The 144,179-nt window shown below is 41.7% G+C and overlaps 3 protein-coding genes and 1 long non-coding RNA gene across 10 annotated transcripts; all 4 read right to left on the bottom strand.

The window, feature by feature from the left end:
• Positions 1–26,635: 26,635 nt before the first annotated feature.
• LOC134171623 (uncharacterized) lies at positions 26,636–29,417 on the bottom strand. Its single transcript, XR_009967690.1, has 2 exons — positions 28,020–29,417; positions 26,636–26,993 (listed from the first exon to the last, which is right to left on the bottom strand). It is a non-coding gene; the product is annotated as an uncharacterized LOC134171623 (long non-coding RNA).
• A 5,832-nt stretch (positions 29,418–35,249) lies between these two features.
• Positions 35,250–40,236, bottom strand: RPS15A (ribosomal protein S15a). Its single transcript, XM_062635003.1, has 5 exons — positions 40,082–40,236; positions 38,802–38,939; positions 38,538–38,617; positions 36,812–36,897; positions 35,250–35,386 (listed from the first exon to the last, which is right to left on the bottom strand). The coding sequence occupies exons 2-5, from the start codon at positions 38,932–38,934 to the stop codon at positions 35,293–35,295; spliced, it is 393 nt and encodes a 130-aa protein (XP_062490987.1). The 5' UTR covers positions 38,935–38,939; positions 40,082–40,236; the 3' UTR covers positions 35,250–35,292.
• Positions 40,237–40,596: 360 nt separating this feature from the next.
• On the bottom strand, positions 40,597–47,505 carry ARL6IP1 (ADP ribosylation factor like GTPase 6 interacting protein 1). 2 transcript variants are annotated; one of them, XM_062634981.1, is made up of 6 exons: positions 47,356–47,505; positions 45,150–45,283; positions 43,409–43,528; positions 42,699–42,816; positions 41,947–42,031; positions 40,597–41,711 (listed from the first exon to the last, which is right to left on the bottom strand). In XM_062634981.1, exons 1-6 carry the CDS (start codon positions 47,494–47,496, stop codon positions 41,593–41,595), a joined length of 717 nt encoding a protein of 238 aa, XP_062490965.1. In that variant the 5' UTR covers positions 47,497–47,505; the 3' UTR covers positions 40,597–41,592. The 2 variants fall into 2 exon arrangements, with proteins under 2 accessions (XP_062490965.1, XP_062490974.1); XM_062634990.1 differs by having other exon boundaries at positions 43,412–43,528.
• A 4,525-nt stretch (positions 47,506–52,030) lies between these two features.
• Positions 52,031–138,390, bottom strand: SMG1 (SMG1 nonsense mediated mRNA decay associated PI3K related kinase). 6 transcript variants are annotated; one of them, XM_062634938.1, is made up of 63 exons: positions 138,127–138,390; positions 109,162–109,325; positions 105,108–105,263; positions 100,200–100,336; positions 97,954–98,012; positions 96,993–97,206; positions 96,083–96,208; positions 95,916–95,988; positions 95,168–95,265; positions 93,414–93,587; positions 92,174–92,398; positions 91,292–91,393; positions 90,591–90,860; positions 89,915–90,045; positions 89,035–89,196; positions 88,431–88,549; positions 87,595–87,682; positions 87,411–87,512; positions 86,050–86,190; positions 85,551–85,750; positions 85,061–85,257; positions 84,204–84,371; positions 83,207–83,361; positions 81,979–82,124; positions 80,980–81,181; positions 79,281–79,390; positions 78,718–78,865; positions 78,261–78,420; positions 77,533–77,653; positions 76,612–76,860; positions 76,023–76,307; positions 74,927–75,071; positions 74,506–74,644; positions 73,983–74,213; positions 73,707–73,884; positions 72,770–72,931; positions 72,251–72,468; positions 71,913–72,067; positions 70,777–70,999; positions 69,582–69,828; positions 68,765–68,994; positions 67,951–68,199; positions 67,425–67,563; positions 67,228–67,337; positions 66,656–66,874; positions 65,998–66,188; positions 65,208–65,380; positions 64,568–64,847; positions 63,582–63,854; positions 63,219–63,453; positions 61,521–61,747; positions 60,165–60,315; positions 59,889–60,078; positions 59,223–59,692; positions 58,082–58,219; positions 57,025–57,177; positions 56,511–56,690; positions 56,067–56,294; positions 55,410–55,621; positions 55,073–55,179; positions 54,197–54,376; positions 53,930–54,036; positions 52,031–53,284 (listed from the first exon to the last, which is right to left on the bottom strand). In XM_062634938.1, the coding sequence occupies exons 1-63, from the start codon at positions 138,231–138,233 to the stop codon at positions 53,207–53,209; spliced, it is 11,007 nt and encodes a 3,668-aa protein (XP_062490922.1). In that variant the 5' UTR covers positions 138,234–138,390; the 3' UTR covers positions 52,031–53,206. The 6 variants fall into 6 exon arrangements, with proteins under 6 accessions (XP_062490922.1, XP_062490926.1, XP_062490956.1 ...); XM_062634942.1 differs by lacking the exon at positions 138,127–138,390 and adding an exon at positions 118,399–118,661; XM_062634972.1 differs by lacking the exon at positions 138,127–138,390 and adding an exon at positions 118,091–118,112.
• Between the last annotated feature and the right edge of the window lie 5,789 nt (positions 138,391–144,179).

Below are 144,179 nucleotides of genomic sequence, written 5' to 3'. Positions count from 1 at the left end.
CACAGGCAGTGTGAGTTCAGTCAGCCAGCAAGGCAGAGGTGAGCAAAGCTTTCAGACATTAAAGAGGAGAATTATTCAAACATTAGGTGCTTGAAAGGTGCTTTCACGGTATACATGGATAAGAAGAGAGGAAAGGAATATTCTTCTGACCTCCAGCTTTCTCTTCAGTATTTGTTCATTTTGTACTGTGCTACAATATGAAGTGTTTCTGAAGGGGGGCACTCAGTGGACAGAGTTTAGTCTGGATCCCACTTAGGAGAAGTAGAGTGACAGAGTGAGATTCAACCCGTGAAAAGGGTTGAAAAAATAACTTCCCATCACTTAAATATCTGTAGTTTAAAAGTATGTTTGCTCTGAAATTGCAAGGCATATAAGAAAGTATAAGGAAGTTTAGGGCAGCATTGATCACAGGATTATCATCTTACATTGACCAAGTCTGAGGTTTTGAATATAAACCTACAACCTAGGCACAGCTCCAGGGAATGCATAACACCAAGAGGCCTCTTGGGCACTGGAGGTTGAGCCACAAGATGCCTATAGCTACTGAATACAAACAGCAGGTCAAAAAGGCAGTAGGAAGGGGATGACATGAAGGCCTAATCAGAAAGAAGAGGCAGCCTGTTTGCCTCTACACAAGGCTGCAGTGGATGCACTCAGGAGGAGCTCTGTGCTCCCAGGGGCTGTCCCCCAGGCAGGGGTTAGCATTCCTAAGGGTGGGGATGACATATCTAAAAGAGCAAATGCTGGAGTCAAAGACTGAAGTCAGACAAATCAGATTATATTTTATGCCCTATTTTTTTCTTATTGAACAGATTAATAGCAATTGTGAAATTTCAAAAGCTAAAGGGTCATATTTTTAAAGAGAAGCAAGAATATATAAGTAGCTGTCTTTCACAGGAAAACAGTCTTATTAACAGTACAGACAATGCAAGCACTGGAACAAAGCCTAAAGAAGCAGAGGATGCTGGCAACAAAGTCACATCATTTGGGTTTCCTTTAGGTTTTCATTTCCTCTCCTCTCTGTGAAGGTAAATTGTTGGCTCTTAAGGACAAGAAAGTATTTTTGTTTGCTTCCCAAGGTAGACAGAAAGAAGGCTTCACAAGACATTTGTCCAGCAGTGGCTAAGCTCAACTCTCTGCATAGTCCATTAATGACTTGTTTACATATATATCTGTTCCTCCTTAACTCTTGCACTGGAGTAGTCTAGCTCAAGAGTGTGTGTGTACAGATTTAGTCAGTACCTGACCCCCAGTAGCTTTCACGTGCTGACAAGGTCATAGGGACAACAGAACTGGTGGCCCTCACCTTCTGGCCCCTCAGTTATTCCAGGTCATTGTCTCATGAAGGATTTTGCACCAAATTGTCTACCAGTGTGGGTGATACTTCCCTTAGCCTTCATTTTCGCCCAAGGCAGAAATCAGTTATTCAGAGTGCCTTCATGAGTGGAGCTGACAGCACAGCTGGGGTGATGACAGAAGGAAAGATCTGTTGTTTTTTAAAGTAAGATTTGGGGGTTGCAGCAGCAGGGGCAGCAAGCGTCCTATACAGGAGAAACCTTGACATGAGGGTCATTCCCCGGAGAGCAATCAGTATGGTAACAGCAGTTAATAACACCAATTTGTCTATTGGTGGACAGGGGAGTGCCAGGAGGCACTGACAGAAATCAGCTTTTTAAGGGAACATGTGGGGACAGGGAACATTTAAGGGGACACTAATGTACAACCCAAAGCACCATCACACACAGGGTAGCAACAAGAACTGATCCATTCGAAGGAAAATCAGCTGCAATATGATTTACACAGAACCTCGCTCAAAGAAGTAGGACCACCCAGGTCCGCCCATGGGGAGCAAAGTCTCAGGGGTGTCTCCCATTTGCACTATTTGAAGGAAGAGGTTGCTTCAGAGATCTTCATCACTGTGGTGTCCCCTGTGGACCTTATTATCACAGCCAGTTAGCCAAAGGCTAATGGGTCAGGAGTCGAGAACCAAGAATGGAAAAGTGCTCCCAAATGAAGCCTTCAGACCATGCTCACTGCCAGCCCAGCTCCACCACTTGAGAGAGCACAAAATCTGCCCCCTCCTCCATTACTCATCACAGTCCCAAGCCACAGCCAACCAACATCATCAAAAATACTCCCTTGTTTCAGCAGGATTTGGATGATAGCCAGTCAGTGCCTGTCCTAAACACCATTTGACACCTACAAAGAGGCTGGAGATACATATTCTTACTATTTGCCCTCATCTCTGTGTTCCAGCATGTCCCAAACCTGCTTAAAACTGCAATGAGAACAGCATTTGCTTTTTCTCAGTATAGACTTTTGCTGCCTCACTGGAATTTGGGTTGCAAGTCCATCACTTCAGCATCACAGCTTCCCATGCAGTCAGCACTAAGTCATTTCTTCTCTTTCACAACTGTAATTTCAATACCAAATCAGAAAATGTTGGTTTTGCAAAGGCTCCAAGCAGCACCACATGAAGGTGCAAAGGTTCTCAAATATGCTTTAGGAGCTGTACAACCTGATTCACTAAGATTTGACAGTAGAACTACTAATACTTAAACCAAGTCTGACAATTTACTGCTTTGGGGGGGGACGGGGACTCTGAGATATAAATAACAAGATACTTTAAACAAAAACATCTAAATATGTCAATAACTCACATACCACCTGGGACCCTGCCACAGAACACTAAATATTGATTCAAATTGAAGTTTAGCTCCTATGCAATGAGGAAATACCCTCTCCAGACCTTAACAGTTGTTTGGGGAACTTCTTTTTCACATAACTAGTGCCTTAACATCCAATACAGTTGGCAATTAACTACTGTGTTTAATTTAATCTCCTGAAAATCTTGGTTAACAGGAGAAATGTTAACAAGAACTATTTTGGTAGAGGAGATGGAGAAAGGCACAGAGAAAGTGACTTTTAAACTCTACACATTTATTTAGCTGGTCCTATCAATAAGTTTTCAGGAAGAGCTGCCATCCCCAAGCATCTGCTTGCGCAAAAGGCTAAAAAGGCCAAAGAGTTAAGACAGAACTTTCCTTCCCAGCCTTGGTGCTTTTGCTACATTGGTTCAAAAAGGAGCTCTAGCTCAGTCATAGTTTTATCACCACTGTTTAAGCATTTTCTTCTTGTTAACTTTTAATTGTGGACTTTTTAACCAGTGCTATCATGACATTACTAGAGAATGAGTGTGTGTGAGAACAAGTTCACTGCCCGACAACTTCTACAATACGTTCAACACTGCAGAAAGAATGGGTACCCTTTCCTTTCTTGGGGCAGGGGAAATGCAAGAGGAGAATTAAAGGTCAAGTATGTTGCTGCCTGCTCTCAGTGAAAGGTACTAAGGGGTTCAGAGCCTGAGCAGAGACTGAGAAGTATTTTTAAAAGGAAGTTGAAGACATCAGGTTTCCTTGCTAGGGCTCTTGGAATTCTATTGTACCTTACATTCTCCTAAATCCTAGTCATTTTCTCCTTACTGGGAGAATAATGATTAGGACATGAAAGTCTGCAAGAAAAACTTACTGGGAGACAGAACCTAGTTCACCTAATGACTGATGAATTCAACCAAGCCAATATCGCCTTGTATTTAGTTTTCTGTCTGCATACATCACAGAGATCCCTAGCAAGAGGAGAATGTGAGCTGGCACAGCATGCCACCACTGCTTTTCTTAGGGCACACACATCATCTTCTCAGAAAGAAAAGGGATTTCTTACTGCTACTTGGTCCATAGATTTGATCTGTAAATAAGATTCCAGTTAAGTCTATTAAAGAACACCAGATAATGACAGAAGTACTTGACATATTCCATCTATAATGCAGCAGAAAAATTTAAATTAGTAAAAAAGCAACTATTTAAAATTAAATAAAATGTTCTTCACACATCAGCACTGGTTACCAGGGGATACCAGGCCAGTATCCCACATCCACTCTTTATTTTTAATAAGTGTTCTTGTACTAAGACAAAATGCCATGCCATTATACTCTATGACCAAAAACCATTGCAATGCAAGTAAAGTTTCTCAATACCTTCAACCAACATATCAAATGTACCTTGTATTTGCACTGTATTGCAAAAGTCCTGTCAGTTCTGGCTCGTTATTTGTTTTTCTGTTTTGATATATATTCTAGGTTCATGTTAGAAGTCAGAGTTTTGTCTCACTCTGATATATCAGAATCAAGAGGAAAATCATTCCAGTGTCACGTCAGGGTAAGTCGGACAGGAGAAGTGAATGAGGTCCAAAGACTTCAATATTACTGATTAAGTCAAGGGTTCTATGCAAAGGCATCTGAAACTGAAATGAGCTCAGATAGTTCAAAGGAAACCTACTGTCAGCATTAGCTTCTTCTTTAGAGTTAATGGTGTCTTTACACAGTCTTTGCCCATCAGAAGCATCTCACATGCTTGGGCAAGAATTCAGACAAAGCTTCTTTATGTTATCTAGCAGCTAATATCAAACAAGTAATAAAACCCAATCCTAATTGATGTCAATTGCAAACAGCACAAGCTTGGCATACTGTGAACAGTACGAGAAGGGTAACAGCCACGGGAGCACAGAGCTTTCCCTTGTAAAATGGCAAGTCCCCATACAAGGACACATAGTCAAGGTACACATTTGAAGGCTTTTCTTCAGGAGCAACTTGAGCATCCCCACACCTGCCTCTCCAGCAACATGGCAAGGCTCAGCCTACTGCTCATTTCGGGGCTGCAGCATCTCACACCATCCTGATGCAGCAAGATGTGTACTGCATTTGAAGGGAGCCAGGTCAAAGCAAAGTCAGGTTTTAAGAGGGAGGAAAGGAAGGTGTAAGCTGTGCGGTTACTGGTGTGCAGTTACAGAGCTGGGACTGGATCACTACAGGTTCCATCTCCCACAAATTCTCTACCCATATCCTACTACAGGTCCTCCATCAAATAGTAATGATGGCAAACACTAGCATGTGAATTGCTCCTGTTGAATGAGACTTTAATTTTAGGCAAATTAAGAGAAACCCAGAGTGAGACCTCACAGATTATTGCAGCTGGGATAACTCTTTACCTTTCTTTGCCAGAAATGTCAACACAAATAGGATGAGCGATGAACTCAGAAGAGTCACTGGTATTTGCCAGCTGACTACATCAAACTTTGCATGAGATGTGATAGCAGACATGCCAAACTGCCTCCCATCAGCCAGCTTCTCTCTTCTGTCAGCCTCATCACAAGTAAAAGTCAATACTGTTTCAAAAAATGTATGTACTTACTTATTTGTTTCTTCTTTTTTGGGAATCTGTCCAAAGAAACCAAGAGCAATTCTCCTTGTACCTACCCTCCAGATACAAAGAGAGCAAAAGTGAGTAAGAATCCAATGCGAGAGGGATTCAGACACTAAAACACAGAAATCACCTGTCTTGTGCTTGATACCCGTTCAAAAAGTGAGGTCAAGGGCAGGCAACCAATGAGAGATGCAGGTTATTAGCCTTCATGTAAGATGCAAAAGTGATTCAGAGAGAGTGGTCTACAGCACAGAAATTGAGGTAGCCCCTTTCCCCAGTGTCCTGGGTTTAGCAGTAGCAGTCAATTTTTCTCCTTCTTGGTAGCTGGTGCAGCGCTGTGTTTTGACTTTCAGCCTGGGAACAGTGCTGATAACACCTATGTTTTCAGTTGTTGCTGAGTGATGTTTACCCTGACCAAGGACTTTGTGAGGCTCATGCTCTGCCAGGGAGGAGGGGAAGTCAGGAGGAAGCAGAGACAGGACACCTGACCCAAGCTAACCAAAGAGGTATTCCATACCACAGCACGTCATGCCGGGGGGGGTAACTTGGAGTTACCCGGAAGGACACGGGGTCTTCTGGGTCAGACTCGTTTCTCAGTGGGTGGTACTGTATTCTCTTCCCTTGTTATTTTCTCTTATCATTGTTATCGTTGGTGGTAGCGGTGGTGATTTGTGTTGTACATTGTTTGCTGGACTGTTCTTGTCTCAACCCGTGGGAGTTGCACTCTTTCGATTCTCCTCCCCATCTCTCCAAGAGCAGGGAAAGGGAGAGCCCCGGGGGGGGGGGCGGGGTTGGCCTCAATTGCTTCCAGCCCAGCACCACTCACTGGGAGTGAGTGAACAAGCTGTCTGGCTAGGTTTTAAACCACGACACCCAGTCTACTCAACACCTCCTGCAGAGTCAATGGCATTGGGCCATGCCCTAAATGACACGTGGTTTTGTGGTTTTGTCAGATGTCACCATCATCTGAAGTCCTGCATCCTTGTGAGGGCTCTCAAGTGCACCCCCATCTTAATGACCAAGTAGCTTGTGATGGAACTTGTTGTTTGAATTCATCCATTATTGCTGCATTTATTAATTTAGACACTTTAGCAGTAAACAAAATTTACAGCAGGATGTAGCACGATTTGTTTGTGCTTGTATTTACAGAATATGCTATGGCACATTGTTGCCTTTCCCAATAAATCACACAAACTGCTGCTGTGTCTCATGCCCTTCAATATATTAAATGCAATAGTCTCTTTTATATGCTTTAGCACAGAGAAGTACCTCACATTGGCCATGGAGATTGCTCCAAATGTCATTGAAAGTCAGCAGTCAAAATCCCTAAAGTACTGAATGTCATTGACAATATTACGGAGTACGGATAGATGAACATGATGTCAAGCTCGGTGTCTGCTCCAGAAGCTGAAAGAAAGGCATTGATCAGAGAACAGAAGCTTGTGTAGGATGGTGACTGTGCAGCAGAGGGATTCCTGGAGCTGCTCCCATGATAACTATTAAATCACAAATCCTCATTTTACAGCAATGCTAGTTAGTTTTCTAGGAATCATCCCTTAGGAAATGAGGCTCTCTCATCAGCAGTGCAGAACTGGCTATTCTTTTAAGGCCATATTGCAATTTTTGAAGTATTAAGAGAGATAATGCCACACAGAACAAGCCAAGCTTGCAAAGAAAAGCACTGTGCTGATCTCCACAGCATGCTGCCTCCATGCTGGTTCCCCCAGCAGCTCCAGCGCTCCCCACCCCTTAGAAATGCCCTAATGACCTTCAAGGAAATCAAAACTGAAACATCGCCCCCTGTGCCTGTGAAGCTGAGCTAGGTACTTTCACCAGTTATCTTGCATGGAGGAAGATGTCTGTGGAGCTAATGCCAACTGCCTTGTCTGACTTGGTGCCTCGTCAGAGGTCACAAAACATCTTTAGGGGTTGGACCCTTCCAGCAGGAGCCATGTCAAAACAACAGTGATGTGCTCCCCCAGTCTGATCACCAGACACTGGCATAATAGAGATTAAGCTGGGGGAAAAAGTCCACCTGCCACTTACAACCAATGCGCTCAGGAGAGAAGCCAAGTACAAACACCAAAACACCTTTCAGAGCTGTACGTGCACTGTTCACCTGTCACATAACCTCTCAAGCAGGTCTAACAGTGCCATCTACTGACTGCCGCTTCGACAGATTCCATTCCACCACCCAAGTAGCAAGGGACAATTCTTCAATTTTAATTCTTCACAAGAGAGATGGTAGAGATATAAGCTGCCACTGAGCCAAAGACAGCTGAGAAGCAAGAAATCTTTTGGGTTTCACTAATCGCTGCTCCTGTTTCACTCCAGATTTAGCCACCATTACACAGTCACAACACAAATCAGTCAAACTTCAGCCATGGAAACAGTGATAGACACAAGTATGCTCTTAAAAGCCACAATAATATGAGATAATCTTAGCTTATTTTAACTAATAGAGGTAGAATGAACTAATTTCTGATGCCAGTGCAGTTGGTCTGTGAGCTGCACTAATCTAGAAAGACAGCCAATGTTTTGACAAAGTGAACATTGTGGCATATGCTACACCTAGGTGGTTTTAATGGGGGGCAAATATATCAAGACCAGAGACTAGCAAATCACCACTAGTCTGAATGCCAACACTTCCATCTTCATTAGCCAGTGCTCACTTTTGTGTTAATGGCTGATCATGAGCCAGCACAGGCAGACTGCAGAAGGGCCATATGCAACTCTTTGTAATAAGAAGAGTATAAAAACAAGATTTAGTGTACAGAGGAGAAAATACTCCAGCCAGCTTTTATACCAAGTCAGGCAACAAAACCACCACAGGCAGAAAGCAACAGAATGCAATAAAACAAAAACTGGCATCTCTCTTTTTTGCATCCTGTGCTGTTTCCAAATACCAAGAAGAGAGGAATGCAGATTGAGAGAGAGATCCGACAGCTGCCTGCAAGCAGCACAGAGGAGTTGTGGCTGCAGCAGTGACAGAAAGGGCTGCCAGGGTCACCCTGCTAGCCCAGCCCTTTGCAGTTGCTGGCACAGTCAGTGACATTTTCTGTCCTGCTCCCATTCATTTTTTTCAGCTCCTGTAATATTTACTAGCTGGGTGATGATTTGGCAATCAAGTGCTTTGCCACACAACCTCTACCAGCACTACCAGACACAAGCTACATGGCCAGTCTGTCCTGCTTTCCCATCCTTGTGTCCCACTCCTCACTTGTGGGCTGCTTAATCCCTCACATCCCAGCCACAAACACTTTTAATTTGCAAGTTTTGGACATGTCTTCTGCTGTTCACATTGAATGGGGAACCTCTCTCCATACATTAGCTAATGAAGAAACTAAGAGGTTATGTATTCCACTCGCACATTGTGAACTATTTGTTCTGGTCAAATCAGGAATTATTTCGTGAAGAAAATCACCAGCTATGTAGTGAATTGTTTGAGAATTTAGCAATGCACTCACAGGCCATTTTCAGACAGAACAAAGGAGGAATTCATCCAATAACTTAATTAATTGCAAGTTATTTTCTCTTTTTGTAATGGAAGGACTTTCCACTGAACTGTAGCTCCTATCCAAAAATTTCAGAAAGCTTTGCACACTGTAATGCAGCAGTACAACTATGCTCTCAGAAAGAAGACATTTGCTCTGTTACAGAAAGTGAGAAAAGTGAATGGAAGCTGGGCACTAAAAAAGTGATTAAAATAGCCAAAGTCATGAGAGACTGGAAATTGTGACTTTCACATAATGAGGGCTCGAAAGATTTGTGTGAAAAACTCTTTTATTTTTTGTCCTGGGCAGAGAAAGTGGGGAAGGGAAAGAGATTTGCCCTTCCTCAGTCAATCCCAAGAGGTCAGGTCAAGATCTTGACATTTTCACAAACAAACAATCAGCTTTGAGGAGTCTCATCTGTTATCCTGAACCATTTCTTGCAGAATCAAGGAGGTTTGCCAAACATTTTAAAATGGAAACTTAGAATCCTGTTCTTACAGTTTCAGATGATACCCAGCAAAATCCAGTTTGGAAAACCTGCAGAAATCAGAACTTCCTTGTGACCTCCCTTTCTGAAAAATACTGAGCTCAGTCTCTGATCCCAGGGAAACTGATCCCAGAGACCATCTAGCCAGTAAAACTAACAGAGGGATGTGCAAGCCTGAGCATAGCCACAGCTATGTGTTCCTCTCAGGCCAGCAGCTGGGAGCAGCATGGATGTTAGAAGGTGGGCCCTGGGGCAGGAAGATGCACAGCTGAGTTCAGAGCACAGCCTGCCCAGCTTCCTGCTCCTGCCACCCTGCAGAAGGTACAGATACTGCAGGTAGGTGTGCAGGGTTAGGTGTGCAAAGTTAGGTGCGTGGGCCACCTACAGCCTTCAGCCGTGCTAAGCAAGCACTTGATATGGTCAGGACTGTCCTACATGTGCAGAATCTCACCCAAGACATTTCAGCAGAGCAGTTAACTCCGGGAAGGGCTTTGCTCTTTCCAGTAAAGTCGAGGTTAAACATCCAGCAGGTGCGTGTCTTGTTTTCTGGGCTGGCCAGGGCTGACGGCTGCACTTTACTGTGATCCATGCAGCACTGTGACAAGTTCAGGTTACCACAGCTGTCAGTTATAACAACCAAAAATAGCCATTTACAGCTTGAGCAAAGTCTCAGACAAAGCAAGGCCTTAATAACGGTTACAGCTGAATCCCCTTTCCAAGAGAGGCCTGTACAAGACAAGTAGATAACATTTGTGCTCACAGATAAAAGAGATGTCTCAGTTCTCTGCTATATGTGAAGTGTTCCGCAGAGCTAGTTGTTGATCACTGGGTAATGATGCAAACCTGACTCAGTTCAGTTACAGTTCAGTGTGGAGTTTGGATATGCTTATTTTGCTTCCCTGGGGAAGGAGGTTTGATTTTCCTCTGTGTCACCAAGGACTACTCACTTTCTAATGTGAGAATGCCAATTCGGTGCTGAGTAGCTTTACATGGAAAGGTGACAACATAGCACACAATAAACACAGCCAGAAGGGATTTTTAACCCTTTGAAGTAACACTACCAGACAGTTCAACTTCATTCAGGCAACTTTGAGAAATAAGCCCTAAAACACATACTAGTATTCCCTTCCTAGTCCAATCAAAACTCCTCCAGAATCTTTAGTGTCAGGCATAAAATAGAGTTTGCACAGTAAAGTACTCCTCTAAAATGCATTCTTGTATTTAACTTACTTTCAGAAATGCTTGATTAGAAAATCATGTCAAAAGATCATGCTTTTAGCAAAGTTAAAATTTCAGAAGAGGCTGTTCAGTTGTTTTAATCACTTAGTCTAGTTCTAAGTTCCTATTGTATAAATAAAATGTGTTTTAATTGTTACATAAATTAATTTCACATACAAAAATGAAATCAAATACTTCAATTAAGGTTTCTGTAGTAGAAATATCCTCATCTGGATGAGCTCAAAGGAAAGCATTCTCAAGACTTGGAAAATCATTTTCAGTATTTATCTCAGCATAGAAGGAACAGCTTTGAGATGAGGGAGAATGGAAATGTGCCACTCTAGCAGTTCGGGATGTCCTGTGCAGAAGTGGTGAACATTATGGACTTGGTTCCCCTTGGTTCCTCCACTCCTGGACTCCTGCCCTGCCCAGCCTCCAGCCCTCCTGCTCCTCGTCCATGGCTGCTTCAGCGCCAAGGCTAGCCCTCCACACTTGCCCCCACATCCTGCTGTACCAAAATGCTGCTTTATGAGACTCTACCTCACACCATTGGACCACCTCCCACAGGACATGCTCTGTCCTACAGATGCTGCAGCTGCCTTCATTTTACCCAGCTCTTCTCTCTGCCCCAGGCACATGTCAGGACATATCATCTGTAGAGAACACAAAAGAGCATGCTTATCACTTTATGGTTAATCATACAGAATTTAAGTTTTTGTCCCAGCAAAAATCCCTCACCATCTTAAGCCTTGGCCTGAAGATATATGTGGATGCTGTATCATCATCACCTCAATATTCCCAGTTCAGAGAAAAATACAGTCATTTTCCAAAGAGCTACCACAGGATTTTCTTGGCAACAAAGCATAGGTGACATCAGTAGCCCGAGAAATTCCACAGACTGCAAACAAACAAACAAAAAACCTCTCAGAATTCAGCCTGGTTCTGTCTCTCAGAACATCTGCTTTAGAAAGGTGATTTTAGCAGCTACTTAAAAGCAGAGCAAACTTTGGTTGGCACACAATCAGCACAGCCAACTAAATTAGAGGAGCTTATTTATGTGCCTAACAAGTTCAAATCTGCAGAAAAACCTGCTGGGAGCGATTTGAAAAGACTAATGAGACTTTTCTCATCAGGATCGGGTATATTCTCCTTTAAAGGTTTATGAGCATGTCATTTAGTTTCACTACAGCTTTTGCAAAATCATTAATGAACTTGTGAAAACAATTAGAGAGATAAAAGGGCAAGAAATGTACGTGTTAGCCTGAAACCTGGGATATAATACAGAGTAGGCAAAGCAGAGGAGAAAGCACTGCTTTGAAGGCATCAGACGCAAGATCCTGATGTTTTATACCTGTTAAAATTATCATTTCTAGTTTTGCTCCTGATAAGCCTAAAGTGGAAAAATATCTTTGTAGAACATGGTCATGGAGACTCTGTTGCTTATTAAAACAAGAAGGACAGCAGAACAATCTCATTAGGGTAAAGAGAAGACATGAATGTCAGGCCATATAAAATGCACCTCATTAATATCTGCATAAACTGAATGGCAGGGGCACGAATGCTATAAAGACTGGATCCAACTTTGATCTTTTGAAGCTACCTTTGAATAACTACATATTGCAGAAGAAAAGCAATTGTTCAAAGGGAGAAAGGATCTAGAATCACAGACTCAGTGTCATGGAGGTCTTTTCTTATTTTGGGGGCACATAGGTTATTTTGGCAAATAAACCCACCGACCACTGTGATTAGTGAATACATTGACTTTTTTCCTCTTGAAAAGGCATTTTCTCCTTCTGTACCAGGCTTACAGGAATGGACATGGAGAAAGCCCTGTTTTGCTTTAGAATGTCATGCTCCCACCCTACAAGTGAACCCACCCTATGACCCCTGCTCTCCAGCAGCACAAATGCCCTTTGGCTTCAGGAACCATGGTCTGTGTGCATTGCAGCTCTGAGCACCAGCATATCAGAGGCTTCCCAATGTGAACCAAAGGCGTGGGACTGAACAGCATACAGTCTTGTCACAAGTGCAGCACGGGACCAACCTGCAGACAGGTGACCAACCCCACTCCAGCTATCAAACTACTCCCCTGCCTCCCCAGCAACTTCCAGCTGCTTGGCAGACCTTAGCCTGTCTCACACAGCAGAGGCAGTACCTGCTCTTCAGCTCAGTGCCTGTGCTCCATCCGAAAGCATAAATCTCTTTATTTATATCTATCTCCAGTACAAAGGATTAACCAACTAATTTCAGAGAGACTGCTGAGAGCAAAAGAGAAAGTAATGACCAAATTTCTAAAATTACTAGCTTGCTCTTCTCATACCATTTTTTTCCCTTGTATATAAACACTACAGTATTCTCAGCCCTCTGCAACTGAGCCTGTGCCTCACCCTTTGCTATGCATTCATGCAAGTGGTTTCTCTTCTTTGCTAGCTTCTATGATCAGGACTCTGAAGCTCTCGGACTCTGAAGCTCTTGGACTCTGAAGCTCTCAGACATACAATCGTTAATTCAGAAAACAGAGACTGCAATCTTCACGTCTTCCCTTTTCCCTTGGAAACACTGCAAGTTTGGCCAGCTATGTGGCAAAAATATAGCTAAATATAGGTCAAAAAAGCAATGTCAATTTTGGATGAAATGTGGAAGCTGAACATAAACTGCAATAGAAACTTGTCATGTCTGGGAAAGTCTGAAAATCAAGTCCTTTCTCTGGACATTAATGACCTGAAACTGGCAAATTGGGATCACAGTAGTCTGTCCTAGTCACAGCCTGATCGCTTAGGTAATGTCTGAAAAGCAGTTGGACCTCGGGAAGGGGAACATTTTCAGTGTGGTTTCATTTCTTAGGTGACTAAGTCACTTTCAGAAATAGAGTTTGGCTGCCTCAGCCATGCCATCATTTATAAGTGGTTTAACCTACTTGCTGGGCTCTCTTATCCAGTAGCTATGGCCAGTTCCAGTTTGGGCCCAGAGTCCCAAAGCAAGTACAGTGAACTCCTGGCTGTGAGTCAAGTCATCCTGGAGAAAAAGAATGAGTACAAATGGCTCAGAGTCAGAATACACTGACAGAAAAAAAAAAGGACATTTTACTATTCCCTACATCTGTACTACCTGGATTTGACTAAGCAGGACTGGTCCACAGCCCAGAAAAAGTACTGGAAATCCTGGCAATGACTTGAGTGAATCTGAATCGTGATCAAAGGCTCACAGGTTTTGGCGGTGAGTGAGAAACCCCAGCTAGAGTCTTCTGCCTCTAAGACACTCTTCTAGGAAGAGCTGCATTGTGTCATTTGCTGCAACAATCAGCATCTTGCATGGACCACCTTTGTGCTCACCATCTGACACTGCAATCACTCCAGAAAGCTGCTCACTCCACTATATCAGCATTTGGCCCAGCCCCTATGTCTGGTAGGGAAAATTGCATTGAAAGATTCTACACATCAGCTGTAACTCCTTTCCCCAACACACTCCAGTCTTCTAATTGCCTTGTTTGGATTCTCCTCTCATCCCTCAAACCTTCCTGATGGGAATAAGATACACAGTAGGTGACAACTTTCAAGTCATTTTCATGTCATGCCTGATAGCTGCTGTAGGAAGTTTATTGATACTGCTATTCTTTCATTTCAATTTTACCTATACATTTCTGCCCTCAGCAAATTCTCTATATGGAATTATTTTCTGAACTGTTTTCAGCCTGCTCCTGATGTTACTCTCAGAATGATCTGAAGATGGATAATACAGCTGTCATTTCTCAAGGCTCCACTGCCATGCTTTGATAAAACCCAAATCATGGTTTTGATGGTGCCAGATTTTACAAGCCTATTAAGCTGTCTCTGCCAAGTGATGGTTTTCCCTTTACAAGATGTGGGCTGACACAGGGTTTCCATGCTCTCCACAACATTTAACATCCCACCTCCGCCCAACTGTCTGCCATTTATTGTTTTTAATCTGACTGTCATTAAGCAGACTCAAATGAGGAAACCTGCATAGCCATAAGGAGCAATCACCTTCTTTGTTCTCAAGCAGGGTGCCAAGGAGAAATATTTGTGTTTAAACAGAAAAACAAACTAACTCTGAAAAACAAAACAAAAACAAAAAAAGATACCCTGCCTTCTGGTTCAGATTTCTATATCGTTTTTTTTCTGGCAAAATATCTCCATTCACCAAAGTGTTTAAAACACATTTTAGTCCCTCCTAAATCTGAGAAATGAGAAACTAAGTACATGCTCAAGCACTGCATTGAAATCCCAGCAGCATTAGAAAGACACTGCAGAAGGCAGAGATGCAGAACAGGTGGGAAGAACGAGACCTGTTATTCCTTCCAGAACTGTCTCACTACTGTAAGACATTTACTATTCTGATGTGCAAACTGGGTCTTGCAGGCAATATCCGTCCTTCTCTGGTCCCTCTAGATTTTGGTAATGTGGGTTGTACTGTACAGGGGGGCAGACACATCATTTAACCTTTAATTTAACATCAAATCCAGGCAATGTCACTCACTTGCTGAGAGTTTTCAAGGGGTTAACCAATTCTTGTGGAAAGCAGCCAAATAACAGAGAGTTCATAGTAAAGAAAATTATTAATCATAAACAGAGATGGCTCTTCTGGACAGCAGCACAGCCTGCCCAGATGGTTGTTTTGAACGATATTCAGTAGCTCCTCACTGCAACTGCCTATAAAAGCTCATACGCCTAAACATAGCCATCTCAGTGGTACCCTAATACCTTCATGGTTGATACTAGACCCAGCTTCCCTGCCACATTCCCATCCCCACCTCTCCTTTCATGGACAGCAAAACTCCAACAGAAGTGAGAGCAGTACACTTTCCTCACTTTTCTGAAGCCTAGCCAAACCTGAAGACATTTTCTAATGTTGACAAAAAACAATTAAGTTGCAAAGCAAATTGTTGTGAAATGGAGGTCATAGGGAGAACTTTCCCATTTCCATGAGTGCATCTGTTACTATAACACACAGACAACTGACCCAATAGAAAACAGCAACCTGGCAGGCTGTGCCAATATCCACGAGTGTCACATAGCCCCAGATCTCAACCAGACCTGCTGCACTGTTTGCAGAGGTAAGCACAGGCTTTGCTGGATTAGCACTGCAGAATACAATGCAAGGCTGGAGATTTGGGAACCAAAAAGACAATGTGTTCACAGGAGAGAAAACAAGGACTCAGAGAAGAAAGTAATGATCTCTGCAGTGCTGATGCCATTCTTGTGTGACTGAAAAGCCAGGCAGCATGAGAGCTACCTTACAGACCTAAATCCAAAGAACTGTCCCCAAACCAAAGGGTCAGCTTTCAGAGAATAGGAAGACATGGAAACGAGTTTTAAATGAGAGCTGAAAGGAAACCAGGGCTTGGAGAACAATTCCTGCAGAGACAGACATAAGGAATTTAATATGTCTGAATAAAACAAAGGGACAACTCAGTTGATACTCACAGGTACTTGCAAAAGAAAGAGCTAGCCAAAAGTAAGCCTCATCAAAATAAGACCCAATGGGCAGAAACTGAAGTCAAACAAATTCAGCTTTGAAATAAAAGCTTGTTTCCCAGCACTGAGAGCAATTAAACCATTGGAATGGCTTCCCTGGGGAAGTGTCAGACTTCCCCACTGGGAAGTATAGCACTGCTGAGTGATATACTTTAATCTGCTTTGTCTATCCCTACACATTCACGTGTGCCAAACAGACATATTGCAGTGGTCCCATCCCACATGGCCTGCCTCAAGGCTAAGGGCCTTTTTGACTTACATGTGTCCTGCTGTGAAACAAGGGCCTGAAGCCAAGGAGCATCTTTCCTAGCCCGAACTTGGCTCTCACTCCCCTGGCAGGGCCTATAGGAACCTGGGGACCTCCAGAAAACACCAGGCTCAGAGCTCCTGAGCTGTTGTACTCAGAAACAGATCCTATTTATTTTTTTAGAGCAATATAATTTGCTGAAAATAAAAGGTATATTCAAATGCTTGTGAGTGAAGCACACAATTAGTAATGCAGATTGCAGGTCTCTCCAGCCACTGCCACCACTCTCTCCCTTTCTTAGGAACTTCTCTCTCATTGGGTACACTCTCTGGAAATGGCTGCAGTACCAGAGATTCTGGGCCTAACTATTTTTTGCTCATAAAACACTCCTCTCCCAAAGGTCACATTCTACTCTAAAGATCTCTAACATGGCAGCCCACCACAGAGGGATCATCCTCCCTCCCAGTAGAACACAGCCTGTGAGCAGACCTCACCTCCAAGCCTACGTGAAAGGGTTCTCCCAGCTCTGCAAGCACAATGAAAGCCCAGTTCTCTGAACTGGCATAAGGAATGAACAGATTGATACAACCATCTATGCCATCTATTGTTAGCCCACTTAGAGCCTCCCCAAACTGTACACTGCACCTGCATCACGGAACCAGCTCATTTTCCCAAACACTGTGGCAGTGTTTGTCACTGGGACCATGCTTCCTGAATGAAATGCTGGGGCACCAGACCAGAAATCTGTACTGTGACTAGCAAAACTACAGTTACCTTCAATGCAAGGGTCAGGCACCACATTTCACTTTAAATTCTTCCCTCTCAAGCCTTCCAGATACCTTGAATAGGCCAGTTACAAGCCAGACAATATTGCTTATTCATTTGCCTTTCCATTCATTAAACATATTTCCAACCAAAAGACTTTGCTGCAACTTGATAAGCAACTGAGCCACATTTACACTTGCTCCCAAATTACTGACTCCCCAGTAACCACTTTAAGATGGCAAGAGCAGGAAGTTAAGTGGCAGTAATTTTCCAGCATGAAAAGATGAGGTCATACCTGCCTATTCTACTTTAGATTTTCCAGTGCAAGGGTGAGCCATTTCTTTTTATGCATTGCAGGTGCCTTTCAAGCATACAGCAAGTCGTTTTGTAACAAGCTGGAACATCTTGCTTGGTGAGATCTCTGTTCAAATTCTCATTTTCTTCCAGCTGGGCCAGGGCTTTCTGGCTTTGACACAATGAGAAAAGCACACACGTTTCCCATGACATATATTGCAAAGACTCAAGAGTCCACGCTGGCAGATATAGTACCCAGGCATCCCCCCTCTCCAGCAGGTTGCTTCCCTTCCTACCAAACTGTCCACAAGGGGACATTCCTCTCTCTGCCTCCCCCAGTTTAGGAGTGCAGAACCAATCATGGTCCTTGCACATGACTACATGGGTACTTTGCCTATCAGACCCACAATACAACACGATGGAATCAGCTTGTGTCTTACACCAAGGAGGAGCAACACATGCACCACGTACCCTATACAGATTTGTCTTTCAAGAACAACCACCAGCGTGTGACACAGCGACGCAGCCAGTGCTGCTGCCAGAAGAGTTCAGCCGTCAGAATCCACAGACCCTCCTTAAGCATTTGGCACTTATTTGCTTTTATAAAGTCTCCTGCTTGTAACAACCCTACCCATGCTGCCGCTTCAAGAGCAACGTTTCACAAATAGCCATGCAAGGGTTTTATCTTAGAAGGAAATTCCCAGGGAGGCCACTGTTTTCACTCCACTACTCTCCCTCCACCCTCCCCAGCACACATAGAACAGCAGATGCATGGCAGACCACATTGCACAATTTGTTAGATCAAGGTCAGAAAAAAACAGTAATAAGCCTGCCTGAACTCACGAATAAACAGAACCATTTAGTTATGGGTATGCTCTGATAGAAAGAATTTCCCTTTCAAGCATTTCACAGTGCTCTCCCAAAAATAGACGAGGACCCCAAGAATATTTACAAACATATCCTCACATTAGCCCTGAACGGGTGAACCATTTTACAGAGAAGAACCTGAAATGGGAGCTTTGCCTACAGAAATCTATGGCTCATGGTATCTACCAGCCCCATTAATGTGACAGCAATGGAGAACCTTGCTGGAAAGTGAGGTTTTACATCACAGGTAGGCAGTACATTTCACTCATGTGCAATGTTCTACCTAAAATGTCACATTATTACATTTTGTGCTGTTGTGCTTGATTTCTCAGTAGAAGGATTCTGCTTTCTTTCCATCCCCCTTACCTGCCTTTCGATTCTCCAACAACTTGACTGCAGAACACAAAAGCCATCCTGTCTTTCGTGGCCACTCTCCTTAGAGAGATTGGCTCTTACTTTACACTGTTTACACCAGAGACAGCAAAAAACCATCAGCTGCATCATAAAGACATTTTTATCTGCCTCTGGTTTGGTTCTTGAACTGGTCAAGCCTGGAGAACCTCAAGTGACTTAGCTTTTATTCAGGCTGCAATTCCTGCTGTCCACTCCATGTAGCCAGGCATAGAAGAGCAAAATGTCACCCAAAAACTAAGTAGCTGGAAAAGAGACAGAACCATTACACAAAATGCCTGAGACAATCCTGCAGAGAAGGTGCAGCCTTCAGAAGCAGTAAGCTTTGGGAAGTGTGCAGACAGTAAAGCAATGAAGGGGGCCTATAGGGATGCTGGAGAGGGACTCTTCATTAGAGACTGCAGTGATAGGACAAGGGGTAACGGGTTAAAACTTAGCAGGGAAAGTTTAGGTTGGATATAAGAAGGAAATTCTTTCCTGTTAGGGTGGTGAGGCACTGGAAGAGCTGCCCAGGGAAGTTGTGAATGCTCCATCCCTGGCAGCGTTCAAGACCAGGCTGGACGAGGTCTTGGGTGATATGATTTAGCGTAAGGTGTCCCTGCCCACAGCACGGGGGCTGGAACTAGATGATCTTAAGGTCCTTTCCAACCCTAACGATTCTATGATTCTATGATTCATCAAGAATTCAGTCATTGCTCACCCTCACTTCGCTGAGGTGCTCAGACAGGTTCCTCCTTCTAGGAGAGGGAGAACACCTGGTGTTACATTCTCAGCTATCCTGAGCTTCCCTTTGCCATTGCTGGAAGATAACTTCACATGCACTCGGAAGGAGCTGATGCAGAGCCAGTGTTTTCATTGTCTACACACAGTCCTTTGGGCAAGTGTCACCATGGGTTAACCCAGGCAGCACAACAGAGGAAACCATTCCCTCTGGAGGCCAATAAAGCCTTCTCCAAAGTTCCCCTCTGCAACTCCAAAACACAGCAAAGTTGTAGTAAAAACATGTGTGAAATATGCCAGTTATATCCCTGAAGAGGTAACACCCACTTTCAGATGCCTGGCAGGAGACAGGCAGACCTTTCTCTTCTTTCCCCCACCAGCTTACACCACAGGCAGGTCTAGGAGCACACACGGAGAGCAGGCACCCCTGCATGAGTACACCTGTAATTATAACTTCAAACCACCTTACCCTGATTCTCCTGTGGAAGTGTTAGCAGGAACCCTCCCTCCCCCTGCTGTCTGACCTCTGCCTATTGTCCGTACCAATATTTACTGTCACTGTGGTCTCCCTCGCTCTGTAGGCTGGCTCCCAAAGTCTTTTCATATTTGGAATGTGTCAAGTAAATGGAAACACTGATAGAGAGAGTAATTTAAGCATCCAGGATCCAAACTACCATTAAAACACTAGCACATACAGGAACATACACTAATAACCTAAGGAACAATAGCCAATCTGAAAAACAATAGGTAATTTTCTTCTGTCTCCAGCTCTTTTTAAGGCTCATACTACCTGTCATAAGTAGCTATTAAAGAGCCTGTACTGCAGCATGGAAGAGAGGAGGGGGAAACCCAAAGCACACTACAAAACACTCTCCCTCAAATTCTGCCCATCAAAGGGAATTTAATCTCCAGCTGTCTACCATGTAAGAAATATTAAGTAAAATGGTGAGAATAGACTGCAAAATGCTGTTATATTCACTACTGAGGGAAAACATTTTTGATGGGGTGACCTTTGCATGGAGCTGTGTTCATACTGAAATGCATTTTGCAGACCATAAAGAAAGCAGCTCCTTTTGACAGCTGAACTCAGTACATAAGAACTATTTAAGAAAAGCTGTGTTACAAACAGTGGGTGGCAGATGACAATTAGTTTTATTTTTCTATTATGTTGGGGGGGGGGGGGATTATCGCCATTAGTCACAGTGTGTTTGATACAACAACAAAGAGGCACTGGGCTCTCTCTGTCTTCTTCCCCATGCTTTATTTTCCCTGTGTATCTGTAAGCATCGCCTTTGTTCCTTTATACATACACTTATTCTTTAGTCTGTTCCCAGTTTTGTCTCCCTTTGCTTTAATTTCAGCCCTAAATATTTACATGCGAATAAGTTAAATGCGAATCTGGTCAGCTTCCTGAGCTGTGGGAGCATGTCCTTGAAGATCAAGATAAAAAGCTAAATCCAAGAAAGGTGGGGATTAAAGAGGAGGAAGAGGAGGGTAAAAAAGCAGCACAGCGAAGAGAGGGGGCGCAGAACAAACCCTCCACCAGCTTGAATTGCACGGGATTAGTTTCTTTCAAGATGTCCGCTGTGCCTCACCTCAGCGCGGGACCGCGCCAGAGCCCAGCCCAGAGCTGTTCAGTGCCCTCCGGGGAGGGCGGTCGCAGGCCGGAGCAGCCCTCGCAGCTGGGGAGAAGGGACACACAAGGGACTGACAGGGAGGCTGAAAAACAAAAGACCACCCGGCAGAAAGAGCCCGGGGAAGCTGTAACCCCCACAGCCGCTCTCCGTGCCCGCTTTCCACAGCCCCTCGGGACGGGCATGCCCAAACCCGTGGCAGCTGCAGGCCGGCGGCACCGGGGACAGGGCTGCCCTCATGGAGTGGGCCGGGCCTGTGGGGCCGTGGTGACAGGCAGGATCCCCTCGGAGAGCTGCCCTCCTGGCACGGGTGGTGGCTGTGTGCCTGTAACAGGCTCAGTGGGCCAGGAGCTGAGCCCTGCCAGGGGCCCGACCACTTACAGGGTGCACAAGAGGCTGAGGGAGAAATGGAGCAGCGGGGCACTTTCAGAAACGTGGTGACAAGAGCAACGTGATGCTTGCTGGACGTACCACAGGAGGCCATTCCCTTCCCCTGTGTGTCACAGAAAACCTTTTGAAAGGGAACCCGTGGACAGGCAGAGCCTCTGTCCATGTCCAAGTGCCACTCCAGGAAGCACACAGGTGCCTGGCCTATGTAGGACAAAGCACCAGGAGAGGAGCTTGGCAAAGGGAGAGATCCCAAAATGCGTGGGAGGGCAGCCCAGTGCCCCCCAGCCTGGCTCCTCCACACCAGGCCAAGATGGTTCCAGGCCTTGCTGTTCCATTGCCTTTGGGAGCAGCAAACCTGGGTGTTGCTTTGCCACTGATAGGGCCTGGCTTTGGAAGCACCAGTTCCTACACTGGGATCCCCAAAACCCCACTTTCCTCTGCAGAGAGATTACCCCAGCCTGCCCCAGCTGACAGCCCTGGTCAGCTGCGTGAGCAGTACCCTGGGTCTAGGAACACCAGCAAAGCCCAGCTGGGTCTTCCCATCTCCTCCCCTTCATTCCCAATGAACCCCACCAGCCAGGACCATGCTCCAAGCTGGGGTCCTCACCAGTGCCTGGTAAACCAGGAAAAGCTAAGTCAATCACTTGTTGTGTTCCTTGTTCATAAAAGTATATAGCGAGTTTATTCTGTGATAGAATTTGAGAACGTTTCTTCAGTAGCAGATAATGCACTGGGCAGAGCATGCAGCGTTTTTTTTACTAAAGACTGATTTCACACTATCTGCAGAGAAGTGAGCATTCTCCTCAGCTTAGCAAGCTCCACGTAAGACTGATGGGGCAGAGGCCACAAGGGCTGAAAACCCACATTCAGTATAGACCCAAGGGTGCTGTGTGAGACCAGCGAGCCATGAAGAGGGACAAAGACATTTACTGAGCACATTCCCATCAGACAAAGGAGTAACAAAAGGGCAAGCAAACCTAATTAAAAAAATACCCTATAAAGAAGTTATTTGGTCATAAATGGACACCAGGGTGGAAGCATCAGATATGATGGTTGCCAGGTCTTTTTTCCTCCCAGAAGGTCATGCAGCCCTTTGACTAGTAAACTTTAAGAACCACAGTTGTAAAGTCTATTCCAGCCTATGTTCTTTGCCTGCAGAGAGAAATAGAGTGCACGAGTCTGTATTTCAGGTGACTGGGGCCAAGGATAACTCAAAAGGTCTTCAGAAAGGATAAAACCAGCCTTTGTTGTACAGCAGCTCCCAAACCATGATTTTGGTAGAAAATAGGCACAGTCATATGAAAAGCTACACACAGCACACAAAAGGCAACAAACAGAAGTATGTGAGCTCAGGCAATGGCTCAATCACTTTAACATCAGCTGAAGCTTTGAAAATGCGATTAACATACAGTTAGGAGACACTCCTCTGCATCTCCAGAAGAGAGCAGCCAGCCCCAGAGCAGACAAGGTGCATAAGCCCCTGTGTGCCATTGTCCACAGGGAGCAAAAGGGTCCCAGGTGCTTCCTTGGTGTTGTGGAAAGAAGTAGACAGTTCATTGAGCAGTTTGATTTTTATGATATTTAGCATAACAAACCCATCAAGGTCAACCAGAAATAGTCACAAGACATAGGTATTCACACCATACGTTGGCATCCTTTGATAAAAGGCTGTGCATCTCCTGTAGCACTTAAAAAGCGGTACCTATTTTTAAATGTAGGTCTCCAAATGATGTGTTGGAGTGGGAAGCAGCATTTAGAGCCTAGTTTTGTGGCTCTGATTTGCGTAAGACTATGCTCTCACATAGCAGGGGCAATAATGAACTCCATGGGCTGCTCCCAACCGGGTCCCGCTGGCAGTACTGCCTCTTGAGCCATCACAGCCTGGTGGGGGTCGGATCTGTGCCAGTGCAAATCTTCCCTTCAATTGTTTGAGTTTTGGATGAGGACTGACTTGCACAGACCTTTAAATGTGAGCCTCGCTGAGATTTGCTGAAGGCCAGTTCAGCACATGCTGTCCATTTAAAGGTCAGCAGTTCAACAATGAGCTTCCCCAGGCAGAAACAGGCACTGGCCAGGATCAGCCATTATCATTCAGACAGACCATAAATTACTTTATACTTCAGATTGGGTGCTAAAAGCAAGAACCTGACTGTCTCCTAGACTGTGAGGGACACCTGAAACCTGGATCTTTCTCAGGTGTAGCCAGGGGCTCTTTCCCCTCCCTTCCTTCACAGCTGAGCACTGGCACAGCACCAACCCTGCTGCAGCCCCATGCTCAGCCCAGCTCCCCACAGCCCCATGTGCTTCCCATATAATCTCAGTTGTTGTTCTAGGCAGACAGCTCTGTTTTCACTTAAGGCGATTCTATGCCTTTCATTGTGTTTTTAATTTTCATTTCACCAAGATTCACTCCCATGATTGTGCTTTCTGGCATCTTCCAGCTTTTGTCCTTTATTTTTACTGCTGGAGTCAGAGATGATTATCTCTCAGAAAGAGTTCTCAGCTGCATTATGTTGATGGTAAGTGCTGTTTTTCCTGCCCTGTCTGATTTTCCATGCAAGATGCTTTTCATATAGCTTTAAGTGTTTTATTATTTTCAAATTGGTTGCCACGTCTCCAAGTTTCCCTTTCCCTGCTGTGGAAAGTGCCAGCATTGCTGTAAGGAGGGGACTGCAGCCTCTGGCAGGCCTGAAGAAGCAATCAGCTGAATCTTGGAGAGAACCACAGAAACCTCCCACAAATGCAAGCAGCTCTGGGGCACTGTGACTTCCTTGGCTGGTACCACAGTATCTTTGAGCACCTCTCTGTGGACAGCCAGGGCACGGCTCCCTGCGAAACAGCAATGGGATCACAGGCTTCCCTACAGCCAGCACATTTGGGTGCTGGTACGCAAGCTGTGACACCTCCATCCTTACCAGCACATTATCCAGAATGACATGGAGATCCTTCAAGCCATCACTTCTGCTGCCAGCACTGAGAGATGCTTGGGCAGCAGGGAAGCACTGGTGAAGACCAGGGCTAAAGACAGATCCCAATGCCATCAAAAGTATGAGCTGGACCTGGCCAAGACTGTCCACCAGAGCATCTTTTTCTCCAACGCAGGAAGCTCCTGAAGACGCTACATGAATCTCCAACCATGAATAACATCTTCAGAAAAACACCTTCCTTCTCTGTTCAGACAGAGGATAAACGCATTCCCCAGCCTTCCCCACATTTCCTTCCCAGCACCATAGCTGCCTACTCACATGTTGGACCACCAGTTCTCAGCTGCTTCTTCAGCCACCTTTACAGGTCCACAGTGGCCTCTCGCTGGTCCTACACACATATTATATAGGGCATACAATAAGGTCTCTCAATCACTTATTGCACTAGTACCCAAAGCTAGTGGAGCAGACAACACTGTAAGAGAAGGCAAGAACATTAAAACACTGTCCCCACATTGTCACAGCAACCACAAAAAAGTGCAACAAGGTTCTTGTTCAGCTGACCCTGATGCATATGCCCTACATGGGACACTTGTCTGGCTTCAGCCAAGTCAGTGCTGTAACCTCAGCATCTGAGTTTTTTCCTCCCTGCCTACTTGTCAGATTCCTCCATTGCTCATCTCTCAGCTCCACAATACCTCCAAGCAGGTCTGTGCCCATACAAGACCCTCACATTATACAACATCCCACAGGCTTGTGAAATAATATATAGTCATGTCACTACAATAGAGCAAGCACTACTGAGAGCCACTGCCAGCTCAGCAGTTTTCTTTTCAATCAAAGCAGCATTTTTTATTTTTTGTAATAGTTTTCTAGTTTTCCCCCCTTTGGCATTTTCATTAGAAGACCAACAGGAAAAAAAGCCCTCAACAATCCCTGAGTGAAAGTCATAAGCAGCCTGACACCTGGTAATGAGATATTTCAAGCTATGGGCTGGCATTTTTATGGTATTTCTAAACCAAGCACTCAATCAAGTGAACTTAGAATGGAAAGTTTGTTACTCCCAGGCATATGTCTTAAGGTTTTGCATCTTCTATTTCAGCAATGGAAGAATACAGTACAAATAAGGCAGGCAAATACCTGGCAAGTAAATACTTTTGCCGCAACATAATTATTCCCCTCAATGGAAAGGCTTCCAAGACAGCTTCTGAGACAGTACTCAGCATTCACAGCTGACCTGAGAACCTCTTGGCCCCTCATTTGAAATGTCTCATTATTTTTCTTAAGGAAACAGAGCTCAGACAGTCCCTTATTTTGTCCTCCCAGTTCTCTTCCCTTCCCCAAACAGCTCTGAAATCCACCAGCCAGCTTCACTCAAGGCCTAAACAGTCCAGGATCATCCATTTCCAGAAGCTCTTATATTAAAATGTATGCATAAGAGATGAGAGATATTACTGCTGTTGCACAGCAACAACTCAAAGATGATACCTGCTGAACCACTCAAGTCCAGAAGCTGTTGCAAGAGGGCCCTTCACCCTGTGCCACCTGGCAGCTAGTGTCTGCCCAACACACAGACTTTCAGCAAAGCTTTCCCTCCTTCCTCCCTCCCTCCCTCCTGAGACTTATGGCACTAAAAGTGGGAAGCAATTCTCTAAGGGTGAGAAACCCCAAGCCCCACAAAATGGGAAGGGGCAGGGCAGCAGCAAGGCTGCCAGAACCTGGCTGAGCCAGCATGATGGAGTGTGCTTTGTGCAAGTGAGCAAAAGCTCCTCCCTGCAGAGCTTCCACCACCACTCCCAGCTAAAAGCGCCAGGCATGGGGGCACCTGAGAGCACCCGGCACACAAGCACAGAAAAGCAGGACAAGAAGATGATGAGCAGGTTCCTACCAGCAGAAAGGCAGGGAACCTGCACATTGAACGTTATCTCCATCACCAATCTCCACTTTGAGCACCCAACTCCTCACAAGACAATAAAGCTTTCACCCCCCCACCCACACATCTGCAACTAAATTCCTGTGAGATAACTGGGATGTTTCCACTCCCCTCCCACTGCAGCCACAGCTCACTGAGGCACCCAAAAGTAGAGCAGAGCCACCCCAGCAGGCACCTGCTGCGCATGAAGAAGGGGGAGAAGAGTCAGCCTCTTGTGCTGTTGTCTCACTTGTCTCCTGGTTGATGCAAGGAACGGAAGGGTTCTGTCAAAGCACAGCCATGCTTCGGCCACTCACTCATCTCCCACAACAAATGATGCCATCCAAATGTCAGTGCTAATTGCAGAGAGAGGAAAATCATCTGCATTCTGCCCATAACAATCCATTGTTATTTTTATGCACACACACACACAGATACGAGTAAGGAACCCTTCTCATTTCAAGCTGTGCTATTATGCTAACTACAGAGAAATAAATATGCCACACTGTAGCTAATAAGTGTCATTCACATCAGTATTTATTCCAAACATGTTTCCCCCATCATGTCTGTTCTGCCTGGAATTGCTCATCACTAAAGAGGAGACCTTTATTTCTAGTGATTTAAGCAGACAGGAGAGAGTTAGCAATTAAAGCACACTTTTGTACAATTTAATTCTTTTAATTTCAGCTATCAGGGAGCGTTATCTGCTATCACTGTACCTTTCTATTTCTGGAACCATCACCTAGCAGCACTGGGCTCGTACTTCACCAGTTTGCAAGATGGGTTCTCCCACATGAGCATGGGAACAGGGCTGACTCCTGGCAAGCAATGGGCTTGTGGTTCTCAGCTCCATGCTGTGCAATGTAGGACTGGGTCTCTATGAGGAAACAGGATCAGAGTAATTTTCATTCATGCTCAGACACATTCCTGTGCCCCAGCTCCCTGACACTCCATATGCATTTCATGCTCACCCAGGACCTGTGTTAGTTGGTATCTGTGGGAGACTGTTGCACTGTGAGCTGCCCCAGTGCTTCCACAGTCACACTGGGAGCTGCCAGCAGCTGATCCAGGCACCTTCAGTTGCTCCCTTGAGAGATTATTTCTGTGCTCATCAAAGGCTGGCGAGGACTAAATGTCATTCAAGAAAAGTATTTCGGAGCTAAAAATACTCTCACGACTTTTGCTTCCTTCCCAGAGCAAACGTCTGCTTGGCAGGTAGCAGATGAATTTAGTGGTCCTACGACACACGTCTCATCATCCGCCTGACAGCGCTTCACACACACAGTAAGGCATCACACCAAGCTCAAACTCCCGCTACCTGGGCTGAACTATAACCATTTTTCACATTAAACTGGAGATAGTACTGAGTCAGAAATCCTCCACCGGTGGTGGGAAACCAGCAAGGCTTTAACTGCTGCCCAAGAAGGACAGGTCCACTTGCTCATCCACACCACGTAAACAGAAGCAATGACCCACAGCCCACCTGGCTCAGGTAAAAATGGTTTCAAGTCTGAGGAGCACAGATGCTTCACTGAGGCTGATGTTCCTGTACTAAGGAATGAATCCAAAGGACTGAACGAGGGCCAGAGCTAATTACCAGCCCACGCAGACTTGTGGATTATATGTCGAGGATCCTGTTATGCAAGAATACAGCTGGGCATGTTATTGCAAGTGAGGAGACAGCCATCTATGTGAATTGCAGAGGTGTGGGGGAAAAAGGAAAAGAAAATCCTTCCATTTTCTCTCTTTTTCATTTATACAGTTAAGGGCCTGGTTTGTAAAGATACTGAAAACCTAAAGTTCTCATTGATGTCCCTGGACTTTTCTCTTTAAAACTGCACAGAACAGTGAACCAAACACCAATTAGGCTCCATCCATAGAGCTAATGAGACTGGGAAAGTACCCCAGAGGTGGGTTTCAGCAGCAGCTTTTCTTTTGACCTCACTTGTCACTTGCTTTTCTCCTGCTCCCAGATATAATCCTTGTTCCTTCCTGCTTACAGCCTGAAAGCACAATTTACTTGCATCAGTGGAAGACAACAAGAACGGTTATGCCACATTTCTTCCCCACAATAGAAGGGGCAAATCCCGCTCTAATCTAGCTGGGAAGATGAAGACGGCAGGGTGTTGCACACACACATTTCTATCCAAGATCACATACCAAGTATTTTGCTACTCCTACCTTTTTCTTATTTTCTTATATTAGGGCAAGAGAGACATCTAGAGATCATAGGCAGGGGATTGCAAGCTTCTGGAAAAACAGTTTTCTGTGTAGCACGATGTGTTCACAGATTGGGAACAATGAATAAAATGAATGAAATATGAAACAAATTGACTCTTGGTTATAAATAAGTAAGGCCCAAGAGGGAATAGCAATGGATTATAGAGTAGCAGGAACACAGTCTGTTTCTGTGGCTTGCCCTCACACACCACCCCCAAACTGTGAAGAAAAGCACCTCCTTGGAAGACAGAACTTCTGGGATGGGTCACACACCCTGCTAGGGCAGCCTGTCCAAAAGCACACAATGCTCCTGGAATGCATGCACAATGATTAACTGCAGCACTAGCAGATAAAACTTCCAATAAAATGGAACTAAGATAGACCTGGAACTTGAATGCTGCCCTTTTAATCCCAAATCAAAGGCACATGTCCAACCCACCAGCACAATTGCACCAACAGCATCACTATTTTCAAGCCAGTTACAAGAATGATGAGATGGGGTGTCCTGTGCTTCCCAGTGCACCAATGGTACGGATTTTAACTTGTGCTCCCTATGTAAATACACACAGGTCCATGTTAGCAGCCACACAGTGGGCAGGAAGGTTGCTGGACCCAGTGTAGTCAGATCAAGAACAGGACGGCTTTCAAAACCATGGGTACAACTAGGCAACGATGGGTACCAGGACAACCTGATTACAGTAAGAATGGTCCTAGCGAAGCTCAAAACTCTCATTACCTTCACCAGAACCACAACATTTCCTTGTATGTGCTCTCATCTGTTTCTAGTGCTTTTGTGAGATTATCCTTATGTATCTCATTCAGTAAATGAAACTGGATCAACTGGAAAATAAGCAGAAAGTTTTATGCCTCCAGACATCCTCATTTGCTTTGCCTGAGAACAGGACAAGGTCAGTGGATTCTTTTCTCCCCCAGCAGAAGATGCACTTTCACATATCAAGCAATAAGGTCAGCCCAGTTATTCTTATCACTTGGTATGTCAGCATTTCTTTCTCTGTATAAACAGTTGTAAACAAGACCAAATTACTCCAGGTCATGAGCGGGAAATCAAAACACAACGTACCAGAGCAAGATGGTGAAAACCAGATACTTCTCTTTTTAAAAGAACTGTGTGAGTTAAGTGGCAGCTCTTGAGCAGAGAAAGCATCAGAGGCAAGAGCAAGAACAGAGGCTACCAGCTGTTGAAACTCCTTGGCTCTACTGGAATAGTTCTCTGGACTAAACTGTGGTTAAATCCACCCAGATATTTACTGGGAGCCTGATATTTGCATTAACTGGCAGTAAGACACTGAACTGAAGTAAGCCTCGTCTTAAACCTACATTAAATAGTGTTAGACAAGGCAAAACATCTTGTTATTTCAGAGCATGCAATTTTAATTAAAACCCCCCAAAATAATGGCTTGGGCAGTCCCAGATCCTTTACAAACAAATGGTGTCTTCTGTCCTCTACCATCAGCCTCATCTGCACATCCTGACCTGCACATCACCGTGCTCCCTGCTCCTGCATCCTGCAGGTAGGACCCCACACCAGCCATGAGCATTTCTTCCTTCTTTCACTGCTGTGAAATAACTACTTGGTGCAAAATCCACTGGCGCAAGTTCTAAAGCCTCGCTTGCCACTTCAGCTTTCTGCCACACCACCGCACACATCCTTGTCTGTTGCTGCTGGCTTTCATCTAGAGTCTGGTAGGCAAAAAGAGACAAGATAACTGCTAGGACACTGGAGATCCAGATGTAATTACTGCTTGCATTTCTGGTGCAAGTAACTGGGGCATGAGTTTGAGAAACAGAACACACGCTCCAGTCAGGGGAACGGAGCTGACTCAATTACCCGTTGTGGAAAACAAACAAAAGGATGAGACCTTAGATGAAGTCAGGTCGACGGAGCGGTTTGCCTTAGTCGATGAGGAATGGGTTAGAGATCAGTTGAGCAATCTGGACATCCATAAATCCATGGGTCCAGATGGGATGCACCCGCGGGTGCTGAGGGAACTGGCGGAAGTCATTGCTAGACCACTCACCATCATCTTTACCAAGTCCTGGGAGACGGGAGAGGTGCCTGAGGACTGGAGGAAGGCGAATGTCACTCCAGTCTTCAAAAAGGGCAAGAAGGAGGACCCGGGTAACTATAGACCGGTCAGCCTCACCTCCATCCCTGGGAAAGTGATGGAGCACCTTATCCTTGGTGCCATCTTAAGGCATATCAAGGATAAGAGGGTTATGAGGGGCAGTCAACATGGCTTCACCAGGGGGAAATCATGTTTGACCAATCTCTTAGCCTTTTATGAGGAAATAACACGGTGGATGGATGATGGCAGAGGTGGATGTGGTCTACCTTGACTTCAGCAAAGCATTTGACACAGTCTCCCACAGCATCCTCACGGCTAAATTGAGGAAGTGTGGACTGGATGATCAGGTAGTGAGGTGGACTGCGAACTGGCTGAAGGAGAGAAGCCAGAGAGTTGTAGTCTATGGGGCGGAGTCTAGTTGGAGGCCTGTAACTAGTGGAGTGCCTCAAGGGTCAGTACTGGGACCGGTATTATTTAATATATTCATCAATGATTTAGATGAGGGAATTGAGTGTACTATCAGCAAGTTTGCTGATGACACTAAGCTGGGAGGAGTGGCTGACACGCCAGAAGGCTGTGCTGCCATCCAGCGAGACCTGGACAGGCTGGAGAGTTGGGCAGGGAATAACGGGATGAAATATAACAAGGGAAAGTGTAGAGTCCTGCATCTGGGCAGGAACAACCCCAGGTTCCAGTATAGGTTGGGAAACGACCTGTTAGAGAGCAGTGTAGGGGAGAGGGACCTGGGGGTCCTAGTGGACGACAGGATGACCATGAGCCAACACTGTGCCCTTGTGGCTAAGAAGGCCAATGACATCCTGGGGTGTATTAGAAGGGGGGTGGTTAGTAGGTCGAGAGAGGTCCTCCTTCCCCTCTACTCTGCCCTGGTGAGACCCCATCTGGAATATTGTGTCCAGTTCTGGGCCCCTCAGTTCAAGAAGGACAGGGAGCTGCTGGAGAGAGTCCAGCGCAGGGCAACAAAGATGATTAAGGGAGTGGAGCATCTCCCTTATGAGGAAAGACTGAGGGAGCTGGGTCTCTATAGTTTGCAGAAGAGGAGACTGAGGGGTGACCTTATTAGTGTCTATAAATATATAAAGGGGGAGTGTCACGAGGATGGAGCCAGGCTCTACTCAGTGGCAAACAATGATAGGACAAGGGGTAATGGGTACAAACTGGAACACAAGAGGTTCCACTTAAACTTGAGAAGGAACTTCTTCTCAGTGAGGGTGACAGAACACTGGAACAGGCTGCCCAGGGAGGTTGTGGAGTCTCCTTCCCTGGAGACATTCAAAACCCGCCTGGACACATTCCTGTGTAACATTATCTAGGTGTTCCTGCTCCGGCAGGGGGATTGGACTAGATGATCTTTTGAGGTCCCTTCCAATCTCTACCATACTGTGATACTGTCTGATACTGTGATGAGAAGGAGAAAGTGTATTTCCTGTGAAGCCACTGTTACGCACCAGGCTTCTTACCCTGTTGGGGTATTTTGAAGATCCACAGTTATCTCATCTCCCGTATTATCTTAAACCAGGTTCTTGCATCAAAGACAGAAAAAAGTCTCTTTGTGAGCCAGAGTACGGGAGAAGTCAGGGTGGTTAGCAAGGAGCAGGGAGACCAGCAGCAGCGCCAAAGCCTCTCTGGACGCCTCTCTCGGATGCTGCCATCTGCTGCCATCTGCTGCCAACTTCTCACTGCAGCAATAAATAGATACTCCTTAATGCGGTTTGAACAATGTTTCATCCTGTTCTAAACAGTGGCATAAGGAGCAATCGGTATCTGGAAGTACTGATCATGTATCTGACACGAGAAGGGAGAGCAGGCTGTACCCCGCAGATGGGTCAGCAACCGTTTCCCAGCTACTTCTAACTTACTATTCGTAACTCAAACCAAGTTCTGACCCCATTTCAGCACTTGTGACTAGGATTACTGACACTTACCTTCTTGTGATCAGCCAAGCAAGTACAGAGGGACTACAGGCAGCTCAGCATCACCATCCATACTGTAACACAAGCCTCCCCACAGCACAATAGCCAGGCAAGCAGCTGTGCTCACACAACCTAGGTGTTGAGGTATGACTTAACAAGCAGAAGCAAACCTCCAGCCTAAAGGCTGAGGCTTTTCTCTACACCTGGAAGGGTATGGAGGTGACACACCACTTCCAGACTCATTCAGTGTTAGACTGCAGGTATCCAGGATGGCACCAAAGGGAAAGCCTGGTAATTCCAGTGGTTGGTTGCAGCAGAGATGCGCCTGAGGAGCCACCCACCCTCACACGTTTCCCCATGGGAGGGTCAGCTGCCCCTGTCCCACTGGGGACTCCACCACCAGCATTCCCTCCCTGCTCCACTGCTACCAAACAACTAACACCCTGTCTTCATTGCCAGTTGCAACCTGTACTGCTCTTTCAGCTTTCCCTCTCACCTCTCCCTATTAATCCTTTTATTACCCAAAATGACAGTTAACTTACCTACAAACTGCTTTCCCAAGGCACATCCTGCAGCTCACAAAACAGCACTGGGGCTTAAAAAAACCCCCGACAGACCCCTTTCAGATTTAAGCATGTTTGAGAATCACGAATTTCTGCGAAGATTTAAAGCAGCTGTGTTGCAGGGCACACATCCTAACCCTAATCCTGTGTGTCAGCTCCCAAATCCTACTTCAGCAGTTCCCAGGATCTCAGCAGCAGTTGCCCAGGAGTAAAGCTCTCATCAGTGAGGCACAAGCTCAGAGATCCCCTTATGAACTCACATCACCTGCAGTGAGCCAGCGAGCAGTCACATTTTTAGCTGTGCTGTGAAAAAGGTGCATCTGCTGCTGCATGCTCCAAGTCATTCTTTCTACATTGGAGCTCTAATTTCCATTTAATAATCCTACAAGTCTTTGGGCTGGCTTGTGAAATAAATTAACAGTCTATTCCCAAGTGCTCCTTCAACTCAGAGTATCAGGAATCCTGTCACCTCCAAGTCTCTGTGGTGGGGAAGGACATACACAGGTAACTGGTTCAGAACTGATGTGTGTGTCCTCTATAAAACTGGTTTAAAACATGAATTTTGGACCAGCAGGGAGCTTGAAGCCCTAGTAAATTCATCTAAAGGAAGCCTTGAAGTGTCACTGACCTTCTTCCACCATGTATCAGAAACTTGTCCTCTATTCGGGACTGAGTCAAGATGGAACAGTGGAATCTTCAGGGTTACTCTGAGCAAGAAATACAAAAGCTCAGGTGTGCATCAGCATTTAGTACCACAGAATTATCTCCACTAATGATACAAAAAAACCCGCAACCCAGTAATGAGTAAGAGCTCATTTGACAAGAAAAAGGGGTCAAGGCAGACTTCTGACTTTGCAACTACTCTCTGTAATTCAATATACAGATCCGTATATTAAGTAAATTTGTTTCAAATCAAACTGAGAACTGTACTGATCACATTTGAATGTTCTGCTGCCACAGGCAATCCACATACTGTGACCTTAAACAGCAGGTGACCAAGTCAAAACAGGTAAAGTATCTCCATTATTCCCCTCATCTTCTCAGTCATGGTGCAAGTCCCTGTTACGGCATGCTGGCATGCACCCCAGAACACAAAGCGTGAGCACTTGCACAGCTCTGCTGCTGGCTCCTTGCTCCTCAGGGAAGAGCCACCGCAGGTGAGACTGTGCTGCTTGTCCACAAAGAGTCAACACCTTCCCCTTTTCTCCCTAACAGACTGCCCTGCAGCAGGTTACATAGTTATGAATACTTACTGCCTGAAGACAGTACGGCTGGCTGTGTCACCTTCCCAGCACAGCCCCTCTGACTTGAGCAGCTATAGGTATCAACAGTCAGGGCATACTGCCAAGAAGAAAAATTGTTTCCAACTGTTTGGATCATGAGAACCACCAATTCAAAAGCTGTTTCACAGCATGCTGAAACAGGCTTGCTACATTTCAATTGGCTCCTTCCCAACAGACTCCAAAGCAAAGCAAGGCAAGGCATTTCCAGCTGCTGTTAAAGGACAATACAATCGCCCAGAAGCTCACTCCCCATTCCACACCATCTGCATGCAGCTCCTCAGCTCCTGTCACCTGCTCTTGTACTGCTTTAAAAGGCATTGATTTTTCTGTATTGAGTACATTACACTCTTACGCATCAGCTTCCTGAAAGAGCAACAACTCATTCAATGCTAAATACTCAGTATGTGCAAGCTCACGCATCCTTATTGTCCCACTCCAGAAACTTAAAAGCTCCTACAGTGACATCTTCATTCAACATGCAAAGCAGCTACACGGCAACTACCCCATTCGAAATGCCTGCTTCAAAGGACTTTCAAAGCAGAAACCCTGAGAAAAAAATCCACTTCTCAGGTACTCCTTAGCTGCAAGATGAGGCACAAGTTTGGGATCTGAAATCAAGCTTCAACCATCTTAATTATCCTACAGCCCTACATCTCATAACCTTTTCAAACGTAACCAGGAAATACCTTCTGGCAAGGCATCTTCTACTATTGCCAACAGGTGAAACTACAGAGTCCCACATATGTAACTGGAGACACACACACCAAGCACCTGAGAGGCGACCCCATGGCATAATAGTGAGTACATAGCTTAGCACAAGAGCTCCCCTGTGGAGGTCATTCTGCACAGCAACCTGTAACTGTCCCAGAAGTTATAACCATTAGAAGTAGGTTATAGCGTTAAAAGAAATAAAAGTTGTGACCGGGGATGGTGTGGAACCCAAACGTCCTCTGAAGCTGGAACTTGAGCACTACTGAAGAGCTGTCTGTTACAAACACTAGCACAGGTAGCGTCTGAAGTCATTAAAATACCGACTGGAAACACCAGAGTCCATTTGAACAATTTATTAGTATCCTCTTTTTTTTACAAGTTTTAGAAAAAGAATCCCAGGATTTTGCCTCCTGTGTGTTTTCGCCTAGCCTCCTCATGGTCCATGATGCCAGCTGAGGTTGTCAGAACAATGTACCTGTGAAGAAAGAACAAATGTTCAGTTGACGGTTCTGTCCTACACTCAAGTTGAGCTGACAACACTAACTTCATTTCTGTATGTACAGTCATGTCGTATTCCTGTCTGTAATTTTCATTACAACAGCAACATCTGTTTCTCTAAGAAAGGGCCTAATGGAAGTAAGGTCAGGTTATCAGACAATAACAAACTCCTCTCACAAGTACAACTCTGCAGCGTGTAAGAAACACCTATAGGCTTCTATTCTCCAAATATTTGTGTCTCAGCAAGATGTCCTCTTGCACATTCCCACTGTATTCAGCTCTTGTAGCAGCAACAATTCCAGAGTTTCTAGACAAGATCTAATTCTATTTTACAAAGACATTTTCCTTCAGAGCAGGCAGAGTTGCCACTGTGGCAGACAGCTCCTCAACTCAGAACACTTTGCCTCTCCATGTTCTGAGCATAGATGAGTAGCTGGATCCGGACTGACACGTGAAGCAGCCTTTGCCGCTGCTAACGCCGACATCTGGATTACCAGCCTACTTCACCCATATTGCTCCAGGTCCAAGAACCTCTTGTCCCACCACTATAAACATTATTCTGCCTTCCCAGTATTTGACTCAAGTGAATTTTGGGAAAGAAAAATACACTGCACAACAGTTGTGGAGGTTTGTTTAACAGAGGCTCTCAAGTCTCTCATCACCTGGTATCTAATCAATTTATACACAATCAGGAAGTTTAATTTAAACTAGTATGAAACTTACTTCCACTGACCTGGTAACTTACATCACTCTTCCGACCTTCTATATATAGCCATTAATACAATTAAAATCATAGAATCACAGAATGGTTTGGGTTGGAAAGGACCTTAAGATCATCCAATTCCAACCCCCCAGCCATGGGCAGGGACACCTCACACTAAACCATGTCACTCAAGGCTCTGTCCAGCCTGGCCTTGGACACTGCCAGGGATGAAGCATTCACCACTTCTCTGGGCAACCCATTCCAGTGCCTCACCACCCTAACAGTAAAGAACTTTTTCCTTATATCTAAGCTGAACTTCCCCTGCTTAAGTTTAAACCCATTCCCCCTTGTCCTATCACTACAGTTCCTGATAAAGAGTCCCTCTCCAGCACCCTTGTAGGCCCTTTTCAGATACTGGACTGTGTAAGAGAAGTCCCATTTTCCCAGTAAATTATAGAACTGGTGAGACCAGGATTTACCAAAGCCAAGCAAAACCAGGGCCCTGCTTAGTTTTAGTGCCCTTTAAAACGGGTTAAAAAGAGCATTTATATGGAAGACTGATTTTTAGACTGGTATCTACCTCCAGACTGATGAGAGCGGAAAGGTGTCAGGCAGGTCTCATTCATATAGTATTAAAGTGCAAGAAAAAACACCCACATTTTTACATACAACTGGGATTTAACTCTTCTCCATACTCACCCAAACTGACGTGAAGGCAGCAGGTTGTTCTGCCACTTTTCCAAATCCTTCAGCTGAACATCAAATCTGGGACTGATTACACCACACTGTAAAACAGAACTCCATTACAAACTGAAGAACTTTATGAACTGCATTTGCACATTTGTCATTCCCATTCACTGGATAAAGGAATTTAACAACTGCAATTAAAATATTTTTGGCAGCGAAAGATCAGAGTACTAAGAAGCCTGCTCTATTACCCGCAATACACACAGGCACTTCTGCTCAGGTAAGTCAAGACTCTCACACAACTACTCAGCTGTTACTTCCTTAGCAGCCTTGCCTCTCCTCACAACCTCCTCCTCTTGAGAGTGACTTACGCTTACACTGCTGAAGCTAAACTAATAATGGCTAAACCTGGGAGAGCACAAAAGCATACTACAAATCACTGAGGATTATTAAGCATCCTGTATCATCCATCAGAAATCCTGCAACTGCTCAGGGATATTCTACTTCTAATCAACTGCTACTACTGCCTCCAGTTACCTTGCTGGCTCCAACTATCTCAGTTACTCCCCAGGAACAGAACAGCAGCACACCTTCCTGCACTGACGGCCATTTTTCTGAACCAAACAACTGCTCCCTTATTGCAGCTTTTGAGAGAAACATTCTATCCAGCCGCACTCCAGAAGATCTGCTATAAAATTAGCCCAAGAGTTCAGGCAACACTATACTCAAATCTGACATACTTTATTTTACAGATACACACAACTAGGAACTTAAGTGGCATCAGAACTCTGCATACTACACTCAAGCAATGTTCACCTGCAATTTCGTCAGGGAGATAGCCCCCAACATGTCCTGACCAAGTAGTTTTCATAGAACCACAGGCTGGGTTTGGGTCAGAAGGGACCTTAGAGCTCACCCAGTTCCAACCCCCTGTCATGAGCAGGGACAGCTTCCACTAGAGCAGGTTGCTCCAAGCCAGTCCAGCCTGGCCTTGAACACTGCCAGGGATGGGGCAGCCACAGCTTCTCTGGGCAACCTGTGCCAGTGCCTCACCACCCTCATAGTAAGGAATTTTTACCTAATATCTAATCTTGTTTATTTCTTCCCTGAAGAGCCACCTCTCACTTGAATAGCTTAACTGGAAACCACAATGTACAGCAAGTCAGCACAGACCTAGACAGCTCAGTATTTTGAGACGAAAGCATAAAAAAAAAACAAAATCCAAAACACACACAAATACTTCAGATGCCCCAGAACTTAAAAAGCAAACATTTAACACAACATTCAACTTTCCCTCAACTACAAGCAAAGCCCATCTAGTGGCAGGAGAAAGGCTTGAATCCTCAGCACTTACAGGTATCAAACATCAACCGGAAAGCAGCTCAGTTCCTATCTCTTAAAGACAGTCTTCTAGACACCTTAAACATCAAAGAAAGTGGAAACTCACTAGGTAGCCAGAAAGCCCTTAAAGAGAGAGAAACACAGCACACTTGCAAGCAGACTTCCCTGAAAATGTATCTGACATATTCAGCGTTTAAAAGAAATTTAACTAGTCACCCATACCATTATAAATCCAGAAAAATTAACAAGCATTCGATAACCACTGATAACACCCATATTACTCTCATTTACATGGATCCCATAAATAGAACCGCCCTTTCAGAACCGGAGCACACAAGCAATTAAAATAAATAAAGACATGTTTCTAGAGAACTGAATTCAGAAAGACAAATCCTACCTTGTTGAGTCTGCCTGTGAGATTGACAACAATCTTCCCAGCTCTGTGGTCATCAATTATCTCAAATTCGCCAATGTAACCTACAGAAGACGAGGAAACAGACAAATCAAACACATAACATTCAGCTACGTTAATACAACTCATTAACTGTGTTGTACAAAACTAGTTCAAGCATCTTGATTTACTTTTAGCCAAAAAGCCCCTCAACACAACAGCACCCGCAGAAGCCATGACAGGAGCCAGCACCGCACACTCTGCACTTACCATGCTTCATCATCACAGTTAAAAACCGGACAATTACTTTGGAGCACGGCCTAATGAGAACTTGACGTTTCCCACGTTTCTCTGCATTGTTGATGCTTTTAAGAGCATCGGCTAGAACGTTCATGCGCACCATGGTGCCTGCAGGGAAGAGGAGAGGCAGTTATGGACACTGGCCTTCCAGCACAGAAATGCTGAGCAACACAATTCTTAAAAGTCTAATTTTAGACCTAAAAGATCTAACACTGACAGGAAGTTACATTAAACCTTAACAAGCTCTCTTAGGCTAAAAAGCAGACTAAATCACATACTCATGTCTCAAAAGAATTTGCTATTATCATGACAAGTCAGGGAATCTGACACACTTACTTGAACTTGGCTTTATCAGCATGCACACATAAACATTTAAAACCACCATCCAGACAACATTTCATGGGTATTACACCTTTAACAGGTGATCGTTTGGGACTTTAAAAGCCAGTTATGCAGTATCAGCCCTGTTCTAAAACTGATTCGTAGCTGTTATTAAACAGATACTGTTCAGCTTGCTTATCTGCAATAACCCTGCAGGATGCATGCACAACACAGCACTCTTGAGAAGGGAAATCGGGATTCAACTCTAATTCCCGTGATAAAGAGCCCCCAGACTACCACAGACCACGACATGCCTCGGTAGTGTCGGGCTGCCACAGAGCCTGAGCACTGCCACAACCAGCCATGACGGTGCTCCTCAGAGGGGCCACAGGGCCATTCCCGAGATGGCCAAGTCCTGCAGCACATGAAGCTTTTAGCACTGAGCCAAGGACTCCAGACGAGCAGACCTCGTTAACTGCTGCTGCCCAGGGGCCGACTGCAGCCAGACCCCCGCCCCGAGGGCCGCCTCCTCTCCCAGGGCCCAGCACACCGCCCGCTCCCCACGCCCGCCGCTACCTCCTCCCCGGCAGCACGGTCCTCATCCGCCGAAGTCCACAGACTCCACAGTCAAGTTGCCCCGAGCCCTGCCCAGCCGGGCCCGGGCCTGGCTGCCACGCCAGCCCCCGCCCCACTGCTCCCGCCCCGCATCTCCGCGGAGAGCGGAGCCACAGGCAAGAAGGTACTGCCCCCCACCCTCCACTCGGCGGGCTCTAGCGCGAGACAGGGAACGCGCCGGCGGCTCAAAACGGGCGGGCCCCGTCGGGCGCACCCTCGCGGCCCGGACGCTGCGGTCGGAGGCGGCCGCGGTGCTCGGATGGGGCCGGGAGGCGGCGGATAGCGACCGGGACCCAGCGCCATCCCCCACTCACCGGTGCAGCAAGATGGCGGAAAAGGAAGAGGCCGGGCACCCGCGCGGGATTATGGGAGAGCCATGGGCGCGGGGTGCTGCGCGGCGCGAAGCGAGCTGTCGCGAGACTTGGCGTCCCAGTCCGGTGGCGGCTCGCGCCAGGTGCGGTCATCCTCATTGGCCGAGAGCTGCGGATCTCACTTCCGGAGCGACGCCGCGGCCCGGGTTCCTATAGCAACCGGGACGCTCCAGCGGGAGGCGCAGGATTGCACCGCGCGTTTCTCCCGTTCGGCCCAACGCGCCCACCGCCGCCCCTTTTACCGCTGTCAGTCAGCCACGGGTGACGTGAGAGCCCTCCCCGCTGCAGCAGGGGCGGCCGGCGTACCGCCACAGCCGACAGCGGCTCTGCTCTTGGCACAGAGCTATTTCGAACACAAGGTGTGCACAGCGAGTGCTTGCAGCACTAGAACAACACTTCCAGCTCCAGTTCATGAACGAAAGATGTGTTTTTCCACAAAGAAAAAGAACAAAGAACTTAAAGAAGTTTCTCTTTAATCTGTATTTGCCTATTGAACAGTTACAATGGACACTGAGGAGAGTTCATTTGAGAACAGTAAACTTTTAAAATATTAACACAGGTTTTAGCAGTTTAAAGAAAAAAGTTCAGTTTTTAAAAAAGGAAGGAGAGGTCATAGAAAAGCACAAACAATTCAGACAGGCTTATTTACAGAGACAACCCCAGCATATTCAACTGATTTTGTTTACAGACAACAACATTCATAAAACCAAACATGCTACATGGCTCCATGACAACAGCAGGTTTTCAAACAATCAGCTGTTAAGGTAACACACCTTAACTCATTTTCCTACAGTCTCAGTGCAACAAGTTGAAGTTTACACTACAGCTAAATGACTGAACTACAGATTTCTATATTCCAGATCCCTGTTCAACACATTAGTCAGGATATGCAGCCAGAAAAAAAACCCAAACAGGTTCAGTGAGACAATGGGATCACCTTCTTGCACCAATTTTGAGTACACACCCTCAGCTATCATCCTTCTTACTCAGCTAATGGTCCCCCCTTCCACAAGGATCAGTAGTCACAACCTCCCAAGGAAAGTCAGCTTTCAGAACTTTAAGCCTTTCATACTTCCTGTAGCCACACACTAATGATCAGTGAACTGAACACAGCTACAGAAATGCTATCGCACATTACAATTCAGATGTTAGTCAAATGGGGTGTTTATTTACAGGGCCTCCTAGTTTGGTGAAGACACTGAACAGGCTCTGTACATCAACAGACAGGATCTTTCACACAAGATCAACCACAGGCTGCAGAACCCCAGTCAGCACAGCAAGAGACACAAACCCCCAGCAGTTGCTACAGTGACATTTTCACTTTATCAGGGAGCCAGTAAAAAAACAAAAACAACAAAAGCCAGTGAGCAACACAACTTCTACTGAAATTATACATTAACTCTCAAAACTGTTCCCCAGGAAATCTTTTACAAGACTGAACAGCAGTTATGTCTTCATTCATTTTTCTTTTCCTTGTGCTTGAGAAGTTTGTTAATCTCCCTTTTTGCCATTCCAACATACTTCGTGATGATCCCATGCTGGTTTAGTCCAGGAAAAAGCAACAGGAAACTTACTAGAGAGGGGAAGGGGAAAAAAAGGAAATTACTTAAGTCCTTTAACAAGTTTCTGTCACCTGCGATTCCTGTGATTCCCTTAAGCCATTAAACAGAAAAATATAACCCTAAAAAAAAAAAAATAAAAAGACCCCCCCACACAAAATCATCACAATCAAAAATTGCTTCTACCCATCTCACACCATTTCAGTTAGCCAGCAAAAGTTACTTCTGTTTTGCATGCTGCACACTTACCAATAAGATAGGTCAGGAAGAGATTGTGAACTTGCTGTCCAATCCAGGCAACCACAGCAAGAGAAAAAAGCATGGTCATGAAGTACTAAAAAATGAAAAGGGAACAGTTATCACAGACCTGTTGGGAATTCTCTGCCTTTCCCTTCAGCATTCAGCAACACTTCAACATATAAAACTAACAAAGTTCAACTCTTCCACATGTGATGCTATGCCCAGGCTTGTTAAAACTGACATTACAGAGTCTACAGTTGTACGTTCTCATTATTTTCAGATCATCAGTTTTAAGGCATGGCAGTTCTTTCTGTCCAGACATCCCTTAAGAGTCAGACTATGCCATCCCCATTGACACAACCTCAGCCTCACACAGTACCTGAAGCTGTTTTCAGGACAGTAAACTAAACAGAGTTCATGTACCTAAGCTGATACATCGCCAAGATCTGTTGGGTTTCTTTTTTTTTGACAGTTTGTGTACACTGGAATCAAGCTGTGTTTCCAAAAATTAACCTATTCAAAGCAGCACAGTTCAGCTTTATCTTAATATATCAAGGGCATGCACCTAACTGCACAGTACTGCGAATTTAAAGTCATGTATCTTGCCACTCCAGTTTGAATAAGCTGTGTGACTGGCATTAAGTCATACCAGAACTGCTGGTTCTTGTCAAAATAAAGTGGTATTTCAAATCATGTCCCTTGCCACACTTAAGAAAAACAAAACCTTGAGACAAGAGAGATGAACTCCTGGCACTCAATACCATTTTAGGCTTCTCTTCCTTCAGTGTGAAGAGACGTTTCCACCAGCCAACAATACGGCGACGAGATTTAACCAAACTGCTGCAGATTTCATGAAATCTTTGCTGTTGTTCTGTAGTCCTTTTGTTAAGAAAAAAAAAAACACAAAAAAAACACCAGAAATAAGAATTCAAGATCCTACCCGAAATTTAAAAAATCTCCCATGGTATTTTTCCATCAGTAAAAAAGTTACCTGGTGGATATCCCGGCATTTGCTTCACTTAGTTTTATACATGTCTACATTGAGAATTGTAATGCAATTACCCACATAATTTTTCTGTACACTGACGCTCAAATCAACTCCCCAGGAGCAGCCCCATTCAAACCAATAGATCATCGATTTAAAACCGATACCAGTGTGACACACACCTGACACCAGTCTGTATCACTATGGCTTTTATGTTAGCTCATTATTAGACAAGAACATTTATCCACTAGCCATCTTAAAGCAGATATAGTAAAATTCTAACTTACTTCTAACTCAAAATTTAGTTACACCACATAAGAACGAACGACATTTTACCAGTGTTCTCACTTCACACTTTACAGAGATTGCAGATTTCTTACTACCAGGACTCTACAAAGTACTCATTTGTAAGTCAGACATCCAATTTTATGAAGTTCATAATTTATTTACACTCAAGAAGCTAGTTTAATTCATTTGTTTCCTCACCACTTGTTAGATCCAAAGATTCTAGGTGCAAGAGCAGGAACAAGATAATCAGCCAAACAGAGGAACATAACGAAACAGGAGACGCCTGAAAGAACTGATGGGTCCAAGTAGTAGATCATCCTGCAGAAAGAAGATAACATGACTTCTCAAATCTCAGACTGCTAAATACAAGACGTATTTAGTCACCTCTTCAGACTGGCTCAGGACTGCAAACAGCAGACCTACCCTCTTGCCCGACAAAATTTGCTTCATTGCTAATAAAAAGATGTTTAAGCATTTCAACACTATTACAGAGAAATATAGATGAAAAGCAGGATTTTTTTAAGTGTTAGGTAAAAAAATGCTACAATACAACAAGCACAGTATGAAGTTTGATAGAAGTAAAAATTCATCACCATTGTTCTCTCAGAAGCTGACATCTAGTGGACTCAACACTGACTGGGGGATGAGTGAGTGAACATATAAAATAACCAGGTAGAATGAAACCTCTCATCTTGCTGGTTCTTAAGTAAGTCACAGAAATCAGATCCACTACAGGCTGTCATTTGCTCTGTCTCACCTGTGAGAGCTAACCAAACCTGTTCTGGACAGGCAGCCATAAATCTCCAATTAGGACAGTGTTGTGCTCTCATGTATTGAGTGTGCATCACTCAAATACAGCAGTATATATACTGGACAAGAACCAGCTCATCTCACAAGCGTTTCTGAATGCTCAGCTGTGCCCCATGCTACTTATTTGCACTTAACAGAGCTTTCTGAACACTGGAGTAATAAAAGAAACAACACAGTCCATTGTAGGGATAGCCTTTCTCTACACTTTGCAGAGTGCTAAATGTGCTGAATGTTCAAGCTTATTTTTGATGAAGTACCAACTCAGAATCTAAATTAGTTCTATTTCCTCAAAGTATTACTGAACACATGATCTTTCCTGCTATAATCACACCATTTGTAACATAATAGCCTGAAGTTCATGCAATTTTCAGTTTCATTTGATTTCCATCCTCCTCACCTCCCTTGAAGACCATAAATTTTGATTAGCTAGAAGACTGATTATCCCCTGCCTCACCTGGTTCAGCATTTATTTTTGTAACTCCCCTCTTCTTACTCCAAAGACACACGCAACTGGCAAACCGCACAGCTGGCATGGACACTTATTTGTACAAGGCAGGTTGGGGTCAGCCATGTAACGTAAAAGCATGTACAAGTGCCACCAGCAAGCCAGTTCTGTATCTCCAATCCATAGATGGGGAATCCTCCCATACTGTTGACTGAAAGTTACCTGCAGTCCTTCCTTTTCCTCCTTTCTCAAAGGACAGGACAGAGAATGTAAAACCTGTGCTTGCCTTATGGAAATAAGTTCTTCATGATGATATTGCTATTGGTTTTGGGAAAAAGCCAAAGGAGGAAACAAGATTTCACTAAGAAGCAGGAATATGAAGACACTGAGGAAGGACATACAGCTGAGTGTGGTAAAAACTACAGCAACCTTTGCTGCCAAACAGCTTTCACAGAAAGCACTCCCTTCCCTCTGAGCTGGATGGGATTTGTTTTACTTCCTGGTCTCAATATTTAAGGGTTTGGGTTTTTTTTTCCAACAAAGTTCAGGTTCTGTTTCTGAATACGTGTAGAGTAAAAGCCTTCCTATCCAGGCCTTAAAATTCTCTTACTAATTTACTTAGTAGGCTTGCTGCCAGCCATGAAAGTGCAATGGTGCTCTAGACTCCCTTCACAAGCTACTTACAGAAAAGAGAAGGAAACAACACTCATTAGCGCCAGAGGGAACCAGGCTCTCTCCCAGCGAAGAACTTTATCGGTCATCAAAATCACTTCTCCCCATCCTTGCAACTGCTCTTCCAAGCTTGCAGTTTCAGCAGCCTACACAGAAAGAGAAAACTCTATTATTGCTAATCAGAGTATCAAATTAATTCCCACACCCCAAGTAACTTAAAAAAAAAAAAAAAAAGGTCATAATTAAAGACCCAAGTCACAAACTTTTCTGAATAACTTCATTACCAATAAGGTTGTAAGTTTTACACTAAGTTATGACATCACTGTAGTGATTCTTTAAAATAAGACCATAACAAAATAGCAGCATATGTTATCAGACCAAATGATACCTCCTCCCAGATTTTGCCAAGGTGTTTTCCCCCCAGTCTCCCATTTACCGTACTCCCCCCCCCCCCCTTAGTAGAAAGTTTTAAAGTCTATATAAAAACCTCTCAAGTTTTCAGTGTCAACATCTGGAAAATTACAACACGAAAACTACTTTAAATGTATGCATTTTCAAAGCAAACTCTACCACATTAAAAGGAAGCTTTCTAGTTGCTACCCAACAGCATTTTTTTTTATTATGTAGAAGATGAATAACTTAACTGTGGATTCTGAGTTTTTATCCAACTGAATGCAAGTGGACTGCACAGAAAGTTTTTCTACAGGTTGCCCAAGACCAGGCAGCCTTTAAACCCCCTTCATAAATTATTCCTTCCCAGACACCTGCAAGGAGGCCCTATCTGCTCTGGCATCAGCTTGGTAAGCAGTTCACCCGAGGTGCTCCACATTTAACATAGCTTAAGTTTCCCCTCAGGGTAAAAAGGTGTATCTCAGAGATTAAAAGACTCAGGTAACCATGAGCAGAACCATCACTGCCCAAGACCTGCACATGTGCTGTGGAGAGCTAGAGCAGGTTTCATTGTCACTTAAGCCAGATGAGAAGCCTGACCCCACTAGAATAACAAGGACATCTGAGTGCAGCTATCATGGTAAAGCAGTTTTCTTGTGTGACACTACTGGAAACTATTTGAAACTTCAGTTGAGGACAAAAGTAGAAAACTATCTGACATGCTGCTGAACACCTTCCAGTTTCTCCTGTCGGGTTCATGTTATTGACACAAACCATCACATGGGGCACGGGGGCTGCATTTCTCCAGAAAACATTTTATAACAAAATTTTTCTTTATTTATTACCTCTGTGCATCCGTTTTTAACATCACAACTAACAGAAGACTTAATGGAAAACAGGCTAGAATATAACAGCATTATTAACAGCAGTGTCTGTCTGCCTAAAAAGCCACAACTGTAAGTTGCTTTCCCACTGGGCCACACAGAGAAAACGAATCAGCTTTTGCCAACACCCCCTTTGTTCCAGGGCCCAGCTACCAAAAAAGTATTTTTTCATTAATCGAACAACATCAAGTCTCCAAGAATATAAACTCAGAGACCCGAAAGGGGCACCCCTTTATGTTTTTTTGACAATACAGCTCTGCACACAGTTTCTGCTTAAACTCGAACCTCCCTTCGACCCCCCCCCGCTCCTGGCAGGTTCCTGGTCATCTGCCAGGCTGCGCGACTCCTTGCTGCAGAGTGCAGCACCCATCAATAACGCCATCAAAAGCTGCCCCCCTCCAACCCTTCAGATGCTTTCACAGTCAGTCTCATGGTAGCCGTTTACCATAACGGCAGTCAATATACATTCCTTGTATTTATCTAAGCATTGAAGTATTCAAGCCCACCCTTGATGTACTGAAGCTAATAATCCAACTCCCACCAGTCTCCTGCACCACTGAAGCATTTGTAACGCTGCCAAAGAGTGCTAAAACATAGAAACACGAATATTAAGCGCAAGCCTTGCACATCAGGTAGAGCCAGGTATTACGATGAGCTCCGGCCCGCGCCCAGGCACACGCACCGCGCAGCCTCGTCAACCCCAGCCCCCGCCAGGCCCTAGGGCACAGACCGATCCCTTACGAGAGCTTTGAGAAGCAAACCCGAGGGCCGTGAGGTAACTCCCCTGCGATTCACGAGCTCGGCAGCTGTGGAGCAGGTAGGCCCAGCTCCCCCACCTCCCCCAGCAGGGCCGAGCGGCCGCCAGCCCTTGCCCAGCCCCCGGGAGGCAGGGCACCTTCCCCGCCGCAGCAGGGACGAGTGCTCCCGGCGCCACCCGCCCTCACCAGCTGGTAGACGCTGCTGTTGTTGTCATCATCCGCCATCTTGCCCGCCGCACCAACACCCTCACAAACAAGCCGCGCCCTCCTGCGCCACTCCGCGCGGCAGCCTTTTATAGCCTCCGCGGCTCTTCTCCGCATCCTCATTGGCCTTCTTTAAACCCAGCACGGGCCAATCCCAGAGCTCCGGCCGCGCCATTTCGGCAGCCGGTTGGCTGGTGGGATTCAAATAGCGACAGGTGTCCAATCAGCGTGGGGCCTCCGCGCCTCCTCCCCCTCCCTCCCTCCGTCGCAATGCGCCTGGAGCGGGCGCTGGGGCCTGGCTGAGGCGGGGCCGGTGTGTCTGTGGGGAAGCCCGCCCGCCGCCGCGGCCGGGGGACCGCGCCGGTGAGAGCCGCCTCCCCGCCGGGACGTGAGCGGATAATGCTTTCGTGTAAAAACAAACCTGACGTATATAACCCGAACGTGTGATTAGTGGGATGCAAATAAGTAAAAGGTGTGCTGTCTGAAAATACGTTCCCTTTTCTTGACATGCTTTGTAAGTGTACGCGTCCTACCGACGAGAGTGTTTCAAGGCTAACCGACAGCCCCTTATTGCTGAAGTAACAGCACCGGAGGGACTAGCCAACAATCTTTCTTTGACGTAAGGTTCTGCTTAAAACCCTTTTCCTTAAAAACGCCTGGTTTTCCAGCGCAGGTATTCATTCCTGCAGTGCACGGCTCAGGCGTCAGCCGCAGACCAGAATCCGGGCACAGGGTTTCAGATGCGCACACAGGAAAAGGGTGAGATGACTCCAGAGGAAGGTTCTCCAGCCCCAGCCGCTGCCTGACCTACCCCTGATGGTTAACCTCTGTCCGTAGCTTGCTTGCCTATTTCAGAAGCAGCAGCAGCACAGGGATAGACACAGGAGGAAAGCACCAGGATATAAATGTTTTCTGACTCAGCTTTCTAAATGTTTCAGGCACACGTGTCAGTGAGCTTGATCACAGCCCCAGGATGCCATGCATGCGATTCCCAGCTGAGGACAAAGAAAACGCCTTATCGTTTCTGGCACCGAAAGTGCAATACTTTTCCAACCCAGCTCACCAGCTTGATGGAGAGGTAAAAAAGGACTAAGGGTGACACTGTAAAAGCAAAAACATGTCTGTAGTGAGGAGTCTGATCTTTTACAAGACACACTCATTTAGATTTCATAAACAAGATAGCTTACTGAACAGCTTCCAAATTCATTTCCGTGCTCTTCAGAGTAGTTTCATGTACCATGTTGTACTTAAAAATGGTGGAGGCCACCCTCTAAACCTGTAAGTTTACCACAGCAAGGCTGAAAAAAAGCTAATTTCATAAGAAAGCAATGCCAGCAATAATTCCAATTAGACTTAAGAAAGCATGGACATAGAAGCATGATGCACTGCTATTTCTAGGGGTATCCGCAGTGTCCTGCAGAAGCCACTTCTCTGGCTATTCAATGCGATCAGCCAGCTCTTGGCTTCATCCATTTGTGTGACTGACCACAAACCCAGAAGCACTTACCCATGAGAACAGCAGGTATTTCCATCACCCCCAGCCATGGTCAGATTCATGATCTTCCAGCCAGTCTTCCAAATGCCAACTCCCTGACCAGCCTACCATTAAAGCTTCTGCTACCCTAGAGGGTCCGCAGAGGTGCGGTCCGCTCATGGTAAGTGTTCCTCCATAACCTGGAGGGGCAGAGGGAAGAGTGAGCACTGCAGGATGCCCTCTCCTCCCAGAAATATCAGTGGAGACAGATGCTTGCATTGCAGAGAACAGGACAGCGCAGGCTCCTTCCTTGCTAAGCAGTCAGGCTGTTTGCAGCACAGTGTGAAGGGAATAAATGCTGTGTGTGCACACATATGCATGTATATGTTTATAAATTTGGTTGTTAAAATCAGAGCCCTAATGTGGAGGGCAGAGAATGGTAATCACAGGGACTCAAGAGTGTAGAAAAACCTATTCATCACCTCCCATACATTACCTCAGCTGCGAAATCTAATTGTTTTCTGTATGTTTTAATGTATGACACAGGTCATGCTAGTGTGATGCATTCTTCCTTTGCTGAGATTTTCACTTAGCAGATGCACAGAAACATAAATGCCCAAGCAAACTTCAAAGAACCTCTAAAAGGAGCAGTTTAATTGCTGTGTGCAGTTAGAAACACAGATTTCACATTAAACCTCCACCCATTCATCACACCTAATATAACAAATGCATGGCAAACTTTCTTATGCCATTCACAAAACATTAGTCTGATGAATGGCAAAATTGTTCTAATCAGTTATGTATTTAAATACATACAACAGTAGTTTTATGCAATATAGAATCATAGAATAGTTAGGGTTGGAAAGGACCTTAAGATCATCTAGTTCCAAAGCCCCTGCCATGGGCAGGGACACCTCACACTAAACCATGTCACACAAGGCCTCGTCCAACCTGGTCTTGAACACCCCCAGGGATGGAGCATTCGCAACCTCCCTGGGCAACCCATTCCAGTGCCTCACCACCCTAACAGGAAAGAATTTTTCTCTTTACATCCAACCTAAACTTCCCCTGTTTAAGTTTTAACCCGTTACCCCTTGTCCTATCACTACAGTCCCTAATGAAGAGTCCCTCCCGATCATCCCTATAGGCCCCCTTCAGATACTGGAGGCTGCTATGAGGTCTCCAAGCAGCCTTTTTTTCTTCAGGCTGAACAGCCCCAACTTTCTCAGCCTGTCTTCATACCGGAGGTGCTCCAATCCCCTGATCATCCTCATGGCCCTTCTCTGGACTTGTTCCAACAGTTCCATGCCCTTTTGATGTTGAGGACACCAGAACTGCACACAATACTCCAGGTGAGGTCTCACAAGAGCAGAGTAAAGGGGCAGGATCACCTCCTTCGCCCTGCTGGTCACGCTCCTTTTGATGCAGCCCAGGATACGGTTGGCTTTCTGGGCTGCGAGCACACACTGAAGCCTGCTCATGTTCATTTTCTCATTGACCAACACCCCCAAGTCCTTCTCCTTGGGCTGCTCTGAATCTCTTCTCTGCCCAACCTGTAGCTGTGCCTGGGGTTGCTCCGACCCGGGTGTAGGACCTTGCACTTGGCATAGTTAAACTTCATCAGGTTGGCATCAGCCCACCTCACAAGCGTGTCAAGGTCCCTCTGGATGGCATTCCTTCCCTCCAGTGTATCAACGGAACCACACAGCTTGGTGTCATCGGCAAACTTGCTGAGGGCGCACTCAATTTGGGCTTTATTTTGTATTTGTTTATGCTAGGTACTTCATTCTCCCCCATGATTTTCACAACCACAGTAGTTTTGCATACAAGGAAATGATGGATACATATTCTTTTATTTTAAAACTTTATTAAATTACGCAGTAAGAACCCATCTCCACACAAGTGTTTCATTTCTGGATAGCAGAGGTATAATACATGAGCCACAGGTGAGTGCATTACCCCTCCTTTCCCCCCAGCTTCCAAGACATAAAACAGCATGTAGAATACACTCTTGTCTATGGTGCTCCAACAGATTGCTTGTAAGGTTATTTTTAACTGGAGAAAAGTAAAAAGGACTGACAGTGTCAAGTGTCCTGTCCTGCATACGAATGTTCTTCAATGCAACATGCAAACACCTTCTTTCTCGCAGCACGTGGATGGCAGAGGGTTCAGGAAGCAACGGCAGTGGAATGCATTTGCATGGGTATCGTCAGATATGAAGCCAGTGACTTCCATAGAGTTAATCAGGCAATCAGAATGCAAAAAAGGCCATGTGTCTGCTGGAAATCCTCACGCTTCAAAGTGCATGTCCACAAAAAATTGGCAACAGAGGAGAAAGTGAATTCTAAGACCTACTGAGGAGGCAGAGCAGTCAGCATAGTGCAAATACTGAAAATAATACAAGTTTGGCTATTATTTCTGCCTGGTGTTACTCTATGTCATCCTGAAATTACTAGCCAAGCTTTCTACTCGGATGAACTGATTCAGTTAAATGAATTTTAAGTCAGTAGCAGGCTTGGCTCAAATCCTTTAATACTTGTATTTTGATTGAAAAAATGCTGTATTTAAAGTGTGTTTTACTCTGAAAAGTGACTAAAATGGCATAAAGAATCTTCCCATGCCTTTTGTTTTTCAGCAACTGTGCATAATGAACTCCCCAAGTTTACAAATGAGAAACATTTTGTACGTAGCTACGCAAAGTTACCTGGGTTGAGAACACCAGTGTGCGCTTCTGCTTTAGCTATCAGCACCTTTAAGTTTCTGCGGCTGTTACTGAGTTGTGGTAGGTTGGTTTGCTCTAAGAAAATGAAGCTGTCTTCTCCTACACGTCCCACTTGAAAACAACTGGCAGACAAGCAGGGCACTGATCTAAGTAAGGAGATGCCATTTTTAGAGAGACTTTTCTGACCATAATCACACTTTGAGTGCAGAATTGATTGAAATACCCAACCAAGCAGAAAACTGGTGGAAGATTCACTGTGGATGCATTAATGAACAACCATCTACAGAAGTAATATGGCAAAGGAAATTTACTTTGCAGATATCTTTACAGATCTAGTTGAACAAAAATTGGAGAGTCCTTCATTTCTTGGATTATACATATACCCCTGGGAACTGAAGCGTAATTTACAAGTGTGAACTAAAAGTATTAGGAAAGTGAAGTAAAAAGCATATCACTCTACCTCCACCAGAACATCACTTTATTGTTTATCTGTCATCAACAATGTAAAACTCTACTAGATACTCTATCCTGGTTTTTAAAAAGGTAAAGATTACATTGGATTAGCTACGTTGTACGAAAGAAACTACAGCAATCACAGTAGAATGAGATTGAAGGGACAATTTGAATTACAAAAAAAGTGTACACTGCAAGCAGAGGGAAGTGCACATTAAATCAAATGCCTGTAGGATTCATTACTTTTAAATGCACAGCAACAATTTGGAGAAACTGTACATAATAGAATAACAGAGATGACTTTAAAATAACCAAAATTACACTTTGCATTTGACCATCCAACTCATAAGGAATTACTGATGTTCCGTATTTTCAGTGCTTTTGGAAAATTTGTTTACCAAATGAAATTTAAGTTGGTAAATTTGACTAAACTGTGAAGTAGAAGGATTGAAATGAAAAGTATATTGGAAGTACGCCTAACCTACAAGAATAAGCCAAGAGGGGTATATGCAAGAGGAGGCTGGGAGGGAGGAAAGAAAGGAAAGAGGAAAGGGAGAAGAGAACAAAGGCTTTTTCTTCTATCTCAGAAGTTCTTCCAATGCGGCAAATATCTGATGTACAGCTCTTCGCTTTCAGTCCATTTCTGAAGTGTACATTTTGTAGCCTTTTCCCGTACTAACTGGTCAACTCAACCAGCACTGTTGCCACGCAACAAGAGTAACAAGAATCTGAATGCATCAAATCTTCCCTTGCTGTGATTTCTTCATGGCCCCATTTTTTCTGTTTTTCTTTGACCAGGGTTCGGTGTTTCCTGAAGTGTTCACAGGGTCAGGTGGAATTGAGTTCCAAATCACTCTGCGGTTTGTAGCATCCCGATTTCTTTCTGCAGCTAACCCCCAGACACGTTTGCAGTTCTTCCATGGCAGAAAGACAAACCGTGTTGCTCAAGCGGTGAGCTTTCACCCTTGACTGTGGGGGTTGCAGACCATTGTGTTTAGCGTATCCCTGAGTGCAGCTATCCTGCAGGATTCACTTCCCAGTGCACCGAGATTTCCTAGGTTTCCTCAGATTAAGCCCCAGTATGCATCACCACCGACTGTGGTGCGGCTATGGATGCCTGAGGCCGAGTTGATTCTGGTGGGTGTCTGACCTCGCTGAACCAGACTGATCTGCTTTCTCCCTACTCATACCCAGGCAGTCCAACCTTCATACAGCTGAGCCAAGTTATCTAGATTAGTTGCTTCCTTAATCACAAAGTCAACCTATTAAAAAGGTCAAAAAAGTAATTAAAAATAAGCCAGATTTTTTAAAGTGTTTCAGCAATCTTAAAATTTGAGTCACCTGCAAATACAGAATTTCAGTGAGAAGAGATCTATAATAACCGTAAATCTTGCATAACTCTGTGTAGTCCACATAAGAAATAGGAATTTATACTGCAGGGGCAGACCAAGATCAAACATCTCATTCACAGCCCCTATCTTCAAGATAGTCACAATGTTCTCAAATTCACATAGGCATCTGGGTCCCCTGACTCAGCCTCCCAGAGTCACAAGTTACACCAGAAAACACAGACAAGTTCTGTCTTTTAGACAGCGGTACAGATCTCATGTTCTGCCTGGATATCAACAGCTGTGTAACATTTGTTAGCTTACTGATATACAAAAGGCAATTTTATTCAATTCTTAAGTTTATCAAATGCTTTTGTTTTCTGTATCATAGATTTATATAAATAAAAGAAGGCAGCAGCATACCTTGATTTGCATTGGAATATAAATCACATACCTTGGAAGGGATGCCCCGTTCACAGTAGGATTTTAATCTGCATACTTCAGCATCCACACACATGTGCTTTCTACCAAATATTTAAAGTGAGGACCAGTATTGGAACTTCACTATTTTGAACTCACCTGTTCAGCAACAGACATTCTCCTGTTGGGATCCACATCTCGGCCCTCTAACTTGGCTTTGACCCGCTTCCACACGCTAACTGCATATGAATTCCTTTCCTGCACGGCTGAAGGTACAAAATAAAAATCTATTCAATTTTACATTCCTGCACAGAAGCCCACTGAGGTGTTTGGGGATTTTCTTGCTGTTGTCAGTGATGGGTTTTTTAGTTAACGCTTTGATTTTTTTTTTTATTTGTTTGGGTTTTTTTTTAGCCCTATATTTACCTTTTCCTGTTTTAGGGTCCCTGGCTGTCTTTTTGGGACTACAGGCAGCACTTCTGCCAGTTCCTGGGACTGTGCTCGGAGGAGTATCTGCTGACGTGGCAAGATTTTTCTGAATTAGCTTTCTTGCATTCTGCGACATCACCTCTGGCTGAGTTTTCTGCCCTGTGTTGCTACGTACAGCTGTAAAGGAGTTATTCAAGAATATATTATAGATGCAAGAAAAAGCACAAATAAAAGTGTATCAAATGCAGCTATCAGTACTTGTATACAAATGCATTTTAAATTGTATTTTAAACTCTGCACCAGTTCTCCTCTCTTCAATCTTCCTGTTTTCTGATTTCCTTCACTTAATAGACAAGACGTTTTGTTCCACTGCAAAACATTTAATTCTATCATTTTGTATGGCACTTAGAAAATGCAATTCTTGTTCCTGACAGAAATCAGGGACCTGTGCTTAGCCCAAATATGGACAGTGGAATAATCCTTAAATAGAAAAAAAACCCATGCTCATGAGAAAATTTGTGGTTTTAACTGTAAAGTCATGAACATTTTGCTTGAATGACCTTGTAGGATTTCTGGATTGATTTCAAGGTCACCATACATTTTAGTACTGATTTCAACACAAATCACCATTCAGTTGATATATACGCGACAATGTGTTCCATGTGTTCTGGGCTTTGTGGAGTGACTCCAGATCTCAAAAGGCTATTCAAAGGCTAGGATAATCACTCATTCACTATTGTATGGTCAATAGCTTTAATTTTACAGGCTTTTATAATCTTATAGAGATTGTCTGTATTTCAAGATTTACAAGTTATGACCCCCTCTCTATATACATTCCTGGTATTTGAATGTTTGCACTTTTTCAAGTATTACCTGCAGCAAAGGTTGGCTGATATGTAGCAGCTGATGTTGGGCTTGAGCATTCATTTGATGTATCCGTGACTAAGGGTGATGCAAACCCCACCAGATTATTGTAGACACTAGGGAACAATGGAGTTGATGAATAATCATGCAACTACTTGCCTTACTGAAAACTCAAAAAGACAGTTAAGTCAAATTCTGCAAAAAGACTCCTGCATTCTAAGACTCGGAACGAATGCTAAGACAGACAGGGTACCCAAGTAGGTACCCTGTGCTGGCTGTGTTTCTGCCATGTATAGGTAGACAGACAAGCAACATGCCTTTTCCCAGGAGAAGGTGACTTTCTTACCTTTGGCTCTGTGTTTTTAGTTCTTTCAAGGTGGGAGTTATTTCCTGCAGCATTTCAACATGTTCCTGACTGCGGACTTGACCCATAACCTGAACTAATGTAAACAAAACTGTCTGAATATTATCTTGCCACGATTTATATTCGCCCAAGAACTGCCTAACACTATTCTCATAGGGAACATCTTCACCATCTGCCAAAGCTGCTTCTTCATCCTGTAACAAAGACATGCAAAAAAGGTTAACTATTCATTCTATTTTGGCTAAGAGAATAAAGCTGAGCATTTCGTAACTTTTGCAGCCCCTCTGTCATTTGACTACAAAGAACCATAATTTTCAGTGGCTACACTTCAAGGAATTTGTAAAAAATCTGTAAAAGATCAAATGTTTTGCTGACTAAAACCCAAGAGGATTTGTAAACACAAATGTTTCAGCTCCTGAATGAGAGGAAAGGTTTAATTCAGCCAAAGCCTGATCAGCCTAACTCTAGAAATAAAGCTTTATAAATTCTTAGAGGTGAAATGAATTTTCTGTCTTGAAGTCCATAAGCATAAACACATTTCACTGTTTCTAGATACTTTAAAAAGTACACCATTAAAGTGTTGTTTTTCCTTGAACTATAGAGGTTTGAGGAATAACTTTAACGAAGTTTTAGGCATACCTTTGCCATAGCTTTCAGTAGATGTTTGACATCTCCAAGTTGTCTGTTATGACCTGTGAGCACAGTTTTAATACTATCCACCAGATTCTGAATTGTTTCGCAAACTGTTTCTATTTGCTGTTCTCTTTCTGTTTGTACTGTCCTCTGTGTAGATATTTCCTGGGTCAACTGCTTGTGAGCCGAGTGAAGCCATTCAGAGCTGCCAATAGGATGTTCAAGACCAGTGCCCTAAAAATAGCAGAAACACCTTTGTATCTGTATCCAAAGATAAAATTCAATTACTGTCTGAATGCTACTGCCAAGTGTTTAGCAGCTGATGGAATAAACTCTGTAATGCACAACCATTAGGAGGGATACATAACATTTAGAATGAAAGTCAAAATTGGGAACTCGTGATTATAATGATTTTGTAATGTTATATATTTTGCTTTGACCTTTACTTACCACTCTCTGAAGTAGTCGAAGTTCCAGTTCAGAGACTGAACTGTTGAACTGCGACGCAAAAGAACACATCTGTTGACAACGTTTGAGAAGTTCAAATAATGCAGCATCAAGATTTAAGGCTTCTGCTGTTCTAGTACGTAAACTTTCAAAATGAATGATATTACTGCAGAGGAAAGTGACCTGAAAATGAAAGCAAGTGAGAAAAATTATTCAATTTAACCTGTCTATTACACAAATTGCATTTGTTCCATGCCCTTAGAAGGGACAATTTTAAATACAACAGTAAAGCTACTCTGTTACAGTAGCAGTATCATTTCAGAGTCATCCAACCCTGCAGCAATCCCCCCCGAGGTTATTCATCATGGTTTTCAAGTGAAATTCCCAGAAGTATCTGGTTATTTATGTCTGCTCTTTAGATGCTGAGGAGGAAGAATGTCTTCTACATAAATCTCAAGTAGGAAATACAGAGCAAACACACTTTCAAAGTCAATAGTAGCATACTGCTGTACACTACCTGGCTTGCTCTTTGACTTTCTTTCAGTACAAGGTTTCTTCTTTCAGCAATAGTGGCATCAAAATCTTGCAAGACTGGTGCCAGTGCAGGATTAGCACCTCCTGCCCATTTTAAACGCTGCTCAATACTTGCTTCAAGTGCTGCTAGTTTCTCCTATGTTGGTGACCAAAACACATACACAGATATAGATAATCCATACAGATATACATAATCTTAAGCCTAACTGCCTAACTTTAAAAAAAATTATGCATGTATCACATGCAGGCACGCTCTTACACCCATATATAGAAAAGAATGTGACATTCATGACTGACAAATGTTATCTTATACTCTTTAAAGGTTTATTTTCAGCACACATCACAACTGGATTTGATTGTTATGGAAATAAAGTCACCCTTCTAGGTTCTAACACATCAGAACACCCCCTCCCCACCAAACCAAAAGCAGGTTGAAAGTAATCACAATTCTAGACTAAAAATTATATAAACTCATATGAGTCCTGAATTATTTTATAAATAATTTTCAAAAAACTATTACAAACAGTAACTTCACAACAAAAAGGAAATAAAAACTCAAGAAGCTAAGCATTATTTAAACAATTAAACATACTATAATACTGATACTCAAAAGCCTAAAAAGCTGAGCCAAGCCACAGCGCACAGAAACCTTAACACACAAAATAACTGATTTGCCTGGATCTACAAAGGGAGCTGCTAACACTTAGTAAGATAATAATGATGATCTAGGTCAGACACACTTAAAGAATAGGAGCATGATCAGCCTTCAGAAGGAAAAGTACTTTCACATACTCATATTTTCACTTGTGAAACAAACTGAGTGATATTCCAGAAAGGATATTTTGTATGAGATGGCAAAAATCAAGCAGTGTACCAGTATACATCGGACAGGCTTAAAAGAGATCAGTGAAAATACCACTAAATTTGTGCTTCGATAGCAGGAGAGAAAAACATAATCCAGAGGTGGGAGATAATTTTGCCATTTGCGTTAAGTCACATTCCAATACGCTGCTGAACAAACCTCCCAAAGGTAATAGTACCTGGACTGTTGCAATTGAAGCTTCAATCTGACTGAGCGTGTGAAGTTTCTTTTTCATGCTGGCTAAAATTGCAGAACGAGGTGGAGGAGTAACAGAAATAGCTTGTGGGCGACTGATGAGGAGATCTTCGTGCTGCCACTTTAAGGAAATAATGGGAACACCTGATCAGCCATATTTCTCAGCACAAAATACTTTGCTTCACAAATAGTAATTGTAGTACTCTGGCATACTCGATTAGTAAGGGCATTTTAAAAAGGCTAAATGTGAAACAATACCAGCATGCTTAAAAGTCCTAAATCATTAGTGTTAAATTACATAAGTAGCTGTAAACTATGTTTTGCTGGCTTGGGTATTTATACCATTAATCAGTCATTAACTTACTAGGAGTGATTTACACACATTTCCCTGATCTAAAGAAAAAACCCATCAATAGTCAGAAACAATTCCTTTGTGATGCGCTAAAACAAACACAATTTTGCTTACCAATCTGTTAACTGGTTCATTAACTGACATGGAGAAAGCCTTTCCCTTAACCTTCTAATCACTACAAAATGAAGATCAATGATACTATGATACAACTAGATACCAGCATAGAGCTCAAGTTGCACAATGGCATTTATCTAAAGCCTCAGAGGAACATTTTTAGAATTGATAAAAGTACTGTTTATATTTTGTCAGGAGGCAAACAGTGGAGCAAGACAACAGTTACTGCATTAAAACTTAGAAGGAAAGGTGCAACACAACGTTCAGCAATGCATAACCTCTGTTTTAAGCAATCTCCTCAGTCATAGTGTTTGAAAAAAAGAGGGAGAATGGGGGAACACTGATAGCAAGAAAGCCAGTGAATGACTTATTTTCTAGTAAATGACTTAATACCTGCAATTTTTTCATTGACTCCAAATGTACACCTTTCCACACTTGAATCTTATACAGCAGCTAGCCTTCAAAAGAAGCTAAGCTGTAACACCTCTTTTCCTTATGCATTGACAGAGTAATTTAAAACCAAAATACTTCAAGTCCATTAAAATATTCTACAGCTCATCCAACAAAATAAAGAAGCTCTACTTACCCACAGTAATTAAAGCTCACTTTCCACAGACACAGTTTGGAGAGAGATGTGTTTTGTGCATTGTGGCCTTACCTGGAACATGGCAATATGCAACTGTACTCTCTGAAGACTGGTCTTGCAAGATGAAATACTGGTTTCAAGTCTGCGCACTAGATCATGCTTCTTCCACGCTGTATCATATGAACTAGCTAACACTGTTGCCCTGTTCATGACCAGCTGCGAGAACTTGCCAATTTGGATATTGTGCTCCACAGCTTTCTTGCACAGGTCATCCACAGAAACTTTGCTTTCTGCTCCAAAGTCTTTAGCTTCTACCTGAGCAATGATATCAACACCCAAAGCGCTGATGAAGCTGCACAAAGTAAGTCCCAAAGCTTGATTTGGAAGTCCAATTAAAAGCTGTCTCACAAAGTCAGCTGTAAAAGCCTTGATTGGTTTGGCCATTTGGTCTTCACTAAAACAAGAGTTTCTGTAAAGGGCTTTCACATTGACAATCTGAACAGGTCCGTTTACTGCATTCTGCTCTTCCAGTGAACTGATACCTTTTAAAGGAAATATATTTTTGTTATAAACATAGCAAGATTAGAGGAACTAATTTTAAATTTCTGCATGCTTGCCATATATGAAAGGTAAGTTACAGCAGAAGTGACCATTTTACACTCTTCTCAAAAGGCACTATTCTATCACCCTATGAGAAGTGGACAAAGTGATACTGAATATTTGGTAACATTTCTTTACCTGACAATGTTTTAGAGAAGGTACCACAGAGTCTGAAGAATTCTTTAATTGTCTGCAGTCTCTTCAGAAAGAAAATTTCCTCTAGAACTTGCCGATTATTGTCATCATCAAAGAAGTTAACTTGGGTGCTGCGGGCTTCCCTGATGATGTCAATCTTACGCCAAGCAACAGGTATTTCCATCTTGTTTAGCTGAGAAATGTAAAGGAAATATAGTTTGTTTTTGTAAAGCTTTCATATTCCTGACTCAAAGTACTCTGTAAAGAACAAATCCATACCTTTTCAATCAATAAACCAAATGCAGTTTCCACTTGAGCAAACATTCCATCAAAGGCTACCAGAAGCATCTGCCCAGCTGACATTTTGGGAGTTTCATCCACTGAACCATTTCTTGGCTGAATCAGTTCACCATACTGAGCATGAAGTACTCTTAAAAGAGAAAATTTACATGGTTTTGGTTAGTCTACAGGAAATAAATAGGATTTTCTTAAACTGATTTGATTCCCACAGCCAGAGCAGATTTGAATGAAGATGCATCTGAACAAGGTGAAATCTCTGCATGTTCTTCTTACACCTCTTCCTCTACTTACCATAAATCTTAATGCTGGTTTCATAAGAACAGCTAAAGATATTATATAAGACAGGACTGTATTAAAGGACCAGCTACAAAGCTAACTTAAAATGCAGGTAGAGGATACAAACTACATTTCCTATGAGCATGTTAAAGTTAATAAGTGATGTAAATATCTTCCCTTCATGAAAATCAAGTCCTGGTTTTAAAACGTAACACATGTAAATGTCTGAATGCACCATGGGGTAAAAAGGTGGAGGATGAGGTCTCGGTTACAGTCGAGACTGTTTAACAGCTTACTGCTCCTCAAAGGTGGTCTTATCCTCTCCCTCCCTTATATCACTTTTGACCCTTAACTAACAGGCTGAGCAGGCTTGCCCATAGGTAAACCACAAAGACAATTAACCCAAGAGAAAAAAGCAAATGATTTTTAACTGGTATAGCAGCCTTCCTTGCAGCACTGATGGAGCCACCATAACTGGCACAAGGGAAGCATCAAGATCACTTCTATGTAGCAGGAAGCTTTTGAATTGGCTCAGCTGTCTGCCAAGAACTTCCATCCATACAAAGGTACTGCCCCACATTACAAGATGCACAAGTCTTTTTGTTTGGCTGGGATTTTGTTTATTTGTTTTGTTTTTCTTAATGAAGTCACCAATTCATCATGCAAAAGCTGCTCATCAAACATCTTGATGGAGAAGTTCCATAGTTATAAGCTCTCCCTTTCCCAGGTTCCTCCCACAAACTAATGAACCAGTTTCTATTTTTAGCATCCCTTAACCTCAAGCATAAAACCACAACTATATGTTTTGAACAAAGTTGACTACCAAAAGTCAACCTACCAGGCAAATGTAAATGTAACTTGCCATAGCTCTGTATGTCTATGTATGCCTGTGAATAAATGCACAAACATATAGAGAGGAAATGTGCACTTTATAGACACTGCACTCTGCTTAAGGGTTTTCTTGGACAAGAAAAGCCTGTACATCAAATAAATAATATTCAGACAAACTAATGCTGTGCAGTCTTCATTCTCTCACACCTGAACTAAAAAGTGATTTACCTTGCAACATCAATGTAATGAGTATGTGTTTCTTCCTCTAGTCCCATGGCAGCATTTCGTAAGTAGGCTTGGAGAGATTCAACCAAAGTTTGCAAAGGGACTCCATCAGTTGTTTGTTCAATGAGATTATCTAATTCATGGAGCATACTCTCTAAAGTATACTCCCCTTTCATTAAGCACCTAAGGGCTTCAGGAAAAATGATCTGTCGGAAGTTCGAGTTCAGTTCCTGTTGGGAAGTAGGCATGAAAACATTAGAAATTTTCCCGTCTCAAGAAGTATCATATACAGCATCTTTCTCATTTTGGTAGTGGATATTCTCTGAAAGATAACACGATGGTGGTCAACCAAGGGTCAAAATCGACCTTTTTTTTTTTTTGTTGAAAGAAATCAGGAATCCATTACACTCTGTACAAACCCAAAGGTTTGACATTTGCATAATATAGCAACAACTACCTTAACTGCATCATCAGCAATACCACACAGCAATTCTCCACAGAGCATTAGTGGTACAGACATCACACTTTACAAATCGATTTAATCAAATTAGGTAGCTTCTCTTTCCATTACATAACTTTAAAAGAGTAGGTTGAATTATTTACAGTATTTATGATTTGTTAAACTGATTGTACTAGGCAAGGAAAATAATCAAAAAACTTGCCAGACAGTGATTATTTTATCCTACTCACTCCACAGAAATCAATGCAGGTAAGAACAGTACCTTAAATGGCATAAAGCAATTTTCTGCAAGCAGAATACACCAGAGGGCTAAAGGCAGCTATAGAAAGAACCAACCGATATGTTCTGTCTCCAAAATGAGACAAGACACAAAGGAAAAAAAAGATTAGCTATCTTGGCTGTTCAGTGAGCTACACATCTTACCTAAGAGCTCACAGGGAGGAAAACAATGTGGGTGAAAGATCTCAGCTGCAATGCAATGAAATTGCAGGCATGTTTCTGAAGTGTTAATACTTTGAGGAGCAAAAAAAACAATGTGACAAAAACCTCAATGTGCTTACACAGGTTGGTAGGAAAATATTTGTCAAACACAATACAGTGGAACCAAGAGCCTCAATAAGCTATTTCCACCAGCCACAGTTTATAAACTGTTTGAGTCTTCAGCAGGTATTTCACTCAATCTGCCACTAATGTCTTTTTGTTTGTTTAGTTGGTTAAGGTGAAAACATTTCTAAACCACAAAATTATAAACCCAGTTTTCTCCTTCCCAATCTTGGACATAGGGGCCTGTAAAACAGACTTTCAGAATTTGTTTCAAACCACTTCTTTTAGGTGAAAATAAGTAAGACTTAATAGGAGCAGAAAAGGGACAGGGCATAGATTAAACAGCTTGGAAATTGTTCTGCACTGCCAGCAATAGAATAAAAGAATGAAAGCAAAACAAAGCTGATGTGTCTATAAATCTGATACTAACAATTATTATGGTTACTTGACAGCAGTTTTTACAATTTGTCAGGTATAGGTCAAAATGGTTTCTTTCAACCGATGTAAATGGCAGTAGCAAAGCCTATTCAGCTCAGCCAAACACAGCAATGAAGATGACTAAGGTCCAACAAAATAAAAATCTCAGCAGCACCATAAGCAAACATTCGGCCATTTAAGGAAGAAGATGTTAAGAATGGCTTAGCTGAAGCCTTAGAAGTACAGGGATTAGGAAAGGAAAAGTAACCCAAAAGTATCACCTGAAGCGAGATGTATACTCCATTCGCTAAGTGAACAGCTTCTGATGCTTCAAGTGGATTAGGAATATCTAAATCCTGGGGTACAAGATGACACTGCTTCAGCAACTGCACAAGGCACGTAACATTCCCACTCATGCTGCAAAGCTCCTCCAAGAACCAGGCTCCATCTCTTGAAGTCAAATCAACCAGTTGCTCTCCAGCACTAGATGCTGCACCTTCCATCATCAGATTTCGCCTAGATGAATTATGACACTTAGACAACCTGCCTGCTATTGCATTCCCCACATAACCATCACTTGAACATTCCTTCTAAGTGGTCTCAAACATGAGCACATACCAAAAATTTCACAAGAGGCAACTCACCTCGTCAGCGTACAAAGAGCGGAGATGATAACGCTTGCTAAGCTCAGGGAGCCCTCCTCCCCATTTTCATGAAGGAAAACTTTTATGCAACGCTCAATTTCTTTCAGCTGCTCTTCACAAACAGGTACAGTAACTGCCTCCTGTTTCAAACGCTCCACCTGCCTGATAAGTCTGTTATTTATATCTGCTGCGTAACGCTGTAGAGTCATTTCCGTAGCAGTTATGAACTGGCACATACTTGGAGGTGGCTGAGGAGCATATTGCATCTCATACCTGTAAAGCAAAAATACAATGACAAAGTTCTCCCTTCTCAAGTGCTAGCAAACTGCTTTCTGCTCTGTATTCTGGAAAATACTCTGCCTTTGAACAGTTGCCACATTACCCTACTCCATATCAATTCTAAATAGGACAGAAGCTGATGCCCACCCTAATGACACTTTCAGGAAATCCTAGAATGCACCGTATTTCATACCCATTTGCAAGTACAGAAGGCAATCAGTGGTCCTTGGGCAAAGAAGGAATAGAATAGGAAGAAAACGGGTTTTGGTGTAAATGCTCAAATATAATCTAGAGCTTGTAAACCAAGCAGTGATAATGCCAATGCTTCAGAAAAAGAAAAAATAATTGCTTGAAATTCTGCTTTAACAAATTAAAAAAATCTTTACTGAAGTGATTTTTAAATACTATAACTCTCTAAAACCCCTAAATATCACTACCCTAAAGCCACAAGCATGGCTCTTCATGGCAGTGTTACTTGGCTTTCTTTTTGCAGTACACAGATTAAACTCTGCAACGGTATTTTTAAAGCAGTTTTTCATCTTTTATTTTTTTTTCCAGACTTCCAGAATTACAACTTAATCTTGTCTTGCTTTCTAATTAGATCAGTTAAAACAAATACAAAAGTATTTGTTTTAATTAGAAAATTAAAATCCCAAAGTAGCTTGAAAATTAAGTTCTTCAAACAATCCATTATTTTTTCAACTTACTTCCTGAAGATATCCTGACAACGCTCTATTGTCATGTTACAGATGAGTTCTTCCATCCAAGTTTTCCACTGCTCTATTCGGTGTTTCTGAAACACGGCTTTTGGATACTGAAGAGCTACTGTGGCATAGTTGTGCAGTTGCTCAAGACAACCACGTAACACAGATCTTCTCTGCTGGAGAAGAGCACCAACTTCACCTTCCAGTTGTTCACACTGGCTGATGAGATGTGCCTGGCCTGCATTTTGCAGAAATGCTGTTGCTGGTACATAGCTTGGAGGACCTTTTAAGAAAGATGGTTAAAAATGAAGACGCATCTCTGAAACATGCATTTTATAACATACAAATACTGAGTTCTGACACATTTTGAAAAGTATTCTTTCACTTGTGATAAAGAAAACATTGAGAATTCACACTGAAGAACTCTGAACACAAGGCAAGAGAATAATCTCATGCCCAGCTAGGGTAAGATAGACAAGGTCCTTCAAACAGCTTGGCACAGAAGCCTTGGAAGTTATAAATCACCCTTTGAAGGATACCCTAGGTCCTTGCCTTTAAATTGGAGGATACTCATAATGTCTCCCGATACTAAACTCTAGATATTTTCAAACCATTAAGAAAACCCACAAATACTGTTTTATACCTAGGTCCATTTGTGTGCTAATTTCTTGAAGAAGACTTGCAAGTTGCGTTGCCTCTAAATTGGTGAAAGCAGTTTGGTAATGTGTTATCCACTGCTCAAACTCATTCAGCTTCACCTGGATTGCTTCCTGGACAGCTCTTTGTTGAGACTGCAACTGTGTGTGCTCAGAATACCTGAATTATTAAAGCCACAGAATTAAGTATGTACCAGAAAGAAAAAAATGCTTAACTATACTGAATAGAAAACAATATTGAACAATACGACTACTCTGTCGACCAGAAAATAAACACGTTTTCCCCAATTACATAAAACTTCAGTGTTGTGTTAATAATTGATTTTCCTACAGAATAATGCATGTGTATAGTCATGCAGTTCTGAAATCTCTGATCAATTGCAAATAAACTCAAAAATACATTAAAGAACTAGAAGCTTAGATGAAAATATTTTTGTGATATTTACCAATAGCTGCATTATGTGGATTAATGTGATGTGACACTAAATACAGCACATTCTGTCTCTTGTCTTGGGGATCAAGTGTAGAACATAGACTAGCACAGGTTATACTGATGCAGTATGAGACATAGGACATAAATAAGATTAGTCAGTAGGAAAACAGTTTCAATAGTAGTTCTGTACAAGAAGTGACTTGCTTACTTAAGAACAGCTTCAACACAGCTATTAATCACCCCCATATATATGTATTTTGAACATTTAACTTGTAAGTACATTACTAAATCACCAACTGTATTGGACTGTGAGATTCCTGACAGGATTCCTGGCTCCTCTGTACCTGTGCTGAAGTGTGTGGGAGGGATGATCCACTCCTTCTGCACCTTCCAGAAAATCTATCTCCTCCAGTAGTTTTCCTTGTAACTTTTCTACATCTGTCAACTGCTCTTGCAGGTTCAGATACTCTTCTAAACTACTGTCCAATTTTGGCAGTACAGCAAGCATTTCATCTCTGTTCTTGAACCAGTTAACCTATAACCAAGACACAGACGTTATACAACTGGACTTAAATCTAACAGGTAAGAGAAAGTAATATATGGCAGCACTTAACCCTTCAATCATCTTGTTAATCTAGGACTACTTCCACTGTTACAAGTGCTACAAGTGCTACAAGCACTAAAGCTTAACAGACATGCAGATTGCCCTCTAAACCTCTATTTTTATTCTTCTAGCTTAGATTCAGGAAAAATATAACAACAGGTTTTAGTATTAAGTACACAGAAAATGTACACAGAAATGTACACAGAAAATCTGCAAGTTCCATATAAGCACTTTCCTTGGTACAAACTGAATTCAGCTCAATAAAATCTGTAAACTATTTCTAATAAATGATCACCAATGAATGTTGGGTCTTCCAGTACCTGAAGATGCAAATAAATGAAGGGAAAGCATACAGCCTACTTTGGTTATAAAAAATAAAATTGTTGTAGTAAACTCACCTTTATCTCAGCCACTCTTGAAGAAAACAGACTACGTGTAATATCTCTTTCCATTTCTCGTTTGCTTTGTTTGTTCTCAGCCTGCTGGCCACCACCACCATAGACAGCTCCAGCAAATCCTGCCTCGCCTCCTGCTGTCCAGTCCACCAGAGGATCATAAACAAAAGCTTCAAGCAACGTGAGCAAAGTCTCTCTCCCACGCCGCATAATATGAAGGACCTGCACCATATTTTAAACAGACTCATTCTGATCTCAAATTACCCTTATAGAACAGTGGAATTTTAAATGCAAAGTACTGTACTTGAGTACGTACAGAATTCTGTAACTTTGCTCTAACCACTACAAACCCAGAAGAACACCACAGTACGTACAAATGCAGCTAGCCTGTAGTAACACCACTAAAACTAAAGACTGTGTTCTAGCTAGCCTTCCACACAAAGTCCTATATAAAATCACAGTAGAAAAGGCAAAGGCTTTATAAATAAATCAGTATCAGAATGTCTAATAGAAAACTTTTAGGATAGGATTTGGCAAATGACAGCCTTCAGGTTTCTGCATGTTTCCTAACTTACCTGTTCACAAGAAAGCCTGAAAACCCCTTCTACACCTGTCACTCCAAGTGCTGTTTCAATATTGTGCGTCATCCGGAACGGAACCTTCTCTGGTACCCTAAGGCTTTTCCCTTTAAGACAAAAAATTAAGTTGTTTCTCTTAACTAGCAAGAAGGGAAACCTTTTATTTGAATAACATATAGCATTTTTTAAGTTACCTTTTTCAAAGCAAACATTATAATCTATGTGGACAACTTCTCCTGTAGTCATATCTATAAGAACATTATCCAGATGTCTGTCTCCAAGACCAATGATGTAGCCAACCATGGACATAACTGCAGTGGATCTTGCATACGACTTTAAAGAGAGTTTCAGGAAAAAATTATTTGTGGGAATCCTCTGCCAACACATCAGACTGACTACCATCTTAAAACATTATCTTAAGTGTAAGACAATTTAAAACGAACTTATTCCAAGCCGTTTTCGATTTGCCTGATATCTTACAAGAGTTTTCATGTCATAGGCTGATAATTCCAGTATAATAAGATAGAGCTATATCAGGTGTATACCCATTTTTTGTTTCAGATGGTACAACTGCCAACATTTCCTGTTACATGAAACTTCAGCAGTGCCAGCTCACCTAAATCAACAGTATCATTGCTTGAACACATCCCAGGCATTTGCTGCCCCTCACCCCATTAAAAACACAGCCTTTCAAAGGGACAGGTATCCGTTATAACTCACCTGTGTAACTCTCCACCATTCATCTGGTGTAGTACATGATGACCAGAGCTCCTTCGCTAAGAGATTTGGGGGAGTTGCTTCCATCAGTTCTTCCAAAACAGCCCTCATTACATTCAAGGGCCAGTCACGACGTGACACATCAAGACTAAGCCCAACTGCCTTCAAAGCAGGCCCAATTTTACTGTAGTAAAGTTCACTTGGTCTAGGAACTATTCCAGGATTCTGAGGAGTCTGGTAAGAGTCCTGAGCCTAGAAGAGATAAAAACTGTAAATTACCTATTACAACTCATTACTACAGAGAAGTATCCCAAATTCAGTTTTGGTGAGAAAGAAATACCAAAAAAAAAAATTAACTCCTCTACCGAGGATGATTTAAACCTCAGAATTCTTTCAAAAATCAATAGTTAAAAAGCCTAAATGAACAAAACACATTGTTTTGGCTTAACCGTACAATTTATGAAGGAAAATTCTAAAAATATAACTGTAAACCCCACATTTAGAATCAAATGAGAATGAGAGAATGAGATACTGAACTAAAGTAACTTTAATCATAATTAACTCTACTTGTTTAAACCCAATTCTCCCTGAAATATCATACAAGAGTATATTTATATAATATATACTGTATGTGTGTGTGTATATATATATGAAAATACATATTGACATCTGGTGAAATCCCAATATACAGACCCACTCTGGGTTACTATAAAAGAACCACAATTTTTTTAAGACAATGTTATAGAGAACTGCAAAGCAAATCAGAATAAAGGTTTTCCTCTGAACTGTTCAAGCTGGCACAAAACATAGTTGTTACCTTTTGTGCTTGTAAAGCAGCTTCGCGCTGTTGCCACCGCTTGTAAAGCCCAAACAAAGGTGTAGCTCCATCCACCCACTGGATCAAGCCTGATCTTGTTCCCAGAGGTGTCACAGAGTAATGCCTCGCGTGGAACCTCGGTGTTTCTTGGCGGTTAATAGTAGCAAACATTGTGTTCACAATTGATAAGAACTGCATGATTCTTTCATCCAGATGCAAGTCTTCCAAACCTGTGATAAGTTTTGTTTAAAATTTAATTTCTAGATAAAAATTCATCCTTTCGTGAAGTCCTACTTCATTTCAGACTATGAACAGTTTTATAAATTATGTAGATTAAAGATGAGTTGTTCAGTCTAAAATTAAGTGTTCACGTAGCATTTGCCTACTAGAATCACCAGTATATGACAGCTCACTCTGTGAGCAGTACAGATGAGGTTACTAACGTAATGAATAGGTCTTTCTCTTTTAGAAAAGGCATAAAGTCTCTGAAGTTCTCTTTTGGGCGCTACCTTAAACTCCTGGAAAAGTGCATCCAGCTAACCCCATCAGTGTGCAAGTAGAATACTGTTTCTGATGCAACCCTGCTAAAGAAAAGCTACAAAACACCTGACTTACAGCTTCACAGGGCAAAATTCCTTAAAAATGTATGGTGAAGTGGGTGGGGGGAAGAGAGGGAACAGATGGCTCAAAACAACTGTTTCTCTGTGTCAGGCAGGCAGATAAAACACAAGCTGCAAGCATGTGGATTCCTAGCTTTACTGCAGTTTAATTTATAACAAGGGACAATAACTTGCAAGAGGAAACTTCAGTTTCTTACCTTTGAAGAGATAGGGATAGTTCTTCCCATCTGAGCCCAGGAAAAGCAGCTTTTTAGGTTTGGTTTTAGTAGGCAGGATTGTGATGGTGCTGCCCACACTATGAATTGTGACTGTGTCTCTGGTGGATACCTCTCCAGGAAGTGCTATTTCAGTGTTCATCATGGCAGCCAACCAAGGACTAATTTCTTCAAGGCGTAAAACATAACTAGCTCGTTTCTGTGCTCTCTGCTGCAAACTTAGCATAACCTGTTCCAAAGAAGATTAATTTAGGCAGATGTCCACATTAAGAGCTAGCAGTAGAAAAGAACTGTCACCAAAAGAAATGTAATGGTGGTCACCTTCCAGAAAGCATCCTTGCCACCCTATGAATCCAGTTACAGTTAAGGATGAAGATGACAAAAACTAAAAAACAAACAAAAAAAAACAAAACAAACAAAAAAAAAAGAACCACACAAAAAAAACCAAAACCCCATCCTTTATGCAGCAAAGATACCCTGCCTGGTGACAAGCACCAAAGTCACAATGATTCCTTAAGAGGTTTGCTCCTGTGTTTATAAATATTTGAGCTGTGGTCAAAAGCAGCAGCATTAAGCAACCTCCTGTTTACATACCTGCTTGTTCTGCAAGGCACAAAGGGAACTACAAAAACCATCCATTTGTGTGCAAGACATAGGTTATATCTAGCAAGACTTTTTTAAACCACCAGCATGGCCCTGGATATTCAAGTAAATATATATTTTGTTTCTCCTCAGACCAATTAAGAACTAGGACAAGATCACATCATTGAAAAACAAAGTATCTTTGGCTAGGGTGGATCACTCGAAGCTTGCTGCATAGCCAGAGAACTACACCAAACGTGTTAAAATTTAAATCCACTAAACTCAAAAGGCATATAGTTTCAGAAAGACAGTATTTCAAAACCACAAAGCCCTCTGTCCCCAAAGCTGACAGCATACCAGACAGCAGAAGATGCAAGATTTGAAGAAAACAGAACAATTTCATTGGGTAGAAATGCAATACTGCAGGCAGTCAGCAGGCCTTACAGAGGCAAATCTAGCAGGCCTGTGGTGACTGCAGAGAAAGTTTCAGACTGTAATTTTGATGTGGCAAGAGAATACTAAGGAGAAAGGTCAAGCACACGGTGCAGCAAGAGTGCTGAGCGTGTCTACATTGTACTGCCTGTGCATACAGTACCTCTTTAAATGGGAGCCAGCTGCTTCCAGGTTTAGCAGGATTCAAAGGATTCTTAAGTTTCTCCAACGCATTTTCAATTGCTTCTCCGTAGTTATCCTGAAACCATTTCTCATGAGGAGTTTCTGCAGGAGCTGCAGTGATGCTCCGTACATGTTCCAGAGCAAATACAATGGGCTTCATCAGAGCTGTATGCTTTTCACGCATGATTGCTATTTTCTCCTCTCTAGTAAAAACAAAAAATTCCTCTAAATTCCATAAAAACCATGTTACTTTATAAGCAGAGCAATAAGACTGCATATGAGACATTTAAGAATTCACAAAAATTATTACATCTCTAAAATGAGGTCTTCAAGGATAACTAAAATTAAGAGTATTTCATTCCACACTGAACGCATGTTCCTCTGAGCCACACTCCCCACACCTCACCCCTTTCGGGTTTTTTAATAACTGAAACATTTTAACTGGGTTCTTCAGCACTGGAAACCCTGAGGAGAAGCTCAGAGCTCAAACTACTCTAACAAACTATTTTCCTTTTATTGAAGGGCTCTTTACTACTGCCTGAAGATGCACCACACTATAAAGAAGAGAGATACTCAGATCATGCTGCTCTCCCATTCCATGTCAGTCCTGACTATAAGAATTCAAGAGGCACTCTTAAGCTTAGCCAAGACCCCAGTGAATGGCTTCCCTCTTCCACAAATCCATTCACAGGAGAACCCAGGTCAAGAAGACTTTATGAACACTGAAACTCAAAAGCAGATTAAGACATTCTGCTTACTCCAAATGGATTATACTCTTCAGTGTGCTTGTTCTCATTTCAGCCAACTTGTAGAAAGACCTTGTAAATGAGAACTACAGAATCTCATAACCCACAACTGAATATGCATTGGTTCCCAACATATTATTGCTAAGGAAATTCCACCATGGATTCACACGTAGATTGTTGTTGGTTTTCGTCTGATTACAGTACTAGCTGTAGCATCATAATGTTCTTGAAATAAAGCCACTGGCTCACATGAAGCAGCTAGGATAGTATGAATTCAGGAGCAACACCACTACTGATTGGTTGAGTGTCTGCTTCCCTAAGAATAAATATTTGTTACAATTATCACTTGAATTAATCAAAAAAGACATACTTCCTTAAAGTGTTGTTGTTTTGGACCCTCTTGACTTCATCTTCCAGTTGTTGAATCCTTCTGAGGACATACATATGCTGCTGCAGTAAAACTCCCAACCACAGTTCATCCCAAAGAACTGTAACTCTGCGCAGCTCAGCCACTAGCATTTGAACCTGTGTAAAAGAAATTAAGATTCACTCACTTCTAAGAGTATTAAGACTTATTGCAGAGGTACAACATGAAAAAAGATGACTGCCTAACAGCAAGATGCACCAAGCTTTCAATAAGTCTACCCACAAACTATGTATTTTGTGGTTCAAGTAACTGCGCAAGTAGCATACATTCGGATTATTTACCTGCAATACCATTGTTGGATTTGCAGCAGACAATTTCTCCACAATTTTGCTGTAACAATCTTGCATCATTGCTTGATCTTCATTCAATCCAACTTTTGTGTCATCTTTAGTGCTTTCTTGAGAAGCTGGGGGGCTCCCTCCATCACATTCACCACCCAACAGTTCTTCTCCTTGAATATTACCTAGCAAAGTAGGGATGGCAGAAGGCAGCTTGTTTCCTAAATTAACAACAGATGTTAAAATACCAGCTATGCTGTTCTGGCCTTGAAAGATGTATCAATCAACATTTCACATCAGGTCCCCATATTACATTAAGTACCAGCAAAGTACATGATGATGAAACTGAAAACACTTATTTGCCAAACTAGTAAATCAAATGAAAGGTATCAGTGAGGTCCCACGTAAAGACAGAACGTATCAGAGTTACTGGGGAAAACAAAAGGAATTCAGTATCTTTTTATCCAGTATGTAAAAATGTATTAGCTAAAGTGTATTTGAATATTTATTTTTCCTCCATACCTGAAGTCTGGGATTCACTGCTAAGGGAAATGGTGCCCACTATTGCAGGATACAGTATGAGATGAGGAGAATCTTGAGCCACTCGACATAGTAAGTTGCAAATACTCTGACGAACATACACTTCTGGGTGATTCAGGCGGGAGAAAAGCTGAGGTATAATACCTTCATACACAGGAAAAGAAAGTGGACCCATTTCATTTCACCTCAAATGATGCAGAAATTTTATATTTTATCTCTAAAAGTCTGCTGGTTTTGCTTTGAGAGAACATAAATGTCTTTTTTAAGTACAGGCAATAGCTTATTTCCTTCTACTATTCAAATACAGATGACATCAGACACAACATATAAATCCTTTAGCCAAGTACTAGGAACTGACTTTTGCACATTGTATCTGTTCTATCATTTTTCAAAAGGAAGTCTCCTTAATAGCTCTTGAAGTTAGTAACAATGTTGCAAATGAAAGAACAATTTTGCATCACTCAGCCTCTTCTGCCTTCCACATTTTGACTCAATAACCTTTCGTGGGAAAGCCCTTGAGCAATCAGAACCAGTAGCGTAGTGACAAACAACTACTTCTGAGACATCTGGCTAAAGCCATATCTCTTTCTCTTAACTTCATTTTAAAATGTAGCTAGGAAACACCCTTCCCCTGCACCCCACTTTAAGGTGGTAATATAATACTCCACAAACTACATCTCCTTTCTCCTTTCAGTGTCTTAAGGCAGGAGAGAAAGGGGACAAGCATCTTTGCTACTTTCCTGTCCTACGATCAGAATGCATAGCGGACTTCAACACTTTTAATAAAATTATTTAATATAAGACAGGCTCTCTTTCCATCAGGCTTAAATAAAAGTTTTATGAAAATGCAATGCTTTCCGCTTGTATTTAGAGTAAATGCACCAAGATTAATTTTAACAACTACATAACACATACTCACCTCTCCAAGGAGCAGTAGGCGTAGTTTCTAACCCATGCTCTAGATACTGCCTAAGCTCTCCAGCATGTTTCACAAGCAGTCGTAACAGTCTGAGGGTTGCCATCACAATAACATCATCAGTGCTTTGCTCAGAAGTATTTCTTAAGTGTAGCCTGGGATCATCTTCATCAAGTGGAACCTTGAAAGAAAGAATTACTCCTTTAAGCTAAGTTTATAGTTCATACAATCATTTAGAAAAATTTGTAACTGGATTTCCTCATCAGTACAAACACTAACCTGACCAGCATTGAGTTTGAGAAAAGTGAAGTATGCACTGCAGGAGAGTTTATACAGGCTGAAGATTCTGTCTACAACTTTCCTCCACACTTTAATTAACCCTTCTGTTGCATTTTCATCAAGATCTGAAAGCCAGGGACAACTTGTTAATAACTGACGCCATATAACATCCACCATATCATCTTCTTCATTGTCTTCATTTTCAGTGATTTGTAGAGTCATATCTTCATCCTACATGCAAATAAAGCGAAAACAATTTGATCAAGTCCTCCAACCACTTCTACAACCCACATTAGTTCCTAATGTGGTTTTTGTCATGCAACTGCTTTACTTGATAATATTCGCACAGTCCATAGAACAGATGTGTTACCATTTAGCTAACAGATGGTTTCTCAGAGAACTCTTGTATTGTCCGAATTTTAACTTCATAACATTTACAAGAGTTAATACGAAGCACAAGTAGAGGAAAAGTAAGGTTCATTCTGAGGTTGAACATTTTTCAAGCAGGCAAATATACACTTACTTGAATCCCAGCTGGACGACACACTGCCTGCCCAAGAATCCCATAGATTTTCTCTTTATCTTCCTCTGCAATGTTGTCTGGAAGCAAGCTCTGAACCTCTGATTTTTCCCGGGGCAGCAGACGAACACCTTCGCCCTGACTGTAACATTTAATGAGTTATTGATCCCCAATAAACTAATATTTGTAGAGCTACTGAATGTAGTAAGACTGTATATATAAAACTTCTTGAAGGAGGAAATCTTCATCCTTATCTCAGAATTAAAATAACTTTTTACAGAGGGCAAGTAATAGAGAAAATACTCAGTCCTCTGTTCACATGTGACTTCAGACCACAAAGAACAGTAATCATAAATAGAAAGCTATGGTTTATCTTAAGAAAACTAGTTGTGGTGTACAGATTTAAACATTAGGATGAATTTACCTGGCATTATCAACTACTTTCCGGCCCCACCTATAAGCCCAACTAGCCAGGGCTGCCCAAGACTTGGCTACTTCAGGCGCCTGTACTGAAGACAAGTGATATAGCTGCCCCAAGATGAAGTCAGGTTCTCCAACTCCAATATTTACTGTAATGGGAGAAACAGAGGAATATGTTATGATGTAAAACCTACTTCTAATTTCCTTAACATAGAAAATAACATCAAAACGTTTTAAGTATGTAGTATTTTTTTCAGTCAAGTTAATGCCCCAAAGTGTAAAATTTTCCTAAATGCAAGTGTTTTTCAGTTCCAACAGTGGCTGCAAAACAAAGACCACTTTTCATTTGCTAAAAAACACTGCTTACAGTCTACAATTGTTTCCTCTTTCACAGGAAGATGTAACTTAGGTAAGAACTCATGATGTCTAACAGACCAAGATGCTTCAGAGACCAGACTTATGAAGCATCTAGGGCAGCGCGTGTTTATTTTCTTCACCATCAAGTCAAAAAGCACCTACTGCTTAATATCCATTACCAGATCTAACAATTCTGACTCTGTATGAGGGGAACAAAGTTTTCTTATATAAAATGCATGTTTCAGCAAAGAACATCTGAAGACAGCAGAAAATTGGGAATTTGACTACATTTTGTGTCAACAGAAGCGTTCAAATGATGTATAAAGATCGTGAGAACAACTGAGGTAACTGCTTTTCACACATAACAGGGCCTTCAAAATACAAATCTTGTCAATGCTTGATCTGAAAGATCTCATTCAAGCTTTAGCAAATACAGGAGATGAAAGCAGACAAAAGCAAAGCAAAATTTATTCTCCTCATAAAATAAACACATTCTAGTTTCTTTTTCAGGCTACTATCACCTGAATGAGAAAAAATGTGAAAAAAACATGAAATATCACTATTAAGGTGCTTGGGGTTTTTAACCGCAGTTACCTATTGCACAAAACAGACTGTTCATACATTTAGGAAAACAAATACATGAGTAATGGAGCTCTTACTCTTATCAATGTAAATGGTGCTATCCTTCAGGGGGATCGTCAATAACTAATTTAATAACAAGAGAATACAGAGAACAAATCTACCTGTAGATTCACTTTCAATCCTAGGATATTCTTCTTCTAGTGTATTGACAGCTGGGAGATCAATCAAATTATATATGTTCTTAGACAAAGTAGAGAGACCAGTGTGATTCTGCTGCTGTCGCGCTCTATATACTTGTTTTAACTGTCCTGAAATCTCTTTCCATTCTGCTTGAATCCATTTAGCCAGTGTGAGAATAGATTTTGCAACTGCATATTCAGCTTTGGCAGATTTGCAAAAGGATATGGCACAAGAACTCAGCATTTCCATGGCATGTGTTGACTGACCTGCATATTATGAAAAGCATATCTTCATTAGAGCATTAACTTTATTCAAAACACTTCTGAACTTCAGCATGTTTAGACACAGCTTGTAACAATATATTTTTACAAAGTATATTCTCTTTTGAAGTTCAAAATGACAAGTAAAAAATGACTTGTAAAACCACCTTCAGACTGAGACAACAGTTAATAGGATGACATCAGTTCCTACTCATACTGTCCTATTACAATTTCTTTAAGGTCAGGGGAACTGGTCTAGTTACAAGAACAGGAAGCTCAAGTATCTACAACACAATTAGCAAATACTCACCTGCGGTATACAGCAGTTTTGTTTTCTCAATATCAAGTTCAGGACCCCATTTTTCATCTATCTGACCTGGTGCCGACAATTTTTTAAAGTGCTGGACTAAGTCCTGTGCAGTAGTGGTTTTTCCCAGCTGAACTTCACTGCACTGGGCAAGCAGTCGTGTAGCTAGGGCAATGTTTCCTCGCTTCCTTGCAAATTTTGCTGCTGTTAAGCCCAGCTCCATTAGATGGCTTTTAATTGGGACTGTTGGCTCTGAAGAAAGCAAGACATCATAAACAAAATTATTAAACAAAAAGTAATTTCACCTGGGTTACACAGATGATTTCTGCCCAACATATTCTGCACATGGCCATCAGTAAAAAATTGCTTCTCTCTTTCATATTTCCTAACACCTCCCTCAGAAATTTAGATTACTTTATTTCTGCCTAGAATATTTATATAACCCACCTGAAATGAAAAAACTTATATCCATAGATTACCTGCTGGGCAAAAGAGTGATTTTTTCTTCATAAATATTATTCTTTACTAAGAAATCTACTTGTCCCCTGATACTTCTTTTTCCCAATTATCTCTTATTATACCACACATTTAAATGGTTTTCTTTAAAAGACCCATCGTTAATAGTCTTGAAGTGTTGAAAAGGGAAAGCATTTAAAGTATGAAGAGATGAGCAAGTAAAGGGCAATTAGAAGAGCGAGTACAGAACTGCTAATCTTTTTGGAATATTTTTTTCCTTTTACCACTGTCTATGTTACAGTAGTAATTGAGACCCCTATTTGTAGAGCAAGACACCTAAATGACTCAAACTTGACTTTTAAAAAGTAAACCACCTAATAGAAAAAAGACAACTGCTGCTCTCAACTGAAGATTTTAGTTCAAGTTCTGCATTTACCTTTCATAACACTAAAATGAAAGCTTATATACCTTTAAGTTTTTCCATCAATTGATTCTGGTACACCGTGTATCTCAGTGCATGCATCCATGGCCTCACATCATGCTGTTTGCATGACCTCAAAGCATCATTGAAGAGAGGTATCAGACAGTCCTGAAAGAGGCATGGAAGTCACACAGTTGTCATCAGAGACATCATTACTGAAATGTATTTTTCACTTCTTAAAACCAAAGACCATTTTAGTGCAGAGGAAGCATTATTTCAAATATGTTACACAACTCTCTAAAGGCATGTTATATTTGAGAGAACAACGCTAAGAACAGCTCAAAATCAAGCAGAACTGTTTTCTAAACTATGTGATTAGAAATTAGAACTAGATCATTGATGCTGGCTGAAGTTTGACATGGAGTTTTTAAACTGCTGCAGTGATCATCTTTTGATAGATATTTAAAGTTATTTTCAAATAAATTACAAGCATGTGTTGCAGGAATAAGTTTTAAAATGTATTTAGTGAAGAAATATCAACACTTCTGTAAAAAGCAATTATCAGTAAAACTTCAGAAATACTAAAGTATTGTTGATTGAAAGATACAGTATATTTATAATTATATATACTTATATTACTATATAAACTATAAACAATATTTATAACTATAGAAAGAAATCCAACTGTCAAAGCAATTAATGTATGTTCTATTTTCAATACTTCATGACATGGAGAAAGACATTACTCCAATTTAGGTTTTGAACAGAGACATACCTCTGATGTCAGCCTGTTGGACACAGTGTTTTCCAAAGCAGAAGAACAATACAACTGAAGAGTACTCAACACTGGTAGAGACTGAGACACAGTGAGTGTGGAAAGTCTTAAAGGTCCAATGGCAATTCGTGATGTTTGCTTTAAGTACTTAATAACATTTCTGAAATAGAAGAATCACAACAGTGATTTGTTTGTTTAAATCTACACTTAAAGAGTAAACAGTCATATCAAAATTGCTGAATAAAAAGCAAATTCACCATCTTCAAAAGATATGAGAAAAATCTTGCAACATCGCACACAAGTTGCAGTATGACATTTTGTTGTTAAACTGACCAGAAGCAGTACTTTATCAAAGAAGTTCATAATCTGCAAAGTAGGGTATGCAATGTTTTTAACAAACTAGAACAGCTTTTCACAGTACAGAACATTCACTCATTCATAGCACATTTCAACTTACTCAGATATTGATTGCCACTTTTGCTCCTGTTCTATGTGGTTTACAGCTGTTGCCAGACATATTGAACTTCTCAAAAGCTGTACTTCAACTGCTTTTTGAAGTTCTCTTGGATCAGGACTTAACATATTAGGAAGGAGTTTCTTCATGTCTATATGGGAATTAAACAATTGAAACCAACTAGAGTAGCCAAATTTTACCAAAGCATCATCATCTTATAATTCATTTTTGAGAGCAAGAAAGTTTGGAAAAAGAACTTTTAAAACATATGTATTTAGTATGTATTTCTGTATTCATTATTAGAAATTGATGACAGATTACTTATAAACAAACACATTAGCTCCAGAAAACACACTTGTATCAACATACAGAATGACTACTACCAAGTGGTTATTTTTGAAGCTCAATTTGAAGGTCTATTTTGAAGCTCAATTCGTAAAGATTATGGTCGTCCACTGAACACAAACTGCATTCAGAAGAAGTTTCAGTCTGTCATTTATAGATAGAGATGCATGAAGAAATATTTACTTAAGTATTTGAAGCAATGTTAACTTAAGCATTTATACCTATCTTTTCTTTGGATCCCCCTGCAAGTAGGTTGATATTTTCTCCTGGTAATAATTCTAGTTGTTCAGTGCATTCAGTAAGTTGTCCAGACTCAAAGCTGCTCAAAGATCTGCAATTCAATGTTTATAGTTTTATTTTCATGTTTCTTATTTCATTCCAGTTGCTAAACATCTTATGCAGCAAAAAAGACTCAAGCCCACCCAAAATCCTACAGAATACTTATGATTAATTCCAAGCAAAAAAATCTCAATTTTCACATAGATCAATCAAAGGCAATATTACTGCACCAAAAGAATACATTCAGTATCAAAGAGAAAGGAAAACACCTCTCCCGGTACAAAGCTTTTCATATTATCATTACATTATATATAATACTCTTCTACCATAGTCAGGAAGAAAAAGGTTGACTGGAAGAGTTTAAAAACAAGCAAAGAACCCCACAAAACTTTCCCCTCTCCACCATGCATAGAAAGGCAAGTTCCAGGGCAGAATTTCATGAGGCCATGGTTTCAACTCTTCAGTTTACATTTACAACAGTTCAACATTCAGTTTACAGATTGATATATTGTTTGGGTCATAGATTTTACAAAATTATATTGCTTAACAGTCTGAAGCTGCAAATTTAATTTTTCATTCCCCACTGTAAGTAATTTGGGCATCAGAGACTTTTACAGAACTACACAAAAAAAGCACTGAAAGGTTAAGAGCCTTCATGGCTTAGAAATCTCAAAGATTCTGTATTCTTGTTACTATCCACTGAATCTAAATATCTGCATTAGAAAAGGAAGAAGAAGAAAAAACAAACCAGAAAACCCAAACAAATCTATTCAGCATCTGAAAACTCCCCTTTCCGATGAATTATTTTGACCCTCATTACTACAGAGTCTCTGCGTGGCCTGGTCAGGGACATAAGAGTCCAAGTGCTATGCATCCTCAAAGGCTCTTTACAGGATTTTTCTGATGATATAGTATCTTTCTTCCAGAAGTTATCTGGATGAAAACTAACTCAAACCAGCAACAGTGATGCTTATCAAAAGTACAGTGCAACAGACCTTTGCAACAGTGATGCTTATCAAAAGTACAGTGGCTTCAGTTTACAAAACCATGAACATTCAGAAATGACACGTTTTCACGTCCACGACAAGCACTCACTTTCCTAATGATTAACTGCACAGCTCTCTGGGTTACTGCAGTAAGAAAAAGGCTTGCCTTACTCTCTATCAGAAGCAGTCACCTTTTCAGACCTGAAAGACTAGATTTCAAAAGCTTCCTTTTATGTTTTCAAGTAAGGAAATTCAGAAAAAAGGATTTTACAGTTTTTACCACAACAGCACAGGGATGGAAGGTAACAGAGTTGCCAAATGAAACAAAAAGGACCCTTATACCTTGAAGGACTATTTCAAGGACAGATACTTTTTTATGAACTAGACAAATAACAAGGCTTAGGAAATACACACAAAAGCTACAATTCTAAATGCTATTAAAAAAAGAAAAATTTAAAGCAGCCAAGACCACCTCCTTAATATGCTTTTTACATTAATGAAGGAAAACATTCCCCCTGCCTTCCAAAAACAACTTTCTTCTTATCACTCCTCTATTTCAGACATCTAGCTTCTAACAGTCCATAACAACTGTAATATTCCAGTTCTAAGATACTGAACTCTCAGACACTGTTGAAAAAATTAATTATATCCTTACTTTATGTAATTAAAATCTGCTTTCAGATTGATTGAGGTATTACTATTGCTTTTCTTCAAGTCATGGACCATATTTTGCCATTCCTGAACAGCAGACCAGTCAGCAATGGAAATGTAGCATTCACATGCTTTGTTACCCAAGTAGTTTATAACTTCAGGTGAAGAGTCACTTGGCTTAGTCAGAACAGTTTTTCTAGTTTCTCCTGTGAAACAAACAAAAAAGTAGATATGCTTCAATATATATTTATACTTACGTATTTTCAAATGGCAATTCTATCACTCAAATGTAATTTCCATGTATTTTCTCAAAAAAAACACCTAATATAAAAACCCAAATAGTTACACAACATTTGCAGTATTCTTATTCCACTTATTTTTCTTATAAAAAAACAGAACTTTTTCAAATGAGGTTTTTGGAAATAGTCCATATTTGTAAAGAAGTATCAAAACAGGAAAAGAGAAGAATTAAATTAGGAACAAAGAAGGTCCCTTTTCGAAGAGGAAACAAAGTCTCAGTAGTTAAAAAAATCCAAGTCACTAATGAATTTATGATACAATCATAAGTACTAAGCCTTAATTTATGATGAGCTAAAATAATTTACAACCAAATCAGTAAGATAGAAAATATTTTACCTATTATTTTTTGTTTCATTCAGCTAGACCTCAGTACTGCAAACCCTCATATTTACACATAACACTGGCTTCAATGCCATTAAGGCCAGGTTGTACAGAGTCTTGGACGACATGCCCTAGAGTGAGGCATCCCTGCCCATGGCAGGGGGGTTAGAACTAGATGATCTTAAGGTCCTTTCCAACCCAAACCATTCTATGATTCTATGATTAAGTGACATTAAGTGGTTCAGTTAACTGTAAGCAGAAACAGGTTTTCAGATTTAAGAATTAGACACTATCATTACCATGGCTATATCACTGGATGTTCTTATTTTATGTATATACAGTTACAAAACTGTATTTCTCATAAAAAGAAAGGAATACTGACCATTCAAGGAATGCTTTGGACTGGCATTATTCACACTGTTTGAATTGGCCAACTTCAGAACAGTTTTGTCGAAGCCTGTTATGCAGCAATCCACTCCTGTCATGGAGCACAGGTGCTCCTGGTATTCCGCAGTTGCTTTTTCAAACCTTAAATGGTTTAATATTTTAGTCAGCATTTCACAGAATATTTCCTTTTTTTGGTAAACCGACTATATCCTAAATATTCCTTTACCATCATACCCCAAAAGTTCACATCACCTTCAGCAAAAGAAGGGGATTAGCACTGAATAAAAGTTTACCAGCTAAATCTTCAGTTATAGCAGAATGTAAGAGGTTTTGTATTCAGGTTTTAATGCCAACTTTAAACCAAGTACAGACTGAAGTAGATAAATTAGTTTTATATTCTCTGTCAACTTTTACACGGACAAGCAAAGCTGAATACCGATTAACTACATACCATTTAATACACGATTGTATAACTGGGTCTAGGGCAACAATGCACACCTTTAACTTGACATTTCTGAGAAGCTTCCCACATATAATAAAGCTGCATATTATTTTAAGAAATCTTACAAAAATGAGGGAAATATAAATACAAAAACCTACTTTTTTTGTTTTATTTAGGGATTTTTACATGATAGGTAAATAATGAAAGGGGTCCCTTTTCCATTTCACACAAAAGAAAGGATGCATTCCTTTAAGGAGATGAAAACACTAAAATGAATGTATACCCTATCTGGAACATTGACCCACTTATAATCTTTGGCTGCAGATACAAATACTTCAATAGACGTAGAAGCCACTTTTTCAAATCTGAATTAAAACTGCAAAGCATCTCCCTCAGAGTCCCTCTCTTGGCAGACTGTGGCAGGTATCAGATCACAACATTGGTCAGAAACTTCATTAGAAAACATTTAAGTTAATATTTTGCAATGGAAAATTATACACAATATGAAAATAGTACTGCTGTGTATGAAAAACTAAGGGAAAAACAGCTTAGGAACATCATTTATATTCAAATCCTGCTAATTTAGTTAAAACTAAAAGTTAAAATACCTAGAAATGCTGGATGCACTGGGTATCTCTGAAAGACACAGTAACTAACTGAAAAAGAATTTAGATCAGTAGCATTCATTCACACCACAGTGTGAAAGATTCAGATGTAGAACTACATGTAAGAAGGAAAAAGTATCCAAGTTTGTAACATCCAGTTAACTGAGAAAACTTACCGCCCTTCTGCTTGCTGAGCTACAGAACTGATCCAGGCAAGACTCTTCCCAACTACAGCAGAAGACCAAACAGCAATACCCTGAATAGCTTCAGGACAATGAAGTTCACATAATGCTTCTACCAGCATCATAATTGTCACTTCCAATTCATTTCCCTAAAATCAAACCAAAAGCTTTATTCAGCAAATCTCATATAAAATAAAAGTTATATACATAGTTAAGTACTTGGAAATGGTAAAGCAGCATTTCATCATATGCATCTACAAGTGAAATGCTCTGCATATCCATCCATCAAACTGCTTTTGGAATAGCAGGGGAGCTAAGGGAAGAGTCTATGCTGTGAATCCACAGCGTGAACGTCAACAGGTAGCTACCACTACATGATGGTCTATACCTATGTAAGTATGAGAATTCATAAAGAAGCAGGAAGTAGTAATTACCTATCAAGCCTCTTTTGTTAAAATATTTAAGCAAATCAAGTAATGTACTGGAGAAACTATTCAGCCTTTTTAAGTAGGTTTAACCACTTTATCCACTCAACCCACTCTGCGCGTATCTGCTAGTTACTTATAGAGGAAGGATACCTTCACATCACATCCCCCTTCTGCTCATACACAGCTAAGGAAAGACACTACACTACTACAAGCTTGGGAAGGCCTCACACTAATACAACAGCAGTTTCATAAAGTTTAAGCAGAACCTGCTACTTAAGAAATTGTTAAACACAAATTGTGAGTGAACTACAGCCTTCATTTAAGTATAGTAATTCACCATATCCATACAGTGCATCCTAATCTCCAACATACATTATCACTTAACCACAAAAGTTTGTCAACACTGAAGTGTGAGTTTAAAAGGTGGCTTTAAATTACAAAGTCTTTTACAGACCAGTTGGTTTAATAATTGTTGACTGCCTTATTTTAGTTCTTCTGGAATACCATGGGAATATTTTGCAATAGTTTACAAATTTTACAAACAAAGAGTGTGAAAAGAGTACCTGAGAGAGACTATTATTAGTTTTCATTTCTGTGAGTAAATCAAAGCCATGCCTGACTGTCACAGCAGGCTGGCCAGCCAGCAATCCAACTCTCATGATGGAAAGCCTAATCCGGGTTAGCCAGTCTTGGCATGTCTGACGATTAGTATAAAAGAAAGTCCTGATAACCTTTAAAGACAGAAAAGGTAAGGTTTACAATACCATTCTTCTGTGCGAATCCAAACAGTCACATTAATTACTTAGTATTTATAACAATCAAAGTCAGGACACGTGTCTCTTCTCCAGCTGAGTTTTCAACTGGGAGATCAAGAAAAGAGGTAAAATTCTGCATCATTAATCTTATTAATGCAGATAGTCTGAAATCATGCGTAGCATGCAACTGGCCAGGCTCAACAGCAAGTTAAAAATCTTGAAATGAACCAGCTATAATTATGTAATTACCAGGCATTGACATGGCAGTAATATAACAGCTTATTGCAACAGTGAAGAATGTTTTGCAGTAAGAACTACAGAAAAGGGTATGCTCAACATAAGTAATTATTATATACCTCAAAAAGCAATTTAAAGCCTCAAATAACTGTGTTACTTTAACAAGACTGTTAACAATCTGCAAGTAAGTGACTGCTACAAATTAGAGACTTGCTTTATTTGCATCACTATACAAGCTGGTAGTCCAGAAATAAATCCTGGTTTTCACATTTTCTCTAGGCATAAGCCAAAACCAGATGAATTAAGAGTCTCAAACTTCGTTTGAGAAGTCCTGCTGAAGTTCCACGCTAAGAAGCAAACAAACCTAAAAAACACTGCTCATTCAGTAGACTGTTTCAAGTAACATCAGCACAGTAAGACAAACCAACCTTGGGTGGAGAGGTAAGGGCATTGGCACATCCTTCATAAGCATTGTACATCAATTTTTCCAAGTTCTCCAGATACTGTAGAAGGAGAACAAGCCTAAGCTGGTTGCTACTGTGTCCTTCGTCATTGTCTGCAGTAGTCCACTGGCTAACATCTTGGTCAGGGTTTAATGTGTGAGCAGCAAGACTCCTAATAATACCTACACATTTTACCAAAATATGGGGAAAAAAAGAGTTACCAAACACTATTTTGTTTAAATATGTCAAGGCACAGCAATGCTATCTGAAAACCTCTCAGAAGTTTACAGTAATTATACAACCACTCTTCTGCCATTACATGTCTTGATGCCTTAGTCAAGAACATGCTAAAATCTAAAAATCAGTGAAAAATAACATCATTGTGCTCCTGGCCTTGGACATGAAGCTCATTGCTGAGCAGCCCTACACACACAAAAAAAAAAGCCACAAAAGTAAACTATAGCTTTTATATTACCTTCAATTGTTTGAAATGTATCCTGGGCTCTACCCAGAGGAGTTCGTAACTTTGAAAGAACAGTAAACTGGGCTGCTTCCCAAACAGCCCATTGCCAAAGAACAGCATCAGTCTTCAACAGATTGCGAGGGATGGTTGGTTGATCTCTCTTATCTAGTCTTTGACAGCTATAGAATAATCTTTCTAACCAATTATCCTTCCTGAAAGAAAACATCAGTACATTAACACAAGTTCACATGGAAACAAGTTTATACTGCACGCACTTCAGCTCCCTATTGCTCTCCAACAAATCTCATAGGATTATTTCCAAGCAGCAATGTACATAGGCAAATATGCAAAAAGGTGTGTATTTAAAGATATTTATAAATACTTAAGAAATATTTAAAAAATGACTGAATGTAAAGCCATGTAATCTCTAAAATTCTAAAATAAATACAGCTTGAATTTGTTTACTGTGATTTCAACATCCATGAATTTCTGTTTTAAAAGAAGTTCTTACCCAGTTCGGTGAGAGTTTCCATACAAAATAAAACTAATGACATCAGAGAAATCCTGTGGGTGGAATGTATTACTTGGAGCTTTACTCATATGACTTCTTAAAGCCAAAGAAATTTCTTGTATTTCTGTGTGGGTACGGTTACTGCAGGGACAAGGGGAAAAAAAACCAAACCATGCTGTAATGTACTAGAATAAAAAAGTTGTGCAAGAAGTTACACATGCACACATACATGTACATGCACAATGACTGGAAATAAGTATACTTTTTAGTATCAAGACAAGTGCTTTAAGAGTTCACATCTTTGAGACAAACTGCAGGACATAATACTGATAACATGGAACTTAAAAGCATTCATATTTCATAGAACCACAGAATAGTTAGGGTTGGAAAGGACCTTAAGATCATCCAGTTCCAAACCTCCTGCCATGGGCAGGGACACCTCACACTAAATCATACCACCCAAGGCCTCGTCCAACCTGGCCTTGAACACCCCCAGGGATGGAGCATTCGCAACCTCCCTGGGCAACCTATTCCAGTGCCTCACCACCCTTACAGTAAAGAACTTCCTCCTTTCATTCAATCTAAACTTCCCCTGTTTAAGTTTTAACCTGTTACCCCTTGTCCTATCACTACAGTCCCTAATGAAGAGTTCTTCCCCAGCATCCTTATAAGCCCCCTTCAGATACTGGAAGGCTGCTATGAGGTCTTCAAGCAGCCTTCTCTTCTCCAGGCTGAACAGCCCCAACTTTCTCACCCTGTCTTCATACGGGAGGTGCTCCAGTCCCCTGATCATCCTCATGGCCCTCCTCTGGACTTGTTCCAACAGTTCCATGTCCTTTTTATGCTGAGGACACCAGAACTGCACACAATACTCCAAGTGAGGTCTCACAAGAGCAGAGTAGAGGGGCAGGATCACCTCCTTCGACCTGCTGGTCACGCTCCTTTTGATGCAGCCCAGGATACAGTTGGCTTTCTGGGCTGCGAGCACACATTGAAGCCTGCTCATGTTCATTTTCTCATCGATCAACACCTCCAAGTCCTCCACAGGGCTGCTCTGAATCTCTTCTCTGCCCAACCTGTAGCTGTGCCTGGGATGGCTCCAACCCAGGTGTAGGACCTTGCACTTGGCATGGTTAAACTTAATTTCATATTTACTGCAAGAAGTGCTGTATCACACTTGTTAATTATTTTGTGTACTACCTACCACTCTTAAACCTGTAACACAGTAGAACAGATAGCAAGACACTTCATGCTTTTTGATTTTAAGACAGTATGATGACATTCAACTGGCATTATTTTTTAGAAATTGTCACTGAAGAACCCAACCATTCTCTATATTGAAGCTAATCTGAACAACTTACCTCAACACGACATCTAAAGGAATTGACTTCAGAAGTTTTCCAAAAGTCTGCCTTACACGAGCACCGCTATGTACTAGTTGAACACGACATACATCAACACACCTGCACCAATCAGAAAGAAAGAGGTGGTAACATTTCCAACAATGGCATAACTAAAGTAAAATACAGAATTAAGCACAAGTACCTTTGTAAAAGGTCATCTGGGAGGGAGGAAGACAGGGCATGGAGACTACTACATGCTTGAAGGCAAGTGTTCGTATCTTCCAGAAGGGCTGAATTAAGGAGTTAAAAGGAAAAAAAAGTTATTCTTGCTAGAATTAGATAACTTCTGCATTATTCTGGTTGTGGTAGAACATCTAAAGATGTTTTAACAGCATACCTGGTAGGAGACACAGGCTTTACGCAATACTTTTCTATTGATTTCATTGACTGGTTTTACTATAACAAGTACATGTTTAATGACAAAAAGTCACTTGTGCTATGTGTTACTTGTAGGCCTTTCCTGGCAGCTGACAAATTAATCCTTCTATGGTTCATACATGGAGATTATACACAATCTATTTAAATAAACCCTAAGGTAGAGTTAGTAACTCCTGGCCTTGAAAAATTACTGCTTTTGCTACTAGTATGCTACTAAAAGCATTAGTTCCCATATTTCCATTTCCAAGTTTTGAAATTCAGAACAGCACATCACATTATGGAATGGTTCTGCTGCTTTTGATAATATGAAATGCAATCTTACAAGTAAGATTTGGCACATCACTGACATTTTTGGTAAATCAATTTCACAATCGTAAGTTTTAAGAGAAAAAAATTGTTTGCATAAGTAATAGGTAGAGATCCATTTGAGAAGAAATATAGTGTAAGTTTTTGTACAATACAAACTGAAAGCATCCCTAATGTAAATGAAACAAGTAGTTACAGCTATCAGTGGTATATGACAAGGTCGATTATGTACTTAATTATGCCATGTAGAAGACAGGTTAAAGTATGGTAAAGTAAAAATATAAGATATCTTACTGTTTGCTAAAAGTCCTTTACAAAACTTATGAAAAGATGGGAGAGAAAATAATGGTGCGTATGTTTCCGATTTTTTCATCAGAACAGCCACTTCCAAAGCCCACGTCATAAGTAGTTTCCTTCAAAAAACAAAAGTATTAATCACTCCGTACAGTTACAGAAAGATACCTTTCAATGTAACTTAAACTATGTCACTTTACAGATGAGTATTGTATCACTCATTTTTGAAACAAAAGGTTTAACATTAAAAATGTCCCTAACTTTCACAGCATTTAGGTAATAGAAGATTATAACTATTGTAAAAGGGTACTTTCAGTGAGCAAAACCATTTTTGCAGTAAAGTCTGATAGCTCTGCTTTTATTGTATAGATATTATGATGGTTTCAATTTTTCTAGTCTTCACACAAAATAATGAGCAGCTACTTTTTCCACAGGTATTTTGTTATCAATTTTTTTTTTCCCAAGGTAAAAAGCCACAAACAAATGAAGCCCGAATACTTGAGTTAAAATTTATGCCAAGATGAAAATTATCCTGATTTCCAAATTAAGGCACTCTACTGTGAAAGGGAGCAAGACTCCTGATTAGTAAGAAAATGTTGATTACCTGGTGTCTTGAGTAAGGTTATCCTTCTTAAGCAGTAACCCCAAAAGGTTTAGTATGATTGAGAAATGCTTTTTTGTTGCTGTGGTTACAGTACTTATAACTGCTCCGTCAAACAGAGAGGGAGAGGAAGAACTGAGGCTACTGGATATGAAATGGTCATGCCTGAAAAGGCAAGGAAAAACAGAATATAAACCCACTCCCAGATTAGGGATACTTCCTTACAGTACTGGGAGGAGGGAAGGAAACAACAACAAACACCCCCAAAACAAACAAAAAAATCCCAGCAACAGAAGTTAATGTACACCCACAGAGTAACCACATCATGTCAAAACCCAAATATTTTAATCACTGGCCTAAAAGAACAAAGCTACAATTTTACATCAGTCCATGCAGCCCAGTAACCCGGTTTTAACTCTGGCGGATACCAAACGCCTCGTGAAAGATCATTAAACCCAAGAAATGTACAGAGTAACAGTTAAATTAGTTCCCTTACTTTGCCAACATTTGGTAGCAGTAAGGTTCAAAATGTGTTTTAATCTACTGTTTACATTTCATTACCTCTCCTAGATCTCACAGTAAGCAAAATAGTAAATAATCTTTCCTTATTTACTTTCAGTAGAGTTCTCCCTCAGTTATTTCTATTCAAACACAAGACTTCTAATCTGCTTTTGAATAAAATGCCAAATTTTAAGCCAGGATATGCTTTCTTGGCTGAGATACAGACTCCCTGCAACTAATGAAAGTAAAAACTGATTAGGGAAGTTCAGACAAAAGCTTGACTGTAATAGCCTATTTAAATTAATCCCTCCAACAATATATTCTACTCAGACCAGTCCATCCTACTGCTCTTAAAATACTGGTGAATTATTGATCTTCATACCTGGAACAGTGTGAATATAACGTATAGAGTACTGCATACTGGACAGCAGGAAAATGAACTGCTATGTCACCATGAACAATCATCAGATTTTTACTCAGTAGTGCAAACACAGTCGGCGAAAGAGCCCACATCTATAAAACAATTGCAACATAAGCAAGAAACATAATAAATAGGATCTGTTTTTAAACACAGTTTTTGTAACATTAATTACTGTGGTTTGCCTCTTCCCATGGGAAATAATTTAACTCTATTAATTTTCTGGCCTTTATTGTAACTATTTTCTTTCCCTTTTTTAAACACTGTTAAAAGCAGTTTGTTTTATTTGGAGAGATCTGAAATAAATATTTTCACATGGCTAATACTAGCAAAGGACCACTAAGGCTCCTTTCATCTGTCTTGGCTTTCAAAAAGACGTTACTATGACAATCAGACTCAACCCATTAACAACCCCAATAAGATGCTCTTCACTAAAAACTGTGTTTCATTATGCACCAGTTAGAGATAAAATCCACACATTTTCGTTTCACCTAAGTTTTAATATTGGAAGTTTTTCTATGACTAAGGTAGGAAAAAAAACACCAATTATTTTAATTGTACATATGTGCACTCATGGTGAAATACATTATGGTATATTTTAAGTAAAAAATGCACAAGATTTATCTGTAGTTTTACTCACCCCAATTAATGAGTTTTTAGCATTTCCAATAGTACTTAGAGCACTGAGGTCAAATATAACAACAAACTTTGCATTATCCACATTGAGTATACGCTTCTTGAAAGAGTCATGCTGGATTTCAGAACAGGCCTCAGGAAGATGTAAACTATAGAGAAGACTATTTAGAGCACAGGTCATTTCTCCTAGAATCAACCTGTAAGCAGTCTCCAAAACAGGAATGTTCTTCAGGCTCAGTACGGCTTGGTACACAGCCTGGGCTGCTGCAACAACCTTAAGAATATAAAAGAAGTACACTAATAAGTGATAAGCATAAAATCCTAAAATATATTTATCACCGGTGTAGAATTTAAACTTATGCTTCTTTACCTATAAATAGCCTAATCTGATTTAGTTTTCTGTAATTAAACACTACTTACTTACAAAAACCTATTAATTACTTTCTGGATCATCCATATAACACACTGAGTACGAAAACCACATCAACTAAGGAATTACCTACTTGGTATGATGGCCAGCTTACCAATTCCTTATCAGACCTAAATGCCAAAACAAAGAACTACCTACATCTGCCTTTTCAAAAGTTTCACAGATATCTAGCTATGACAAGAAAAAATATTTTAAATTAACAAAGTTGAACAGCTTAATATATCCCAGGAAACACACAAAGGCTGTTGTAAAACACCGGCAGAAGTCACTCTTACCTCTTTCTCCCTATGATAACGAAGAACAAGCAGTCTAGACTCCGGTATAAATAATTTCTCTACAAATGATGAGGGTAGTTTTGTATTAATTTGTTCAACAATCTGGGGATAAAAATCAAAATTGTAAATATCTTTACCTGAATTAATTTTTATTAGAATAGATCATTAAAGACTAAATAAAATACTGCTTTTCTAGCTTGTATACACTACATCTAGGCAAAAAAAACGCTTCCCAGTAATGCAAGTATCTAATATTTGCTTTCCCAAATTCACATTTAAATTCACAGAGAATTAGTTCTAATTAATAGTTCTGAACATCAGTTCACAGAAAATTAGTTATTTTCAGGGTTTAATGGCACACCTGAGACAAAGTTGCTTTTATAATTTAGATCCTTGTGCATTTAGGAGTTTGTGGCCTATACATTCAGAACTATGTTTTGAAGAAGTCTGATTTTCCAGGTCATGGCATAAGTAGATAAATAGAACATATCAAGCACTAAGATTCTGAAATTCATCAGGTGCTATTGTCAACTGCAGAGGCCAGAGAGTGCCACTGTTCAACAGTCGAGCCAGGCAAAAAAAAAACCAAAACCATACGAAACCAACCCCCCCCCCCCCCCCCCCCCAACCCAACACAAAAATACAAAATGCTAACACTCAGGCTAAAACTACATGACAACTTATCAACAAGCCAAATGCATAAACAAGCTAGCAGCATAAGCTTTAGAGAAGAGATTACAAGCATTTAGAAGAGGAATTTCTTGTCTGTGGCCAGGAAGAGTTCTAAATATTTATCCAATACATACAAAAGAAAAGCAAAGTTGCTTAGAAAACAGTATTTTCCAATGCAAAAACTCCACAATAATAAAAACATGTACAAACCAGTGTCAACAGATTCAGGACTGAAATGATATAATCAGTGCCACAAGTCTGACAATTTTCCATTTGATCTAATCCATACGTGATGACCATGTCACAGTGTATGGTCATGCTTGGATCTAGGCTGCCAAGTAAAACACCAACACACTCATTGGCAGCAGTAAGTACGGCTTCAGAAAAGAACACTTGGTTTGCTGCAGTCACACATCTCATTACTCTGTATAGAACCTGGAAAATTAAAAGCATACCTAAATTAAGATCCATTAAAAAGAGACAAAGGCTGCATGCTATTTGATTATATTCACATCTATCTGATATCCTGTCCCATAACCTAATCTGCAGCTTGCTAAATTCTGTCAATACAATATTCTGAATAATGCATCATGGCACTACACTTCAGAAGTATAAGGCAAAACAAACCTTCAATTGTCTGGTTTTCTACTCAGTTAAAGACCTGAAAAGACCTAGAAAAACTAAATTAATTATTCAGAATTCTGTTCAGTTGCAGCTGATGTCAACAGAACTCCTCGTGTAAAAGACAGACTAGTTTTCTTTTGTCACAAGAATCCCCTGCAGATTAAGAGACAAGTTACATAACTCTTCTGGCTTTAATTGGGAAATCCACACATTTACTTACCCGAGACTCTGCAAAGGTGTAAGTTCCTGTTGTGCAGCACAGCACCAACAAGAATTTGACTGCAAATATTTTTACTTTTTTTTCTTATTTTATTTTCTCTCATTTAACATCCATCCCTCTCCAGTTTCTGTTACAGAAGTATAGCTGCTACTTAGCACATTATATAATATTTATTCCAAGTTTACACCACCCTATACTTCACAACAGGAGGACTTTGCTATCAGATTTGATAGATACAGTTTCAGTATGGACAAGACGCCTACGTTTTATAAAGTCAAACTCATAACACGAATTCAGCTTTTATAGCATCAGAGCAATCTGAATAAAGGTAACATGGTTACAAAAACATAACAAAAGCATAAACCCAGCTATGTGAAGTTAAAATGCCTAAAAAAAGTTAGTTTCTGCTACATACTACTCCCACGTACCACTACCACAATCTATACCTTAATATTTAATAAAAATACATCTGCTCAAAGCTGACCATATACATATTCACATACGAGTCACAAAACCTAAACAACCTTGACAGTGAATAACATCATTGTATGGTGATAAATCATGTCAGCAACAAAGAAAAACAGAAGGAAAATCTTGAATTCTTACATCTGTTACATATGCTTCTGTAATTGGTGGTCCTCTAATTGGGCTGAAGCGCTCCCCAATACTCCTCACCACAGTACTGAAAACCCGAAGAAGCGCAGCCAGTTTAGGTAGAGATACTGAAGGAGGAGGAATATCTTCATCTACTGATTCCCCAGAAGCCACATGGCTGAGGTCCTACAGCACAGAAGTTTTCTATTTCAGTACACATCATTAACAGTTATAATACACGTATAAAAGCTCAAAATATAAGACTGAAAATATTTTATCTATTTTCCAGGCATATTATAGATACATTTATCCAGTATCTCTAACTTTATATATATATATGGAGATGGGATAGAGTCACACAATGACATTGAGCAAGCCACAGAGCAGTAATGAGATGCTGCTCATTAGTTTACCCACTGAAATGGAGTGCTCAGGCTATATCTTGTAAATTAAAGCACAGACTCATGATGCTTCTGGCCCCTAGAACATGACCATTCATACTGCTGCACGTACAGTTGTCTGCACACTTTCACCACTCTGTCAAACAATTTCCATCCACAAACTGGAGTGAAAACGTTCGAGTGGCCATTCCCATGACACTGTTTACATGTAGCTACCTTGATCTGGAGATCATGAGTTTACTGGCAGGCTACTTCATGCCAGCTGGCATCAGTGCTTGGGAACATTCCAGACGTACTGATCTCATTAGTATAGACATAGCCTTGGTCTACCCCAGTGTGAGGTAAACACACACATGGAGGAAACACCTCCTCCATGATTTAAGTTAATATGTGTTATCTTAAAACTCTTCCGTGACTAAGAATACACATCGTCCAGTTCAGCAGACCAGTTGATAAGTAGCGACTTACTGCCCTGACTAATCACTTTCAACTCTCTGCCTACAGTCACACGCAGGTTTCTGTGTGCTTGACAATGCCAAAGAGGTCTGTGAATCTTAACTCAAGCTGTACCATCAGAAGCCTTATGTATATATAAGTACATTAATAATATCAAATCATTTATTCTACCTTGAATGAAACAGACTAAGCTGGAAGTAAAATTTTACCTATAGGAATGGCATGCTAACACATATAATACAGCATGACATAGTTAGAAGCATATATACATATGAGCACCTTAAGAAAAAAGCAACGCTCCTCCCTAAAATCCAAAACTCTTCCTTTAATGCCAGCGTCACATAAACTTTACACTCCTGTTACCTAAGCAAAGGTTACAAAGTCAAAACAAAGTATGTTAAATCAATACACTGTAGTTTTCTATCAGATCCTGCCTCATTATTTCCTGCACAGTATAATTTGTTACTTTACTAAAAAGACAAACTTACCATTAACCTCCAGAAGCATTAAATATCCCTCTCCCCCCCAGTAGTCACTACTTCTGAAAAACTCCGACTCTGGACAATTAGAGAAAACACCAAGGAAAGACTGGGAAATGTCTTTACTGCAGATATTTAAAAATGAAGGCATTCCTACTTGGTTGTTTTTATTTTTATTATATCATCCTATTCTCAACAAACAATGGCTGAAATCCTGGCTATGATCCTATGTAAGCAGTTCATGAGGATTTGTGTACAATTGTTATTGTACATGCCTTAAGTATACTCTGTAATTTGATCCTCTTTTCCCCAGGAAAACCATGTAATTTTATTTTCTACACATGTGATACATCCATCAGAATCACAGTTACAGATTTATTAGGAAATCTGCAATAGTTCACTCTGGTATACACCATAAAGTCTTGCTTACCTCAGCATAAGCTTCCATATCTTCCAAAAACTGACCCAAGAGTGTGGTGGAAAAAGTAAGATCAGCCACCCAAAAGGGCTCCAAACTCTGCAGCCATCCTGTATAAAAAAAAAACAGGGCAATTAAAATAGCAGAACAAGGTAACATGAAAACTAAATATTGCTGAGGTAAAAGCTGCTAAGGTAAGAGAAGGTCATCTGCATCAAAATGTTAACATGCAGTTTTTAAAATAAATTTTATTTCCCTCATTCATCCCTTTGACAAATTCATTTTGAGGTTCAGCCCTGCCCCACAGCAGTTAAACATTAATGATGGAATGTAGGGCTGTGGTAAGGAAACAGACTTGCTGTGAACAGCTCCAAGACAACTGCTCTAGCTATAGGAAGAAGCTTCCCAACTTCTTAAATGCCAGTGCAGTATCTATCACAAAGATTTTCTAGAAGTACATAGGAGAAAATATATTCTTCCACAGAGAAGATGTTAAGATCCATAAACTTATTTACAACTGTTAAAAAGTTAATAACGCTTAACTTTAGCCCGAATAAAGCATCCCATTTTTCCAGCTATAGCATAAAATGGCAAACGCAATTATAATAAAAAAATTAGGAACAAAATCTCTTGTTACGTAGCCAGAAACTCATTTTGGTTTTATGTTAACTTCTATGTCAGTAGGATCAGACTCATGTAAGTAAACCCATATCATCTGCAAGCCAGAGTGTACTACATTAGTGACTCCTTGGCCACTTACCAGACACCTGTTGTGTCAAGGAAGGTTTCTGAGTGTGATCTATATGCCACCCAACCAGTATGTCCACTGTGTCCTAGAAAGCAATTTTGAAGGAAGATTAATTACCCAATTTGCTGCACCAACATTTCCATGTGAGAAACAAGATACAGAGTAAGAAGTAAACTTACCCTAAAATTGGTGCTGAAAATGTGTGGGTAGCATCGGGACACCAAAAGGATGCACTTGACACATTTGCACAGTAACTCTGGTGTATCCACATTTTCTAGAATAGACTGCAGGCTGGTCATTACAAGCTAAAAAGTAAAGCAAAGCCAATAGACATTTCACTTCCTTAAAACGACGTGTGAAAAAGTTACAGTGTTAGACACAGATTTATTCAGTGTTGAACACTTTTTAGTGAATTATTTCAACTCATCAGAAACATTGTAATACTCTTTCTGAAGGAAGGAAAAATGTAAAAAGCATAACACATACTGCATGAAAATAATAAAGTGGCCATTTGCTTGAAATGCAGCAGACCCAGGTTCTCGTGCTAGGGACACAGACCAACCAGTTAAGTTCCTGCTTCTCCTGCTGAAGCTTTTTGGCTCTGTAAAGTAGTTATTAAATTGGAGCACAGACCTGGACCTAGCTGTTCTACATACAAAATTACAGACCCTAGAACTAGAACCAGGGGACCAGATTTGTCTGCACATATCCTACTCCCTCTCAGATCTGAACACAATTCAAGTTAGAAATTGTAAATAAGAGGTAGTACAAAGCAATTATCTGGCTGGGGTTTGTGCACCATTCTACCCAAATTCTCTTTTTGGTTTCAACAAGACTCTTCCTCTTAAATCTGCAATATATACCAAAAACTTGCATCAAAATATATGTTGTCTACGAAGACCAGACATTCCTTTCTAATGTTATCAGAACCAAAGAATTCCATGCAGTCAGAAAGTTCCCTCCCAGCTGTAATTATATTTACGCATTATGTCAACACAGCCTTACTTATCACTCATTCCAATTAAAAAGTTAAGTCAAGCCTTGCACTGGAAAAACCATTAATAATCCTGTTTTAACTTGTAGTCTTACCTGCATTAAAGACGAAAAGGCTTTCTTTTCTCCTACAGTCTCTAGTGCTTTGTAGGTTGCACACAAATAAAGAAGTTTAACTTCATCTTTTGTGGATGAGCTGAATTTGCTAAAAATCCATTTAAAGATCTTCTCTGCCTCATAGCTCAGAGAAGCACAAAGAAGTCCAAGACAGCAAGCTCCTTCCTGTCTCAGTTCTTGCAGCAATTTGCTACTGTATTTTGGGCAAGAAAAAACAAGTGAAATCTCCAGACATGACAGCAGAATAAACAATGAACAAATTAGAACATTTCTAAAGCAGAAAAATACATGCATGAATGAAGCTACTTCTCTCCTACCTAATGGCAGCAGCAATGAAGCTAAAATAAAAATTAATAATCTGAAAAATCCTGTCAAATAATTATTTCTATGAAATGAAGCAACTTGAATAAAAATATGCAATGAATAGGCTAGTCTACTTCAAACACACTATCCAAAGAGGAAAATTCTTAACACACAGATGGCTTTGGGTAGTAACCATGAACACCAAAAAGCTCCCCCCAACACCTGAGCTCCCTCTACATATCCTTTTAGTTGCATATAAATCAATTAGATCAGGTTGTAAAAAACTGAAATTCAATTTGCCAGCTAGACAACCACAGCAGCCATACTACTACACCCACGTGACTAAACATAGCTGAGACAGACTTTGTATTACCTACAACCTAAAAGCCACAGGTGTGCATTCAAATTCTCTCATGTTACGTATACTCTAGACAGTCTAACAGTATTGCTGATATGCCTAAGGGAGTCTTAACTCTCCTGCAGTTCTGTCCTGTTACTGCAATGTCACATCCATGCAAAATTACTGAATGTATTTCTTTCAACCTTTCTTCCTTCCATTCCATTTCTACATTGAAATCCAAACCTAACACTGTCATTATTTTTCCCTTTTCAGAAAAGCCTTGTTTCTCCAGCTTACCTTTCATTGAGTACATCATGAATGGCAGTCAGGATATTATCCAGTTGTTTAACTAGTACCTACAAGATACATAAAAGCCATAAGCATAATAATGGCACGGTAACTTCTGCAAACTAGATACTCTTTACAACCATGTTAGTGTTTGCTAATAGAATGCTATTATGCTTCCCATGGCCATTGCAGACTAGGATGAACTATATTAAGCAATACTGCAATATTATCCTACATGTTATATTTTATATTTATTCACAGTAGCCACAAAAATACACTGGCAGCCTGCTATCAGGGTTTGCTCTATGTTTAGTTCTTCCTGATAACATTACATCACAAATGTAAAACTCACGATACAGCTCATCAGTAGCATCTATTGAAGACCTAGTCTCCTATACTAATAGCCAGTTGAGTCAGCTAAATATTTAATTCATCAGATAATACTATCTGAAGTAGTAACATTTCTCCTGAGGCAAACCTGAATTTCAGAGAAATGGATTATTATTTAGGGGGATGAACCATTATTGATGAACCAGTGCTTCTCAGAAAACATAACCAGAAATACTTGTTTTCCTAACATGCAGTAAAAAAAACCTCTCCACATTAGTGAGTTGAGTTGCAAAATAATACATTAGCTGCAACTGTTTAAGATATTAAGAACAAACCTTCTTGACAAGTTAATAAAAAAGTTTGTTCTTTTTTCTTCAGCAAGATAACGTCTACTGTGTTAAAGATTCATATCTAGTTTTTGTTGCTAAGTTTTGAGCAAAATCACTCTTTTGCAGGGGGTAGGAGGCACAGGTTGGAAAGAAGTCCACATGCTTGGGCCCCTCAGAACTCACAAGGAGGTTTTAAAAATGTGCCTGGTATCCACAAAAGAGACATGAGAAGTACCTATACGATTTAGTAGCTGGAGCACAATGCCATTACATGACAATGCCACTGGCTAGTGACTACTTCACTTTGTTGAACACACATTTCAACCCTGAGAATGAAGCTACGCTTTATAGGGTCAAGAACTGCAGGAGCTACTCCTATTTTATACTATTATAGTCCATTATAGTTTTAGGCTTGACATGATGGCTATTACTTGGCATCTGATCTTATTCTCATTACCAAACTGGAAGAAGTTTAAAGAAAAATTTCTCAGTGACAGACTTCTAGCATTCTGACCATTAACAAAGATTGTCACCACTGAGTTACAACATACTGGAATTACTATTCTAATACCTGAGATACCAATAAACCTAAATAAAATGCAGTTATAAAACGAAAAATGGGGAACACATTTACTCCATAGTACTAACTTGTACTTGTGCTAACAAGGATTTTGTTGCAGAGGAAAGCTAAGTATTAGCTAGGCTTGCACATGGTCTGCTTATGCTTAGGTGCACGGAATATAAAAGTCTCGGTATTTGACTATCATGCCTTTTGAAAAAGAGCACAATTAACACTGGTTAATCAACATATAATGACAGAATGAACCAACTTCTATAAATATGGATAGACACATTATCCACAACTGAAAAATCACAGCACTGTCAGTAAATGAGTGGCAGGATATTAAACCATCACTTCCTGCCTTTTCAATGCTTGGAGAATTCCTAAGCTCTCCAAAACAGTGGGGGTAAAAAGTGTCAGACAAAATAAATACTTTATTTAAGTAGTGTAAAAACATATATCCACAGCAGGATACTCTCCCCCACCCAACCCTTAAGAAACACTTGAGGGTATTAGTTCAACAACCCATTTAAAAAAAAAAAAACAAAGATGTAATGAAAACAAAGACTCATTTTGTTCTCTCCCATAAAAGGGAGTGCACATACAAAGGTGTTCAGCTAGAAAGCTGAATAACTCTAAGATGAGCTATTCACAAGACTATTTAAATATCTGCATAGTTTTAAATTAAAATACAGAAACAGTTCTTGAACAAGACATTTTATTAGTTTTCCATTTCCTTGCTGAAGGATCTAGAGGATATATTGCTAAGACCAGCCAAAAAACCCCACATGCATACCATATTTATTCCTACAGCTCATGCATTCAGTAATCTGCTTTAGGGCAATATGTCATACGTAATCAAGCAAAAAAAAAAAATCTCTTCAATGCCAGAAAAAGGACATGCAATCCAGGAATATGCTTTGTTATGGAAGGAAATTCTTTGTATAAAATATTCCTCACAAACATATCCCAGTACACAGATTTCTTAAAAAGACAGCTTTATAAAACGAGTGCTATGCAAGCGTAGAAATTACCAGTTTGTTTTCTGGTTGCTGAATGAATTCTTTCAGTTGCTTTACAGTAGCCAGTCTTCGGTCTCTGTCGTCTTCCCGAGTAATCCTCCGAAGAAGATTTGACAGTCGAGACTCGTCAGAATAAGACAACGATCGCTCTGAAAAAGAAAAGGCATCTATTTCTTTTGTCTGCAGCACTTGATCAGTAAGATCTGTATTGTCTGAAATATGTATTTGTGCATTTGAAAAGCCGTAATAGGAGAAAAAAAGGCAAAAAAGATAAAACCTGGTTTATTTTAAAGCTAATACGAGGAAAATTAAATGTAAAATCTAATTTACCTATCTAAATGTTTAATTTCTTCCAGTGGACTCTCCAGTACCTGGGCAGAACTCATCCAAAACTAAGCAGAACTATTTTACTTCTACACAAACCCCTGGATTTAGTTCCCTTAGGTACCAATTACAATGAATTCATATGAATAATTCATTTCCCTAATCTGCAGAAAGGAAAAAAGTTTCTGTTGGAAGTTTAACATTAGATGTTCCATGATGATTAAAATTAGAGGATTCATGGGAACACGATGAGATTTTCTTAGTCACCATGACTCTTATACAAACACTCAAGACAACTACAGCTCTTTCCTCTAGTATGTTACACATCAATCTTATGCTGGGATAAAGCCATAAAGGCAACCTGCTTATAATGGGAAGGTTATAATGGAAAAACACTGACAGAAGATGATGTCTGCCAGCCTGGATGTTTGCCAGCCCAAGAACCTGGCCTGGGAACATGAAGCATCCTTGAAGGGCAGCTGGGTACCTAGGAACCCGAGACATCCCAACATACCCTGAATAAGGACAAACCCAGAAACAGCAACAACTTACTGTCTGGAGACATGAAAAATAAGACTGCAATGGTGGAAGACACCCTTGGAAAGCAACAGTTATTGGCTACTCGAATGGGAAAAAACAGACTGAGAAAGCAAATACTGGTCTCAGAAAACAGCACCATCTATTGCCTGCTTCCAGGTGAAAAACAGCAGTTAGCAAAAGCTACTGGTGCTCCAGGTGGTTGTGCCCTACACCCCCTTATGTCTCCAACAGGATAAAAATAACTCGCTTTCTACCCAAAATGAAGCTTCTCTCCAAAAGCTTCCCCTGCAAAGATTTCACTACACAAGATCTCCCGGACAGACCAGACCCTCACTGGGAATGCCTGACTCCAGGCTGATGCAGATCATTTTGAAGTGAGACTTTGCCACCAATTTGCCCCACTCCTGGAAAGTGCTGTACCAGTAAGGCTCTGAAAAGTATGCATAGGTGTGCATACAAACAATTAGTTGTAAGCATATACTTCCTTTACTAGTGATCATTTGTAGTAAGTCGCAATAAAGAAACTTAAGAAACAAAAACCTTTGTGTCCTTGTATGTTACAGAATCCTGTAAATCCACACACAGACCAGTAACTCTTATAGGTCATGACACCTTCTACAGAAGAGCATATCTACTGTATTACAGTAATGAAGAATATTCTCAAACTTATTTCCATGTCTTTATTTTTTAAAAGAGGGTATGAGTAAAATAGATTTGATAATCTGTTTCTTGCCAGGCATCAGTTTAAGCAATTAGTTTTGAAGACATCTGACATGCCAAAGAACAAGGCAGGCTTAGCAAACATTAAAATAGCAGTAAATCTGAAGGATCAAATCTACATTTTGTTCCTAGCTAACACAACTACACAAGACATGCTGAAATGTTACGTGACAGGTATTAAGAGCACTTCTTTTAAGATGCTATTAATTTTACAGGAGACTAAGGCATACGTATCCATTTAGGAAGAATAAAGCTTCTTTATGGGGAAACCACAGTCTTAAGTAGTGGACAAAAAGCCACGTGTCTGGTGAGAAACATACAAGGAATCATGATCAGCAAAGATACCTTCTGAAGCAAGTATCTGACATCTTCTCGAGTGATGGTGCCAGACTAATGCCTACAATCCCTGATACATGATCACTTGAATCTAAAGATCTCCTTTTATTTCTGCCCAGAGCTGAGCTAGAAGGTGTAGTCCAAGGCTTGCCTGCCAACGGTCAATACATAGCAAAGCTCCAGAAAGATGGACCTGGTGCAGTTACCCGCCCAGAACATTTGGCGAGCCCTGAAAAAGGACTGCCACAAAGAATGCAGCCTGTGCGGGGCTGTACCATAGCTACCATTCTCCATAAAACCTGGGCAGCAGCAGATCACCAGACCAGGAAAAACATTCTTTTTTGAAAGTTCTAATGAACAGTTCAGAAACAAAACATATGCAAATAAAAATGGAAGTTCTTTTAAAGCTTCGTTACAATGGAAATTAATACAGACTACAGCAGACAAAATAAAAAGTCCAATTGCTATTCATGAATAATTCCATGTGAAAACTCTTCTGCTAGGCAAGTACTATGTTCTACACTACTGAATGTATTTTGAACGCTTAAGCTGATCCAAATCTACACAAACTTACTTCACTGTTAGACTGTCTCTATATGAAGCTTCTCAAAACAGCAATCTGAATCTGTCCTTAAATAATTCAATGTATTTGCCACAACATATACTCCTTTCCAAGACAACAGATGTGCCTCACAAGGAAGAGAAAAATCTATTCTACAATATTCCTACAGCTGCACTCTGCCAACACTAACAGTGACCTGAAATGCACAGTATGCATCACTTGTGTCACTTCCAGTTTGCACTGATCTCTGCCACTCAGCAAGCACATGGGAAGCTACACTGGCACAGTGGGGTTAGGTCACTACATACTCCTCCTGAAGGGCAAACCAGGATGCAGTGGTTTGGAAAACACTGAAAAATGGTTTTACTAAATAACTTTTAATAAAGGTATTCTAGATCTTTGTAAGGTGCCTAATTATTCTACCCTCCCATCCCTAATAATGTTGACTCTTCAGTGTTAGATGAAAAGTCAACAACAAATAAAAGCCTTGAATTCATTAAATCCGTAACTTGCAACTTTTTACTGTTGTCTTTTCAGATTTATCTTTTTGTTTGTAATCTCTTCAGGAAAAGCTGTAATTTATTTTGAAATATGGTTGTGCTGTTCTACACACAAATAAATCCTGAAACCAGGACTGTGTAAATAAAGCTACCACTACCAAGGCTACTGGTATGAAACACACAATTAACTGCTGCTAGAACAAGACATACTGTTCAAAGCTCTCTACTAAAAGCAGCATCCAGTTAATAACTGATGAACATTGGCATTACTCCCTAAAAGAGTAAACGTTAGCTGTCTGTTGAGCCATAATCATAACCTAAAAATAAAAGAATAAGCTAACCAAGAACACAACTGATGTTATACTGAAATCAAAACACTAGCCAATAAACACCTGTTTAACTTCCATTTGTGAAATAGCAGCAAGGTCTCAGCCACGTGCTAACTCAAAGACAGCCATTATAAAAATTGCTCAAAGCTCACACCAAACAAAACAAATACAAAACATCCTGTTGTAACATAATCCCACTGGATTTTGAGGACAATATGAAAAATAAAAATAGCTTGCCAAAACCTGCAATTACAAACACAACCCAGTTAAAAAGGAGAAACTCTTGAAAAACCAACATCCAGACAGAGGACACAACACATACAGCAACACAGAAGTCACAGGCAGAAGCTTAAATCATCTGAAATTATAGTTCTTAACATTTTAAGGCTTAAAAAGGTGCTCTCATACATAGGAGAACAGTTTCTGCCGCTATTAATAGTAAATTCATGCACAAGCCACTACCAGAAATATTATTTACACATAATTCTCTATTAGACAATTCTCTATTTCTTCTATGTAGACATAATTCAAGGTGCTACAAGGACTGAATAATTTTTATATCAAGATGCCACAATGGGATTACAAAGTCTTGAGTTTAACCCATTCCAAGGATCGGGCTTTTGCAACAGTCATGTCACCACTTGCACCTCAGTTCTTCTACCTGCAAAGCACACTCACTCTTCACTTGTATCTTCTGAAATATAAATTCCTGAGATGAAACACCATGTCTGTATATGTTTATAACTTGCATGGATGGCATAAAGCAGTCACAGCTTTTGTCAGTGGCTCAACTACCACTTATACTAAATGATGCAATAAATGACAGTGTTTAGTCATAACTAAGTTTCTATTTTAATTCAAAAGCCCTCGGAAAAACTTTTGCTTTTTAAAAAAAAAACCTATAAATTAAGCCCAAATAGTGGATAAAGTGAAGCTTTCTTTCTCAAAAACGTGCCCAGCATTCTTGAAACTCCAGATTTCCTCTCATTACAACTCAAGACCTTGCCCACATTCTTATGATGCCTCCAGTTCCTTCCTGGCCTCTAATACGCAGCCGAGCAAGAGGGAGCATGAATTGTGGCTGGTTCAGGAGTGCACATCTACTGACTAATCAGCTGGTATGATGTGATGACTAGTTGACCTGCAGGCCAGGGAGAACAGATAACTGTTGAGCTCACCACTGCAGGTTTTCCCACACTAGGGACTTGTTAATTAACAACTTTTTACTCAGGCATTGATTTTCAACAAATCTAAGAGTACCTTCTCCTTCCTGAAGCCTTTGATCTCTTTGCCAAATTTGGCTAACCTGTATAAGGGTTCAAAAGCTACTTAAACAAAACTGAAAGATTGACAGCATAAGCTATACAGTTGAGAGATCTGCCTAATGTATGAGGGAAGCTGCAATGCAGGAACAGTAAATACAAGATGACAGTTTCTATCAATATCATATCATGTATCACAAAAAACAAAATCCATATAGACTGCCTAATCATAGAATCATAGAATAGTTAGGGTTGGAAAGGACCTTAAGATCATCTAGTTCTTCTTTTCAGAACAAGATATGTTGCCAAAAGAGATCCTTCTTTCCTGAAAATTGTGGTATCCTTACCCTGTGATTTCCTCATGTCTTTTGTGGCTAAAGCACGATTCCCATGCGGAACACTGGTAAAATCAGGATTGGTCACATTGTTAACTCTCAGCTCTTGCCCCAACGACTTCCGACCATAAGTATTTTCCCCAGATCCTCCATTGACACTGTAGCCACCTGTGGAAAAAAAACAAGTGGAGGTTAAAACAGGCAATCAGACCATATATTTAGTAGTATGAGTTATTCAATTCATATGCAAATTAGCAGCTCTAGCTTCTACCACCTTCTTCACTCTCACATGCAAAAAAACGTTTTTGTTATGCCCTGTAAGGTTCCAGGTCAGATACTCAGAATCTATCAGTCTTTTTTTGAAGCATATGAAAAAATCTCTATTGCAATAAAGTTTAACATTGATCTTTTTGCATTTGGGTTTTTCTTATTATTACTTCTGACCCTGTGTTTTACAGGGCCCTTCTTGTCAAACTCTTTGATTATGCAGAATAATTTTTTACTCAGTTTTTGTTATAAATCCACCACACAGGCTCAGTAAAATGGTCAAAAAAAAAAAAAAAAGGAAAAAGCTTTTAAGAAAAAACACAGGTCATTTTCTGTACAGATTGAACAACTCTCCCTAAACATACAACAGTCAGTATTTTCACACACTAATACTTTAATTAAACTCAACCCTACATTCTCCCACTTGAAATACACACAGTATATCTTTGGTAACTATAAAACACAGCAATATAAGTGTCATTCTGAGCAATTCAATTATTTTTACAACTAGATCCACAAGATTTTATATGCTTAAATGTTGAAACCAAAGATTTTTCCAGTCTGCCACACCACTGTGAGGACCGGTTCTTCCTGTGCAGTACTGTGGAGAAGTGAAACTGTCCCGAGCCTGCCCAATACCTCACTCAATGTACTACAGATCACTTTTGAGTCAGCTGTGCAGGCAAGCTTTCTAAATTGCCTCCCTGCCTGAGACAGGGAAGAAAATCAACTGGTAAAATTCAACCCAGAACAACAAAAGATATGCAAGGCTTCTTTCAGAAAAGGTATATCCACAGTTCCACCTGCATCAGTTTATAAAGGAAAGCCTGGGGAAAAGGAGAGAAAAGGAGAGTCTCTGTAAAGAGGCAGCCTACAGGATAGTTAAAAAGAAATTATTTCAAATATCAGGGTGAATCTTGACCTTAGTAGATGTAAAGAACATCATCTTGAAAGCAAAACTTCTGATAAGAAGCTGTTAGCTACCCGTAGAAGTTTGCATTTCTAAACAAACAGGACTATCCTACCATTACAGAAAATCCTGTCCAAAGTCTCAGTTGTAATTAGTTACAATTACTGTAATCTGTGGTTATTTGCATTTACAAAATTAAACCCAATTTTTAAACATAAACTAATATGTATGACACTTTAACATTATTTTACCATAACAAACCAACATTGTCCCATGAAGAAAATTATTTCTAACAACAAGAATTACGACTAAACAGAAGTGTATCACTAAAATTCAAAGCAACAAAAAAATTAGTTTAACTGAAGACATCAGCTAATCATGCATTCAGACCACAGACATCAACTATCAAAACCAGACTATCATACATACTATCATATACTACTGGAGTTCTTAAAAGTTACTTTATACTTTAGCACAAAAAATATCGCAGCTTTTCTGGTTTTCTGCAAAGGCATGTAGTACTTGCTACAGCATATTTGTCATTTTCTTAAATGAGTTAAACACAAACCTATATTCTCCCACTTGACATGTAAATGGTACATCTTTGGCAACAATGTAAAACAAACTGTCATTTACAGTAATTTAAAAAGTGGGGTTTTTTTTTCAGAATGTCAGAACTCTCTTCAGTTACCTCCTGGTATAAAAAGTTTTTGAAAATCTTGATATATACAAATTCTATTAATTCCCCTTTAAGTGTTAAATCTGAGGCCAAATAAGGATATGATCACCTACGTCACCGTTAATAATTTTAGCATAAAAAAGCAGATACCATGGCATACAAATACTTGTGCAGTATCTTTTTAGCAGTAAGGACTCTGAGCACTTCAGTTACAAATCAAAAGGGAGGGAAGTGTTGCAGGAAGGGCGAATATCTCATTGAGAAGTAAAATCCCAAGAGCCTTCTATTTAGTTTTAGAAACTTTAAACTTTTAACTCCTCTGTCTTGTTTTATAGAGTAAAGGAGAGAAGACAAAGGGGAGAGGTATAATTGTACTCTTCCACTAGTTAACATGAAGGGCTATTAAAAATCCTAGTAATAAAAGAGGGAAAACCAGCCAGACTAATCTTACAGGTGCAGAGGAAAACGACAGGAGTTAAGAGTCACAAGCTACAGCAAGGGAAATTCAAAACGGATATGAGAAAACAATTATTTACCAGCAGAGCGGCAAAGCCCTAGACTGGCTGTTAAGGGAGGTTTTATAGAACCTTCTATCCTTGGAGGTTTTCAAACCAGAACAACTTCTAAAAGTTATCAAGTGAGAAGTCATTTCTATTATCAATATCAGAAACAGGGAGGAAGGGGGGTAGGGGATGTGTGGAACCTCTTCTCAAGGATTCTGGGTACTTACAGCACATGATTATCCAGGACAGAAAAGCTAGAAGTCCTTAAAATGAAAATTCCATGCTGGCAGACTCCAACTGATTCATTGAAAAATCTTAGTAAACAAAGAAACTATTCTGCATCTGTAAGCTTATCAATTTCTCCCAAAATAAAAATGAACTAGAAATACCTGGAATTTAGTTTTATAGTACAGAATGTCCTAATCATCTCTTTTCAAAGTCACACCTGAACAAAACAGCATAGTTACAGGGCATGTCTCTGCTAGCTCAGCACTTTAAGATACAGTATACTTCAGGGAGAGATAGGTGCATTTTTCTTTTCAAATGGCACCTTCCCAGCAACTTTAGACTACCTTGCTAAATTTAGCTGAAACTTACTATTTCACTATGTATTACCGGTACATTCTTTAAATACTAGCATACTTCAAAGTGTAAGAATAACCTACTACGCTAGTCTGTGAAACACAGTAAAACTCTCCATGTTAGGAGACACATTGACAAATACACTCACTTTCTGAGAAGTTTCTCTGTTAAAGTTAACCAAATCCTAAGGTTCTCAAGGTATGCAGATAAACCAAGTACCTGTTTCATGCTCCTGCGTCCTACTAACACCTACTTCTTATAAAAAATAAATTTGCAGCAGCACACCCAGCTGTAACTTCCCTTAAGATGCAACAGTTCTTTACAGGTAGTTATAGGACAGAAGTAGAGGAATGCGAATGCTTTTTCTGTTCCTGAACAAAGACTCCCACACTGATATTCCTGTGAGATTTTTGAGTCTGGCCTGCCTGAAGATTTACATAGTCAAAAAAGTGACTCTGCAAGCAAAAACATCCTCCTGTTTGATACCTGTATTTAGGAATTTAAAAAAGAAAAAGAAAAATCAGAATATAGACTTCTTTTTAATAAAGTTGAGAGATGATTCTGAATTTTAGCTATTTTCTAAACAAAGTATTTCCATACTAGAAAAATACAAGGAAAAAAAAAAGGAGAAAGTCTTAATCCTCCATCATATGATTTCTATGAAGTCTGACTGAGGCATATAGAAGTAGAAATTCCCATTAATGAGAAACTATAGATTTTATTCCAAAGAAAGATTCCAGTTTGCTGCAGTAGGTAATGTGTCAGATTAGCCAAGCAGTCAATTTTCAACACCAGAAGCACTAGACAGTGTTCAGGAAGAAACTACAGCCTGCAGACCAACACATCCAGAATCTTGTTCCTTAGGGGAAGACTGCTTATTCTGTTAATGCATTAAGTCTTCTCTTACATTCTTCTCTTAATGCAATTGCATATTTTTCTCACTATTCCTACCAACCACATTTCTTTTATCCCTGATAAATCTCTCAGCACAGTGATACTATGGCAATGAGCTGTTCACTGTCCTTTTTTTTTTGGGGGGGGGGGAGTAATCTCCACCATTTCAAGTTTACTGCCTTTCTCCAAATGTCCCCTCACAATTTACACATGAAACAGCAATCTGTATACCTTTTTCTTCATTCTGTATGTCAGTGTGGACTCTGATATCATCGTGTCTTTGTCGAGACACCACAGCTGAATTTGAGGGCTGTAATCCATAGGAGGCAGAACTGCCCCGATCTCTGGATGAAGAGTATTTTAAATTGTCCTGGTCAGCTGATGCACTGTCAGTTCTATAAAGAGAAAAATATTTTTTTTTATGTAGGGGTATAACAGGAGCGGGATTCACATTCATTTATAAATGCAACATATTTAAATGACAATCCCAAATGTGCTTTTTGACACAGGAAATACATCTAACCTGTTGCTTAAAAAGTGACCCTAAATTCACACTGGGATTAGAATTTACTCAATTGATTCATTATCACAGTAACATGCAAAAGAAATGTATTCTAGTGGGCCACTGCCTTTCCTCAGGATGTTATCAAATCTCTTTCAAGTTGGAGGCCTATATAAGGAAAAATTACTTCCCAAAACTGAAAAATAAAATACAACTATGTACAGGTATACATCACAGCTAGGCAATACAGTGTCTCCCATTTGCGAGTCATTACTAATCCACACATGAACATCTACATAATATGCTACGGGCCTTACTGAGCAATATACCCACTTATTAGATGGAGGTATCACTAACATGTCACTGGTAATCAATATAGGAATTGTACATTAAATTTTTGTAAAACAAAAATTGCAAAACAAAAGAACGGGCTTTACTGTGGCAAAACCTGCAATGTAAGTTAAGAGTTGTTATCTTTCAGAGTAAATGTTTGCAGATAAAAACAGAGTTAAAAAAATATCTATATTAAGTTAAAATCACTCATCTTAGAAAACTGATTTATAACCTAGAATAAGTTTTTAAGGAAAAAGGTGAAAATTATGGAACCAACTCTCACTGGATATACTATGTGATTTCATTTTTAAACATACAGTAACTTTAGCACATGAAACTTGCACACATGAAAATTTGGAACCCACATTCAACCAATCACTTTAAACACATTCTTACAAGCAGTACTGGAGGTTTTACACTGAAACCAGTAAAACAATGCTCATCCAATAGAAAAATCCACAGAATTTTGTTTGACTCAAATATATTTGGAATCACACTGTTGAAATTATTTACAGAGGTCTTCTTCTTTAAGCAAACGATCTACTATTTCTATTTTAGTCTTTGGATAGCTCATTTGATTATTTAAGAAAAAGCAGGACAGACCATTCATTCCTTTTCATTCTTGTAAATTAAGTACAACTCATGTGAGGAAAAACACCACATGTTCTTGGGAAGAAGCCTTTCACTTTTATGTTTCAAAAGAACACTGTGACTAGAAATGGTAGACAAATTCAGAGGAAAGGAGTTAAATACTATTTAGTTGCTATTTTCAAAAATAGTTTGCCCTCAGTAGAATTGGAAGAGTAATACCATGAGGGTTGATTTTTGCAAAGCCAACTGGGATAGAAAACACCCCCACACACATATTTTATGCGAATATTAAAAGACAATATACTATCATTTGGAACAAGGTTCCAAAGAAGAAAATTGTGCTTTTGCCCTTTCTTACAGTGAAAGGTTGACACCAGGTTTGCTTGGCAGGTATTATTCCTTTCTGCTCTATAAGCAAATTAATCTCTAGATACACACAATAGGACTCTTTCTTGCTCAGTATTCAGTGTGGCATCACATCTACTGTTGTTGAGCACTGCTTGGCCTATTTTATAAAATAGGCTATGCTACTCAAGACGCAAGACCTTACTAAAAGTCTCTGCTTATGACAGCCAACTAGGATTGCAGCAATACTTATACAGTTGGACCTTCATCATTCACCTAAGTAATGCTGAACAGTAAAGTTTTGCACAGTACCTTCAAATGATATGAACTTTAAATGGGCCTAAACCATGTGCAAATTTTCCAGTCAGCTAGAGCCACCAGATTTTCTCCCTGCTGTAAAACAGCAGACTTCCAGATCACTTTGAGGAGCAGCAGTTTATTACGAAGGATTCAAATTATTTTAGCCTTTCAATGAAATAGACTGACAAAGTTTCAACTGCTAAATTTAAGAACTGATGGGTTAACAGTGTACCTCCCCAAAGAACACTGCTTTTTTCAAGACAACTTGCTGTAGACTGTACCATCTCCAATTGTCAAGCATTGAGTCTGAAGGCAAACTGATTAAACATACAATTTTTAAGACTGTTCTGTGTATCCCAATCAACTGAAGGACTACACGTGTTCTCATCAGCTAACCTCCCTTCCTGCAGCACAGCCTTTGAACAGTTAGGAAAATTTTCCATTGTGGTAAAAATACATAAGCCTATTGTTTCCCTGAGAAAATCCACACGCTCGCTTCATTCTGTCTTTGGGAACAGCTTTCTGCAGGCTAACCTGTTCACACTTCATCACCTGACTAAAAGGGAAGCACAATTTTATTAAAAATGTGTAATTGTTGTCCTGTGCATCAAAACAAGACACAATACTTCCCACTGAAAAAGTTGTTCCCACTATAATAAATGCATAACTTAGATATCCAGCAGTTTCTACCCCTTGAGGCAGAGAAAAAACTGCTTTGTAGAAAGATACTGTTTCCAGAGAACGATGTTTCATGACCCAACTGGCTGCTAAACCCATACAGCTCTGAAGGAGGATTCTGAACCAAAGAAAGTCTGCAGTATGATCCACACCAAAAGCAGAGCCCACCACCTCTTGGGTCTGTGCATTTCTAGCTGTTCAGTGATGCACACCATGTCTTAGGTGGGGAGCAAACCTTACTGCAGGCTCCTGCCACAACATGCTGGGAGTTCGTGGTGCAGGCTTGTCAAGACTTGGGCACACAACCCAAGTACCTGTCACATTGAATTTCCAGATGTGTTTCTGAAAAACATACCATTTTTCATGTCAGCAATGTACTCATGATTTTGAAAGACTACCGCTTAGAACTCAAAATGCAGCCACTCTATGGACAGGTACTTGTCAAAGTCTTACTTTTTCAACTTCCCTCCAGTATACCTTTAAGGTACACTGCAGCCATCCCACATGGCGATGGGAAGAACTGTACTCCCAGCTACCCCAACTCATGCCTGCATTTCAGGAGAGCCTTTATCTGCTCACATGGCAGTATTTGCATCTTAATTATACTGTGCCAAGCAGATGGCAGGTTATGTCACAGACCTAAGGCACCATCTTTCAAAAGAAGTCTATGTAACAACAAATCTGTCAGTTACATACATTGACATTGTCACAGACTTGAGCAAACATTGTATACTAATAAAACTACAAGGTAAAATGTTAGCAACACATAAGCTGAAATACAAATGCAATATTAGACAAAGTGGGAATGGGAAATTGAAACAATGAACATGTCTATGATTACCTTATACTGTAGCTGCAAAAGTGTATTTGCCACTTCACGATGCTACTCTGATTTATTTCCACCTGAAAAGCTCCTTGATGGGGACTAAACAAAGTACTTCAAGAGCTCACATGACAGTTTTCATCTGTGCCTGGCTCCGGGTGGAAGACTACCTGATTACCACCAACACCGGCACCAATTTCCTGCATACGCTGGTTTAGCAATATCATTTATACAGAAGAGACTGCTTTCAGTTTTCTGCAGGGTGGTTTTTAATGTGCCTCTATCCATCAGAAAAAGAAAATAATTCACCTATGTAAATAAGCAGAAATGAGCACTAGTTCTCCCTAAACCCAAAATTTTTCTTTTTGTGGGGGACACACATACAAAAGGAAAGCTAGACTTTTCAAAAATGTCTACTCATTCCATCAGAAGCATCGGCCTGATTTGATTAGCTAACCTGTATGAATGAAGAAAGCATGGACCAACTGGCTTAGAAAAAGTCTCTAAGAAAAACAGGTCAATGTTATCATATATCATCTTTTTTCTGTTAAATGGAAGCCTTAGGAATTTTTACCCAAGCAACTTGTTACAAACAATCTGGTGTATACTACTCATTATCTGCAGCTCTTTCAGAGTGACCCTGCCATATGGGTATTATTTTGAGACACAAATCACTTAATTTTATTTCCAAGTACAGAATCTACATGGAAGATTTATTCTGAGAAAACCACCATATGAGTTGTATTATTGTTCAAGCCAGTCAATTTTACTGGCTTATTTGCTCTATTTGACAAGGTTATTTGCTACAATGCAGAAAAATTCTTCATTACTTAAAATCTCTATCAATAAAACACTTAAAACTTAGAGTCACTGTATCCACTCAATTAACAGCTTCCAATCAAGTTTTCAACCTTTCTTCCACCAGCATGCAGAGCTATGACAGCCTTCTTTTGCCATGCTCTTCTTTCAACACTTGGTCCATCTTGCCCACCCATACCTGCTGAGCCCACCCCAAAGCCTACTTTTGTTTCAACTTCTGTGTTGAGAGAACACAATAAGAGTGGAAGTAGCCTACTAGTGTTTTCCACTAGTAAAATAACAACTAATTAACTATTTTACTACTGCAATTCTGCCATTTCCAATGCTGGACAACTACCTGCAGTCACAGTAGTTTTTTAAGTAACCTCTTGATTCTGCATCACTCCCTTCTTACATAGTAGCTCAACAGTTTCCTTCTGTCCTGTGGTAGACGTTGGGAGGGAACATTAGGAAATGTATCACATATATGCATCCTGCCCTTATTTTTGCATAGCCATCTTCTGATAGCCATTTCTGGATACGGGATAATATGCTAGCTATGTCATTGGTCCGATCTAGTATGGCTCTTATATGGAAGACTCTGTTCTCCAAGTTCCCTCTGGTTCCCACTTGACACACTTTCATCTTCTTTTATCTTTCTCGCATCTCATTCTCCTGTCTTCACATTAAAAACAAAGGCTTTCACATTACAAACTTAGGCTCCCCTATTTTACCCAAACCCAAAAAACCTTTTTGATCTCATAGCTTTCCAACATTATCACCATATTCAACACACTCACATGTGAAAGGAGATCAAATATTACTTGTTGCCAGTTCAGAGCTGAACCCGTTCCTGTTCAGCACCTCCCACACAGTTCACTGAATCTCTTCCCAAGCTTTTCCATTGACCTCTTCATAATGGCACCTCACAACTAATATTGTATCTCATTTTCTAAACTGCCTTCAACATCACAGATTATTTCTCTGTCTCTCTGCCCCCATGCACCTCTCACAGCACACTCCACTCTCAGCTATCCCTGACAACACGGAGAAGCCTTACAAACTTTCATCCTTCATGACACTACACCCATTCTCGACTAATTTCAGTGACATCTTCAAACACCTCTATGTTGTCAACTTTCAGATCTTTCAGTTACAGACCTGTTCAAACTAAGATTTCAGCCAATTTCTAACAAACATTTTCTTTGTTCCTTATACATGCAAATGGAGAAGAATTAAAGCCTGTCTCCTACACTACTATCACTCTGCTTGTCATTCAATGTGTTAATCCAGCATTATAAACAGACAATATCCACAACTAGTGCTTGCCTTCTGTAAGATATATCTCTGCCCTCCACAGCCATGTAAAAAGGACTGTTCTAACCATCACTTTCTTAGCCGTTTTGCTCTGATTAGTTTCCCTGCTCTCTGCCAATGCCTCCTGTCCTGTCTTTAATTAAGATGGGGTACTTGTCCTCAGTTATGAAGAGCCAGCCAATACTGCTCTCTTGCTTAGGTTGTAAGCTACCTGGAAGAGGAGACATATTTCATTGTCTTGTCTCATCATGTCTAGACCCATGGGGACCTAGGCGGTAACCTGGCTTGGCAGGAACCATGCCAACAGAAATTAGTAATTCATAACACTCACATTGCATGAGAACAATATATTTAATTTTCAGGAATGAATTTCAGTACTGAACTTAGTAACGTATTTCTGGAACTTCTCAGAGGTGAATGATTTTTCTCTTTTCTGTATACTCCCCTGCTAACCTACATTATGACAGGAGAGACAGAGAGGTCCTGTTAATTAAAATCTTATCTTCCTTTTCTCACTTCTGCCTAAGAATAAGAAAGCCATAGTGCACCCTGCACTTGCTAACCTGCTACTCTGAACACACACTCCTGCTTAGTACCACCTAAGCATGTGAAACTTGCATTCCCTATCAAAGGGAAGTATTGCTTGTTTCAGTATGTAATTTGCCTTCAGTACTCTACCGAATTAACTCTGCTCACATGCAAGACCTGCACACTGATATGATTTTATTTTTTTCCCCTCATATCAGGGAAAATGCAGTGAAATTTACCAAACAAAAGGAAAACAAGTCTAGAAAGCTATAAAGATTAGAAGAAGGAGGAACAAGATCTTATCAAGCCTTCTCAAAAAAAAAAAAACAAAACCCTCACTATTCTTTATCACATACATCCAACATTTATCCAAGAAGTTTTGGTGTTGATGCTAATTTAGGGTCCGGTACACCTCAGTGCACAAATTAATATGCCCATATATATTAGGACAACTTCTTCCTCTGTAATACACTGTCATACACATATTATAGGAAAACCAGCCCATGTGCATCTCACAGATATTACTGCATTCATGCAGGCACAAAGAAAAAAAATCAGACCGCAATTAAAAACTATTCTCCCTTGAAGAAGAATGTGGGCTCCAACTTCCAGTTTCACAGTGTTTCCCCCCAAATCCCAGTGCTGATTATTGTTATTAAAAACTGAGAAGAATCTAGACCTAGTAATGACAATCAATCTAGTTCTCTTTACACAGACAAAAATGTGTGCTTGAAAACACAATCCATCTGATGATACACCTGTGCATTAGCAGTTCCTTCTTTCCCTTTCAGGAACTTGAAACAACTACCATTACTGCAGTTTTCATTACTCTGGCCACGTGCATTCCCTCTTCCACGCCCCACAAGAAAGCATTTGCCAGCAACATCACCTAAGCTAAACGAAACTAACAGAAAAGAAAGGGGAAGGGAAGAATAAGTGGGTGTATTCTGTGTCGTGGGGTTTGTCCAAGAGCACACTCGAAACAATCAATGAAAAAGAAACACTGCCAGTTTTATGCAACAGATCTCCTTCCTACCGTGCACTTGAATCACTTGTAAAAAAATTAGTTACCGCCAAAACAACAAAGACTGATTTAATCTCTGTGTACTTCTGTGAGATCTTAATGTAGCCTCACGTGTTCTGTATCACCAAAGCTATCTTTTTGAGATTTAAAAAAACTGAGCATGGCGTATAGGGAAAAATGTGCTCTGTGTTTGGGACTGTGCGAACATTCCTGACTCCTGGGCTTTCTCACCAGATTAATAATATTTAAAGGAAAAGACAAAGTTAAATCCTTACAAGTGACAGGACCAGCGAAGAGGTGTTACCTATTTCTTAGCAGGAGCTCTAACACACAGCATGATGGAAACAGAACTAGGCCCCATCCATGCTACGAAGGTACCCTTGTCTGCCACGCTTCCTCTAGAGCTTTCAGATTTTTGTTTCCTGCTGTGGCTTTTGGGATAACTATTTTAGCAGCCCAGCTTACAGCAGCTGTACCTGAGAGCTAAGGAGGCACCGAACTACATCATGGGGCATGGACCAGTCAGACATTGAGCTGACAGTAACTTCTTAATCCAGGCTTATCACCAAGCAAAGCATTTCTGCAGCTACGATGCTCCTTTCCTAACATAACTGAACCTATTGAAGATAACGCTATATTGGAAAAGGTCAACTTCCTAGACACTGCAAGATGTAATTTTTTAGGCTAAAGGATAGAACATGTGACAAATTAATATACCCAGCCAGAAAGCATTTACAGAAGCTCTCCACTGCAAAGACAGAAAATGTATATCCAATTTCTTCCAGGTTGGAAGATCAAGAGTTAGGCTGCAGCCCAGAAATATGAAGCAAGGTAGTAGTTAAGGAATAATAAAGAGATCAGACTTCTTAATTCCTCCCCAAAATATCCAGATGTTGTAAGAAAAGGTCACCAAGGAGGTTTTCAAGTTGTAAGTTATTAAACCAAGCAGTTATTAAACCAAGTAGAAATTAGAACTTAAACAACCATGCCCCACACACCATTAAGAACTGAACAGCCTCTAGGGTTAACCCTTGAGGCTGAGCTGCTGTTTGAGCAACAGGAAAACTTGCTTCACAGTAAATACTGCAGTTACATCTGTTTCATCTGAAGATTTACCTTCACATCCACCCAATTTTCCTAGTCTAAATCACACGCAACAGAGACTGTCATCTGTAAATACATTCCCAAACACGTGCCACTCTGTTCTTCGCTGGGAAGTTTTAAAGCAGGGTTCCATATTATGTTAAACTTCCAAAAACACTAAAAAAGCCCCAGGTCTTCCACCAGAAAGAAATACCAAATTTATTTACAATTCCTACATGACAATTTAGACTCTTAAAGTATCAAAGCTGAGCAGTACAGCAAATACATTGGCATCAGATTTATTAACCAGATATCGATCAGGACCTGAAATACACTATCTCTACTTGACTAAAGTGAGCAGGCTCTGAATGTCACTAAGAGGTATCACACTTTAAAAGCTAACACACTGTATGAGCTCTCACCCCAGCCTACTTACAGCTCAACTACTTTCCCCAGGTGAACACAAACCCAATAATAATCCCGTACTATTTTATTAACCCTCAGAAGACTACGGGTACTCTTGCAGCCTCTGTTCTTCTCTGATAAACTGCCGGCTGAGAACTAGACTGAAGGAACACGGCTATCAAGCCCACCCCCCGGTCTCCACCCCGCTGCAGGCCCCCCAGCGCTTCAGCTTCCCAGGGAAGCGTCTTCCACCGCGAAGCGCAGGGAGAGGGAAGCCGCTGCCTGCGGATACACACCGGATATCAGCCCAGTACGTTACACCGAGCCGAGGCTGACCGCGGGGACGAAGGGACAGGGCGGGGAGGAAGGGGAACCCGTACCCGCGAGCTCGGAGCCCTGGCCGGGTCCCGCCGAGCCCCGCGCGGTGACAGACCTGCCCCGGTCCCTGCCCCGCCGGCAGACACGGTTCCGGAAATCCCCCTCCGCGCCCCGCAGAGGCACGGCCGCAGCCGACCCCTTCCCCGCCGCCTAGGCCCGGCGGCCGGCCCGCCCCAAACTAGGCCCAACAGCCAGGAAGTGCCTCCGCCGCCACCGCCCCGAGCCGCCGTGGTCCGCACAGCCCCGCTCCGTTCCCCAGGCCCGGCGGCGGGGCCGGGCCGAGCCGTGCCGCCAGCCGCTGAGCCCCGCTGCCCCACGCCTCGCAGGCGGCCAGGCCGCGCCCCCTGCCCCAGCCCTGCCCACCTGGGTTGCCAGTCATTCCAGCCCCGCGGGTGGTAGTGCTGCCTGCTGCCGGTGCCGCTCAGCCGAGACCCCGGGGCTCTGCGGCTCATTACCTTGCCCGAGACGGCATGGCCGGCCGGGCAGCGGCGCGGGGCAGGGGCGAAGAAGGCGGTGGCGAGAGGCGAAGCTGAGGCGTGGGCGGTGGCTCCTCACTCGCGCTCCGCAGGCGGCTGCTGTCTCACACCGGAGGGAGGGGAAAGGGCCGCCGCGGCTGCTCCGGCTGCTGCCCAGCCGCACGGCATGCCGGGATCACGGACATGGGCCACCCGCCCCCTCCGCGGGGCACGCCGGGAGGGCGGGGGACGGGGCGCGGGGGGGCGGTGCTCCGCCTCCGGCAGCCGCGGGTGGGGTTTCCCCGCCGCTGTCCGCGCCGCGGGGCGTCGGTCGGCGCGGTTCGTCGTGCGGGGCGGTGGGGAGCGGGCTTCAGTTATCGCCACCCCTCCCCGGGGCGTGAGGGGAGGGGGGTTCCCAGCCCGCGGGACATGAGGGGAGCCTGAGTGGGCTGTCAGCGTCGGTGACAGCAGACGGGCTCCCAGCCCCTCAGCTGTGGGGGGGACGTGGACGTGAGGGCTGCCAGGGGATCCCAGGCTGAGCAGCGTGAAGGGGTGTGGGGGTTCCCTCACACTGAGGGGATCCCGACACCCCTGCACCCCGAAGGGGACCAGCGTCAGCAGAGCATGAGGGAAAGTGGAGGCTCCCATTGCCCCAACTGCGAGGGGAGCCAGAGGATCCCAGACACTGGGTCCTGAGGGGATCTTGGGCCCCTGGGCGCTGAGGGGACCAAGGACCCCAGGGCGTGAGGGGAGTCTGGGGCCCATCTCCGTTTGCTAGGAGGATGTGGGTCTGTGCTGCCCCAAATGTTGTTGGGGTGTCTGTGGGGAGCTGCATCGTTCAGATCCTCATCCCCACGTTTCTTACCACTGGAACATGTCACCTATATATGACTGCCAAGGAGAAGTCTGATGTTTGGCAACGGTCAGCAAAAAGCAGACTAATCCCACGCTAAACACTAACTAAACCCCAAAGGTTTCTCCTTCCTACCTTTTTCCTCACGGCTGCTAAAATGCATTTCAAAGGCAGAATAGTGAACTAGTGTCCTTCTAAGCCCAGATAACTTTTCTGTGTAAAGCAGTCACCACATTGCTAGATGCCCATTGTGGGGAAAGTCTGTCTGTAAACAGGAAGGCAGGAAATGTGAGGGGAGTAAAATAAAAGTCTCCTCAATTTGGGAGCTATTCTGCCCCCTTAAAAAATGTGAAGACTCTGTCAGGCATATTTTTTCCTGCAACACCAGAAACTTACATTAGCTGATTTGATAAATCCAGTTCCTGACTGCAGAATATTTCCTTAGTTATGAAAAATTAGAATAGCTTAGTGAGATACTCAGCAAAGAGACCTGAGCAGAAAACCTCTTTTTAATTACATTATCCTAGATTTGAGACCACTGAAAGACCTGAGGGGACTTTTAAAATTCCCCTCTGCTTGTGTGCCATGGTCCTGTGGTGACTTGGCTAAGACAGATGGCATACTGCCGCCTCCCTTGGATTCTGCTGGACAGCCACCATCCTGCTGGTACACTCTTGTTGGCTTAAGAGTCCATAAGTGACGTGTGCGAGACGTGTACATATTTAAAAATCAGCTCTAGGACAAAATAAAATAAGAATTGTATCTTGAGGCTTCATTGCAACACAATGCCATTTTAATGTGCTAGGACCCAGTGCCCATCGGGCTGTTTCAACTGACACATGCATGTGAATCTTAAGTGATTCAGTTTTGCAAAAACAATCAATTCCACGACCCATGATAGATCTTTTTTCCCTTCTCTATAATCAAGATTCAGAATTACACAGTATGCAGCAAAGTTACGTGTTTATAAGCGTAGTAAGAATACCTGCTGCAAATTTGCTTGCCCTTTCCAACAAAGTCTAGCAGATCCTGCCCTTGGTGATGTATCGGGTGATTTTTCTTATTTGATGACTGAGTAGTATCACAACAGTAACAATATGAATCACTTGAGGGGCAAGGCAATACTAGGAATGTGTTTTTAACTACCTTTCATATTAACTTAGCAAAGGAAAGCAAGAAATAAAGCTGGCATACTATGACAAACAACTGCCTGATTTAGTGTTTGGTATTGGAAATTCTGTATCAGAAATCTTGTATTCTAGTGGTGAGTTTGGTGCAGTCTGTGTGGTATAATGCAGATCCCTCTTTTGAGTGCAGTTGTCTCTGTTTGTAAAATGGATCAGTGATGTTTAGCTTTCCAAACTGCTGTTGTGCACAGCCTTAAAACTGTAAAATATTCTATAGCTGCCAAATGAGAAGACATACTTGATCTGTTTCTACAAGGATGATTATATCGTGAAATTTGAATGTTATTGATAGTGAAAATGCTCATCAGGATTTCCAAGATAGGGCAATAATTATTTATATAGCACTTTCTCAGTTACGGCCACTTTGCAAAGATGGGTAAGGCCATTCGGACACCACTCTGAATGAAGAAGCCCACAGAAGGTGAGGCCAGGATTTTCAAGATTCTAATTCTTCTAATTTTCTGTCCTCGAGTTTGGGACTTGAGTTTTGGGTACTCAGTGGCTGGCACTGACATCAGTTGGAGCTGTAGATTCTTGAGTCTTGTTAAAAAATAAATAAATAAGATGTCTAAATCTGAACCCTCTCAAAATAGAACTATATGAACTCGAAAAACAAGTTTTGCACCTCAGAATGAGTCGATGACACTCACAGAGGTCTGCCTCTCTTCTCACTGCTGGGTGAGATGCTCAATTCACTCCATCAGACTGTCCGCATCCATACTAATGCAGAACTCTGGAGTGACAGACACTGTGAACCACACTTCTCCTGCTTTGTAATTTGTGGTAATGATTATTTAATATATGAAAGAAAGCTGTATTAATCTGAGCATTATTTTTAGTTGGAATGAAGTGCAGATTGTATACATTTAATGTGCTGGAACAGGGTGGTAAGCACCATGTTGCATCTTTTATCACTTACTAGTTTATTTCCTTACTAAGCAGTATGTCTAGAAAAAACAGCATGTTCTGAGGATTACAAATCACTTGTGGCCCTTGGCTCACTTTGATGCATAACAAAGCTACAGATTGAGAGAAAAATAATCACCAACCATGAGAGGGAAAGGGATGCTATTTCCTCCTCTGGAAATATGGTAGAAGCCAAGGAGCAAAAGAGTATTTAACTAGAGCAGAGAAGTACCAGACACCAAGATCCTGTAGCTTGTATATTGCAGATGGATACCTCTTAAGAACTAGAAAGGATTCCTAGAACAGTTATTCCCTGTACCTGACAAGTCTACTGCTTGGATGGCAGAATCCTATTTTTGTCGGTAACCTACCAGATTTTCAGGTGGATGGCCCCATACACTATTTTCTGGACACAGCAGACTCAAAACACATATGATGTATGGCCAATCTGTGCAAGCATAGAGAACCCAGGGTGTCCAGAACATATTGTACTTGTGGTGCAGGCACAGCCATCCGCTCATGCACAGGAGGTCCCACAGGACTCCTACTGTTTTCTTCATTAAAAATGTTGGCAGGTGTAATGATCTATGGAGATTGTACTGCCGAGCACAGATACTGTCTATCATGGACAAACGCTGCAGACTATATAGGGGTCTACCTTATTTCATCCCAAACTGGAATCTTTCCATATCCTGTGTGGTGTATCAGTACAGAAATCCAACTTACAAATAGTCCTAATAGCAAGGCATATCGAACCACTCTACAGTTTTGTGTTGAAAATCTTTTTAATGCAAAAAAATGGTCAATCTGATATTTTGGAATTCCATAATAAGTGCACTGTGATTTGAATACTAACAAAAAACATCTTTTACCTTTTTTTTACATAACAGACTGAGGGAAATAGTATTTTGCTTTTTCTGAGTGTTTATAAACCCACTTTAAAATTAACTGGTATAGGACATGGAACCATCTGCTCCATTTCCTCAAGGTCTTTTAGAGAAGAACTTTTACTGAACAGTATTCCCCTACATCAGTGCAACAAATACAGTAGATTTCTGAGAACTTGTATTTTTGCTCTACTGAATTTCTTTAAGGCTATTGCATCTTTAAGACATTTTACATCTCCTAGGTAAGATAGCAATATGTACAATATATGCGTAAATATTTGAGTGCCTGTCACAGATATTTGTTATAGATTTATTACATCATAGACTACAAAAGTCCTTGGTCGTGTGTATAAGCTTTTTTTCATTTTCTGTTTATTAACTATGTGCTTCCTTAAATGTCCTAAACATTTACATATTACCAGCAACAGTTGTATATAATATATAAACTGAACGCATCCATTCAAGTGACTAGTCCTTAAGCAAGCAGTCATTTAAGTTACTTTGACCTGGCAAATACATAGCCTAAAACAGTTTTAGGTCTTTAAATATTTAGGTCTTGAAATGTCCAAGGAAAAAACGGTAGAAAATTAAATTTCTTTTGTCAATAAAATCAGCCATATTACACCTGTTAAATCCCAGCCAGAGTAAAACTGACAAGACAGCCCAAAGCAGTAGTTTCCGTGCTGATCTTCAGGAGAGCAGAAATTGTAGCAATCCTCTTACGAGTTTTGGAAGCCACACAGAATGCCTTGGAGGAAAGTCACAGTCTGCATGCAGTGTTTTACATAGTTAAAGTGACAGCATCATAGCAACTCAGTTAAAAAAAATTCTCAGCATCTCTGAAAATCAGACTAGAACAGTTGTATGTCTGATTGGTAGACAGTGCTGGCCAAGAATCAAGTATGCTTTTACTCATACTGAATAAAATGTGTGCCACAAGCAGCAGTTCCCTCTGCTCAATGAGTACCCAAGGTCCTGCCCAAGATGTTCTGTTACGTGCAAGCCAAGGAGCGTGGCTGCAGATTAGTTCATGTTGCTGCAAGAGCTCCCTGTTTTGACTGGCAGCTGTTGGGAAATTTGTGCTGTTTGCATTATTTCTGGAAAGCCTGGGCAGAAGCTTAATGAGAAGCACTGCATCCTGCAAGAGCAAAAGCTGAATCAGGACTCACAAGCAACTGCATATTATGAAATGCTAGACAGTGCTGGAATGGAGCTGGCATTCACTGCACTGCAGAAAAAGACAAAGTTGAAGCAGGAAGCAGTTATCTTTTACTGTGGATGCCAGTAGACTATTATACTGTGAAGTCCTTTTGAAAAATTAATCATGTACTTGATACTTCACCTTTCTGGTGAATCTGAGAATTTCCATCTCTTAAAATAGCTGCTCTCTCACATAAATTTTCATGCTCTGCAGACCCAAGTTTATGTTGTGTTTGTTGAAGGGGTAACTTGAAAGAGGCTGCCAGGAAAGTGTCAAGCCCTTAAGGCATAATAAGCCCAGGAGAATTTGTTTGGATGGTGTAATGAATCCAACTTGCTAATTTATCTCAGTTTGGTGTTTATTGCTGATAGTGGAGTGCTATGAAAATTAAAAGAAAGACTGGTCTAAGAGGTCTAACAATTAGAAGGTGAAACAGAGAGTAAACTCCCATAGGGTATTTATCCTTTAATCTCCACTAATTTTAACTGCTTTTTCTAGGCTTATTTTCCTACCTGTTTTTGAAAGTGTTTCAGGTCTCAGCATTACCAGATCCTTGCCTCTCTATCTTTCCTTGAAGTCTCTGGAAAAGAATTTGATGATGTCATTAGAGATGTCACTTGGGTCATACTTCAAGTGACAGCTCAATAACTAGCCTTTATGAGAAAAAAACATAGTATCAGAGCATGAGTTGGACTCCTTCACTCGTGGTGTACGGATAAAGCTGGGGTAAACTCAGGGGCAGCAGCAGCAGGAGTTGCTCTGTTCCAGCTCAGCCATGGCTATTCTGCTTGGCACTGCGGAGGATGAGCATCCCTGTGGCTGCAGTCACCTGGCACTATCTAGAGCAAACCCAGGAGGATTCAAAGTCTCTATACAGGGAACTGAGGTCTCAGGCACTACTTGGTTGAAATCTCACCTGCGTAGTTGCTATTGCATGTTATTTCTGTGAGAAAGCCTGTGTCCGTTATTGAAATAATGACACAATTCCAGCTGAATCAAATGAGAATAAATTGCTTTCTACTTTCAGATATATTCAGCATGAAGATTTGGTATTAATTTGAGCCTTTGAAAAGCTTGGTGTGGGAGGACTGTCTAGCATTATGTAAAAGAGTATCTGATTTCCCAGATAACATACATGCATCGTAACCACCAAATCATCTTCTTGTACCCTATCTAAATCACTACAATTGCCAGTTTCTCTAACAACAGCCTCACAAACCACAGCTTCCTTCAATAAACAGCTTTGACTCATCTCCAGGCCAGGATGAAAAAATAGTATGCATTCTTGTGCATAAAAATCATACATTATTCCTAGTCAACCTGAATTTTGGTTTTATAGCCTTAATAAAGTTATTTTAATTCAGTTTTTGCATGTTTACAGAGAAAACTCCAGAATTTAATCAGAGATAAACAGAATGAAGACGGAAGATCTCATCAGGATGTATAGACATGTTCTTTTACCTTTTTTTATGATTTACATATAATTGATACTTTTTAGTCCCCAATACTTGTGATTCCTCCTGTAAAAAAACATGTTAATCTATAAAATTCTGTACATTGTAGAGCTTTCTAAGCAGAAATGACATCTTTTCTTATGTTAAGTACAGTAAGACCTTGATCTAGTTGGGATCTTTGAGCACAACATAATGTTAAGTCTAATAATTCTGCTATAAAATTCAAGAGCCTGAAGTTGGTGGGAGCTTCATCATTTGAAGTAGAATGAGCCCTTTAACAGAGCACATCTCTCTCTTCTTTCCATCATTGTATTTCCTAGACCACAGTTTGCACCACACTTTTGCCTGATTCCTTGTTGCACAGCTGTCCTTAGACCACAGCCCACACAGGCAATGCACACAGCAGTGTTACAGTCCTTTAACCCAGAGGCCTTTTAACAAGCATGATCAGCCTTTCATTCAGCTAGAAAGTAATCGATAAGTGACATAAATTTATTGGTGTCTTTCACATAAGTTCCTCTAAATTCTTATTTGAGATATTAATTAGATTGGTTTTAGCCTATGTTTTGTACTTAATCCTCTCTGTTCCTTGAACTTCATGTTCCTCAGTCTTGCAGATATATACAGCAGTCATTCAGAGTGAATAAAATTAACCTTGAAATAATCAGTAATCCACCAGGATAGCGCTTCATCATGGTACTTTTTCTTATTATTTCTGTTCACTGAATATAAAACTAGTCAGTGTTTTGCTCTCTCAGCCTGTTAATTCAGGTGTTTTTGTAAAACACTGACACTAGAAGCTGCCCTGCATTTATTCCATGTCTGATGTGCCCGTTAGTTAAACACCTACTCTCCAGATAAATGGAGTTTAGCTCCAAGCATGCAGGCCCAGTCCACCAGCCCCGTAACGACATGTTTGCAAGTCCACAAATCCTGGCTGTATACTTTCACCAACGCACAGCTAAAGAACAAGCTAAGCGTTTAAATGCTGTGAAGAAAACCCATGATGAGACAAAAAAAGTGACACTGAGAAATGTAGTGGTACGAACCAGAGCTGCACAGGTGATTGCAATTTGGGTGTAGGTACCCCTCTGAAATGTATTTGCATGTATGGTGTATATGTGCCTACACATGTATTTCTACAGATACTATCTCGATCAAGATAACTGTTTTCCTTTAAATCTGGAATCCAAGTTGAAAAAAAGAACATCTAAGTTTGAATGAAATATATCCTTTTAATTTTGAATTTCATAAGGTTAAAAATGACACTGAAGCGAATTACAAACCAACCCATCTCTTCTAAGGTATATTGAGATTAATTGTTCAGGATTGATTTTTGATGCATTTCCCTCCTTTTATTGCTTATGGCCTGTGAATGTTTTGGATGCAGTGTGCTGGCTTCCTAATGCTGAGAGTACCTTGAGGGTGTGCCTCCAATGCTGGCGCAGCGCAGAGCTGTGCTGAACCAGCTGCAGTTCAGCACATGTAGAGGCCAAGTACATCACGGAGATGCATGTCAGCATCTTAAGGCAGTTTCACATGTAACTGATTTTTAAGATCACTGAAAAGAGAATGATTTGCATAAGTGACAGGTTATATGTGATTCCTTTTAGTTCCCCAAATTTGACTTCATTACAAATCATGTGCCTCAGCAAAATATGTAAATTTTATGTACATTTTTGTAAAATGCCTGAATTGATTAATTACCTCATTTTTAAAAATATATTTAGATTCTTTTAGTTGGGTTCAGCTGTTCCTATTACCTGATGAATATTTATTGCTGTGTGGCATTGAGGTGGTGATTTGGAGACTATCCAGCTACTTACAGATTTCTGTGTATGGGTGGGCTCTGATTTACCCTGGGAGGGTAATGGAGTTACTATCCCCATCTCAGTTCCCTCCTATGGCCTTCCAGCTGTAGAAGCTGAATGATAGTGTTTCTGTTCCTGAGTTACTGCAGGGTATAGACCGACATATTAATGCAAACTGGAATTGAGGATTATGCTAATATGTCAGACTGTGCACAGGAGCGGGGAAATAGGGCAGGGAGCTGGGAGCTTCAGCCTCAGCTACCATCTCAGCAGGAACCACATCACTCATGAGCAGGGCTGTAATTCCCACTTTGAACGTGAAACTTCATTATTTTATAGGCTGCCCTATTTCTAATTTTTGCCTGCTCACTTGCATCCACTTTGAAAGGGGTCTTCCCATGGAACTGAGTCCCTGTTGGACTGGGTTGCAAGGATTGTTCTCCTATCTCAGGAGAAAGATGCTTTGATGTGCTTTCTGCCCACTGTTTTTCTGCCCCTTCAGCCCAGCAGTGGCTGCTTTCGTGTGTACCAGCTGCTGTAAACCCCAAATGATAACTTCTTGTATGTCTTGGTTTTCTTAGTAAAGCTTGTAATTCTGTACTGCCCAGCACAGTTTTGTGTGCATGATTGCCAGCACACTATTAATTTCCTCCAGCCTGCTGTTGCCGTCTCCACTGTTGGAATGCTGCTGCTTCTAACGCAACTGCCCCACTGCTCTCTAGGAGTCAAAGTGTTACCACTTGGCTGATGCAAAGTCAGGTACTGCCCTGAGGAAGATGCCAACTTCATCTGCAGTATTAGGATGCTGGCAGTCTTGGGAACTGATTGAACCAAACCACAGATTCTCTCTCTATATCTCCACGCTGCTATATCTGCTGCATGGTACCCTCTCTCCTACCCTGCAGTGGTGGCCAAGAGCAGTTCTGTTTCCCTCTCTTTTGCACCATTATAGTTAGGCACTTTCCTTGGTTTCAACTGTTTTGCTTCAGATTGTATCCATGAAAGACCACCATACCTGTGTTCTCTGCCCTGATCCTCAAATTTCTGAGGTGTTTCTGCTCTTATACCAGCAAATTCAGTCCCTCTTGCTATTTGGAGACTTGTCTCTTAATAGTCTTATTGTAATTATGTCTCTTCAAAATAAATTATTATGAAATCCTTACTGAATCCAAAGCTACATTTCACCTACAGCATGCAATCGTTGATCTGAAGTGGTCTCTACCAGAGATAACAATGGCATGGGAACTCAGCAGAACACAAGCTGAAGAACTAGAAAATAAGAGGGTTTGGGACCTGGAGAGCCGTGCCAACTAGCCAGGGCAGGCCTTTGGCTACCTCCCACATGCAAGGTTTGCCTCAGCTTCAAAATCGTCCCCACTGAAGATACGTTTTTATAGCTCTGCCCTTAGAACTGTGCTGGGTTGGTCCAGAAGGTCTCAGCACAGACAGTCCCTGGCATAGCCAGGCTGGACAGTGCAGGTGAGAGGCCAAAAATTAAACAACACTCCTCGTTCTGAGCAGTGATTTTGAAATACACATTCCTCCTGGGGCACTGGGAGTTGCTAAATGAGTTCTGATAGTCTCCATAGCAATGGAAAAGCATACTAAGAAGAGAAACCACAGAGAAGATATATGCCAGAGATATGTCTCCTTGACAACAACCGAGGCATGGGACTGAGCTGCCTGGAGAAGCTAAAGCTGGATCCTCATGTCCTCCTCTTCTGAAGTGACTCAGGACGTCAGAAGGGGCAACTCTAAATAAAAGGAACAAGCACTAAGATGAGAATAAATGGAACCAGGAACATCAGGAATGAAACTACCACTGATTTACATGAACTGGAAATATATGTCTGGGCATATCAGTTCCTTTGCCTACCTATATGGATTATATATGAGTTTTATATACTCACATGCTGCAAAATCAAATATCCAAAAATGGCTTACTATAGACCATGGAGTGGTCTACTAGTCCTTCAGTTTCTCTGCCTTACAAGATACTCCTTAATAGCATGGCCAAGGGAGAAATTTCTTACAGGACCCCTGCCTTATTCAGCACACTAGGCAAATGATGCTTACTGAATTGGTGAGTCAATATTTTGTCTTTTCCTTGTAGTTCAATAGCTTGCCTCAGGCCTTCTTTATTTCATGCTATACAAATGCATTCACCAAGACAGAATAAATTCCCTCATGAAAATTTCTGCAGTGGTTATTATAGCAGCAAGGTTAAATGCTACCAAACTGGAACAATGCTAAAAATACTAGCAAAAAATAATCTGCAATTACAAAGGCAAAAAGCAGGAATAAACGAGCCAAAACTGTTCTACAGCTGTGCCACTCACCAGCAAGCCTGCAGCACTCCAGTGGCCAACTAATCCAGCTGTTACTTTTGCTCTCATTTCCCTTTCTGTTTACCCAGATTTTGGTAAGTTTTTCCATCTCAAAGTACAGAAAGGTCCCTTCCACATCCCCTTTGCTGAGCCCTCAGCCTCTCCAGGGAGGGACCGAGTTGGCTCTGTGCTCTGTAAAGGAATTATGATGCTTGGGTGGGTCTAAAAATATATAATTAATAAGTAATACCAAAACAAACAGGGCATCATTCAACTTAGTGCTGAGTTCTCACAGTGAACTTTGGCACTGAGAGCAGATACTGCTGTACAGATTTGGGATTATAATTTAAAAACAAAGTGTAGGGCCCTGGTTTATTTTTCAGTCAGGTGCTGAGTATTAAGCAAAGTCCATACCATGGTTTATTGCGTATGGTGAAGATAAAGCATGGTAATTTTCAGGCACAGAGAGTACTGCAAAGCGGGAAGTTCTGTCACTTTTGTATTAAATAAAAATCATAGGTGAGTTGGTTGAGATTTTATTGAAATTAAACCCCATTGTTTTCTCCATCTTGCTTATAGTGAAAGGAAGTAATTGGTCTTTGATTGTTTAGGCAATTTAAATTTGATTCCATTTTTACTCCCTACTTCAGTTAATAGCTGAAAGATGCAAATCTGCCTGGACAGTTGAATAGCTCATGCCGTGTTCCTCCTCTCTCCCTCAAAACTGATTCTTCCCAGCCTTGGAGTTTTCAGCATTTCTTGGAAACCAGGAGGAATGATGAATTCGCATCAGTGTTGGCAAAGGCTGATTTACCATTTGCTACCTGCAATCAGCTTAAAAAAAGTAAAGAAAAAGAAGAAAAAAGGGAAACCATGGGCCCAGCAGGCTCTAGTCTGGAAGTGAGAGGTTCCCAAGACAGGAGGCTTCCCTTAGGTCAAGTGCTGCTGAATCCTGGTAGGTCATCTGGACCACAGTTTGCCCCTTGTAAGAGAGAAAAGGCCACCAAGGCATGAGGATGAGTTCATTGGGAGCTGGGGCTCACACTACAGATGCAACTGCTGATACAGTGTGAAGAACAATCACATCAACTTTGGGCTCATCCAACACATCCTCTGCTGGTAATTATAATTTCCTTTTATATTTATAAATATCTTTTTCATTTTCTACAGAGAAAAAAATGGATTTGCTTTGTAGTTAGCTCAAAACTGCACACACTGCCCCGGCTCCCTGAGGAAGTTTTTCTTCCAGAGGCCATGATGTCATCAGTGACTTGGACCTGGCTATCCTGGACACCGTGTGCAGATCTTTGTGTGCCAAATGAAAAAGAACAATGGCGAAATATTTCTCGGACTGCCAGCAAGACAGACTGTGTCGCGCGAGGTGCCTGCCTGCGAAGCCAATTAAATACACAGCACCTGAGAGCTTCAAACTGCGTTCAGCATGAGAGCATAAACCCGGCAAATGGGCAAGTCCCAGAAAAGACAACACATCATAAAAATAAGAGGGATTTCCTTAATGCCTTTTATCCGTGTGTGCAAAGCTGACAGTCTTCATAAGTCCAGGGATAGATCTTGTTCACGTTGTGTGAGTAATACCATTTGTCTCGTGGCAAGAGACGACTCCATGTCTGCTTCAATTTAACCTTGCAGTGCTCCAACACGGGATTTCTTTCACTGTTACTGCAATGCAGCCACCTCTGGAGCAAGGAGCAGTAGCCTGAAATACATACAGCTCAAGGATTCCTCCTAGCAAACGCACCTTTATCATTCCAGGCAATGGGGGTTGCTCAGATGCTTCAGAGGTCAAATATTCCCCTTGAAGTTAGGGATATCTATGCAAAAAGATCTCTATGGCCCTGTCTGATACAGCGACAGGGGTTGAATGTCAGCTTGACTTCAGCTAGCTAAAGGTAAGCAGGACCAAGAGGGTGTAGGTCAGGAACACTAACATAAGCCCACAGAAATTGCCTTTTCTCCTTACTTTCTTATTCAGAGTTGGTTTTCCTTTAATTGAAAGAGTAGATATAAAAATAGAACACTAAACAAATCAACAGTGAACTCGGCAATAAAGAAAGCTTTCATGAATATCCCAACCTCCAGTTTTGTAAGGATACTCATTCTGTACCAGATGGGGCAAGTATAACAGTAGCATTAAATGCCACTCAGGATATTATTAAACTGTCACATAAGAGAGGAAATTGGAATACAATTGCTATGAATGCTGTTAGGCCACAGAAAGATATCAGCCACATGTGGAAAGATTTTCACTTATGATCAAGGCCTGTGGTAAAAGAGGGAGAGCACACACAGCTTTTTACTTAGCAGAGTGAAGGAATTGCACAGGATTTTTAGCCAAAGGAACATCCCCTCCCTGGAAGTCAGGCTTTCCCCTGTAGGATCCCCTAACAGGGAATTTGTCCCCATACCTCTTAAAACAAGTACTTCACTCTTCTGAATGACATCTCCATAAATTCCTTTAATATATATCAGATGTATTTTTTACTCTCAGCTGAAACAAAATCATAGTGCTGAAGTGCTGTACTTGAGCTCCCTCATACTGTCTTGGCTGCATCCATTTGAAACACAGCTGGATCCAGATTCTGGAAATTGTTCAGGTCTTTCTAAAAAGCCTAGCTAAAAGCCTTGGAGCAGACATCTCTTGTCCAACATGTGCAGTTTCTAGTCTGAGGACATGCCCTGTCACAGAAAGAGTACAAGCTTGAATAGCTTATGGTGAGCTGTTGAGAAATGTGAAATGAAAAATAGAGTAGGAAAGCAAATGGGCAGAAGCAAGTGAATACACTGCCTGTCAAATGCAGAAGTGTTTTTCAAAGTCATGGTAGCTGAAAGTAAAAAAAAAAAAACATGTATTTTTTAGAGATGCAATCAACGAAGTCCCTACCTGGCACAAATTTATTGCAGCAGTGAAACGACCGAAAGGTTGAAGCAGGCACAGGGGATGACTTTTGACAGATAAGAATTTCTCCTTCTCCTCCAGGAAAGCCAGACCAGCAGCACTGCACACCCCAAGGACTGCTCCTCATGCTGGAGGCTTTCAGCACTGACCAGCCTGGGGACCATACTCCTATTGAATTACATTAATTCAGCATCCCTACCATGTATTTGTCACCTTCCCTTACCCAATTCTAGCTCTTGCTCTAGGACATGGTCCTCTGTTCCCAGCTCATGACCCACAGCTGAGACTCAGGGTGGATAGAGGTGGGACTGGTGTTATAATGATGCCAGGTGCCCCTCTGTCTGGAGGGAGTGGGCTGAGAATAATCAGGATTAATTAAGCAGAAAAATGTATTTAAGATGTCTAGGAAAGATCAGAAGAAAATGGCTGTGCTATTATTCTGTCTATCTCTTTTAGAAACCTTTCCTGACTCACTATGTTTCTATGGGTTTAAAAACCAAGTCCTCCTTTTTCACCTCCTAAAACACCTCCTCGGTACCTTTTGTGGGGTGGCAGGGAATAAGAACTGAAAGATCCCTCTGATGGGAGGAGGAGATAAGAGTTATCAGAGTTCACCTGACTGCCTTCTGCTGGGCAGACTGTAAAATCACACCTCTTTACACAACCCGTTCTTGTAAAGCACAGTACCAATATCCTGCAATACGTACATGTCATGAAGGAAGAGCAGGACAGGATGGTGGAGACCTCAGCACCAGGTGTCTTCTAGGTGACACAGTCATGTCCCTGTGTGCACCCTGCCCAGGGTGGCACAGTGCTGGTCTATGCTGGCACACAAAACGTGGCCACTGGCAGAGAGTGAAAGGAAAAAAACAGTGATGAAACCATTAACCAACTTCCTTTGGTTCTGGAGTCGAGGCAAAGTTACATCGTACCTCTGCTGTCACAGTTTTGTGTCCCTGCTGTCACCCCAGCACACAGCACATTCGCCCCAGCTCCTCCATCCAGACTTCAGCTTGTGAGTGCAAGACCTGAGCCCACAGTTTTCCCCAATCCACAGAGAAAGCCAGGAGCTGGAAGGGCACTGAAACATCACATCCCACTGCCCATCAGCTGAGAAGGTGTGAAACAGTGGTGCTGGCAGGGTTTGGACAGGAGCAGAGAAGTCCTGCACTCTCCCCTCTAGCCCTCTGTCCCACAGCCTGTGCATACAGAGGGGGAGCACAAGGGGCTTTCAAGGAATGAGTTTCTATCTATCAGGACCTGGATGACAGATCCTAAACTCTCATCTAAGAAGAGCTCATCACTTCAACCTCCCCTCCCCTTTTTCTTGTCTCCCTGTCTTCCCTCACCGGCTTTTCCTTACTCTCTCCACCACTGTCTCCTCCTTCACACAGCCTCAACCACACAAATCAAGACTTCTTTTGATTTAGACCTTTTCCTGCTTTGTGTTTTTCTCATCTCCCCTTTATTCTTGCTCCTTTCCTTTTCCCCTCTCACTCAGATACTGCACCCTGGTTTTGTTCCTGGGTGCAGTCCATGACCCTATAGGTTACAGACATTAGGCAAACACATTTCTAGAAACATCTCCAGTGACTGAAAGCAACAAGTGGTCAACAGTGTGGGAAAAGCTTGCCATGTACCAGCAGGGTCATCTGCTAGTTGCCACCCACAGGTACTATTACAGACCAAGGTGGTGATCCCAAACCTGAATTTGGGTTTCTTATGATGTCAGGAAGTCTGGATGAGGCTGTCACCTCATCGCGCTATGTGGCGTAGATCTCAGTACCTCTGTGGGGCGCTGGGGTCCCCATGATCCCTCCTCCTGCCTGCAGCGGCCCAGAGCCGCGACTCCTTCAGCCATGCCAGTGCAATTCTTACTATCATCAGCAGATGGCCAAGTGTTACCACACATTCATAACATTTACATCAAAAAGGCCACATAACTGGGTAGAAAACGTCTTTCCTTGCCAGAAGAATTTATTTATAAAATGGCATATGTACATTTGGCATTTACCTTTCTATATGCAATATTACCAAATGTGTGACAAATGTTAACACTCCTTTCCCACTCTTGACACGCTTGCCGAAGTAAAAAGCATCAAGCAAACAAGTAGTAGGATAAAGCTCTGCCCTAAACCACCTAAATAGTATTTCTTATCTCAAATTCGATTTACAATGAAGAAGAAGAACCCAAGGCCTAGACCCGGCTGCAGTGAAGCCAGTGCCCACAGCAGCTGGCAGCAGGTGGCAGAGTGAAGGCACTGTCACACCTAGCGAGAGGCAACTGGAATTTGAATGCAGAAAGTGTTTCATTAAAAGTGTTCAGAGGCCTGGTGAGGGCGGGTTTTGCAGCCACACGGGTTTATGGCTTTAGCTGTTTTGAAGCAAAGCACACGGATCTGCTCTCATGCTGCCTCACCTGGGCGAAGGAGCTTCAGCTCCATGCTTTAATGTTGCATAGTGTCTGAAAGTGATCGATACAGGCGCAAGCGCTGACATGACTAAAAGAAGCAAAAAGCCAAGGAATAACCTTTCCAGCATCACCTCGGGGCATGCCTGTGCAGGCAGTTGGGTGCGCACTGGGTTGATTCAGCCAGGACACGTGCCAGACAGTGGAAATGAGACAGCTGTATTTGCAGAGAAACAGGAGCACAGGCACTGTGGTACTTGATTCTCCATTGCCTTTTTGGGACCGTGACAGAAACACACACCTGCATTTTGCTGCTTGACCAAGGGCTGGTCAGGAAAAAACAGCTTAGTAACTGGCTCTACATTCTTCACTGTACATAGGTTAAAGAGGAGCAAGTGAGAGGAAACAGCTCCGTCACTCAAGCATGCTCTAAGAGAACAGTTTTTCTGTAACGCTGAGTTTACAGTAGCTCAGGAATTGCCATTTAATCTTTAAGTGATTAAAGATTACTCTAGGGTGCCAACCATAGCCAGACCGAAACACCTCCTCTCTTGTGCAGTACTGTATGTTACTTTTCCTCAAACTGCTTGATCTCTGTTCCAGCTTGCCAGCTATCTGGGTACTAGCACAGGCCACCAGGAAGGCCTTTGGTGTCACTATCACTGGCAGGAAGGACAAGACTGCCCCATTCCCATATATAGCTTAATTGGCTGACATTCATCACAAGTGGTGGCCCACAGCTCTCGGTTGCATGAAGGATGTAGGAGGGCTTTCTAAAAATGCATGATCTGTGAATCAAGCTGGCAGAGAAGGCTGAAATCATACTTGAATGCTGCCTTTTATGCTAAATCAGTAGGACTACAGGTATGCATGCAGGGTGTTCATGCTGGGATCCAGTGCTCCCACCTCTTATCCCTACCCTGCCTAGGAGAGGTGGAGATGCTCCAGATGAGATCCTGGGCATAATACACACAGTAGCATAACCTACCCTGGATTAAACAGGGGATGATATCCAGAGATCACTTCCCTTGAGTAGGAATTTGATCCCTGGTTTGAATGCTGCAGGATTTCTCCTGACAGCTTTTGACATGCAACAGAAACCCTCTCTTGCCAGCAGCATTCATGCCCTGGTGCCTGATGGAGACCTTCTGTCTCACAAACAGTGTTACTCCTGAAACAACACCTGTCTTTGCAATGCCATGGTCCTCCCAGGCAGTGGGTTATTGAGGAGATCCCAGACCTCCGTTACCCTTCCCAATACCTCCTTTGCCCGTGCTCAGAGACCTGTGGCTCTGCATCACCACTCTCCAGCTTGGATGCACTAGACATACCTAGTCATACATGGTGAGGAGATGCACATGCAGGAACCAGGAGCTACAGTATGTCCCTGAAGGTCCTGGGCAGACAGGAATAGGATGGGTCCCAGTAGGCACACAGAGCCTCAGCCTGATTTTTCAGGTTTATCAGATTATGCCCAATTTTCCACTTTGTGCAATCTCCAGTTTTGCTCCATATCCACATGCAAGCTTTTGACCACTCTTCGAGGATATTATTTGCACTATCCTGGAATTTGAATAGGATTAAAGGTGGGAATGAAGAGCTGCTGAAGAAGTTCTTGATCTACACTGCTCCCAAAAAGAGCACACTGAGGGCCAGACCGTGGTCAAGGATGTCATTAAGGTGGTGGATGTCTCTTTCTGCCCATCCACAAAAGCCCCTGTCTTTGCCACCTGATCCCCAACGCCTGTCTGTCCCTTTATGTAGGCTCCTTAGAGCAGACCCTTGGCTGAGCCATGCTGACTGTCCCTCTGCACAGTGGCCATCCCAGAGGCACTGTCCAACGCTACCACTGAGCAAGACCATCCCTGAACAGAGGCTGAAGGACAACTTTGCTGTCTAAATAACATTTTGTAGTAGCTCCTAGGAGAGCTGCAATGCTCTGACTTTGGGAGGCTGCAGTGGTCTCCATTTGCAGACATCACTTTGCCATCAGCTAGGACATGCTTACAGTTGTGCACCAGCTTCGGCTCCTGCCATTTTGGGAACCAGTCCCTTAAAGTGCTGTTTGTGTACTGTATTTGTACCTACAGTAATTCATTTCAGGATTTTCCAGCTTTAAAAGGAGCCTATCAGTGCATGGAGACTTTTTTTCTTCAGCTTAATGTATTTATAAAGTTACCTGTGGCTCAGCAATCTGATTCAATCAAATTAAGCAGATATAGTTTAAGTACTAAACTTTTCCATTTCAGAAAATAACTTCTTTTGTCTTCCAAGAGCCCTGATTCTGACTGAGTGTATCACTGACTTAACGACAAACATAATTCCACCAGTGATCCTGGTAGGCAGTTTTAGAAACATGCGATTCTATATATATGTCAGAGAAAACAGATCATCTGAAAGTAAAAAGGCTCGCTGAAGAATAAACAAAGCATCGGGGCAATCTTTTGTGCACCATGTTTTCTTGGCTGCAGGTTGCCAAGTGCCACAGAGGCATATTTTGAACCTGAATCCCATTTTTGATGCTTGTTCCCAAACAGAGCAAACCCAGAGGGAAGGGGTCTGGTGTGCCGGAGGGATGAGCCCAGGACAGCATGCAGGCAGCCCCCCGAGGCCAGTGTGGGTTGTCACTACTGCACACAGGGGAGATCTGCCTTTGGGGCCGAAACCCCTTGTCTCCAGCCCCATGGACCCGAGAGCTGCCAGGGTTTTGAGTAGCCACCGTGTGGAAGCTGCAAGGTAATCTCTGCACGTGTGCATTAATAACTGCCTTCTCCTATCCAAATCACGCCTCGCCAGGCGCTGCTAAGCAACTAAACCCTGGTGAGGAGGCACTTTTGAGATAATGCTAAAAATAGTCCCCAGCAGGCGAGACGGAGCGAGCAGCCGTAGCAGTGACATCACGTTTCTTACTGCTGCCCTCCCTGCCATCATTCACAGCCTTCTGTGGCCAGGGCAGCTCCTCTGGGTCTCCCCAGGGATCATCATCACAGCAGGGATCACACTGCTGGTGGTCCCCAATGTGCTGCCTTTGTGTGGCCAGCCCCAGACTGTGCCCAAAGATGGGGGCAGCCCCCCTGCCCAGCAGCATCGCTGGCCGTCAGCCCTCTGGGGAGGCTGCAGGGCATTGGGATGGCCTTCCCCTGCTGTACCATTGCTGGATCCTCATCCGATATAGAAGGGAATGGAAAGAAGCCCCTGAGCAAATCTGGTGTTAAAAGGAGAGATTTGATTAAACTGACAAAGTCATGCACACAATTGGAAATGACAACAGCTACAACTCTGGTATCAATGAGAGGCAGAGTATGCATGCCCCTCTCTTTCCAGTCTGTTCTTAACAATTGAAATCACTTCTGTAGCTTGTCCGTACTAAACTCAGTTTGTATCTGTCTTTACACAGGGACGGAAGAGGGTATAAGCCAAAACACAAGAAAAGGTGTCCATATCCTTTGTGCAGCAATGTTTCCAAGTCCATAAGAGAAAGGAATGACAGTCCCGTTAGCCACATCAAGGAAATTTTCAGGTTGAAAAGAGCCCCCTGACTCCCTTTCCCCAGGGATATTTTGGCCCACGTCTGCTCATGCAGAGCCCCATGCTGACCATCCCGGGTTCCAGCAGGGCTGGGGTGGGATGGAGGGTGCCTGCTCTCCCTGAGAGCTGTGGGCAGGGAGGGGTGTGTTACTCACAGGTCTTGAACAACAGCCTCCTCCACCTCCTTGCAACACCAACCACAGGAACAGGAAAGTCCAGGCAGACGCACATGTAAGGATGGCTGTTGCTTTAGATACTGCATCCAAGAGTTGTGCTTTGCTCTTCAAAATACCTCTTTCTTTCAAAAGAGTAGCCCAAGACCACAGGGAACTGATAAACAAAGCTGCTTGAGTAGAAAAACAGCAGCAAGAGCCCCCCTGTTCAAATCAGTAGAGAAGCAACCCAGCAATCAGCAGGGCTCCATGACACCCACATAGGGACGCCTGTGGAGAGCCGGATAACCTTAACTCAGTGTCTCTGGTAACCCAGGCAAGCACCCTTAGCATACTTTCTCCTACCTCATCTCTTCTTCTGGTTTCGAGCAGCATAAAGCCCTTGGTACCAACCTTGCAAACCTCCTCATCAGATCCCACAGCACTTCCCTTGGAGGTACCTGTAATAGTGTTTCCTCTTAAGCTGCTGTTAACGACCCCAGGGGTGCAGCTTTCACATCAGGTGATGGGTTTCCATATGCAGCCCACACACATGATGTAAGTCTGCTCCTTTGGTTACCCTAAATAAGCCCCAGTGAGAAGGCAGCGAGGTCTGAAGAGCAGCAGGCAGCTCTCAGCCTCTCCTGGCCAGTACTCACTCTTTCCAGGGCTTTCCTTCCTGCACACATAAACGTACTCAAGTGGAGAAAGAGCAGAGCTAGAAACCAAAGTGTCAAGTTTGCTGCAGAGGAAATGGCCTCTCTGCAGCTGGGGAGAGGGCCATAAATCTCCCAACAAGCGTAAGCAGGGACGTGGGTGTGCACATATGTCTTCCAAATACCAATGTCGTTTTCAGTGGGAGTAGAAGCTAATTGATCTTTAACATGCAGCACTTAATTTCAATGCCTTTTATACATCAACACTACTAGTGAAACAAATACCAGATTTTACTAAAATGAGTATGTGTCAACACATTGATGACTCACATGCCCAGATGCAAAGGGAGACTCTGAATTACTTAGAAGGATTCTGCTTCAGCTCTTTTTAGACAGCAGCGATAGAAATACCCCAGTTGGAAATCCTGGTGCGTCCTGGGACTTTCTTCCCTTAAGCTAAGGTCTTAGTGCATTTGGAAAGAGACTTCCAAGTGATAAATACTGGACATGTCGGCTGCACACGTGGCATTGAAAACATCAAGGAAGCAGCCACCCCTAAACCTTTCTACAGGCCCAGATGGAAAGGGTTCAGCTAAAATTGGAAGCCTGTGAACATTTGACAGCAGGTTTTTCATTAACCTTCCCAGGCCACCCCTGGAAGCCTGAAGTGTGATGAAGCATGATGGCAATGTGACAGTGTGGTGAGTGCAGGGAAAGTGGAGGTGCCCTGAGGCCCATGGATGCCCAGCCCGTGGTTGCACAGCTCCACATATACTTGCTGATGCTCTTTATGTCTTTCTTGGACTAAATTATCATTAAAGAGCTGACGGTTTGATACCTCACAACTGTGAAGTATAAAGAAAGACCTTTAGAGATATCTTGCACCATAAACGTACTTGCCTGTGCTGGTCTACATCTAAGTGATAAATGAAGCCCAAGACACTTGAAAGAGGTTCTTAATCTTTGAAAAGCAAACCAAAGCCAATAATCCTTTGTAGTTTTATTATCCCATCTATCCAATTTCTTTTGCTCTGCTTCCAAAAGCCTTTGTGGCAGATGCGCCATCTCCAGGTCCCAGCCCAGCAAGGTTTGCTGGTGAAGTTCATTGCACAGCACTGCAGGCAGAGGCACTGGCACTGAGGAGAAATGGGGTGAGGAGAGGGCTGTGGAGGGACAGCCTCAGATTCAGCAGGAGGTGCCTGGACACTCAAAGCATCTCTCTTCCTAACTGCAGTCGCCTGCTGCTGCAAAGACTCACCCAGGCACCACAGCCAGCAGCAGGGTTCAGTTTCTCCTGTAGGAGTGTAAATGCTCTTTTCCAGGAGCTATTACAGTCCCAAGCCACCTCTGAATTGTCTGAGCACCAGTAACACTCAGCAAAACCTGCAGCACTTCTGGATTTTCTGGTTTCTGTTCCAAAACACCTTTCCCTGCCATGGCCCTGGCTCATCCCAGGTAGCCAGAAGGCTACTTCTGGTCTACTTTACTATCACTGTTTCAAGGAATACAGGAAGAGATTCAAGCTCTCAATTTATGAGATGCTTTAAAAAAAGCCTCAAATCAGCCTGGGCCTCTGCATTCTCGCCAAGGTTTCCGTACCAAACTAGCCCCCAACCTCAGCAGGTTTACAAGCCTTCTTCCTCAAGGCCAATTCTGACAAAAGCTCAGATCTAAACCAGAAAACTCAGGTTGACCTTAAGCTTCTACTGGGTACAGCTCCACAAACCATCTCTCATCTCCTGAGAAATCTCCTTGCAGAGCATTGGTGGCTCTTGCAAGTCCCAGGCATCCACCCAAACCTACAGCTATCCACAGCTCTCTGTGGACCTAAACCCAGCTAACAAAGACCTACCACCATCACAACCCCACAGTGAGGTGGGAGGATGCCACAAAACCAAGAGCCTGTTACTGTGCTTTATGTTCCACCATGAAGTCTCTTCAATAGTGTTTTTATGGCTCCATTGATCTTGCTTAAACTTCAGCACAAATAAATTGCAGCATATTCACAGGCCCAACACAGTGCTCTGACTCACCCAGTCCTGGCAGACATCATATATTAAATTGATTTTGGAATGTATTCCAAAGAAATGTTTTCAGCTTCTTCAGCTAACTCCCTGTGTTAGGAAAAGCAGTGCAAGATATACCCACTGCATGTCCCTGTGGGTCAGGTTGTAGTATTTAATATTGCAATGAACTCCCTCCCTCTCCCCTGCTCTGACTTGGACTTATCCAGTCTGGAGTCCCTTAGGGAGCATCTGCTCCAAGTGAAGCCTTATTTACGGGCCAAGGTCTCTTCAGGGGTATACCTGCTGCAGCACAGGCTTATCCACAGCCACAGGTGGTGGATAAACACCTTATTTTGAGGTGTAGCTGTTCCAGCATGGAGTTATCCATGAGCCATAATGCTCAGAGATATACCTGCTCCAGTGGGACCTTACCTACAGCCACAGTTCCTTCAGAAGTAAGCCTGCTCCAACGTAGCCTTATCCATGGCTGCAGTCCCTCCAGGGGTGCCCTGCTGTGTTGCAGGGTTATCCATGGCGCAACGTTTTGAGGTGCTCCAACATGACCTCGTGCACAGCCACAGATGCTTCAAGATGCACCTTCACCAGCGTGGACTTATCCTTTGGCCACAAGCCCTTCAGAGGTACACCTGCAGCAGCACAAACATAACCACAGGCACAGATGCTTTGGGGTGTCCTGCTCCCACATGGGCTCATCCACAGGTCCAGTCCCTTCGGCTTGAGTTCACACTGTAGTTCCAACCTGTGCACTACAGCAGGGATGCCCTGGCTGTCTGCCAGCCCAAGCACGTGGCCATCCCTGTTATCAGAATGTTCCCAGGCACGGCACAGTAAGATGATAAGCAGTGCAGCGCTACAGTAAGCAGTGTAAGCAAAAAGCAGCCACCAACGAGCACTGGACTCTAATATCCAGTAAGGCAAGCAAGCCCCATGGCAAACACAGAAGCTTGGCAATTAATAGCTAAACAGCAATAACAGCTATAAACTCTACGTAGCACATTCCAATCAAATCTGTCATTATCTTGAACCCTTCAAGCCCCATGCTGGGCGCCAAAAGGACTGTTGTGGTTTAACCCCAGCCAGCAACTCAGCCTCACACAAACACTCATTCACCCCTCCATTGGGATGGGGAAGAGAATCAGAAGAGTAGGAGTGAGAGAAGTTGTGGATTGAGATACAGACAGTTTAACAGGTAAAGCACAAGCTATGCACACAAGCAAAACTAAACAAGAAATCCATTCACCACTTCCCATGGTCAGGCAGGTGTTCAGCATTTCCAGGAAAGCAGGGCTCCATCACAGGTAATGGTGACTTGGGAATACAAATGCCATTACTCCAAACATCCCATCCCCCTCTTCCTTCTTCTTCCCTGAGCTCTATATACTGAGCATAACACCACAGGATATGGGATATCGCCGACGTTAGTCGGGATCAACTATCCTGGCTGTGTCCCCTTCTTGTGCACCCTCAGCCTCCTTGCTGGTGGGGTGAGAAGCAGAAAAGGCCTTGACTCTCTGTAGGCACTGCTCAACAGGAACTGAAACACCCCTGGTTTATCACCACTGTTTCCAGCACAAATCCAGAACACAGCCCCATACCAGCTACTGCGAAGAAAAATAACAATCCCAGTCAAAACCAGCACACAGGAGAACGTCCATTACCTGGTGATTAGCCTCATTAGGACTCAGCTCATGAATAATGTAAGTCACCACCTCCTCCGCTTCTTGGCTCAGGGGAAAAAACTTTTACAGGGATGGGGAAAATCTTCTCCTGCCCAGGATGTGGATCCCTCCTCAGATGCAGGAACAAATCTGCAGGTCATTACACCTGGAGGTACTCTAATAAATTAAATGAACTTCAGATTTGCTCTGGTGTCACTCAGAGCCCGGTTAACCCCACAGGCTAAAACTTTTATCAACTAGGTGGAAAAAAAAGTGCCTTTTCCAGCTATTTCTGCCCCATCCAGTGGACTCAGCTTTGGATACTCATCTGAGAAGAGTGCAAGATTGAGGAAATAAGGGCCTGGGGTAACCAGGGCACCTGCTTGAGACAAACATTTCTGTAGGGCTTACAGTCTTTTATTAAAAACATTCAGGTTTTAATTTTCCAGCTATCTCTGGTCCTTGTGGACTGCTGCACCCACAGAGCCAGCTGAAAGCTGTTGTTTGCCCTGGGCTTGTCTTCTGGCTGCATCCTTGAGGTGTATTTCAGGGTTCTGTGGGATGAAAAAGGCCCCAAAACCACCACCCCCCCCCCAAAGAAAACCAAACAAAAACAACCCAAGCAAACAAAACCACCCAAACTCCAGTGTTGTTTTGCAAATCCTCCTGTTGTGTCCTGCTTTGCTTTCCTACAGCAGCAAGTGAGACTGGGGGCCATATCACCCCAAAGACTGGGTGGCTGTGAGCCCCCCTTCCTGCAGAGCCAGGGGGTTAATTACCTGCAGCCTGTGCAGCACTGCAGCAGTGCATGGAGATGTCAGTGCCAAATAGGCTTCCAAATAAATAAATGGTGCTTAAACTGAATTATTATTGGATTTACTGGCTGACAGGATAATTAGGGTCCCACACAGCTTATTAGCAAATTCCTGAAGCTGTAGTAACAATCTGACCACAGGCATACCAAACTCCTTACTAATTCAGCTTTGCTGCATGTCTCCTCTGCCTCCTCTTATCAAGTATCCTTATCTCCCTTGAGCAAAGCTTGTGCACGAACAGGAAACACCTTCCTATTTAACTGCCTCTGCTCTGGAGTGGTTTCCAATCAGTGGGCATCAGCATCAGCTTTGGATGCAGAAATCCAGTTAATCTAATCTGCCCAGCTGGTCGATTGATATCTGTGAGGTGGGTGTTCAAGGGAGATGCCTTTGGAGACTGACAGCATCAATAGCAATGATTATGCAGGCTCACGCTTTCCCCATCCCATTGCTCTGTGTGCAGGGAGCCACCTGGGCAGTGGAGAAGCTTTTCTTCTCCTCAGAGCCTGACCTGAGCAGCTAGGGCTTTTGTAGGGCTTTCAGCTCTGCTCCTTTAACTTCAATCACATTTCCATTCCCAAGCAAGAAGCAGGGAGGAGCTGTGGCTACAGGGATTTCCAAGGCAAAAGGGCATCTCTATTGACCTTGTAAAGCTTCTGAAATGCTTCCCTCTGTAGCAAACTGCTCAATCATCCCAGGTCCTGCCAGCTGTCTCATTGTTTTTGCTGATGCTGTGGGTATGTACCTGCACCCCAAGGACTGTCAGTCAGCTCCAGCCACAGACTGACCTTTTGCTAAGCTGCACAGGTCAAGCCTGGAAAATGACTCTAAGTACTGAGGCTTTCCTTCTAAATCACATCAGGCTGCTCAGCAAAAGCTGCTCAGTGACATCCACGTCCT

This window comes from Pezoporus occidentalis, unplaced genomic scaffold, assembly GCF_034315485.1.
Source record: "Pezoporus occidentalis ecotype Australia unplaced genomic scaffold, CSIRO_AGI_Poc_V1 ctg113, whole genome shotgun sequence".
Lineage (NCBI taxonomy): Eukaryota > Metazoa > Chordata > Aves > Psittaciformes > Psittacidae > Pezoporus > Pezoporus occidentalis.
The sequence above is the reverse complement of the archived record's forward strand: the minus strand, read 5'-3'. Positions and strand labels throughout refer to the sequence as shown.

Bases quoted from the DNA above. Each gene is read 5' to 3' on its own strand.
- RPS15A (XM_062635003.1), bottom strand. From the start codon at position 38,934: ATGGTGCGCATGAACGTTCTAGCCGATGCTCTTAAAAGCATCAACAAT. The intron at 38,618-38,801 runs GTAAGTGCAGAG...CGTCTTCTGTAG, and splicing joins AACTGTGATGATGAAGCATG to GTTACATTGGCGAATTTGAG. The intron at 36,898-38,537 runs GTAGGATTTGTC...TCTGTTTTACAG, and splicing joins TCACAGGCAGACTCAACAAG to TGTGGTGTAATCAGTCCCAG.
- ARL6IP1 (XM_062634981.1), bottom strand. From the start codon at position 47,496: ATGAGGATGCGGAGAAGAGCCGCGGAGGCTATAAAAGGCTGCCGCGCG. The intron at 42,032-42,698 runs GTATTGAGTGCC...TTCATTTTTTAG, and splicing joins AGGAAGAGAAGCCTAAAATG to TACTTCATGACCATGCTTTT. The intron at 41,712-41,946 runs GTAAGTGTGCAG...TCCCCTCTCTAG, and splicing joins CTTCCTGACCTATCTTATTG to TAAGTTTCCTGTTGCTTTTT.
- SMG1 (XM_062634938.1), bottom strand. From the start codon at position 138,233: ATGCAGTATCTAAAGCAACAGCCATCCTTACATGTGCGTCTGCCTGGA. The intron at 95,989-96,082 runs GTAAGTTTACTT...ATTGCTTTCTAG, and splicing joins TTTTCAGCACCAATTTTAGG to GACACAGTGGACATACTGGT. The intron at 84,372-85,060 runs GTTGGTTTGTCT...CTGTCTTTAAAG, and splicing joins CCCTTACCTCTCCACCCAAG to GTTATCAGGACTTTCTTTTA.